Source organism: Manduca sexta, chromosome 24 (genome assembly GCF_014839805.1).
Source record: "Manduca sexta isolate Smith_Timp_Sample1 chromosome 24, JHU_Msex_v1.0, whole genome shotgun sequence".
In the NCBI taxonomy this organism is placed as follows: domain Eukaryota; kingdom Metazoa; phylum Arthropoda; class Insecta; order Lepidoptera; family Sphingidae; genus Manduca; species Manduca sexta.
In genome coordinates, this window is record NC_051138.1 from 12964303 (window position 1) to 13091296 (window position 126994).

Sequence of the window (126994 nt, forward strand, 5' to 3'; positions counted from 1 at the left end):
TTGCGTTGCGCTCAACACCCTAAGTCATAAGATGTTAAGACTTAATGCTCGGTAAGAATACTGTTTATAATCTTCTTCAAACCCGAACACAGCGGCGTTTGCATATGTTGCTTGGCAGCAGATAATACGGCACTGGTATTCAACTTATAAACCTATTTGTTCACTACGTTTGGAATTTTTTTCAATAGACATTGTTAGGTCGATACCTGGCTTTGTCTTTCACCGATGTGAATGAAAAATACTAGTTTTTATTTCTAGTTTTTATGATTCTTGTAGGAAGTGCGTTGTGGCATAGTCTAACATTTTAGAGAAATCATCATTATTAATTATTAACTTAGCTAAAGTTTATTCGGTTAAGTTCGGATAAGGGGTAAGATCGAATAACCCTAAAAAAATACAAAATAAGTATTAAGATACCGATAATAACCAATTTGATGTAGTAATTGTCGTGATGACTTTCTATCTTTCTTAAGACATCGGAAAATCATCCAAATTTCGCCAATATCTGTACGAATACTTGAACGATGTTGATCGGATCGATCGGTGATATAAACCGATCAAGATCTAGTTTTTTCGGAACGTTCCAACCGAGTTTGTGTTTTGGCTATCGATCTTGAAATAGCTATTAGTATTGTTCATTAATTTCAGCAGTAAAAGCACTTTAATTTCGTTTAACTTGAGATATTGTTAGAAGTCATATGACAAACACCAAACAATTACAATCAAATAGAACCATTACTTAGACTTAACTATTATAATATGTTTCAGATGATGTCTATCGAGAGAATGTACAAGACGCCATGAAGTTTCTAGAAACAAAGTCATTTAAATTCACAGTACTCCGCGCTTTCAATCTCGATGTAGGATTTGTGTTACAGTTTTTCACATTTATTGTAACATATTTAATAGCTCTTGTGCAATTCTCCCACGCATATTTTTGAATTTATAATGTACATAATAAAATAAATTTTAAAGCTTTCATCGAATAAAATTTTGTTTCATGACTGATTTTTTCTTAAATTATGGCTTAAAAAAATTAAACTCTTTCTTGAATTGCATAAAAGTTATCTGATATTGCCTCAACTATATTTCGTATATGGAATAACATTATTTTTCGTACGAAGTCTAGTTAGAATAATGCAAACAAATAAAATAGTCTAATTTAATAACTAAATTCATTAGCTATATGTTGTAAAATATTGCGTCGAACAATAAAAAAAATTAAATAACATGTATTATATTTATAAAATATATTAAGAGTATAATCAACTGATCATAAAATACGTACAGATTTATATTATATTGAATTAAAAAGAAGATGAGCTCTCATTTGTTGAAAAGGCTATATTCAAATGTGTGTAAAATAAAAATGCTAGTAAGGCCAAAATTATCATAAATATATTAATAATTAAATTATTAATATATTTTTTTATAATTCTATACAAATTTTTATTTTTTTATTTTTTTTATTATGTCGCATTAAAAAATACATTCAACCCTAAATTTATACCCTTCTATCACCAACCCCTATTTTTTGTAAAAAAAAATGTTAAGGGTGGACAACCCTTAACACTTAGGGGTATGAAAAATAGATGTTAGCCGATTCTCAAACCTACTGAATATGCATGCAAAATTTGGTTAAAATCGGTAAAGCCGTTTCGGAGGAGTACGGAGACAAACATTGTGACACGAGAATTTTATATATTAGATAAAACAAAGTCCCCCGCTGCATCTGTCTGCCTGAACGTGTTAAACTCAAAAACTACCCAACGTATTAAGATGAAATTTGGTATGGAACAGTTTGAGACCCTGGGAAGAACATAGGCTCCCAGGAAACTACTACTTTTATAACGGAAAACTTTAGCCTGAAAAACTTTATAACGCGGGCGGAGCCGCGGGCAAAAGCTAGTATCAATATAAAAAAGTTCAAATGTTGAGATCACCAAAATCGTAGTTATTTAATTTTTATCTACACCAACGATACCTAATACTGCGTACCTTTAGAGCGGCTTTATGTTGTCTAAAATAGATTGTAATCGATTAAATTAATAGTGTACACTGCACAGTCAGCTATAAAGTAGCTGAACAAAAATTCAAATAATCACCTAAAGTTAACCAAAATTGAAATATATTTTTTTGTGTCAAAGAAAGTCAGTCCCTTTTATAAAGTACATTTTTGTAAAATTTTGTTCAGAGCACAAAAGTGTAGAGGTGATTTGAAGTTTTAATTTTGTTGAACTACTTACGTGGGTGACTGAACATTTACATTTGTGTGTATGCCATTTTTTAGTAAAATTAATGTTATTATTTAATTTATTTAAACGCGTCCTTCAAATGGTCACTACAACTCATCGTAGACAACTTCTAGTGCTCAAAATAAATTCATTATGTGATATAATTACTACAATTTTAAAATACACATTTTTTAAAAACCACTTCCTTTAAATAATTAATTGGGAGGCAATATTTCATGATGGCTCCACGGTTGAAGTCATTTCTACCTCGTAAGTTAGATCTAGAGGGTGTATTTCCAAATCATAGCTATGATATCGATAAGGAAAATATTTGTATTCTATAACATGTTCGGGCACTATTATAATTTCACCAAAAACAAGTTTTATTTAGCAGCAAACGCACTTTATTGCACAATGTTTCCGTTTTTATGTATATATGTAATTTCTCTTGAATCAGTACCTCTAGTCACTTCGATCAACTTATCGTTCGTTTACTTAGAATTCTTATCGAATATATTTGTTTTGTTGTTTTGGAACAGTTACTTTTCGAAATATTACGCTGGTTTACAGGATATAGACGCCGACATCGGCAATTACTTCGAAAGATTACCCATTTCATGTACATGTTTTGTGATTTTTATTATTGACAATTTCTTAGTGGTAATACTGAACGCATATTATGTATATTTTTCTATTAATGAATTAATTATAAATTTAAAAAGATTTGCGATTAATTACGTATTGATTTCTCTGTCCGTTTCCAATTTACTTCGTATAATGATATTTGAACTACTTCTGAAGAGTGTAACCCATCTTAAAGAGAATTTGAATAAGACTTTCTCCATGTCGAGGATGGAACCCAACCGAATCTTACAGTCTTCTGAAAACTTGTCGATGCAGATGCAAGTCTACAAAAAGTTAATGGACAACATGCGGCACGTGAATACACCACTGAAGATTCTTGTAAGTATGAGTTATTTAACTTATATAAAAGCTATGATGTAAATAATTTAAAAGAATTTAACATAAAATCGTATTTATTTTTGTCGCCCCGCCTGCGCTTTACGACGAGGTAAGCGTTCTTACGCTCTGAGAACGTAGTCGCTCCGTTCTTGGACTTAAAGTAATGTACAGCGATCTGGAATATAGTAGTTTCCTGATAATGGAATAATTATAGGAAAAGGAAAATTATTTCCAGTGGTTGAAAATCGAAAGCAATTATCAGTTTTATATACTAAAGTATTTGATAGACACAATGGTTGTAATTCAATTAGATACTGTTATGATAGAAATAATTAAAAATTCTAAAGTCTTGTAGTTTTTATTAAGGTAGTATTTTCATGCTTATATTAATGTTAATATTTGCCACACAATAATAATACTTATTTTTTATTTACTAAAACATATTATTATTATTATTATACACAAACGTATAATTTTCATTGTACCACTACAAGATATAAAAAAAGAGGCCGAATAAATGTCGTCGGTCTCGATTTTGCCGAAATACTTGGATTTGAATCTGGGTCAAATTTTTCTTATACCTCTTGGTAAAAGCTGAGTATCCTGCGAGATTTGTTTTCGTGACCTTTGCTTTTCTTATCATACAGTATGAAGTATCTTATATGACTGGTTTTTAGAAATTTTCATGTTCTCCTATCTTATGGCAATATTTCAGCACAAATTATATATTTTCTTTCAATGTTGTTATAATAAATCTTAAAATTAATGTCATATTTTTATAGTATATAGGTCCTAAATACATTAAATTTAAGAGAGTTGTTTTTTAAACATTTTAGTATGGTAGAATGTCATCATTCATTGTCCCTTATTACATGGCTATACAGAAAAATTTAGATATTTGTACCAAAATATTTGTTTTTATTTTAATTATTTATAGAGGTTTTTTTCTTATTATTCCTTAATATTGCGCATATTAGTTGATAACGTACGTCATAAAAATGTATATACATATTGTGATAAAGTAAGCCTGTATTACAATAATGTTTAATGAAATTCATACCGTAACTCCGACATAACTAAGGCTGACTTGCACAACCAATCACTTAATGTGATTAACGCCAAATATGTTTTAATCACAGTGCTGTCTTCCTCAACTCTTAAAAACATGACAGTGACAACACGAAGTTTTAAATGTGTTTATCGTTAAATATGTTTAGCGAGTCGTTGTACCAGCCAGCCGAAGTGTAATTATTGCTGTAATAATTTCATTCTTTTTGCAGGTATTTATTAATATTCTGGCCTGTTTCACGCGAACGATTATTTCAGCCTACGTTGTATTGTCATATCCTTTTAATTGGGTAAAACGATTTAAAAATACTCATAGCATATGCTTAAGTTTTTTTTATAATAAATAAATGAAACGTCATATGCATTGCTATGATTTTTAAATATATTCTTTATAATCAAATATATCATTCATAATGTGTAAAATATTTTACTGAATTCGGTGTTAGCCAAATTAAACGAATACATTTACATTTTACAAACATAAGCGGCGATAGCCTAGTTGGGTGTGGAACGGACTGCCAAGACGAATGTCCGCAGGTTCAAATCCCAAGGGCACACACCTCTGACTTTTCTAAAAAATCATGTGTGTATTCTTTGTGAATTTATCGTTCGCTTTAACGGTGAAGGAAAACATCGTGAGGAAACCTGCGCATCTGAGAAGTTCTCTATAGGAATTTCGAAGGTGTGTGAAGTCTACCAATCCGCACTAGGCCAGCGTGGTGGACTAAGACCTAAGCCCTCTCAGTAGTAGAGGAGGCCCGTGCTCAGCAGTGGGCAAGTATATAATACAGGGCTGATATTATTATTACAAACATAGTAACAAAGTATTAACAGTACTGAAACCGACCAAAGACGAACCTTCTACAAAGTATTAGAAAATAAAAAAAACGATCAGTAGAAGAAATTGGCTAAATCATTCATAAGTTATAACCAAGGGAAACAGAGATTCTTTTTTTTATACATAGGCATATAGTAGATCAGCTTTACGCTCTTCTTCCCCATATAAACTTAAACAGTTCCACGTGTGGTCATCCATACTACGTGAATTTATCTGCAGTAGCACGGTGCGTTTTCATCGATTTCACTTACCACGCATGTGCATACTTTAAAGTGAAAAACCTTCATGATCCCCGAGCGCTATAACTTCTCTTTTAAAAGAGGCTTTAAAAGAGTGCTCAATTCCCGGTAGGCAACGGCTTGGCTGTGTCTCTGGCGTTGCAATGCCCAGGCGGCGGATGCTGCTACCCTCAGGCGGACCACTTTACTCGTTTAGCTACAAGGGCAATAAAAAAAAGCCCCACTCCTCCGTCGGCCTAATTTTCGTAAACAAGGGTACAGAGTTTTTGTATTGGGACATAAGTTAGTACAATAATATAAGAGGCGATGCAAATGACGTTTTTAATCACTAAATAACATGCATGCAAAGTAAATACTATAAAAAGTTATGTAGCATTGTATTGAAAACATAAAGTTTTTATGTTTCGCTTTTCATTAGTAAATTTAGATTGCAATGTTTTTAATCTCCTGCTGTTTGTTTTTTAAAGTTTTGTTGTGTTCTTTCGTGGTCTAAATCCGGACCACGAAAGAACACAACAAAATGTGTGTGGCAACCGTCAATAATCCTCAATAGCATTTATAATATTAGTGAGAAGTAAGATAATAAACTGTTGATATATATTTCCAGTTGATAGTTTATCACGGCGGTGTTCTACTTTTACATATAATTGCAATGGCAGTCCTTGCAGCGATCATCACCCTAATAACAAGACGAGTGAGAAAAATGAAATTGTTGATGGTGAAGGAACTTCTCACTATCCAAGGTACGGTATGATCATCATCATATTTTTAAACATATGAATGACGAAACGATTGAGCCGCGTGCTTGATGGTGACGACTGCCCATTAGCGATGGCAACACCACAGTATTTTGAATTTTAAAGTACTGCGTGGTTTGCATTGCGCTCGCCATTTGTGACATAAGATTAAATGACTCCATGTCTAGCAATATGCATAAATGTCAACTAACGCTATCAGTGCAATAGGGACTTACATTGTAGGATTTTATGTATAGCTCTTGCAATAAAAAAAATCAGTACGCATTTGACTAGCGGCCGAAATAAATAAACGGTATTGATCGTTATCTCTTTATGGATCGCTGATATGGACGAAAATAAAGCTTGATCAGAACACTGACGTCACGAATATTGTTTTCGAATGGTTTCTTTTGGTCATCGGTATGAAATATCTATCGGGATTTTTCATTAATTTTAGCAGTAAAAGCACTTTAATTTTTTCAACTTGAGTTATTGTTAGAATTCATATAACAAACAACAAACAATTACAATCAAAATAAAACCATTATTTAGACTTAACTATTATGATTTGTTTCAGATGATGTCTATCGAGAGAAAGTACAAGACGCCATGAAGTTTCTAGAAACAAGATCCTTTAAATTCACAGTACTCCGCGCTTTCAATCTCGATGTAGGATTTGTGTTACAGTTTTTCACATTTATTATAACATATTTAATAGCCCTCGTTCAATTCTCCCACGCATTTTATTAATTGTTTGTGTGAAATAAACATTAAAGAATAAGAAGTGCTACATTTCTTTTATTGAGTACATCTCTGATAGTGGATTGGTCGGTTATTTTTTTCCCATTACGAGACTTATGTGTGACCTTTCGAGATGACGAACAGTGTTTTTATATTTTAAGTTGTAGGGGACGCATGTAAATAGTTTGCAGCATTGTTGTTTATAGTTAATCGATTCGCTTAACATCCAAGCAATTTGCTAGTGCCTTTATAAAGTTGTGTACAAAAATAAAAATAAATCATTATATTTACGCGAAAGTCAATCATTGAAATAAAACTTTTATTATTACTTATTTTCCGAATTATATAGCGGTTTTTATGTTATTATTTTCTTCCGATGTTTTCTAAGCAGCTTTCGTGGTCACGGGGAGGACTGATGTATTGATCGTCCGAAAAGTCAAAGTTATATCTGCTACATTTTACAATCATACACTTTTATACGTTTTTAGCTGTTGATGGTTCAAGACACTGTAAGCTCATTCTTCGTAGATCGGAATATTATTAAGTTTGGTAGCTAATGTGACTGTTAAAAGTAAGTGATCCGTTGTTTGAAAGACCACGAAAATGAAAGCAGCTAAAGAAGTCTTTATGTGTTCTTTAAAGTCAGATATCAAAAAAATATAACTTCAAACGCCGAATTATAATTTTAAACAGTTTACAAAATTCAGTTTTGTAAAATATCTAATTTATCGTCACGACCCCGATGAGAATTCGCAACTGACCATTTTTACTTTAAATTAACCGTTATTGCATAAAATTATCAATAACAAAAAAGTTTACTTTCAAACAGACTGGTTAGCAGACACAAAAGTAGATAAATGTAATTTCCATTTTTATGCTATTTAAAACGTAATAGAACATGATGCATTCGGGTCACCTGACCACGAGTACTGTCCCATGTAATTTCCTGCCCGCAGAAAATAGCGTTCAAATATTTGACAGGCAAGACAATCGCGATTGTACTAGCCTGTAGACATGCGACCGATCTCGTTTTTTGCCGACAAAATGGGAGCAATACTCATCAGATAACGTCACAAAAAGCTGATGACGGGGCCGGCAACAAAGGCGCCACCGTCGCGCCTCGATTACGCCCTATGACAAAGCATTTTGTTCCGAACAACACACCATATTGATCCAAGCAACTCGTCTATTTTGTTTAGACTTTATTAGATATTTTTTGTCGGGCAGATAGTTTGATAGCTGTAAACGACCAACGTAAGCTCGCTTGGAGAATAGAAGAAATATCTTCATTATGGGGTCAAGTTATGCTGGATTTTGGTAGGCGTAAGTATACCCGTGGCGCGATGTATGGCGAAGTGCGCTCGCGCCGATCTCAATTGTTGGTTTTTATAAGTACCATTGGGATTGAACAATGTACATGCGATGTTCTGTTGATCTTAAACTTTTTCGATGAAAGTGATAAGTGATTGAATTTTAACTCATTGACTTTGCTGACGACTACTACGATACGGTTTAATACAATTTTATAACACCAAGCAAGACCTAGATCTTACAATCATTAAGTTCAAATGCTATTTATGAACGAGCAAATCTCTGTAACTGCTACCGTTCTAGAACACTAACTAATAGGTCTACTATCACTCACTACAACAGAATAATCTGCCAACTAAAAGCAAGCTGCGTGCAGAAGAAGCATGCGAGATATATTTTTGGAGAAACCACGCCTGTACCTAGTTAATCAGATAATTAAATAGACTTACCTTCGTCCACTGAATCAATCGGTACTATTTATCATTTGATGTGTTGTGAAAGCTATGTGAATTAATTATAATTTAAAAATTCGAACCATAATTTAGCTATACAGAGCGGTCAATAGTGGCAAATGATTTCTATTTACATGCCTTCCGGGTGTCAGTTTGGTGCTATTTTGGTAGCGGATACCGGCTCTGCTGATATTTTGTGAAAATGTTGAAATAATCTGAGATCTTTTTATACAAAAAACTTGTATTTTTGGACTTAAGGCTGGCAATGATTTATTTCTGGCAAACAATATTGTACAAACTTACATATTAGTCTATAGCGCTGATAGACATTAATAAAAAACTTGTAATTCGGCGGTATATTATGATTTACGACTAAGATGTTATGATAACTTCCATGCGTTTCTATTGGATGTTTTGCTTGATGCTGCTACTACATACTGTACCAAAATGGCCTACGTAAATGTGTCATGATTCGGGATCGGTCTGTGTATGATTACAAACAAACCGGCATAAATGAGTCGACTGGCGAGAGGCATCTCACGTCAATCGACATTAACTAACCCGACTCCCTTTGTCATTAAATGTAATTGGATGCGTTTATCATGCCAGTGTATAAAACTAATACTAATATAAATAATAGAATAAGCTTCATACTTTCATAGTGGATTGATTGTCGCGCCGGACAATACTTGTCACCATTCCACATGACGATATTTCATGCATCCACCAGCGGCTTGGGTTTTGGGCCTCGCCATTGGAAGGAGATTAATTTTTTTATTATTTTTAAATGCATTGATATTTTTAATATATAAATAAAAATATAAAAAAAATAACTTTCAAGATGAAGACAGAATAATAAATTATTTTAATGTCAAACATTCGCGTAAACATAAGAAATCATTACAGAATAATAATACTGGCAGTCACTTTAAGATAAGTGATGTCCTCGTCTTGTCATTCTCCGCATAAAAACTTATTATAGCAGATCTTTTTACTAGTTTATTGTCCTTTATTATGAACTAGCCTTTCCTAAAAGCTTCCCCCACGTGAGAGGGTCCCGGAATAAAAGTCCCGCTTATATTTTCCCGGGATAAAAAGTTATACACATGATCATACACAAACTAAAATCATGAAATCCATTTAGTAGTTTTTGCGTTTATCGCGTTCAGATAGACAGACAGACCCGGCGGGAAACATTGTTTTATAAGCTAGGAAGCGAAATTGTCCCACATATACTACTATTAATATAACTTAGTTGTGAGTTATAACATTTATTTGCTACCAAGGTCGTTCGATTAATTGGCACCGGTGGATACATTTGTATAATTTAAAAGGAAAGTACGCGACGGGCTTACATAATTTGTGTTTATTATTATGTTCCAAGGTTTTAGACGTTTCTAGAATAAATAAAGGCAGTTAATGAATTCCTTAAGTGAAACTAACTAAACTTCTCTCGACTTTGCCTGTTCATTATACCGTTTTTCGGGTAATTTTTTTTTCTAAATAAAATGTTTTTAAAAAGCTTCGAATATTTTTCCTTTATCGCTAATTCAATCAATGACAAACAAAATAGGCATTATCTGAACTCCGTCAATAAATAGGAGAATAAAATATTATGATTATTCAGTTTTAATAAGACTATATTTGTTGTGAAATCTAATTATAATATTAGCTAAATAAGTTATACTCTTGCACACGGATCTTCTCAACTACAGAAATTTAATTTGAATATGTGTCTATATTTAAATAAACGGTAAATTTAATTGTTTTTCACATTAAAAATCATTAAAAACCCTTATAAATAAACACCAGTGCCGCACTCTAGAATGAAATGTTAGAATTGCTTTTATCTTGCCCCGGGTGCATGTTGCGCCCGCGCTACCACGAATGCTTCCACGGCAGCCACAATTAAGTCGCAATACATCCAACTGAAGTTGTTTTATGCAAATGAGTCGCGCACTCGCGTGTTCACCGCCTACTCGAACCGATCTATATATAAAACGGTAATAAAAATATTGTCCGTGAATTGTGATTAGGGACTGACGCTGTTTCACTCGAGGGGGCATGGATGTATTGACAATGTTATTCGCAACTGCATTTATTCAATTTAAAATTATAGATCTAAGAGTGTATATATATATGTAGTTGCATAATAGATTTCATGTTTCGTGGGAAGAATATGCGCGATTTTTTGTCGCAGAGCTTTTTGAGGTTTATAAAGTGTGTGATATTTTTTTTGCTCACTGTATACAGCTCGCTGTTTGATGTATATGATGATATGTAAAAAATCCAGTTTGTATATTTTAGGCACTATTTATTAAGTACCTAATAAGTCTATAACCATTGTACATAGCATAGAGATAGATTATTTTAATAATTAGACAGTCTTTATCAATGCAATATTGGAATAACGAATATACTTACCTGATTCAACAACTCAACATTATTTATTTTATTAATTAGTAATTGAGGTCAACTATGTATATTTTTGTGTGAAAGCAATAACTTTACAAGGTTAACTGAATATTATAGAAAGTTGATTGTGGAGAGTGTACGTGCAGCTACAGATGGTGCAGATACATTATATCCATTTTTAGTAATGGTAGTTACTAAAAATGGATATAATGTTTTTTATCTTGATAGATAACTTACGTTACATTAACTTATTTGTGTGAGATATAATTCGGAATCGATCTATCTATTTTTATGAAATCAAATAACGAAAGGGTTTTTATGGTGGGTTCGTAATTTTAAAAATTAGGGTCTACATCTGCTGTTATTTATGAAGGGTAGGGTCTTTTGTCATCCCGCTCCGAACGACTTCCTCCACGACAGCATGAGATTTAGTAATACGTCGCGAAAATTTAACCTGCACTTATTGTATACAAGTTGGATAGATAAAAAGTTCACTTTGGCTACAACTTACACTGTTTTACTTATACACATGTACAATAGACAAGTACATACAACCCGATAATACACACTCATGCCTTTTAACCCCGAAGGAATAGGCGGAGGCATAACTCCCACTTTCTGCCGTGTGTATCCCACCCCATGATTCAATATACAGTCTTGTCGGTTCGAGTCTTAGTTCAATATACAGAATATATCGTTTTCTATGTTTCTTGTATTTTAGATAGTTTTTTAAATATACTTTGTTTTGTTTCAAGGTAACATATTTTTATTTAGATAGTGGTGCATTACTTTTGTTCGCCTGCTCCAAAAATATAAAAGATAATATCTCCTAGCAAAATAATATAGCTCATGCGCGATACAAGACATACTGTAGGTATCTAGTTTAAAAGTGATATTCAGTTGTCTATTATATTAACCATATTTTATATACAAGATTTTTTCACCTGACAGAGAAAAATAGAGGACAATTGCTATTCTATATTACTATTTTATTTTCACATGGTTAATATATATTTTAAAGTAATTCGTCAACAAGCTTATATGTTGTCGAAAATACACATCACAAAATAAAATACAAATAAGTTTAAATGAAAATTTTATTACCGAATACTTAATTAAAATATAAATAGTTTTTATAATTTAATAATTTCCTTACGCTATTATTATACAGATCATTTGGACGGATGATAGAGCAAATCACAATATACATACATAATGTAAGTATACAGCTACTTATATACAATCATTACATAACTTATGTAATGATTATTATATACAAAACCATAATGATTCCTTCTATGAGGCTATACCATGCAATATCGACTACAAGTACAGTACTCGACAGACAATATTTCAGTTAATACGGATAAGTTAGCGACAAAACGTCACGTAACTGCGAAAAACAAAGCTCTACGCAGCCGAAGTTAAAATATCTCTTTCTAAACTCTATGAATTATTAACTGCCGTGTGTTGTATCAAACAAGAATCAACAATGTTACAATGGAAATAGCCATCACGGATATAGAAAATAGATAAGCAAATAACCGCCGCTTTCAATATACCACGAATCGTTTTCGATCCATCGTGAAAATAGACTAATCAGAATAATTTTGACATGCTTACAAATCACTTATTTTGATCGATTTATTTTCGAGAATGGATCGATGGTTACGATCGGGATCGTTTATGAAAATCGGCCGGTGATGATCACTCTGTAGAAGTCACCTTTTTTTAAATGCTAATTGAAAATCTAGATAAAGACAAATATTGACCCCAGGATCGCCTTATCTCCCTTGTACTTTATCTTTCTCTAATTTGCAGCTTAACTCTAATGCACAGTCTATTTTTTCCATGATGGGCTAGCAGACGATCGGCAGCTCTGGACACTCTGGCCGATGGAAAAAAAATGTCCAAAATCTACATCATATTCAGCCAAGTTTGAACTTCTAGTCAAAAAAACAACACGGGTGATAAATGAAAATGATTTCTACCAACAAAAACATAAAGTTCAATGTATGTATTGGTATTCCGATTGTATCCCTCTTCCACCTAACTATACCGCTCCAATGTGGTGACGGGGCAACACAATTTTTCAAGTTTGTTGCAAAAAGCATTTGGCTTAGCAATAAATACCGGCCCACGACAACCCCTTTTAGAGAGTGAAATATCAACTATAGTATCTAAATACGAAACAAATACACCAAATTTTAAAATCAACCCAAATGTTATAAAAAATTAACCTTATACCTAGTCTTGCCATAAATATTGTAATAAAGAAAAAAGAAAATTGTTAACTGCAAATAACATTTATTACTTTTACAGTGTGTCAGTTTAATACATAAATATAAAACAATTAAAAATATAAAAAGCTTATTCGAAGTGGTCTCCATTGGCTGCAATACAGTCCTTTAAACGATGAGGCCAGTTATCAATAGAAGCACGCACTCTTTCCATGGGAAAATTCTTCACTGCCAATCGTATAGATTGTTTTAGGGACTCCAAATTATCATGGCGTTTAGAGCAAGCTGTACTCTCTAAAACTGACCACAAATCATAATCCAGCGGATTAAGATCGGGACTAGACGACGGCCAGTCTTCAGCTCTGATGAAGTCCGAAACGTTCGATTCCAACCAAGACTGCGTGGACCGAGCTTTATGACCCGGCGCCGAGTCTTGCTGGAAGGACCATACTTGGTTATTGAACATGGTGATGTTAAGGGGCTTAACTACCTTCTCAAGAATGGTATCTTGATACACTTGTGCCGATGTTTTGATACCTTTTTCACAAAAATATGGCTCAGTCACTCCTTCATAGCTAACACCCCACCAAACCATCACTGAAGTCGGATAATGTCCACGTTGCACTCTGTCGACTAATTGGGAAGCTTCCTTAGAGCTTTGAGCATAAATACGGTCATTTTGTTTGTTAAAATGTTGCTCAATTGTAAAAATTTTCTCATCCGTAAACAAAATTTTTCTGTGACCTCCCTTTGCGTACCGCTTCAGTAGTTGTTTCGATTTTACCACCCTATTCTTCTTTAAATTATCAGTTAAGAAATGGCCAGTGCGTCTCTTATAGGCTGCAAGTCCTAAGTCATCTTTTAAAATACGCGACATGGTTCTAGGTGCTATCTTCATTTCCCGAGATAAAATCTTTTGCTTTCGGACAGGATTTCTTCGAATTCTTTCCCTTACTGCTTTGACCACCTTTTTCGTACGAACACTACGTGGACGGCCAGATCTTTTTCTGTCACAAACAGAGGAGGTCTCATTGTACCTATTAATAGCCCGGTACACAAACATTTTACTAATACCAAGTGTATGGAGAGTTTTAAAAATTGCATTTGGCTCCATACCTACTTTGTGTAATGCTATCACAGCGATTCGGTTCTCTTTATCACCCCACACCATTTTAATATCGCAAAATATTTTACAATGTATTGGCGCCAAAATGAGAAAACACAATGAACAATCGTATAAAAATGACAGATTCGAAATTCAAATGTAATATTTTTTTATAATTAAGTGTAACAGTATTTATGGCCAGACTAAGTATATATTTATAATTTAAAATATCTACAGATAAAATCCCAGTAATATCTCCAATATCATTCAATACATCGTGAAACCTCTAACTTTCAATACCTAAATCTACTTAAAATATAAAAACGTACAAAAATATATAAAAATAAATTATTATTTAAATCTAATATCACATTTTAAATAATTTATTAAATATTTACATAATGTTTGCGACTTCCTATAAAAAAAAAACAATCTAGGGCAAGATTTGCTGGACGGCTGATTATTTTTTAAAGCACAATATACTAACATTTTAATTCCATTTATGTTTTGGCTACACACCAATTTAATAAATTAAACAAAAAAAAAAAAAACGATAGCTTTAAATATACGTACTCCCAACGAATAAATACTGAACCAATTAAAGAAATCTGACTGTAATCTGAATAAATAAAAACCAATACTATTGTTCTAGATTATTGTAGTCCCAAACCAAATATCTGCTAATGAGAAAACATTTGATCCAATTTTCTTACTAAACCCTATCTGCCCTTATTGCCTATTGCGACGCAAATATTGGTATTTCAGTCGAAACCTTTACGCTGTTAACTGCTTATATCTCATTCTTTACCTTCGTTGTAAGAGCCTAACTGCTTTTCTTTAGTATTACTAGAGAGTAATTCTAAATTACTATTTACAACGTCTGTCTAAGTATCTTCTTATACTCAAGTAGCGTCTCTGGCGCTGTTTCTTTGATGTTTAGCTGAAACAAAAACAGTTTGTAAGAAATCATCTTCGTGAGGTTTTTTGATAATATCTATCGGTGCATTTAGTTTATCATTATTGCTCGTTTTATTTAGATAAGAGTTAACTGTTATTATTATATTTATTAAGTAATTTATTTTGTGATGTCTGTGTTTTAGACCATGTCTATAAATTGCAACCATTTAAAAAGATCTGTATTGACATAACTGTGTTTATTGAGAGATTAATTATTTAGATATACAATCAGTCGTATACATTGACTATATTTACAAAGAATTAGAGAAACTAAATCTAAGTACATGATTGTTAAAAGTAGATACAGCATTCAAAAAGTTAATAGTTAAATGGCGTCCGTTTGATATTTACATAATACAGTGTATATTATAATACTGTGTTCATTCCATTTCATACTTTTATTTTTAAATGTCATAGAATCATATAGATATGAATTCTTACCAGTATGTAAAAAGAGATGGTTCTTCAAGTTGGTGTGTTTAGAGAAACCACGGGAACATATGTGGCATTTGTAAGGCCATGAGCCGCTATGGACGTACATGTGGGATTTCAGGTCCCCTGGAGTGGGGAACGACTTCGAACACAAGTTGCATTTGTGAGGTTTCTCCTGCGAAAGAAAGTGAATTGTGAGATTTGTGTTGATTTTTCTATATCGAACTTATTGTAACAGAGAAAATGTATGACATACTATAAAAAAACTTTTTCCGTCCCATAATAGGACGAGGCTATCGTCTCCACCGTTCGATAAAATAGATCCGAAAAGTCCGATGTGTTCTATCAAAAAAAAAAACTCAAATATTTTTATTGCTCTGGAAATCGAACCATCGGCGATTTACATCCCTAGTCCAGAAAAATGAACCAGGTAGCGATATAATTAGTAGAAATATACATAAGCGATATGACTCGTCCCATAAATAACATTGAATAAAATGTATGCACTAAAAATACTGAATAGAAACATCATTCAGACTTTCTAATAAAACGTCTGCATTATAAATTCATTTAGATAATAACTGAGCTAAACAAAACGACGACTAAACGCTATTACACGTGCAATGATACATCAGAAGTAGTACAATACAATCATTATTGTCACTGCGGCTTGTCGACACTGCGGACGGTAAATATAATTATATTTTTGCTGGTAGTAGGATATATTTTATATACTCTTGTGTCTACATATTGCATCATATAGTATGAATCATTGGAATCAATATCATTTGCACGCATTCCATATTTGGTACTGCTAAATTACTGTTGCGCTTGTATAGTCAGTCGCACTTATACTCCTCAACGAATGAGTCCTATGTAAAAAAACTTGTTACAATTTATTATATCCTGAAGCACCTATTGTTTTCTTCTTCAACCACCAACAAAAGGCAAATACTCATATAGCGACCACCGTACACAAGGTGTTAGAGCCTACCATTGTGGCCCTCGTTAGTGTGTCGCGTTCTGGGAACCTGTGTATATACACATTATCAAGAATTAACATCTCATGTCTCGGGATAGCGAGCGCAGTGGAATACCAAACAATGTTTTGTAATTCAGGGTGTTCTATGATGTTTCTATTGCGTTTGGACGGTCGTATCACTTACCATCTGGCGAACGGCCAGCTCGTCTTGTTATTGAAAGCAACAAAAAAAGACATATCCTATCGATAAGTCTACCGCATTCTCATACATAACATTAATGTTAACTATTGTAGAAAAGCATCTTGTGTGCGGACATCCGTTTCCAAAAGGCATGTATAATTGTGTCGACCGCCGAGGTGCAATCATCTCTAGTCACTCGACATTCTATTGATCCCACTCTACTTACCATCAGGGGTAGAAAGGTCACTTTGCCTGTATGAAAGAGTTCATAATGATTTCTTATGTTTACGCGAATGTTAGACATTGAAATAAAACTAAAAACTATTTAACGGATTTTATCGCGGTTTTTTATATTATTATTTTCTCCGGACGTTTCGTCTCTGTCTTGAGGTCTGGCAGCCGGTCTTTTGCCAGACCTCAAGACACTGTGAGCTCATTCTGCGTGGATCGGACCGTCAACAGCTAAAATTTAAAAAAGTTGTATATTTGAAAAATGTAGGTAGATATTGTAACTTTGACTTTACGGATGAACAACACCTCAGTCCCCCCCGTGACCATGAAGGCTGCAGTCTTCGAAACGTGAGAAAATAATAATATAAAAACCCGCGATAAAATCCGAGAAATAGTTTTTAGTTTTATTTCAAAAGAGTTCATGATATAATGTTATAGAATTCGTATATTTAGGGACGGTTTTTAGAACTTAAGTTAGAAATGTCAAGCCCATTGCATTTTTTATTAATGCTTAGGATCTGCATTTAGTCATAAGTTGATAAAAGAGAGATTGTTGAAGATAATTACACAATTATCGGTTAAAACAATTTTCAGTTTCATTACACTACCTATCTTAGTATTATAGCGTGTAGTGAAAAGATCATAAAGAGTTCATTATCTTTGTAATACAAATGAATACAATGAAACAAACGACAGAACCTGACCATATAAAACCATTAGGCGTATCATTTCTGCTAATTTTGCACTTATAAAATTTGAATAGGCGCTTATACCTCTGTTATACTCGTACATAAAATATGAACAACAGTATACACCTTGCAATCTTTGATTGCATATCATACTAGCCAGTATTATCCATATTTGCATTATAAAAAAAACAAAACACAATAAAATAAAGGATGATGAGCATAAAAAAATCAATCTGGTAAGACAATAAAACGGCTAATAATAACGAACGTGTCGAATAATCAAAGTCATGACTGGGCACATCGGTTTTATAGAGCGCAAATGAATTTATAATGGAAGCCGGCTGCCGGCACATAACCTGTTCCGTGTAATGTGGAATATGAAAAGAAATGAGTAGTCAAATGTCAAATGGAGGCAATGGTGATGAATGGATTGTGGAATAAAACGGTGTTTTTATTGTTTTACGCTGTCAGGTTTTGGACCTATTATCGGTTTATGACTTATAGTTTTCGAGAAGTTATATTTTGATGAAATAATTATGAAATAAAAAGCAATATCAGTTAAGACGTTATAGCGTACGCAACACCACATAGACCAGAGATCTATAAACAAAAGAGCATGCTCGGGAAACTACAAAATATCATTCTATAGATTGTATCAAATAACCTATAGTTAAATAAATTCTAACTTAAAGTTTTATAAATGTGACAACAAAGTAATTAAAATTTCACTTATTGCAAATTTAAATCAATGAGACAGTTTTTTTATTTATAAAAATATTCCGGAGATAGTATTAGTAAATTATCATTTAGTATCTCAGATTAAATCAGGAGTAAAACATATAAAAACCCATAAAACCGCTTATGAACCGTAACATTCTGAATGGGGACACAAAATTAAATATAGCATGACATTCCCTGCGGTGCCCCGTGGCAAACGACTCAAATTACTTACGTCGTTTGTGGTAAATACTACGACCTCCGTGGAAGTTTATATAAACTTTATTGTCTAAACATCATTAATGATCGGGCCTGACGGTCCAAGGGAATTCGGTTTACGCTACAAGCGACAAGAAAAATTGCTATTTGGCCCCGTAAAACGAATTCGCTTGGAGCGTCAAGCTCATGGTCTTTGGGTAAAATAGTCCTGTACATTCCATCATATTCCATCTTACCGCTACTAGCTATCTGCCTTAGTAGCGTAGTTTTATTACGGTACGAGTACTAAGGTCGAATACGAGTGCTAAGGTCTCAGGTTCTATCCCCGGGTCGGGCAGTTACTATTTAGTTTTTCTACTCAGTATCAGCCCGAAGTCTGGAATTGATACTCCATAAGGCGATAGGCTCACCATCTATCTGCTGAACTCGTTGGGGATAAAACTGGTGAGTATGTCTATCTACTAAGTCCACCATATTTATATCGACGGGTAATGAATTTAAGCGACAATTTTTTCGAAAATTTTTAACTAGGTTTAAAAAAACATGTAAAAACGTGCTGATTTGAAATATGTATGAAACTTAGTGCCGCAAAAAAATATCACTTAAGTAAGATATCAACCTGTAATATTTATTAACAGCTATAAGCCTTATTAACATGTTTCTCAACAATTATTTTGCTCCACACTTATTAAGCGGCGATAGCATAGTTGGATGTGGAACGGACTACCGAGACTATTGTCACACCCCTCTGACTTTTCTAAAATCATGTGTGTATTCTTTGTGAATTTATTGTTCGCTTTAACGGTGAAAGAAAACATCGGGAGGAAACCTGCACATCTGAGAAGTTCTTTATAGGAATTTCGAAGGTATGTGAAGTCTACCAATCCGCACTAGGCCAGCGTGGTGGACTAAGGCCTAATTCCTCTCAATAGTAGAGGAGGCTCGTGCTCAGCAGTGGGCAAGTTTATAATACAGGGCTGATATTATTATTATTATTATAAGTCTTATTTATCCGATCACTCTGCTTGGTTGTCTGAAAAACGGTGCCATGTTTGTTACGGAGAATGGCCAAATGGTCGTCTCCGCCGCGTCAAGGGCTATTGAGATTCAGCTAGGATACAAATCGAACGATGCATCACACTTACAATTCCTATGCTTGATTAGGTCTTGGATTTTGGTTAGACTCTAACCAAAGTAAAAACTTTCGCGGATATTTCCGCGTCTGTTTGTAATTTATTACATATTAACTAATCAATGTTCTTCAAATTCAATTAACAAATCGTACAACTAATGTGCACACTTCATATCCAATTTCCTGTAAAACGTTAGGTTTAAAAAACTCAATTAAGTCACATTCCTAATTACAATCTATGAGACCCTCCCATCTAATTTTCGCTCGGCAGCCTTCTCACACCCACTGGAGAAAAAACTATAATTAAAACACGGCCAAATTAAAAATATATCCATATAGACTACGCAACGTGAATTATAGTCATTTTTATTTATTTGGTTTTCATCCGGTAACTCAATCAAGGGAGATAAAAAAGACTACTGGTATACCGATCCTCCCGCTACCGAATATTGCAGCGCATAAATCAATAAACAAAGAGCCATTAGCTGTCTGACAATTTCCTTTGGATAAATCACGCACGAAGAGGGCAAAAAACTGGTCGTCTCATCTGCTCTTGGGTAATGAAGGCGCGAGAAATATTTGCATCGAGGCGATTTTGCAACGATGCGATACAAAAACGACTTAATTTAAATATAATCTAAATGCTAAATTTAAACAGCATTTTTATGAAAAGTTTTGTTCTCTATGTATCAGATTATTAGTCCACTGCTGAACATGGGCCTCGCCTAAAAATTTCCAGACGGATCTATTAAAAGCGGCCTGCATCCATTCACATTGACAATTACTATTAAATCTTTACTTTCCGAAAATAGGAAATTATGGACTTCAAATTCATTGCATCATTATGTACCTTCATGTTGATATATTTTATTTTTAAAATAATATTGCAACAAAAAAATCATCGTGATATCGTCCAATTCTCGCCCACATAATCGCACGGCCGATCAACAAAACGTAGCTCGGTTGTATCTCTTACAGTGACGTATGGTCGGCCGATACGCCCGCGCCGCGTTATGGAAATCGAATGCAAATGTGATGTGGCTCGGTTAATTTAACTAAATAAATTGATACCGTAACCCGGCGCAGGCGCACGCTAAGGACTATGTTTCGGTATTGCTCGTTAGTATAGTCTGTGGATATGCGTGGGACGATAATGATAACCAAGAGAGAAATTAAAATATTTATTGCATTATTTAAAAGGGAAATTGAATTAAAGCGATGGTGTGAATATTCTGAGTTTATCTGTACGTTGTAGATAGTGTTTTGCGAAGGAGAATTCTTTGTACGATTTACTATTATTAGACTTGATAGCATCTATCTTACACAGTACAAAGTTTATAAAGTAAATGACTCAATTTCGTAAGGGATTTCTCATTGCCAGTATGACGATAATTACACCTTCGTTTAATTCTGTCCCATGATTTTGACACTTCTATTTGCCAACGTTAGCTCCGTCATATGATATGATACAACAAATCTATCGCCAAGTGAAACAAAATTTGAATTCCTGGCATAGTATACTTTTCAAATATGCATAGATTTTTTGCTACTAAGCGTTCAAACCCAAAACTTCACTGACTAATTAACTACTTTCAAGTGTTTTCCAAGTTGTTTGAAACCTACATTTGGTCCTATTCTACAACCATAACAAACTTATCAAAACATTGATGCGTTAAAAGTAATTAATAACACAGCACCAATTATCTTGAAATTCATAATCAATTTTCTATTTGACGGTTTGCGTCCGCCTATAGCGATCTAATTGATCCCCATATATCTTACTCCACATGATTAACTCTACGCTAGTTCACTTGTTTACGATCGAGGATTTTTGATATAACGAGTCGCTTATTAATTTAATATAGGCGTCATGAGAAACGCGCCCGAGACGTGCGATTTATATGTCGGTTGAGTATGATTTGTATGTACAAGTTGAAATTGTTAGAGATAAAGTATTAGAGACTACGAAGTTTTTTTTTGTATAACATCATCATCATCAGCCGCGGGACTTCCATTGTTGAACATGGGCCTTCCGCAAAGATTTTGAGATCGAGCTATTGGAAGCGGCCCGCATCTAGCGACTTTCTGCTAATTTCATGAGGGCATCTGTCCACCTCGTGGGTGGACGTCCGATGCTGCGCTTGCCAATTTGTAAAACATACTTAGTAAAAATTAAAATGTTGGTGTTATTTTCGTAACTTTATTTTAAGATACATTAATTTAAACGTCAATTCAAAAAATGTCTAAAAATCGATGGCGATAGCATTGCGCAAGATACGATCCTCGCGTGAGTGTGAGACAACCTTAACCGCCGCTATTTCATTAAGTCACTTCTCGAGAATAATTTAATCAGTACCGTCGGCAAAAGAACGATAAAGCATGATTGATATTGTAGTGCATCGGGTATCGGCCATGTATCGGTGCATCATGAAATCCTGTGTAAATGGGTTCGTATATTTTTCTATAGCTTCAAAGATTTGAATTGGCAGATATATAATAAGATTTTTTGCTCGCCTTTTATGACGTATTAATTAATTAATTTGCAATAAGTTAAGTTCTTTCGACACTCAAATTCACGCAATATTTAGCATGTTTTTAATCACACTCTCTGTAATTAAGATATTATAATTTTAAAATATCACTCCAACCGCAGGCGGCTGATAAGCGATCAATAATATCTGAAATAATTTCGAACCTTAACACTACGAAATACAGGTGTTATTTGAAACACAAAGCCGAGACATAAATCATTTTTGGGTGCATCGAATGACATGTTTGTACTTGGATTTTTTAATATTCTACCCGATGTGTCACATGTTATCTGGCGCTGAACACGGTCCCTTCTCGTTCCGACAGTGTGTATTAGCTTTACTTTTTAAACGTTATCGATGTGGAAATCCGGTGACGTATCGACCAAGACTATTTCATTATGATTGTGTGGTAATTATAGACATATATATATATATATATATATATATATATATATATATATATATATATATATATATATATTTATCATTATGTATATTAGGTCCTGGGTTGGAATACCGGGTCGAGGCAAAAATAAATAGATTGTTTTTTTCCATCTTAAAAATGACTCGATAAGGAAGCTGGCGGTGTATCAGTAAGCAAAGCCGTTGATCCAGCATCTAATGACTCTCGAATCATATTGGATTGCCGTCTCACCGGACTATGAGAATGAAAAACAAACAGTGCAACTGTGTATTGCGCACACACTTGTGTACTATAATATCTCCTGCGTACATGACTGATCTCCGTTGATATTAGCCGGCGTGGCTGGAATTCGACTTCTTGGTTTTCATTGGGACATTATGTATATTGTATAGTATCATAAGTTCATGTCTAATCCTCGAAAGGATAGTAAAGGTGTTGCCATTGCACCCAATAAGCTTCCGTCCCATTACATGATCGATCACTCTAAACCATAGTTGCACAAGCTTATGTACAAAACGGAAAACTACACATTTTGATTGGCCCGAAATTCAAACCTGGGACCTCAGCTATTTGTAAACAGTGCATCTAAATCACGGAATCAATATTTATTATTAGCCCTGTATTGTACGCTGTCCCACTGTTGGGCACGGGTCTCCTCTACTACTGAGAGGGAAGGTATGCAGGTTTCCTCACGATGTTTTCCTTCACCGTTAAAGCAAGCGATAATTCACAATGAATACACACATATTTTTTTTAAAAAGGCAGAGGTGTGTGCCCTTGCTAATTGAACCTGCGGACATTCGTCTCGGCAGTCCAATCCACAACCAACTAGGCTATCGCTGCTAGCCATATTTATTAAAACAGGTGTAATGCAATTAATCAGAGACAAATTTACACATTGTAGTTTTTAAAGTGAAATCCGCACCATTACAATCCGGTTTTCAAAAATCTGCAGCTGTTCGCTGTACAAGATTTACCGCAAAAAAAAATTATCCAAGTAGCTTGAGCAATGAATTTAGATTTATTGCTTGCTAGCGTTTGCTAATGGCTCCGTGTGAAAGTTCTTAATAAAAATCTTTCCGTTCATTAATTCTTCGGGATGTATGGTAGCCTTAATGTTCAGTCCATGACGTGGGCTATGGGTAAAGCAAGTTTTATGTATATATATATATATATATATCATCCATCACTAGAGGCATGAGCACATCACTTGAGAGTCTGACATCGAAATGCAATCAATGGCCGTCATCGCGATTTTCACCTTTTTAATAATTTATATTAATTACAATGTAAAAGCATTAGTGAACCAAATAAACATACCAATAATAAGGGTCTTTATCTTCTACAATAAGTACATACACAACATATATTAATATATGTATGTATATATTATATATTACAATATAATATCATTATAAAATGTTCATTAAAAAATTTAAATCAAATTTTCGGTTTTATTTTTAGGTCCATAGAGTGGTAAATTATTTATAAAAATATTTTAATAAGATATACTATAATTGCAACTTGAACTTTGTACCTGCGTGGTTCTCCAACTAGGAGAAATATTGAAAAATACATAAACTATCGAAGAGAATATTTTATAAACATCAATAAATATATTTAAAAAGGCGTTAGTAAAAACTTATAAGGATTGTTGAACGTTGTAACTAGTTAACCTATAGATTTTAATAAATAATTTACAAATACCACTTAACCGAGCCATCGCGTGATGCCATTTCTGTCCGTACACTTGATTTACAAATAATAAGCAATGGCATATTACTAACAATCATAATTCATTTTAATCAACCACCGCGCGTGCATCGCCATCTTGAAAATGTTTTTTATACATTAAAGAAATGCGTGCAGATAATATTTTCCGCCTCAGTTCATCGTAATGACTATAAAAAACCCTTACACAGATGTGTCAATTATGGTGATTGTCAAGACTTCCTTGTAATGACAGATGCTATTGTTATGGCTTCTGACACGGAATTTTTGCGTTATGAAGTCCAGGGCCTAATATACACATGCCGCAATCGTATGCGAGTGCATAAATGTACATCCATACCGTAATTCGTTTTTGTTGAGCAACACTATAATGAAATTAAATGATTTTTTGAAATGAAATGGTTTATTTGAATCTGTAAAATGTTATACATTATTTAGATTCCGGCAATAATGTTTAATATAACACTGTTATATAAAACTATCTGTAATTTTGGTGGTCACTTGTTTCTATACGTTGAATGTTACCATTGCCACACCGCCAATAATAGAAATGAACAAAATATAACGAACAATTACTTTCGACAAAAAGCGAGTAACACAGTATATGTTCTTTAACTTTTGCAGGCTCTCTAACAAATTATCGATTCTTATGTTGTCGGTTTTCAAAGTCTACGTTACGTAACATATACTAACAATAAAAAACTTTTTGCTCAGGGCCCTTATTCTGTATGATAGTGTAAACGCGTAACGCGGCCGTGTCATGTTATCTTCGAGAAATGTGTGTGGAATGGTATTCTGTAAGCCAAATTTCTATAGTACTAAACATGATGGGTTGTGTTACGTGCTTGTTACACACTGTCAAAATAACGTGCGGGATAGAGAATAAGGCCCCTGATGTTGCTGAGTAACACTAAAAAACGTTGCTCCACAAACAGTAACTGCGTTGTGGCTGCACCATTATACATAAAAAAGGTAACCCTTCCGTGGTGCCAACACGCTGTCTTTTCTGTTTTAATACGATTTTTACATCGTCGTTAATAATGCGACTAAATGTGCTCAACACAAGCTGTCTGTTTTATTTTCATAGAATTACTCATATATTAGTTTAACTTACTGACTATAATCAAGTTTTGAAATAAATAATATTTCATTTTACTCCAATCCAGCGTATCATTATTAAAAGTTATGTCTTGCACGATTAGCAAACATTTTAGAAAACAAAAACGAAATGAATTAAAACGCTCTGAATGCACAATGTTCTACATATTTAAAGTGGTCCGAAATGAAAGGGCCTCGATTGTACCCACTGATTTGTTTACAGTTCATTGCGATACACATGTCAATTTATTATGCTATTCCGTTGTGCATGATTTGTTTTGTAGTTCAAAGAAATCAAGCTGTGTATTTTGTTTTCTTTGAATATATTGAAGCTTAGTATTAGCGGTGATAGCTTAGTTGGAAGTGGAACGGAATGCCGCGACGATTGTCCGCAGATTCAAAACCCAACGGAACCTCTGACTTTTCTAAAATTATGTATGTATTCTTTGTGAATTATCGCTTGCTTTAACAGTGAAGGAAAACATCGTGAGGAAACTTGGATACCGGAGAAGTTCTCTATAAGAACTTGGAGGATATGTGAAATCTGCCAATATGACTAGACCAGCGTGGTGGATTAAGACCTAATCCTTCTCAATAATAGACAAGGCCTATGCCCAGCAGTTGGATTATATGTAATGCGAACTGGTATTATTATTAGTATAAGTAACCCCAAAAGGTCAGTATTTCAACACGACATGTACTATATTTGGCAATTTAAATAATTCAATACTCACTATTTTCGAAACGATATGTAAAATACCAATTCGGTTTTGCTATATCGTATGAAATTTCGTCTGTATTTTGAATACAAGCACATAGTCTATATATTCTCTCATACAGTGTAGATCAAAACTCCGATGGGAATAACTAGTTTATAACCATGACGTGTACCAAAACCTAAGTTGTCTCAATATTAATTGTTATCAAAGATATTTTTTTTATCCAAAAGTATTATATTCAATCATGACTTCTTTATTCACTATAACAATAAACTTTAACATTTTTGGATAATTATTTATTGTCCTATCATTTAAACCATAAAATATAAAATTGAGACTATAATTTTATGACTAAGAACGCAGTATAGTAATAAATGTGATTTATGATTAATTTAAAGTTATTTTAGCATCCACACAATGCGATGATATAAAAATGTATGTTCTGCTTTTTAATATGTAAATCAACGCGTTATTATGTTATTGATATATCAAGACTTTAAAAAAATGCTAATAATATCTTTCAATGCACATAATATATATTCTGTAATATACTCGTCTCAACAACATTATTGATAGTGCTAACACGTTTTTTTGTTCAATAGATATCAGCCCGGAGTCAAAAATTCTTGCACTAAATATCGGTAGGCTCGCTTCCTATGAAATCATGGGACTGAACACACAAGGCGAAACATGGTTGCTCTGATAGCACCTTCGTCTGCATTGTATAATTGTAAAATGTGGGTAGATATTGTAACTTTGACGTTTTTTGACTTTTCTTTCCGTCCAGAGAAACATCGAGAGAAAATTGTAATATAAAAACCTTGATAAAATTCGCAAAAGTTAAAATAGTTTTATTTCAATGTAATAACACCTTAAGGGATAAAGACGTGAGCTCGGAAGTCGAACCCAAAACGTCAGAGCGATGTGGTAACGCTCTCGCAATACTAGACAGATACTTGAAAATAAAAGTGTTCTCAAATTTGTCAAAGTGATTGTTTAACACTGAAAAATTTCCAGACACCATAGAGTATCAGCACTCATAAACACACTCATCTAGAACGTGTCGTGCTTCCCTATTGTTTGATGTATTATTGTTGATGTATTTAGAGTGCTGACCAATTAAAATATGTCCTTGACAACATAATACCTTCGTTAAATGTAATTCTAAGAGCTATTTTAAGCTAAAATAAAATAAGAAGATAGTCGGTCGGTTAACAACACCCTTATATTTTAGAAAAGTATCTTGTTTGTTAAAGATTTAGGGTTATTTTTATTTAGTCAACACAAATACGATTGGAGAAACAGAAACGGCTTTATTACCCAATTGTCTCGTACTTTTATTAACGTAAAAAGCGGCGTCGGAAATAAAACATTTCAAAGCAAACATCGAACGTTCGAAATTCAAAATCATAAAATCGTTAATTCCAGACAGATCTGTAACAACACATTTCAAGTTACTTTTTTATAACAGGTTCGATACATTTTTATTATACATTTAGACATTATTTTTCATTATCTCTCAGTAAATTATCGAGTAGTCACAAACTAGCTAAGGCGGTTTCGTTTTGATTGCTCCGTATTTCTAATTGATAGAACTATGGGAGTGACAGAGAAAGATGTATTTGGGTATAGCAGAAGTGATATCTATATAAATATTATTTCTAATAATTATCGTCGAAGTATCAATATCTTGTTTTAATTATGAACCTCGTTTGTTGAAATTATTTTTATGTTACTTTTTATATTTATGATAAATAACTCATATCAAATGGTTTTAAAAAGCTGTAATATTTTTTTATTCCAGTTTTTTAATTTGTACAAGAAACCCTTATATGTCTGTACCTAATGCATAAAAAAGTATTCCTTAAATAAAAAAAATCGTTTGCTTTTCATTCCACGGAAATGGATTTGTACAAAAATTAACTAAATAATTATAATTATAGATGAAATAAAATCAAACGTCATAATTACGCATATATTACTATGCCCATTAGTAAAAAAAGAAATAACGTGTAAATTTTAATAAATTCAGTAGTCCTACAAATTCTTGTTAATGAATATGTGAGAAGATTTATAAAATTATACTCCTAATTCACTTCAAATGCTTGAACTCGAATATATATTTTTATTGCAAAATAGCAATCACATAATAAGCGATAGTAAAATTGTCAGCACAGTTAATAACCTGCTATAATGTATTCCGACGAAAATTTATACCAGCAGTGATCAAAAAGATTCGGAAGTTAATAAAGACGCTGCCAACGTTTCTCTACCAATAATACTAATTAAACGACTTCCTGCACAGCTCTCGTAATATAGGCTAATCATTGGCGCATTTTTTTCAATATAAGTGTTATTTAGCATCTCATTAGCTACTTTACGAACGATTTGGGTTTGCTAAATGTGGTTTTATTGCATATATTTTTGCCGTTTTCCTTATTTTTCATACACACATTAATTTTTAAATATTTTGTATGTTCAAAAATATCTTGATACTCTTGCATTTTGCTATATATTTAACCTTTTTAGTAACATCAATTAGATGACGTTGTGGAGTACTTTGTGAATTAAATAAATACTTTTAATCAATTTTAGAATGGAATAAATAGGAGATAAATAAATGAAGTTGTTTCTAAATAAATTCATTAGTGAAGGAAATGAATAGAGAAACGATGTGAACTAACAATACTTATCAGCGAGATTGCGTGGAAGGCATTATCTAAATATTTGTAATGCCAAGAATACTAGATTTGTATTATACCTTTATCTGATATAAGATTTTTTTAAATCACATATTTTATTAAAATTATGGATTTTTTTCGAATCATTGCGCATGTTTCAGTCTTTCCTTTATAATATTATAATCAAATCAATTTATTTTGCAAAAGACCTAGTATATACTATGATTTTTATTTTATTTTTTATTTTTATACTTTGATGATTATTTTATTTTTATACAATGATTTATGATGTTTCATATATTACATATGCAACATGTTTCACCATTTTAACGGTATGCAAAGATTTATATACGTACTTCCAATTAGAGAAAGTAGTTACACATTTTTTTTATTTTGTTTTTCAGTTGTTATTAGTTATATGTAAGTGGTCTATCATAAAGCATATCATCAAAAAAAAAATTGAAAGCGCTAATCTTAGGAACTGCCTGACAGATTTTGAGTTCTTTTCTCTAATATCAAGTTAAAGTACTCCTGAGTGCTTTAGGCTATTTATGACCCTGGAGAATCATTCACGTGGGCGGAGCAGCGGGCAAAAGTTAGTCCGTAATAAAATCACAAGGGGATCAAAAAATAATTACGACAATGACATATAGATTATTTTTAAAACGAGCACAGCATGACGCAACTGGACCTTATAGTAAATGGAATGGGATCCAATAGAATATCCAGTGATGAGAGACGATTAACCTTCGGCAGTCGACACAATTATGCCGGCCTGTTGAAACCGGACACAGGCTGATCCCGGGACACACTTACGTGGGCCACTATGACCACCTTGTGGTCGCTATCCGGACGGATAAAAGATATATCCTACAACAAAAAAGATTAAACATGCTCTACCTAACGATTAAGAATAGGCAACGTGATATTGCTCATATCACAATATAGTCATAAAAAAAACTTGTTGATTATTTTGTTCATTGAAATTCCGATATATTTTCACAACCAAATGGAAAGAGCCGAAACGTGCCACAATTTCACGGCTGTAAAATTTCAAAACTCAATTTACTAATCCACACGACTTCCATATTGATACATCTAATCCGGTGCGAAATCTGTAACGTTTTTTGGTATCAATAAAGTATATCGTTCGATAAATGAATTAATTTTGACAAGGTTTCTTACTTTGCAGCATCTCGATCGCATCGGCTTGACTCTTTATTGTTTAGTCACAGTATAATTAAATGAGAATTACATATTAGTACCTCTATTTATTACTTTAAAGGTGAAGATAAACGTCGTGAAGAAATCAGAAGTTGTCTACACGAAGTTTGAGGGTGTGTGAAGTCTACCCATCCACACTAGGCGAGAGTGGTGGTTGTACTTGAGGCCCGTGCCCAGCAGTGGGACAGTATACAGGGCTGATATTATTATATCACTATATTTAGTCTATTCGTTGATAACCTCCTCCTCTTGAAGTCGGTTAAAAACACCTGAATCACAATTCGCCAAACTTCATTAGTCGTAAACAAAAACACGTGTTTCCAGGGACATTAGAAAGGTGTCCCCTGGCAAACATAAAAAAGTAACGGATTCAAGACCCCAAGCAGGTGCTCTACCACCGGTCGGTTGCAGCTTTAATGGGATTATAAAGGCAATATTGCATCGTAAAGCGCTTTATACCTTTATAGTACAATGGTAGGGTCAGGTGTATATGATTTTGATTTGTGTCAATTTGGAATAGACAGCTGGGACAGCAGTGGCTAAGGGTAAAACTTTTCGAAGAAGAACCCGAAACAGCGTATAGATACTAGTATCCATAAACTGTTTGCAAATCGTTCTAATGATAATTAGATTTTACATAAGATAAGCAGCGATAGCCTAGTTGGTTGTGGAACGGACTGCCGAGACTTATGTCCGCAGGTTCAAATCCCAAGGGCACACACCTCTGATTTTTCTAAACAATGGTGTGGATATTCTTTGTGAATTATCGCTTGCTTTAACAGTGAAGGAAAACATCGTGAGGAAACCTGCATACCTGAGAAGTTCTCTATAGGAATTTCGAGGGTGTGTGAAGTCTACCAATCCGCACTAGACCAGCGTGGTGGACTAAGGCCTAAATCCTCTCAGTAGTAGAGGAGGCCCATGCTCAGCAGTGGGCAAGTATATAATACAGGGCTGATATTATTAAGCAAGGCAAGCCGGCAGGAATATATAGGTTATAATAACTCTTCACCACTGTGGGACAGTGTTGGTCAAATTGGCAGCAGCCGCATGAAAGACCTTTGCTAGTTTCTAAAATGATATTATTCTAGGATGTGGTCTAACAAAAGGTAGAAGGTATGGTTCAAAGAGCTGGTAGGTGTCGACCGCACCAAATCTTCGTATGTGAGATATCTGACATTCTCAGTAAAGGCCAGGTCAAAAGTACCCTGAACCGGCGGGAATGTGACAATTGATGAAGGTGGAGGAAGCGAGAGAAGTATGCCAGAATTTTACAAAATGGCAATCCATTGTCTCAACCCATCCCTGTAAGATAGAGATATGCATGTATATGTGGTCTAACAGCGAAACATCGCAATTACTGGAGATTATAGTTGGAACATTCGAGCGCAGCTTGCAGTCATCAGAGATATAAATAGGTAATGCCTTGATAGCTATCTAGGACTAGCGAATGACTCCTCGGTCTCTAAGATTTGGGCTATAAAACAAATATAAGAATAAGCTTATAAAATCATTATACCTTGTTACAATAATTTCGCGCATTTTGCCTTTTGGTTTATAGTAACCGATGGTACTTCAATTAAATTGGGAGAGATAATCGACGTAGCTTCCCATTCGTTGCGCGTCAGTTCGAACTCCTGTATTCGAGATAAACGTAAATCGTATTCTGATATAAGGCAACCACCAATCTTCTTAGCTCCTTGTCACTCAAAATGTTCTGTCCAAGTTAACGAAGTATAGCGAATAGAAATTGTGTATTTGAGATTATACAATATTTTGTATTTTTTATTTGTTGAACAACAATATAAAATTATGTGTACCCTCTGTGCATTGGCTATTTGATATAGCTGAGTGTTTAAGGAAATAAAAATTATGTTGCAATATGGATTTTTTTTTTATTTATTTCTTTTATTTAAGAATACACAGTCGCAAACACAAATTCGTTTCTTTTACGATTCCCACAAATTAACAATTTTGGAATAGGTCATTATATTATTAAGAGAGCGATTTCAGGGAAACGTCAACATTTCGACCAAACCGATTATAAAATGACAATTTCAATTAAACCTACCAATTTCTCATAGCTTAACCCACTCACATTGTACCACCAATTGTGAGCGCAGTATTGTCCAAACAAACAGACGGACTGCCAACAAATAACGAACCTCTAACGAACGGAAAAGTGTCAAACCGACACATGCAAAAGTTGTATCGTCTCACAAACGTGTTCTTGTTGCGGAACAGGCGCGAGTTGCGTCGGATTAAAAATAAAAGTGATTGCATGAAGTTCTTCAAAGTCTCCGTTTCATTTTAGTCAAATGTTATTCTAATATTCTGCGATGGCTCGTAATTGGCTTATTTCATTCATTTTTTTATATATAGTATAATAATAATAATAATAATAATAATATCAGCCCTGTATTATATACTGTCCCACTGCTGAGCACGGGCCTCCTCTACTACTGAGAGGGATTAGGCCTTAGTCCACCACGCTGGCCTAGTGCGGATTGGTAGACTTCACAGACCCTCGAAATTCCTATAGAGAATGTATAGTATAGATGCATTAAATAAAATTAATAAATATTGTCTTATCAAATATAGAGGCTATTTAAATAAAAGTTATTGCGAAATAAATTGGTTATTAAAATGATTATCAGCAGATCAATTTCGACAAATTTTTATATGTAAACACGACTTCCGAGGTGGCTTAGTACGGTACGACTGAAGTCTAAGGTCTCGCGGCGGAATCCCGGATTCAGTAAAATGGTAATGGGTTTTTCTACTAAGTATCAGCCCGGAGTCTGCTATTTGTGCCTCATATGGCGATAGGCTCGCCCCTACATGGGAAGGAATAAGCAGTGCGAAAAGTGAATGCACCAATTGCGCCTCTGCCTACACCTTCGGAAGCAAGGCCGTGAGAAGATCAATATTATTTAAGCACTTCTTTACATAACGTGTACCACGACAATAAATTATTCTTTATTTCTATATATAAGACATTAATCAATGCTCAACGAAGCGAATCACACAACATTACCGACTGCTAAGTAACTAAAGTTATTTTCATTCCTATCTATAGACTATTGTGTTTCTACCTTTACCTTTTGCAAACACATTATTGTTTATTCTGAAACATTTCATATATTCTTTTGTTCACATTAAATCCATTCCTATCGAATCTGACAGAAATAGTTTGAATGGGAATGCTATGAAAATTACGCAGCAATGCCTATTGTAAATCACTCGTTCACATCAAGCTATTGTGAGCGCTGCATTATTATTTCGCTTTTCTATCCTTAACTAGCCGTCCAGTAGTGTCCGCTTTAATTCAGCGCTGTGACAGCTGAAAGATCCTTTAACTCGCGTGGTCAATCAGGAAAGGCTCCTGTCCAATAATTTTCAAATGGAATTTATCGGATAAATTAAATATTTTAACAAATCCATTGGTATTCTTGACATGAGAATATTTTTTCATTGACATTTAAAACTTGATTTTAAATGTTTTAAATCAAATGAATTAATTTTAATCATTCCTTTAAACAATTTATCTTTTATATATAGCCGATGGGTATAAATTAAGTTTTAGTGCGATTACAAATAAACGTTAATGTCCTTCTGAATTTTATGCATATTTTCACATCGGCTTCTTACAGAATGGGCATTTTCATGCTATTTAAAGAGTTAAATGGGAACTTTCGTACACAGCCGTATAGAAAAATAGCATTCATTGGTTACACATGATGAAAAAATAAAAATCATAAAAAAAAAACAAATTTAAATTCAGAATCCAATATAATCGAATCCATTGCTTCGAGCAATAAGACCGCCAATTGTACCTCCTTTCAGCCTTCATTGTTTAAATAAAGCTCAGTGTTTTGTATATAGTGTACAATAAAGCTATGAAATAAATAAATAAATAATTGATAAAAAAGAAATATTAATCGGGTCAAGACATTTTAGATTTAAAAACAGAACCATTAACTAATCGTTGGTCACATAGAGTCCAAAATAATTTCCCACGGTTGTTCAAGGAACCGCGTCGCAAGACGTCGCGGCCAGTAGACCGTGGCTTCACACGGAGTGTGTGAACCCGGGTTATACGAGATGAGCCGTGCCCGACTCACGTGTGTTACCGTACCTTCGGTGAGACAAGGGCGCAATCGCAATACCGCAACTGAACAACAAGATTGTGTCGCCCCAATATATAAAAAAAAACGCACTAATATGACAAAGGCAGTATGGCCTTCTGGCGAAACGAGACTGTACTAGATGCGTGACTTTGTTCTTCCTCATAAAATTAAGTTTTAAGGTCCATCGGCATACTTAACTCATTTTAAGAATTTTAAACATTTGTTCTTTCTTACCGAAGGTACGATGTGATATGATATCTTTACAATATTTATGATATGGTATAAATAATTAAGAAAGAAATTATTGTAAAAAATAGTCGCTTTTTAATTATTCCTATTTGACCTGAGATTGATGTTATGGGTGCTTTTCTTTTTATTATTATCAATGTCATTTGAAAAGTAGGTATTGCGATTTCAGTATTTAAACATTTCCTTTTCTAAATATACTAATGATCTAAAAGCATTTTTATAATACAATTACTTTTGGAATCTACTAGGTTAGCAAAAACAATTGTAATCTTACTTCATTCTTATTGTACACTCATAATAGAAATTATTCTAAACCTAGATTTGCTAGCCATCCCTCCTTTTCCTTGGCTTTATAACCCGACCCATTTAAATAGTATGGACATTAATAAATTCATTAGTCAATCTGTTTCAATTTATTCCGATCGACAGTTCAAGGCGGTTTCTTTCTTCGTCACAGTTCCTTAGGCACCCAGGTTCCCACAGCGACCTGACCCGTAATTTATTGGCCCTCGGACACCGCCTTAGCAGAACTACCTGCAGGTGCACCCTAAGAAACTAGGGCTGTCGCAAAAGTGTTTTGGAGGTAATAAATAAAAAATAAAATACTTTATTTATTACGTAGGCGAACAAAGTTGCACTTATGATACGTCAATACAAAGCCTAAGAATAATTATTATTATTTCTAAACAACTATTAAAATTACTTATATAACTATGGACATTTTAAGTAAATTAGGGATAAAATTTATAATAAAAACAAGGTACAAACCGAAGTAACCAGCTCGGGCTGGCAAGTAGGGGAAAATAGAAGAATAACGCGTCGCGATCCTCACCGGCGAGGACATGAACCCTAACCTAGCTAACCTACCAGCCTTTCATTAGCTACCTAAGTGATGACTACCCGAAGAAGAAAGGCAGAAAGAAACTCCGGGCTTTCATTTTTGTCATCAATTGTTGAGTACATCTTTTGAATTTTTTTTCCAAGTATTTCTTGTACATAGTCACAATAGTTATATAAGCTAATGCACGCACATCACCGTTAACATGGGATAAGATGAAATCCAATCGATTAAACCTGGAGTGGCATAAAATAAAATTAAAGATAGGAAATAAAATTAAAGATAGAAATAGAGGTTAAAGATAGGTTATTAAAACTATAAGTGTTGGTGATATTAGTGAGATGACAAGATGTCAGTAGATATTTTAATAGTTATTTAAATAATTGTGAGTACATGAGGTTCATTTGAAGTTAAAATCTTCAGGTTGCGTAGGTACGTATGCACGTAAAACTAATTTGTTTTTTGTATCTACTAATTCTATGAAATTCGACTTTTTATTTTTATTTGTATTTCTCGTTTTCATATAATTACAAACACTGCAGCATTGAAAAAACATAAACTTAAATGTAATAAAAAAAAATAAAAAAATCGTTGTGGCAGCCCTGTGCGCATTCACCGTGAATTGTGTGATTTTCTTAAGTTGCGGACACATGAGGTCATAGTTAAAATAAGTAAAAACTTAAGGAGGGGCGTTATGGGAAACGAACACGGTAACATCACATTACGAGCACCGAACTTTACCACTACATACGTAATACATTGAACATAATTGACCACGCTTTGCGCTAATTGTTTGTTATATTAGATTTTATAACCGATTTCAAAAAAGGAGGCGTTCTATTCGTCGTGTTTTTATGCTCAGCGATTCCTTCTCGGACGACGCGTCTATTTTGTATTTATAACTTTTTAAACACTGAAAATAAAAAGAATTTTTATATAAGCATTGTTAACTAAAAAGAAGTCCGTCAACCCTATATTAAATTATTGCTATATTTACGTAGTACATATAACACACACACTCACGCCTTTTATCCCCGGAGAGGTAGGCAAAGTCGCAACAGGTACACGCAATTTTTGCCTTGAATATTCCCCCCATAATGTAATAGGGGACAAGGCTATCGCCATATCGAACACAAATTCCAGACTACGGACTGATACTGAGTAGAATAACCAATATAATTTTGCCCGACCTAGGGATCTAACCTTAGTCCTGTCATACTGTGTTACAACTACTCCATCAAGCAAGTAAAATATAATGTAGACCTTTAAATCTAGACAACAAAACGATGAATTTCTTTATATTGACTACTTTAACGCAAATCTTTATAGAAAAAGGGAACTATTATGAAATGTCACGGTAGAATGCATTGAAAAGGATATTCCTTGTACTGCGTCATATGAGTTATAGTTAGAAAAACTCTAATGGATCCCATTGTTCTCGCCAAGGATACCTTGTTTTTTTTTTCCAGTTTCGCAAATTAATTACAAGCCTTGTTTCCGTAGTTATGTAAAGATTACAATGGGATGAGTGAGTGCATAAATGAGGTATACGAACATACTAGTATTAACGTGGTTTTAGAAATATTGTTCTTTTTAGCAAAAAAATTTAAATCGTATAAAAAGTATGTCTTCATTTTGTTTATATTATATATATTTTTAATTTAACTATACACGCCCAAATTTTCACCATGTAATGCAATTTATAAAATATAATTAATACCCAATAATGACTACACGTATATAATCCTTTTTTATATTAAATTTATTGCAATCCACAATTGTTAAAATGTAAGTTTGAAAAATTAAATAAAGTACATAATCGTGGACCGTGTAGGGCGCAGCAACATATAGGAGAGGGAGAACGTCGTTCCATATATAAAATGACTCACGCGCATATACAATATAGAGCGATTTCCTTAATATTTCAGTGGAAAACATACGCCCGATACCCGTTCCCACGACCACGCTCCAAGAATCATGACTTTTCCGTCCGACTGCGCATGCGCTCACGCATCCATACTTGTGTGAACTATATCGCATTATGTGTTAACTATACTAAATATTGTACGAATCTGTAATATCTGGACTTATTAATGCGAGATGGATGAAAATAATTTGAATTTACTATCCTGGGGCCTTATTCTCTATCCCGCACGTTATTTTAACAGTGCGTGACAAGCACGTAACACAACGCATCATGTTTAGGACTATAGAGATTTGGCTTACAGAATACCATCCCACGCAAATTTCTCGAAGATAACATGACACGCCCGCGTTATGAGTTTACACTATCATACAGAATAAGGGCCCTGGGGCGTTTCTACACCACATATCATTTTGACAGTACGTAACAAGCTCTTAACGCGCCGTGTCATACAGAATAAGGACCCTGAGTTCAGAGGCTTACTTGTGTTGCTTAACTTAAATATAATATGTAGGTACATCCTTTGATAACTTTAATTTATTAAACGTTTCAGGTTATACTAATTATTCATAGCATTAATAAACGTGATCATTTATCGTCTTTTGGATTGACATAATGACATCAGATAAAACAGTTACTAACCTATTAATTAATGCGTTCTCTTCAGACACTTGTACACTAGAACTATTTAATTAAAAGTGATCACTACATAAGGCTACCTATAAATAAAGAGGACAGACTTACTAAATACATTTTTTTTGGGACCCCACAGCAATTGATGATAAACGACGTGGGATTCAGATAGTGTCGACTAACGAGAGATTATTAACCATCGCCAGTGGAGAGGACTAGGTATGTCTCCCAGCTTACCTTTATATGTGTCATTCGATGGTAATATAGGTTAGAACTGGCAGTGAACCGCTTCCCGCAATGCTGGCACTGGTGAGGCTTCTCCCCTGAATGGATTCTTCTGTGCGTGTTGAGACTGCTTGAGGTGCTAAACCCTTTGTTGCACACCATACAGACATGAGGTTTCTCGCCTGTTAACAAAATTTTAAAAGGTTAGATAATGGCCCAGCTGGTGGATCTATGCTTTAGATTAACGTTGTATATATTTTGGTACATGCGAGGTTATTGTGATGACAAAATATCGGTATTGAACCCACAAAGTTATAATTTATAGTGCAAATAAGCTGCAATTGGACTATAGAACGACTTTTAATAATCACAAAAAAACATGTAAGAGGCCAATATGAAAATCTCAATATCAATGCAACTAGGGTAGTTGACGCCTTTTTTTAAATACATTTATCAAAAATGTATTTCATTCAAAATCTATCGAAAAAGAATTTTCAAAATCCACGCAATAATAAATAAGTTATAAGGTTTGAAATTTGGTGGAAAGGAAAGCTGTCAAATTACAGTAATAGTGAAATGTGACGTCACCCAGAGCCACTGGCCATAAAACTGCGTGAATGAGAAAAGGACAGCGCGATAACCCCACCTAGTCCCCACTTTTGCTCACGAGAATAATGGAAATATGAATAACTGCTTTATTTTTTATCCAATTTTTATGTTGATTTCATAGTAGAATTTCTTTTTCATATTACTTTCTGCTATATATAAAGTAATAAACTAAATAAAAAATAGGAAACGATCCTATTACTTTGCAACTTATTTCAGGAGTAATATAAAGAGAATAGAATAGGGTTACATATTGTTCTAAGTTTAAAACCTTATAAGAAACCTGTTAAATCTATAATAAGGAACTTTTTCTTAAAATTATTAGAATTCTTTATTGAATTACCATGTTAATAAAACCCGTTTCACAATATTCAAGTAAGGGTTATTCACCAGTTAGTGTATTAAAAAATTGGAACCAATAATTATCATACAACAAACATATCAAATTGTTTTCGGTCGTCGTATATTTGTCGATACTCTTCAACTACTAAAGTGCTCAGAAAACTTCACTCAGGTATTTATGTTGAGGATATCCTTACCTGTGTGCGTTCTCATATGCCGCTTCAACAACGAAGGTCTGTCAAAAGCCTTCCCACAGACTTCACAAGGTAATAGCGCTCGTTCTGACTTTGCAGGTCTTCTTTGGATTTTTGGCGTCATGTCTAATAGTTCGTTTGATGATCCTGCTGATGAAGATGTGAGGGAATCGCCTGAGACTGATTTATGTTCGTCTTCTGCGCCCGACGGTGGGGAAATTGGTAGAAGGACACGAGATAGTAAAGACGTGGAAAGGTCTAAAGGCGAGTCTGCGAACAAAAAAATTTAGACTTCCGTGAGAAATTGATCCTCATTGGTAATTTTGAATGTACGATTAATTACTACAATTACTTTGGTAAAATAATTTTCCTTATATGTGTTCAAAATTGTTTACATGAACATACAAAATATGAAATACTAGCTTTTGCTCGAGGCTCCGCCGCGTTATAAAGGTTTTCAGGCTAAAGTTTTCCGTTATAAAAGTCACGCTATATATTTTCCCGGGAACCTATGTTCTTTCTAGGGTCTCAAACTGTCTCCATACCAAATTTCATCTTAATACGTTGGGTAATTTTTGAGTTTAACTCGTCCAATATATATATATATATATATATATATATTGCACTCCAGGAATAAAGGGCTATCCAACACAAAAATATTTTTTCAGTTTGAACCGGTAATTCCTGAAATTAGCGCGTTCAAACAAACAAACAAATTAACAAACTCTTCAGCTTTATATAATAGTATAAATAAGTACTACTATCAAATTTAAATATAATATACTCATACCCTCCAACAACAGTACAATAAAAATGAAAAAAATACAAATGGATGATTTGAAAGCGAATAGTAAACTAAACCAAAATTGAGAAAGATGTAATACTTAAAACAACTTTGTTAAAATGACCTGAAAAGTAACGGAGACACGTCAAGCAACTGGCAAGCAATAAAATCAGACGGTCATTAGCAACTATTTTATACACATTATTTAATCAAACACGATTTTGTCTAAGAATGTCATTTCTAGAAACGGCTCCCTTACGCAAATTACATAAAATACTACGACTAATCCAGTTGAAAATTAACATTGTATAAAATTAAATTCTTATTGATTATACAAAGCATAAAACATACCTCCGAGCATTATCCGGTGATTAATAAGTCGAAAATTATATACGAGATCAAATACGGTGCCAATCAAGCGAAATTTTTTAATGAACAAACTTTATTGACAACCGTAAATTTTGCTATGGATATTTAGACAATTTATGTTTATTACGACTCGTCTTGGATGTTTGAGTACCGTCTTAATTGGTCCCGATTTCGACTTTTACTATACATGGCTACGCTTTTCTTGTATTTCCGATTGATTGCACGTAATATTACCCAACGTTGATGTGTTCACACACACTCGTACCTTTAATATGGTAGAGGCGTCAATGGTGTACCCAGACTCCGTTGATACTGAGTAGAAAAAAATAATATTACTTTGCACAGCCAGGGACCAAACCTGAGACCTCAGCACTGCAGTCGGCCCGTAATACAACTACGCTATAAAAGCAGTTGGTGTTTTTGTAGTAGAACAATCTTCTAGGTCCAGAATTTTCTCCTAGAGTATGTCTACTACGTTAATATACCCCACTATAAAACATATAAAAATAACCTATTATTTTATGGAGTTGACCCTTTTGATAAATCTAGCTATTATAAATGAATAGTGATAAAATATTTCTAACTAAATAATATGGTCACTTCTAATATAGACGTTGATCAATAATTTCAGATCAATACATTATTTATAAAGATTTTGCTGTCCTATATTATGGATCTAAACCATCATAAACATTCAAAACATTATTCTGAATTCAGAATACCCGAAACCCAAAACACACTCACCCTGACACTCACATTTAATACTTCTCTTTCGTACCCCAGTTCGCTGAAGAACATCACTCATAAGTATGAAGTCATAATCACAATCAGCCACATGAAGTTCACTGCTGAACATTCTGTTACATAGTTTCTACTAACTTAAATATAGCCAACCACTCGACCTTGACAATAAAACCTGCAACCAACCCATCATATCCAACCCTTCAGAAAGAAAAGATCCCCATCGATAGATGTTAGCAATAAATCTTTCCTCTTGTAACGTCTCGAGATGGTACGAATTAATTAGCCGCCGCAAGTTTCTATTCTAGATCTTACGATACAACATTTCGTTATCGGGATTAACGGATAGGTATATTTCAAGATGGAAGGATACGAAACACTCGATATGGTGCGGCCGACGGACAGATGGCGATGTGATATCATCGGCCGCTAGTTGGCTGTCTTCGGTTAGTTTTGCCTACTTTATTTTACTTGCCCGCTTTATTAAATATGAATTCCAGTTTTAATATAGTAATTTTATGAAGGATTGAGGGAATGAATTTTACTTATTTTTTTATTTACGATTATGCTGGAATTGTTGTTAAAATTAAAGTATGATCGTTAATTTATGATAGTATTTCAGTTGGATTACCATTTTTATTAATAGCTTACTTCGGCTAGGAACTGTACGCATCTAGGTACAATTCGCGGCTCAGCTAACACACATTTCTATGAGTTCATTGATTCGAATAAATACTTTAATCACCGAGAATTACAATATGTGACAGAAAAGGCAATACGCTCCCCTCTCCGCAACAATAAGCCCAGTGTAATGTTGATGTACTAGTTGCGTCTCTGCTTAACTTTTCGGGGTTGGTGCATATGTATGTAAATTGTAAATAACATCATTAGTACAGTAATACATATATACATCATTTTATTTCTTCTTCCCTGTCAGCTCCAGCTGGCTTTTTTGTTTACTATATTTTTCAGTTATTTTATTTTCAATATAAATTGTCTTTGTTTATATATGCTAATATAATTAAGTAATAATTAAATATTCTCATGTACCTTGACTTATCATACGTGCAACTATGTTCGCCTGCGTGATGAATAAAGAATTTTATTTATTTATTTAAAACGTCATTATAGTCTTTGGATTTTTCGAAATGGTTACAAGTAGGTACTTTACAAACAAGTGTTTATAAAAACGCACGCAAATTTTCTCACGGCTTTTTTATCGACGAAACCTGATATGTAAATATATTCGTGCAAGATAATATGTGATGAGAATTTGCTAGTTCAAGACACTACGGTTCTAAGACTTAGTTTTTTATATTATAAGATTTTTAAAAGCATTTTTGCTTTATATTAGTTTGAAGTCTGGAATTTGTGCCTGGTATGGCAATATTCTCGCCCCCATTACTCACTCACATTGTCTCTGCCTACCCTTTCAGGATAAAGGCGTGATGTATGAATGTCTGTTTAAGATTTATAATAGAATCATTTTTCAATTGATGTTGTTGTCTTTGATTTGTAGATATCTATTTTGTCCCTTACGTCACATGTAATTTGACAACGAATCCCACCTTTGTAAAAGTCGTATTTATTTCTATCTCACAATAATCAGCGAACATAACGCTTCTAACATCAATTCCAAAATAATATTATAATAATTAGTTATATTCATCTACAGATTTAGTTGTTATTGATTCGTGTGCATTAGAAAAAAATACTTACTAAAAAGTCATTTAACTTTCATTTATCAAACCTCAACTAACAAATCTAAAAACTGCACGTAAAGCAGCTGTGATTTTTACAATCATAAGTAAACCTTTTTCCGCCGCGCATTCCCTACAAAAGACAGCTGAGTACGAATTATCGAATGACGATCGGACCGTCTCTGGAACAAACGGACGCCGCCTTATCAAACTATATGTATAACAGACCGGTTAAGCCGCTTCCATAGCGTTTAAAACATTGTTTATATTGTTATTGTTAACGTAAATTTATTCATTAGCAATTCGTTAATTTGAATTAGTTTAATGCTTAGGATGTAAAAGAGATACAGGCTGATTTATTTTTGCATTTTCATTACTTTATTAATAACAGTTTTATACATAAATATAAATTATGTGAATGATCAATAATTTATCTGTAAATAAAAGTATATGTATATTTTAAAAGATTTATACACATATATACCAAATACGTATATCAAACTTGTACAATTAATCTAAATCAGATAACGTATAACGTAACAATATATTGTTAGATATATTAAATTGATCAATAAATAACGATCCGCCATTTCACCGCACGTTGCCAGCGTCCTAAGCGAGATAAAAAACCAATCAAGCTACTACCGAACACGACGCGTGTAGAATGTCCTTTGATGTGCCGACACTCTGATAGCGTGGCAGATGGTATGGCGAAATATTGCCAACAAGATTGTATTAAATTATATTGAATTAACGGGATTTTAATAATGCTACTGTGTTGGATTATGGGAAATTATGGTAAAATTTTGGTTTTAAGTTTTCAGTTATCAGTTATTTTAATTTATTAGCAGTACACACCCTGTACATTAGCGAAGAGAATTTGTTAGGTTGGGCGATAGATTGTTTTTCCTATACGTATTAAATTCTGTTATCTGCATTGGGTAGAAAAAAAATCTGATCTCTTCAAATTATAAATGATGCGAATAAGGTCCACTATATAATATACTTATATTATAAATAGGAAAAGTTTGTTTGTAGGGGCTAATCTCTGGAACTATTGAACCGAATTTATTTTGTTTGAGTAATAGGTAGTTACATTATTCTTGAGTGCTATTATTTATTCAGCTTTTTATTCTGGGAAAATATATATCGGGGCTTTTATCCCGAAAAACTCTTTCACGCGGCTGAAGACGCGAGCAAAAGCTAGTTCTATATAAATTAGTATATTACAACTGGCGAGCGTCATGTCCTGTCCGGTGTTTCACAAAACCATTAAAATTTATATTACAACGTGAGTCATAGAAAAAGCGAAGTTGACAATTTCGCGGAATATAGTACTGACTCACGCAAGACATATTGTTATTAACAGGACAGTGATTAATGTATCTGTGAGAATGTAACGTACTTTTTGTCCACATTCGATCTGCTTGTATTTTTATTTCCTATTAACTAGTAATCGATAATATATCACCTTATAATTTGTAAGAATATGTGGCGGTCTTATATCCAATTGTGATATATATTATATAGTTCATTTTTATAATTTGTATTCTTTTTGAAGTTTTTGTGTTCAATAATATTATTTATCGATCTATTAGTTCCATAATGTTAAAGGAATTATGCATGCGTTACCAACGGTAAAGGCTTATTGCGCTTGCGACGATTGTTGACATTTTAAAAGCGGCGATAGTCTACTTGGTTGTAGAACTGACCTCCGGGACGAATATCCGTGGGTTGGAAAAACAAGAGCACACACTTCTGAATTTCTAAAATTATGTATGTATTCTTTGTAAATTATCGTTTGCTCTAACAGTAAAGGAAAACATCGTGAAGAAACCTGCATATCTGAGAAGTTCTCTATAGGAATTTTAAGGGTGTGTGGAACAAATCCGCACTAAGCCAGATCGGTGGATTAACGGCTAATCCCTCACAGTAGCAGAGGAGGCCCGTGCCCAGCAGTGGGATAGTATATATATATAATACAGGCCCGATATCTCTTTATTTTTAAAGTTACTTTTTTACATTTTTAGACGTATCGTAGAAAAAACAATGAATATAAAAATATAAAAAATGAATCACCCTCCGATGGCGAAGCGTAAGACCTAAGCCAGCGGCGGTTAGGGTTTCAAAGTGAGGAATCTCCTCACAATTATTATATAATATATAAGTTCAATATATTCAATTCTAGTTTCTTTAAGGCGTCACGCAGACGCTTTCAGCTCGTTGCCGACAACCACTACTGTATTATCAATCTGTGCTTCTGCATACCTTCTTATTGCAAAGAAACAACGAACATGTTCGCAAAGCAACCATTAATATAGTCCCATACATTAAGATTCGTGTGAAAACGTCCATTTAGCCGCTTTGATGTCGCCGCCTATGATGTGCCGATGTTATTAATACAAATATATTAAATCAATAAATCGGGGGCGCTAAATGCTTAATAAATTTATGTTGTTGATTTTTAATTAAGTCGCTTTTGGTTAAACGGAAATAGATGCGCGTGGAACTTTAAACTTCTGATGAATAACGGACTCTGTAGCGTGGCTTTGAAGAGTGGCTGAAAAGATTCAAGTATTTTTTATTGCAATAAGACGATAAGACGAAGATGCTGCTCGCCTGGTGGTAAGCGATACGACCGCCCATAAACAGTAGCAACACCATACAGAATTTTGAGTTTAAAAGTGCAAATAGAACAAGTTAGTGAAAGGGAAATAAATTATTTTATTTATTTATTCGCGCGTGATTATATTTTAAGAATAGGTTAAAGTCAAAAAGATCCTTTCGTAAAAAACTTAACCTAAATCATTCCGCAATATGCGTATAAAAGTGTCTTAAATTCCATATTTGAGTAGGAATGAGTGCAGGAGAGTGTTAATGATCTAGAATTATTATAAGTAGATATAATTAGGCTCCCCTATCACATATGAGTGAACACAAATCACAAAAAATGGGTGGCCTGGTTGCACTTCTGCCTACCGCTTTTGGGATCAAGGCGTGATGTGTGATTTTGATGCGTTTCACAAGCACGTATAGATCTAACTAAGAATTATGTATAGATTTCCCTTGTATCTACAACTTGAGACAGTAAATTAACTCTATTCTTTTAATTCACAGAAAACAAATTAAAACAATCATTTTACGATCGAATGCATAGGTTAAGTTAATAGACTAGAAAAGCATAAAGTCTGACGGGTTAATTACTATAGTATAAGCGACACTTGTGACGTCGTGGTTGTTTTTATACCATGCCATTTGTGAACTAACCGTATAGAGATTTAAACCCTTAAGGGATGACCGTCTAAAAATAGAAATCTTAATTTATTAAATCATTACGGTAGAAACTAGGAACGCAAAAAAATTGACTACACTTCAGTCAATCAATTACCAGAATTTTAGTTAAGTACGTTTATCACACCTCTATCTCTTATGCGAAAGCCATTTTCTCAATTATGGCATCCGGGTTGCATCTGAATTAATTTAAACATTTTTAAATTATATTGGTATACCTTACTATATTTATATACATACATAGTTAAGAGACTTGGATTGCGACTTTGCACGATTCTTGCGTACATCTCCCGCTTCCTCCACCTTTAGCAATCTTTTCATGCATTCCCACCGGTTCAGGGCACTTTTGACCTTGCCTTTACTAAGAAAGTCTGAAAGTGGAAGGTTCGCTGCGGTTAACCACTATCGGCCCTTCCATCCAGATTCGCCTTAAATATCCTCTTTGTCAGTCTTCTATCATCCATCTTCTCCAAATGCCCATATCGCCTTAACATACTATACTTAGTCTTTTTCTATACTTCCTTATCTCACATCAAGGTGGGGTCGATACATTTTAAGCAAGTAACACAAAACAAAATGGTTCAGTTTTTATGACAGTCCCAGCTGATCATTCTACTCCCATTCAATCTTAGCTAAATGATGTAATAACTTGAATGAAATGTTTTCGTTTATGATTTGAACCTGGGACCTCCCAGGACATGCCATACTCTAGCAGCATTAAAACGGCAATACTAAGTGACTTATTAAAATAATTATTTTTTAATTACTTGAATAAAAATAGGTATTTAATGTTGGAACCTGAACTGAACTAATATTCATAAAATATCGATATGATGACTCTCGGCAATTATTATTAAGTACCCGCTTAATAATATAATCATGTGACAATAAAATTTTATGTCATTGAAATGATAGTGTAGTAATAATCTTACCATTATATTGTTTCTAAAGGTTAATCTATAGAAATAATATCTATCTATAGAAAATGTATAAAAATAATGAGATTCATTAATTTTTTTAACAGTAAGGAAAAACAATGAACTCTATAGGAACGCTATGCGTAAATTACGCAATAGTTTATATTCATTTAGTTATTTATTACCTTGGTATAGCGGCGATAGCCTAGTTGGGAGTGGAAAAGTTTGCCGAGACGAATATCCTCAGGTTCAAAACCTAAGGCCACGCACCTATGACTTTCCTAAAGTTATGTGTGTACTACTACTACTACTATCACAGCCCTGTATTATATACTTGCCCACTGCTGAGCACGGGCCTCCTCTACTACTGAGAGGGATTAGGCCTTAGTCCACCACGCTGGCCTAGTGCGGATTGGTAGACTTCACACACCTTCGAAATTCCTATAGAGAACTTCTCAGATGTGCAGGTTTCCTCACGATGTTTTCCTTCACCGTTAAAGCGAACGATAAATTCACAAAGAATACACACATGATTTTAGAAAAGTCGGAGGTGTGTGCCCTTGGGATTTGAACCTGCGGACATTCGTCTCGGCAGTCCGTTCCACACCCAACTAGGCTATCGCCGCTTTTAAGTTAGTTATGTGTGTATTCTTTGTGAATTATATTAATGGTGAAGGTAAACATCGTGAGGAAACCTGCATATCCTAGAAGTACCCTGTAGGAATTTTGAGAGTATGTGAAGTCTGGCAAATCGTACTAAGCTAGCGTGGTGGACTAAGGCCTAATCCCTCTCAGTAGTAGAGGAGGCCCATGCCTGACAGTGGGACAGTATATATTATAATACAGACTGGGGCCTTATTCTCTATCCCGCACGTTATTTTGACAGTGTGTAACAAGCACGTAACACAACACATCATGTCTAGGACTATAGAAATTTGGCTTACAGAATACCATTCCACACACATTTCTCGAAGATAACATGACACGGCCGCGTTACGCGCTTACACTATCATACAGAATAAGGGCCCTGATGTTATTATATTGTATATTGATATTATTTATTTTGGAGAATTTCTCAGGTACTTCTAAACGAGGTCTACCAACCCGCACTGCGCCATTGTGGTAGACTGGAGCCTAAACCCTCTCAATAGTAGAGGAAGCCCGTACTCTGCAGTGAAACAGCATATAATACAGGACTGATATTACCATTACTTTTTTTTTTTTTTTTTTTTTTTTTACCGGCATAGTTTTGTCGACTGCCGAGGGGAAATCATCCGTCGTCCGTCGATATTCTATTGAACCCCACTTCATTTATCATCAGGGGCCTTATTCTCTATCCCGCACGTTATTTTAACAGTGCGTAACAAGCACGTAACACAACGCATCATGTTTAGGACTATAGAAATTTGGCTTACAGGATACCATTCCACGCACATTTCTCGGACATAACATGACACGGCCGCGTTACGCGTTTACACTATCATACAGAATAAGTGCCCAGGTGTAGTTCATTTATCATCAGGTGTAGTAGGGTCACTTAGTCGTGCCAATATGAAAAAAAAATTAAAATAATAATTCATCACCGTTACATAAGGTGGTCGTCTCCAAATGTCCAGTAATTACGCTGGCTACAATGTCCGTCAAACCGGAACACAGTAATTAACAGTAATAGACACTATTGCTTGGTGATAAATATTATATGAAAATGCTGTTTAGAGTATTTCAATATAGCATGGATTATTATAATGTTCCTTAGAGGCCATTAAGTCGTAGGTGCAAGCCAGCGTTTACTGCAATTATAAAATTCCGTTTCTTTACTCATCAATCTGCTTTGATTATTATTTATAACAGTAGTGCATACTACGGCTCCTCAGCGTGAATCTTTCCTAGAGTAGGTATAAGTCTTACTTTATTTCTCCAGAATGAAAAGTGATGACATATTTACATAATAATTAAGTTATAGGTATATAATATTATTCCAGAAATTGAAATATCCATGCGCCAAATTGCATCGAAATTATTTCAAAGAATACTTTTACAATGACGGACTGCCGGGACGAGTGTCCAAAGGTTCAAAAGACAAGGGCGCACACCTCTGACTTTTCTAAAAAAAAAATATTGCGTGTATACTTTGTGAATTATCGCTTGGTTTAACGGTAAAGGAAAATTATGAGGATACCTCCATACTTGAAAAAATCTCTATAGGATTATTTGGGTGTGTGAAGTCTACCAATCCGCACTAGGCCAACGTAGTGGATTAAGGCCTAATCCCTTTCTGTAGTAGAATTACTAACACAGGGTTAATATTATTATTTAAATTATTTTCACTTACAAAAATCACATCACGTATGTTAGGGTATGTCTACTATATTTACTAAGAAAGAATATTGTTCTTTTGACATTGAATACCTGAACATTTTAATTGAAATTAACTGACATTCCTCTAATATAGATATCACGTTAACTTACTATTGAAATAAAACTTTAATATCAATAATACTGCTCGCCAGTTTGCCCTTCCGAACGTTCGTCATATTTATAGATACGTATAACACGCAGATGGCAACCGTACGAATCACTTATAATAATAATATAATAATATCAGTCCTGTATTATATACTTGCCCACTACTGAGCACGGGCCTCCTCTACTACTGAGAGGGATTAGGCCTTAGTCCACCACGCTGGCCTAGTGCGGATTGGTAGACTTCACACACCTTCCAAATTCCTATAGAGAACTTCTCAGGTATGCAGGTTTCGTCACGATGTTTTCCTTCACCGTTAAAGCAAGCGATAATTCACAAAGAATACACACATATTTTTTTAGAAAAATCAGAGATGTGACCCTTGGGATTTGAACATGTGGACATTCGTCTCGACAGACCGTTCCACAACCAACTAGGCTATCGCCGCTATACGAGTCACTTACACCTTTCTAATTAAACTTTGTACGATGTTGATACAAAGACCCATTCTTATGCCGCTCCAGCCCTATTCACATTTTATACATATTACAGTGTCAATTAGGTTTTTTTACGACCTGACTTCTTTTTCGGGGTATAGCATATAAAAATTATTAAACTATGCTATACATATATTTGTCTAGAGCAGAGGTTCCCCAACTTTTTTTTCTCATAGACCACTTTCAAAATTTTGCTGGTTCTGGAGGATACCCTGCAGCTAACTTTCTACCATATTTCCTATAATATGCAAATTTTTACATGTAATATTCGTTTAGCTTCTTAAAATATTATCTGCACACCTACATTTATAGGTGAAGTCAAGCCAATATTTTAGTTCTTTACTATCAAAATCAGATAAATTTTCGCGGACCTCAGCTTACGAATTATGTACCCCCGTATTTTGGTCACGCTAACGTAGACCCCCGTTGAGCCTTCTGTGAACCACATTGGGTATCAATGTTCTAGAGGAAGATGGGGTCAATAGACAGATTTATAGCACTATATTTCAGACAACCAGCTTTGGTAAGATTTTTTAACAAGAGTAAGATTTCTTGAGACTCGAACTCCTTTCCATTTTGTAGCCCTAATAGGGATTCCCTATTACTTCCCTTTCAGATCGGCAACGCATTCATGATTCAACTGGCATTGTCATCATGATCGAGGCACTAACCTGCGTATTGGTCGGCTTTAAAATTAATAAACAAATAGTTAACTTTCAAATATATTCTCTTCTATCACGTTATGGGTCGACAAACAGTGAGTGCACTTGTTACATCTCTGTTTACCTCTTCAAGGATAAAATACACGTGCGTGTGTTCAAGCATACCTTCTAATATAGAGTCCATCGTCTGTCTGTAGAGGTTGTTCCTCATTCTGACGAAGAACATCTCCTCAGGTCGCTCCGGGAGGTAGTAGACCACGAGCTCGGTGTGTGCGGAGACGGGTTTCACAGCTTCGTATACAGGTTCACCCTTCACCTTCGTGCAGACTAGGTTTACCTAGCGGGGAAGATTGATGATAATATGTTTTTCTACTTACGCTAATCACTACATATTATTGTAAATTGTTTAGTCATTAGATTTTTTGAATACATTTTGTTGGAAAACAACGTTTGACGTTGTAAAAACAAGTTAACAAAGTTTTTAGAAGTGCCCTGTTTGACGCTAACCCTATATGAGATCCAATTCGAAAAGTGGAATTAGTAATTAAAATTAAACTATTTTCGGATTTTATCGCGGTTTTAATGTTTTAGTTTTCTCCTAACGTTTCGAAGACTTTGCAGCCTTCGAAGTCACTGGGAAGGCTACAAAGGCTTAAGAAATCATTATGCAAACCAGTACGGACTGGAATTAGTAAGTCAGCACAGCACACAGAGTCCCTTGGGATCTGAATTCAGAACCTGCGTTATAATAAAATACCAAGGAGATATAACTAAAGTCGATGCTAAAAAATCTCGAAATTTAAGCCACATTAGCACTTACTTGTGGTCCGTAATTTTCCGACACGCGCAGAAATCGAACCCAGTTACAGTGCCGCACTTGGACGCCTCCTGTAGTACAGACTTCATCGAAGAGACCAAAGCGATGCCTGACCTGTGACAAAGATACATCGATCATTAGGATTTGTCAATAGACATATATGACGATGCAAATAAATATTTCAAACATGCCGGCATAATTGTGTCGACAGGCGAAGGATAATCATATCTTCGCAGTTGACACTCTATTTGGATGGAGGGAGATCACTTAGAACGTTCCCGTATAAATACAAAAATGTTAATACTTGGTTGAAAAAATAATAAATAGTAGCTATATTGAATGAATTCTTGATCGAGCCAAGACCTTTGAAAATCTATATAGCATTTATTTCCTAGTTTAGTGCAACCTACATAAGTTACCGGGGCAATATATCTGATAGTTCGACACTATAACACGGGTTGTAGATGCCACTCATTCTTCGGACCGGGATGAAATAAAACCTAGAACTTACATTAAAGCTACGCATACATACAGAGCGAGATTCACTCGCTAATCGTAAACCGAAACGAATCCTCCTCGTAAGAAGATGCGAAACGATTTCTTGCTGTTTCAATTAAACATAACAGTCATTCACTATCAAAATGCATTAGATGTAAAATAGAATGCAGTGTATGTAACCGCATTATCATAAATGCAACGTAAATTGCGCTCGTTTCTCTAATCGGACGTCAAAGATTAACAGGTAGATAGGACATTTTATATCTACTCTATACAAAATTCGGCTCTGCATACCCCTTCGGAGATAAAAAAGGCGCATGTATGTGTGCATAATTCCAAAACTCTATGCGTGGGAGATAAATAACTCAGGGTTGTCGAAACTGAATGATGCATGAATTGGTCAAAGATAGATTACGATACCATCTTAATTAATGACTAAATAAAACATATGAGAAAGTAAGTCCGTCGCTAATGATCAAACATAATTAAGATGTTTGATGAAGTACGAAAGTTGGAAGTCGTGACTAAATTAATTAATTAGAAAAATTAACGTCCACAACTCAATTTGATTGCGTTACGAATGAGTGGTTTGAGAGAGATAAGTTAAGGCATAGAGCTTATTGCTGGTAGAAGTGTTAATCAATACATCTAAAAGCGAGGACCTGTAATTAGCTACATGTTGCTTAAATGTATTTTCTAATTCATTTGTTAGCGCTGTTGGTCTTCCAATAAAAATAAAATAAACAATAAAATACAAAATCAATAGTTAAAATTACGAGGAATTAATTAATCTACTGCTTTTGAAATAGGTTAAATAATAAACGACACTGACGATAAGGGGACGATAATAAACACCTCGCTTATGCAAAAACAGTTTCAACACCTATTTTAATAGTTTTAGCCACGCTGAAGATAAGTACGACGTACACAAGGTTTTAAAACCCGCCATAGTGGCCCATGTAAATGTGTCGCGTTCCGGAATCAGCCTGTGTATATCCGGTTCCAACAGGCCGGTATAATTGTGTCGACTGTCGAGAGGTAACCATCTCTGGTCAGTCGACATTCTATTGAACCCCACACCACGTATCATCAGGTGAAGACGAGTCACTTTATCGGGCCCGTAAAAGCAAGTAGACATAATATTTACGTATACAGTCCATCCTAACTGATGTCATAAACTAATAACAGTTTCATTATTCCTTCTTGTGCTACTTTATGACTCTTGTAACGCAGGTGACAAATTTTTGGTGTTGAAAGTTTGCTTATTAATTATACCTATGTTATAATTAGAACTTAGAAGTGGCACCTTTTTTCATTTTTCTCGTTTGCAAAATCTGTTCTGACACCTAACTTAGTCTATGACCGTGAGCTTTCAACTAACCGCCGCTGAATCGAGCTTATGCGTAATGACGTGAAAATTACAAAAAGTGCGGTCGAGCGGCATGCGGGCTGCAAGATGCAATCTGCCATGCCTCAATTAATGAATGAGATAGTGATTATTTAAGTATTTTATGTTGAGATTAATTTGAAAAGTAAAGTTCAAATAGTGAGGGCGGGTTCTAAAGTTACTTAAGTAGGTTTTTATATCATATATTTGAGCTTGTAACTTGATGTTACATGATGTCAAGCCTCATAATCGGCTCCAATATCAATCGTGGATAGATTTTCAAAATTGCTAAAATACATTACAAAAACTCCCTTGACCCGTCAAATATGGTATATGAAACCAGTGCCTTATTCAATCATTAAGGTTACATAGTTTCATAGTATAACGATACGAATTTAGCGCATGGAAACAGTATTAAGTATTTTCATGTAAAGCAGACTGGCATAAGAATTGTGATCGCTGAAGGACCGATATTTTTTGTACACATTTTTCCGTCCGAGAATAAAAAATATTCATAACATAAATCTTCTCACAGTCCAAACCGTTTCAAAAAACGAAATTTACAATTATAAATATTGATTTCCCATCATTGTTTATCATTATTTTAATTTATATTATGAATATTCAAAAGTTATATCACTATAATCTCACGCATCGGCATCAAAATAATCATGTTAAATCATAAATAAATATGTAAATTTATACTAATATTGTACGGTGTTCGCTTAATTAATTCCGAATATGAAACGGAATATTAATTGGAATTAGATTCAGCTATTTTCTAAATTAATTGTTTTATTTCGAAGATGATTCTAATAGACTTGTTGAGAATACTTTATCTGTTTATTTCTCTATCATATATATTTTGAATAGGTGCGTAATAATTAATATCTATATCGAGATCGACTGAACTAAATTAATATATAGCACTTTTTATTGCCTTAGGCAGCACTGGAGAAAGGTGAAATATTCCGAAAAGGTACTCGATAGTCGACAAAACATATAGGTATTAGGTAATATGCATAAATTCTATCTACAAATCGTTCTAATAATAATTGGATTCTACAGAAATTCTACTTAAAGGAGGGCCGGTAGGAATCGAGTTACATGGGCCCTTCGCCACTGGTAGGCAAACGAGCAAGCAACCCGCCTGATGGCAAGCGGCGCCCGTCATCCATGGACTTTAAGCAATGCTGGGGACACAGCCAAGACCCTGCCTACAGGTAAGGTGGCACTCTTAGTAAGCATCATCATCATCATCATCATCATCATCATCATCATCATCACCATCAGGTCATAGCCCTCGAAGAACACCATTGCAGGAAGCCCATTCCATAGTTTTAAATAATTGATGAAATTCATTTTGATTATAATATAAATTTTATATATTTACAAGTCGTCTTAATATTATTATAAGACAGTATTAAATAAATAAATTTCTGTTCAAATTAAAAACCAAAATCAAATACAGCAAGAATAATATATAACGTCGCATTAAAACATATAGATACATCCATTTCATCGCATTGAATAAGGGCAAACAGACGAAAGTTAGAAAGCATCCGTTCATTCTATAGGATTTTTTATTCGGGTGTGGGTCCATAAATCAGAGGTCCCGTTAGCCGATCCCCGAATACGCGACAACCTGGGGTTTCTTTGTGATGTCCAGTTTTTGCCTAAATGACGCACGCCTAAACCCTGGGAACTTGAGTTAGGATCCAGACGATTTATAAACAACGGTACATTTCAAATGTCGTTGGGTGTTCTGTTTTAATGGGTTATTTAGAATCTATATTGTTTTGATGTTGTATACTCAAAATACATACGTCCTCGTCTGAGTACAATGTTGATATAGCATAAAAAATATAAAAAGAATTAAAAATATTTTTATTTAATTTTGACAAGAAATGTCTTTTAAAAAATATACCACAATTAACCACGTAGATAATTTATACGTGTAAAATGAATTTTAATAAGTAGAAAATTAAAATTAAAATCTAACAACTTCACGGCCTGTCGATAATCGATCATAATGTTATTACCATAAATCTTTTTAACGATTATAAAAAATAATCGTTACGCAACCCGCAACGCCCTAGCCATAATTTTATTAGGGCAACTTAAAATTCCGTCCGCAGCGCACCGAAGGAACATCGATTACATTACGTTTGCCGCAATCGATACTGAATCGATTTTTAATCAATCTCCTAAATGGTCTCTATCAAATTTTAATTGACGTCAATCGTCTGCAACGTCTGGAATGTTCCTTTATCGAAACAAAACGATGATGGTGACGTAATGAGAAATTCGATTGCTTTTTATATGCGTTAGATCCTCTTGCGTCAGTAATAAGGTTATTGTTGAAATATGCGTATTGTTATATTTTAGAAATTCTACTGGTGAGTTAATTGCACTTATTTTTATAACGCAGAATATTATGATTTGATTGATCATGTTTTTACGTGAATTGTACGTTTTTTGCGACCTTGACATATATAGTATTTTCGTGTATACCTATTAAAAAATCTACCTATACGGAGAACTTAAAGTTCATAGCGTACCTCCTTAATTTTTTTATCTTTTTTTGTTTTCATTCCAATAACACAGGCAAGAGTAATGGAATTAGTTATTTTTGCACTACTTTTTGGCTTCCTCAACTTGAATAAAGTCAAGCAAATACAATGTTGGGATTCGAACCCAGAACCTTCCAATACACAGTCTGAAATATACATATTAACATGTGAAGAAACAACTTTAAATCTCCATTTAATCACATTAGGCACACGGACTGGAAGATTCGGTACAATAAATGTTCATATAGAGAACAGAATAATAAAAACATATTTATACTATGTTTTACAAATACAGGGTCATTTTCACATTGAGTTACTAAATGAAACCACATACTTATCTACTTCGAAATAATACTTAACGATACGATATATAAGTAAGTGCAAGCTTCGAACAAAATAAATATTATTAATAAAAAGTTATTTTATTTCACGCGCCCTAATGCCAGTACTATTACTCAAAGAGAATTCTTCACAGGAGCAACATCATACTGTCATTCAGATATACACTCACGCACACACCATATTACCAATAAACTACAAAATGATCAAAAAATTTGAAACTAAAATCAGGGTTTTTGGTTAAAATAATCGTTATTAATTGATGACTTTCGGCGCATTGTCATTCAAGGTGGAGACGAGTATGTCGTTTAATTTAGTACTAGAACGTAATGCCAAAATGACTCTGTATTTCAAATTGAAGTTCGAAGTTCGAATTTCTACCATTGGATGACCACTACTATATAAAAATACACAATTCAATTAGCAAACAAGAGATACAGATGCGTCGGTATGGCGGGTGCCCACAATGACGTGCGCCGCTAGCGGTCACGATCGCGATCAACAGAAGCGCTGCGGCCCGAGGCGTCAAATAGCTTACCGTGCACGCACGGACAAGTAAAGGGCCCTGTATATAGGTTGCTTTTTAGTTGGATTGCTTTGTAATTTTGGTATTAACGTAATACATTTTTGGTTTGGACTCAAAAATTTCAACAGCTTTTTTGGTAATGATTAAGATCTACATTAGCAATTTTATGACGTATATGAAATGCATATAATTATGCTGATATATAGTATATTTGAGACCTTATGTATGATTTAAGACCTTCCGTATTTTTTTCTCTCGTAATATCTAAGAAATACACTCCCAAATAAAGTATCAGTTGAACTAAATATCCCAATATATATACACATTTTCTCACTCTTAAAACCTCAACAAACGTAGTGCAATGTACACGTCGTGTTAGCATTAAACACTTGATGTGAAATACTGTCAGGCCGTCTGCCACCGCGGCTCCGCTCCACTGAATCCTTATCTCTATAACTAGTTTCATTCACTACTGATTCAAATTAAACGTTCTATTTTAGACTCCGTACCGGCTCTTATCTTACTCTTTATGTTGGAATGCATTTTCATAAGAGGTAATTATCACTCGATTTTATTGCATTGAATTTTGTTTTGTATTTTATTTTTGCTATCGGATTATTTGAATTAATTTTATGTTCGTTAGGTTGTGTGTAAGTTATGAATCCCTGGTACATTTCGCAAGTTTTAAAGGCAAGTGTATTGTAATGATAAGTGTGGACAGTTATTATAACATTTGAGCACGTGAAGCCATTGGTCCTGCATGTGGTCCCTCTTCGGTCATGTCGGATTGCCGTCTCACCGAACTATGAGAGTGAAGGAGCAGCGAGCACCTGTATACTGCGCACACACTTGTGCACTAATCTTCTGCGTACTCGGCTGACCTCTGTTGAGATTGGCCGCAATCATTACATCATTTAGGATGTGAAACTTTCAATACGCCATTACTAATAACTAACGCCTTCATACTTATTTTTAAATTATCGTGAAGTGAGGCGTCTAATTTCGAGATGGCGTTTTTAAACAGAAGCCAAAATGAACGTCCGGGCCTCGGGCGAACGTTTCTGGCATCCATATGTCGTGTAGCCGAGCGGCTTATTTATCAAGGCGCGTTTCCAATGTTTCCTTAGGCAACGCGCAGACGTTAATTTTTTAGTAAGAAATATTTTACTAGTATGAATGTTATTATAAGTGGTGAAATTATTGTCAGTTACATAAAATGGGTTCCAGTCCCGAAATACCGACTCATTTTCTAGAGCTGCGTGTTTTGGATTAGGGGCGCAGGATCACACGGGATTTGATATATGGCCGACGAAATATTGGACATCTTATGTTATAGTTAAACATTATTAAGACATACATAGCATCAAGCTTTATTACCTTTACAGGGGTGGGCGGATGTGTAACACATCCAGACTCCGGGCTGATATTGGACAGAAAAACCCAATATCACTTTGCCAGACCCAGGATTCGAACCCGAAACCTCAACGCGCAGTCGTACTAAGTTTTCAACTACGCCACCGACGGAGTCCGACGAATTAGAATCTTAATCGCTTTTATCAATATTCAGTTGAAAATATTTTCGAATAAGTTAACAGCATTTGCGCATTTTTGTATTTTTATATATAGTCATCTGCATTTTAGTATCTGCCACCTTGAATCTCCGCATCTAAGATTAACTAGAAAAAATACCTATGGTATTAAATCCACATGCACACTAAAACTGTAAAAAAACTTCCGAAAGTTTTAGATCTCCTTATACGCAATTTACCGAATAAAATAATAAGCGACTAATGGACTTGCGGCTGAGTGAGGCAGCTCCGTTGCCTCGAGCTGTCATTTACCAACCGCCAAATTGCGCACCCGTGCTTTCGTGTGCACGCGGCTTTATACCACGAGATGTTTGAAGAATTTATATTACGTAATTCATAAAGGCGTGTTCAGGTATCTTTATATAATTTATGGAAGTCGCTCGCGTGATCGATACTTGCATAAACAAAATCGAAAACATCCAGAAATATTAAACACTTATTTTTGTTCGTATCATACACAAATCCAAATTGTATGTACCACTAAACTTTTTCCAGGATAAAAACTTTTTTATTTATTGCCATTGGAATGTTAGCCGGCTAACATGACAACTACATGACAGTTACATGACATTACGCGTGTCACGGAAAAATAACCTCATTACGTGATAAATAATAAGGTTATATTCCCGTGACACGCGTAATGTCATGTAGCTGTCATGTTAGCCGGCTAACATTCCAATGGCAAATGGGTTCATTTTATCACTTTAAATGCATAACGTTTACTGATTATGTCTCTTAGACCGGCAGCTGGTACCGTACATGCAAGAAAAATTATTTAACAAAGATTTTTCCTTAGTAAAATCGTAACTAGTTCCTCTGCCGACCCAACTAGTATGTTCTACAACCACGTTTGCCAATAACGCACGTGCCTTAAGACAAGTGTTCCAAACAATTTGCGAAAATGGTCCAAGTTCGTGAAGGCCGCGGGTAAACAGTACCTAATAACAGCGTTATTGCAACCGAGCACTCTGGTGGTGCGCCGGTGTGTGTCATGAGCGATAGCGAGGATGTTTGTGATCATAATAATATCAGCCCTGTATTTTATATTGCCCACTGCTGAGCACGGGCCTCCTCTACTACTGAGAGGGATTAGGCCTTAGTTCACCACGCTGGCCTAGTGCGGATTGGTAGACTTCACACACCTTCGAAATTCCTATAAAGAACTTCTCAGATGTGCAGGTTCCCTCACGATGTTTTCCTTCACCGTTTGTGATCATATATTATTTTAATGTAACTTTTTTAGAATCGTTGTGACTCGATGAAACGAAAATGCGTCACGATATTTGAAAAAGGAACAGCTTTCAACCAGCCCGCGTGCAACATTTTGCATTATTTTATTCTTTTGTCAGTATGTGTTTAATACACGTGCGACTGCGTATTACCAAGATCTAATACAAAAGAAGCATGTTCTATTATTTTTAAATTTTTAGTCAATTAGATATTTGAATCTCACTAAAAAAATAATTTTGCAAGTGTGTTTTAGTATTATGCAAAAAATATCGTAATACTTCTTACTCTATATCCATCTCAATCTCTCCTAGGCTATTTTTCAGAAGTTTTACTTCTTCCATGTCTGAATTGCACACATAGACACTTTTAAGATATTCATTAAGCAAAACAAATAGTTACAGGAAAATTATAATATTTATGAGTATATTGACCGAAATAGGCGTTTTGTAACAAAAGTTGCAGAATACGTCTAATTCAGAGCTAATTTCGGGGACTTTCGTTATTACTTATAATTTCAAAGTGATAGCGTATATTAAAATACGCGTATAGTATACACTGTTTTCATTGAAGGTAACTTATCTTATTCTATTTATTTTATATTAATCTTATATTAATTACGCAGTACATAAAAATAAACAGTTTACACAAATAAATAACTAACAATCTTTTAAAAACTAAAAATCTTTTAAAAATGCTTCACATATATACTCCACTAACAATCTTTTAAAAATGCGTCACATATTGAGACTTTTGATAGTCAAGTCTTCGTTGACTTAAATTGTCCGAGACCGCAGGGCGAGCGCCGCGGTCCCAAACGTCCAAGTCATGAACGAAAATTGCATCTCATTTCAATACACGGCACCCAGTTGCCTTGATTGTGTACAATTTGGCATCTACCACAATTCCGCAATGCTTTCACGTTTTCGAAATATTAATATTAATACATTTTATGAAAAATATTCGTGAGTTGTAAAGGAAAAAGAATAAGCCATGATCCTTAAGAGTTCTTTCAACGGAGCTGTTGAATTTGAAAAGTTCTGCGTAGCGTTGTTACTGAAACGAGCAAAAACGTTACTCTTATCTAATTTAACAGATCTGATATTACATAGTGAAAGTACTCATGATTTTCTTTTATAGATCATATCGACGGTTAAAAGGCACTAAAATTCATAGTATATTTAAAATCAACACTTTTTTCGATGTTTTTTTCTTTTAACCTAGTTAATAATTCTCGAAAAAAGTCGCTTATAGCAATTAGTCTTTCAACCGTCAATATGATGAATATCATATTATCAGGTACACTTCACCTTCGTTTTCAATTACTTTCTATACAAAACGTTAATGATAGTTAACGATAAAGATCGAAAAAGTTAATAAAATCTGTGCGAACTTAAACTCAGACTAAATCCAAATATATTTCAGTAAATCAAGACTACTTGCACGACAAACGTCAATTGCTACAATAAAAAAAATGTTTTATATTCCAATTGAATATTTCACAACTCAACTAACATAATTACTGACGTGAGGAATTAGATTGTAGTGTGCATTTCGACACGTTGATGCGACTAACACGCTTTTACACGGCAATTGCACGCAATTCCAAGCGTGACGAACAGTAGGACACGCCACGTGCCATATTGTGGGGTGTGCAATAGAGCGTGACATTGTCTAAACATTTTAAATTAAATTACAATAAAATCGTGGAGGCGTTCGGTTGGGCAACCTTTTATTCCACTTTCGAATAGTTTTGTTTGTTTTGATTGTCACGCTTTTCGATTATTTTGAGAGGTAGATTATATTTTTATTGTTAGATGGACTTTGTTATTGTCTGAACGATCACGTCTACAGTTAAAGTAGATTTTTGAACGCACGGATCCAGCATGTACGACTCGATTAAGATTTTTTTAAATCTCAAAGCAAGGAAATTAATAAGAGGATAAAGTAATAGTTATCACTAGGTACGGAACTTTTATATAAATGTACCTGAATATATTGACCTTAGAGAAAAAGAAAGGAAAATGAGCGAGAAAAGATGATAACGTCGAAATGTTGACATTTTGTATAGTTCTCTAAATTAATATACAACTACGGAGAGCAAGGCTCACTGTCAAGGAAAGTTATTGCGGTGCGCAGTCACTTACAAAACTGTACAATAGCTCAATTTCAGAATATTTATGGGTGTTTCATTGCGCAATTACCGTACTAAATCATAACGAAATTAAGTCCATAATTTATACATAGTACTAGATACAATAAATTATTATTGTAACATACATAAATAAAAAAAACTTCCTATTTGCAAACATTAACGTGAATAATAAAACACTAAAATTTGCTACTGAAAAATAAATATACAGTAAAAAGAACCATAAATCAACATTACATCGCTAACAAGGTGTTAACACGTTCACTTGGTCAATTGCGTGCAATACCGACCGTGACCATACGTCACGCTCTGGTATACCACGTGCTGTGTGGGGAGACCGTTAGAGCGTGACATACCTGTGGATGCACCCTTATTATCCTATTTGTTGACAAGTAATTAATTAGCACGTTTACGAGCAATGACACGCTTGGTGATCACCACATTTTTTATTGTATAGATTTTTATTGATCTGAATATAATCTGCTTATATTAATATTTTGTTATGTTAGAATATAGAAGGCAGGGGTGCGAGGGGCCTGCCATTAATTGTGGTAATAAGATGAAGAAACTAGTTGTTGAAGGGGCAAAATAAATAACATATTTAGGGAAGTTCGTCATTACAAAAAAAAAACATTGATTCAATCATCCCATGCATGCTTCAAGCTGATAGGAAAAATGTTAAAATTGTATAATTTATTATTATAGTGTTAATCACACTGATAGTGTTAATGACACTAACTCGGATGACTTCAAAAGTCATTGGCAACATACTGAACAACATTTGTTAGTACACAACTAGTAATCCTAATTCCTAAGTAATTCAATAGGCAAAACTTTTTTTTGAAATAATAATCTCTATTTCGATTACTATATTCATAAGTAATGAACGACTTCACTCAATTTAATACTGTATACACCTTTTGACACAGACAGTCAACAATATTTTTTTTTATTACAAAAACCTCCACAAAAAGCTTTTGATTTTTAATCTACTGTATTTTTCTCCTTTTACTCCGTAATTTTAGTATTTTTGTTGCTAGATACTAAAAACAATATTAAACAGTATTTTATAATAGCTCTTTAATTCCGAATATCAAAAAAGCCGCCTTCGATAATAATTCTGTGGGTTCTATAGATCATTCAACATGAGATGAATTCTTATTCCTAAAACCAAACCTATACTTATACATTTACGTACTACGCATCGGTAAAACGTTTCGCGTCTTCAAAACAATCTCGAACAAGGGTTGATCGTGATTCGTGAGTGACATTTTTTCTCGCATCCATTAACATCAATTACGGCTCACATAGGCCGCGGTTTTTTCCTCTAGCCCAGTCGTGATACCAATTTTCGAAAAAAAAAAATTGCAAGGCACACAAATTGTTTTCAGATAACAATATTAGATTGCGTCGGATCGGTTTCAATTACAGTGTATTTTAAAAGACCGTTAAAACTAGATTTAAGAAATTATTTGTCGTACTACAACAACTCTGGTTCGTTCCGCTCGTGACGGAACCACGTTTTGTTTGGGTGAACAATCACAAAAACTTCAATACATTTCGAAGAATCAATGATGTATAGTTGTCAGATAAAATGCTGAACGGTTTATATTATTACAGTCCTTTCAAAATATTAGCTACTGAAATAGGGTTTTTGATTCAATCAACTATTGCTACGTCGAAAGTGAATGATATAATGATTTATTTTATTGTTACATGCGCCTATACAATGGATTTAAAAGAACTGCTTGTAGTAGCATTATGTCATTTGATGAAGCCGTACATTCAGAGACTTTGGCCACGGTTCATTTATGTTTTCTTTAGGCTGCTTTTTTCTCAGCTGGACAGATGTCAATCTCAACAAAACATTATAAGCTACTTTTGCTTTTAATTTTTCAATTCGACAGCTGTTGAATTTATAATCACAATTGTTAAGATGCTGTCTTCATTACTGTTAGATAAGATTCAATTTAAAATGTAAAGACGGAATATGCGGAATCAATACCATACTTTCTTATTCATACAAAACATATCGTTATAACATAACCTTTGAAAACTTTCACACACGGTAAGAAAAAACAATAACTTTATTGATAAACAACCGAAAATACTACAGTAATGAATCCTACTGAATAGCATTCAAATACTGGCTTATAACAGAACCATATGTCGTTTCATTTCATCTTTATTGTTCCAACAGCTCCTCACCTCGTTTAGACATTCAGCTGATCAGTGACAATTCTATTCAACTGCGGAATGAATTATAAAAATACTACATTTGTTTCGATGAACACTTACGAATGTTTCTCTTAAAAAACCGGATTTGAATTTTCAATGCGTTCCCCTTGCACATATTTCACCAAAAAAGAAGCCAACATCTCAAAAAGGGCCTTAACAATCAACCCGTCAAAATTTTAATCAAGGCCCTCGCAAATTCTATGGCTTTTTTAGTTTTAAATTCTTCCAAGACGTAGTAATTGGACCAAATAACAGGGCGTGGTTTGGTAGAAACCGTTTGCCCGGGTGCATTTCGGTAGGTGAGTGATTAAGATTCCTACCTTGTGGTATATTGATTGAATTGGTTTTTAAATATAAACTTTTATGGAACTATTGTTCTGCGTTTAATTAATCTTATCAATCGAACGTATTAGCTTGTTTTTGTTGCATTTCTGTCGTATAAATGAGTTTTTAATCGAACTATGGATTTAATGCAGTTTCTCGGTGGTTCATATTTGCTTATTTCTCTGTGCGCTATCAATATTATTCTTCAATTATCATTAAATAAAACAATGCTTAAAATGTTTCAGTATGCAAATTTGGTTTTACTGATAGGAGGATATATTTTATACGCACCAGAATAGGGACCATTTTACACAAGATGTTATAACCTGCTATAGTGGATCACGTAAGTGTGTCGCGTTCCAGAATCAGCCTGTGTTAGCCCTGTGGTATGGTGGTACTTGAAGAACTCCGTCATGGTATCCCCTGCCTGTCGTACGAGGTGACTAAAAGGGGGCTATCGGGGAACACAAGGCTTCATTTAGACAAATGGTGCCGAAAGAAGGGGACTTCTGAGCCCCAAAAGAGATGAGCCGAATAACGGCATTATGCTGAGACGGTTCCGGCGAATTCGGAAGCACTCTCGACCCCCGGAACCGATTCATGTGCGCAGAAGCAGGTCACCGTAGGTTTTAGACGGTATAAATGGAGAAGGCCGGTGAGTCCGACTTAACCATTCTTCCGCTTCCCAGGTTCAAGAATGGCATCCATAACATGGTTATTTACTGCGGGAGATAAAATAAATAAATAAAGGATCAGCCTGTGTATATCCGGTTCCAAAAGGCCTGCATAATTATATCGATTACAGAGAGAACCTTCTTGCCCCATTGGCCATCAGTTCTGCGAGCTATGAGCCTTGCCCACTGCCACTTTAGCTTGCTAATCCGATGGGCTATGTCGATGACTTTAGTTCTTCTATGGAATTCCTCATTTCAGATTCGATCGCGTAGAGAAATATCAAGCATAGTCCTCTCCATAGTTGGCTGAGCGACTGTGAGTTTCCTTATACGGCCCATAGTTAGAGTCCACGTCTCAGTGCCATAAATCACCACTGGTAACACACATTAATTGAAGACTTTAGTCTTCAGATACTGAGGTGTATCGGACGAGAAGAACTTGTGCAATTTCGCGAATACTTTGCTATGTAATTATAAATAAAGGTGAACTATTTATTTAAGGCGATACCTAAAATTTAATATGACGAAATTTTAAAGGCAGAAATATCCATGATTATTAATTATTTTTACGTTTTTCTTTCAACTGCGAGAACTAATCACTAACTAGACGTGAATTTAAATTCTTTACTTGCCAATACTTGTTTAGTTACCCAGATTAAAGGTGAAACAAAATGTATGAAAATGGACCTTGAGGTATCGCCTTAAACAATATTTATTATTGTAGTTCACGTATCTCTTCAAACATGAAGAAGTCCCACGCTACAGTGAACACTATATCTGAATGTAAAACTCAGCCACAGCGCAATCTATCAGCAATGAATCAATTTCGTTTCCCACGTCTACATCCAAAACATCACACCTGTATCTCACATTACCAAATAATTCTACATCTTCAATTATTCAATCACATTGTATATTGATCGTACCATTACAAAACTCATTCGTCGTAAATTAGCCTTCATCACAACCCAATTGTAATTTAACTAGGTTAGGTTTCGAATCGTAATTCACTTATCAATCTAGGTTTCCTTTAGATAGTTTTAATTTAGATTCTAATCGACAAGAAAATTTTCAATACATTACAATAATTGTTAAGTATTTTTTACTTACAAGTCTATGTCTTATTTCACAGTCCTAGCAAATTAGAATTACATTTTGTTAGATAGTTAATTTGGTTACTTTATTTAGAAGTAATCTAATACATTACAACGTGGGAGAAAAAACTTGTTTTTTTTTCTTTTAGCGATGAATAAAAAAAATGGTTAAGGCTTATGTAAAGACGTGGTTGACTGTATTGGAGATTTGTAATTATTCCTTTATTGGGAGTTGTGTTGGATAGCGAATATGTCACAGCCATCGGAGTACAGTCGAAGATGGTAATTGAGAAGAACCGAGTGTGATATTAGAAAAAAAATAGATTCAAAACAAGATAATTCATTGGAATGGATATTGTAAGCTTTTCTCTTTTTTAACATTGCCGGGTATTTAAATAACCCCTATTACCCTAAGGCGATACCTCAAGGTCCATTTTCATACATTTTGTTTCACCTTTAATCTGGGTAACTAAACAAGTATTGGCAAGTAAAGAATTTAAATTTCGTCATATTAAATTTTAAAGGCCGAAATATCCATGATTATTAATTATTTTTACGTTTTTCTTTCAACTGCGAGAACTAATCACTAACTAGACGTGAATTTAAATTCTTTACTTGCCAATACTTGTTTAGTTACCCAGATTAAATGTGAAACAAAATGTATGAAAATGGACCTTGAGGTATCGCCTTAACACAATTCTAATTTCTTCATCGAGAAAAGTATAATACGCTTAATTGCTTTGTTAACAAAAACGAAATCTTATGTCCTTATCATAAGGTCTAATTACATAAAAACTTGGTATGCATGACTACGTTTATTTATACGAGTTCATTATTTCAAAATCATTACAACTGAAACATAAAGCATCTATAAAATACTAGTACGTGTTAAGGCACTGCCCCCAGCAAAACGCCCCGCTAACCATATTTTTAGAATCTAGATATCTATGCAACAGTTATGATAAAAAAAAAAACAATAAACATCATATTTCTGCAACATGTTATCTTTATTTTTGTGGTTGCAAACTTTTTATAATGTGGATATTGTTTTGTTAATCTCATAATTAAAATCCCACGAAGATAACATTTCTGAATAACATATCACTTTAATTTAAAACCAGAATTAATAGAAAATAGTAGTTTCACATTTTCAAAAAGAATTCAATTATTTATTTAAGAAATTGTTCGTTATTCTTTGCCTAATCCTGCCCGTAGCGTGACATGAATTGCTCAAAGTCGTTTGCTCGAGATATTCATTACATTAAAAACATATAGACTCCACACTAATGCCTGTTATGCAATGTTCAATAGCGATTTTCCACACCACAACACCAAAATCGGAATCAAATATTTACAAATTCCATCATTTGATGCGTGAAATAAATCTTTCCTTCCCGATTGGTCAACTCATAACTCGTTATGCCATAGCATCAAATGATTATTAAACATCGATTACAACCTTTGTATAGTAAAAAGTCTAAGTCTAATGCATTAGATTCGGTCCTCAATACGCATTATAGTAATTTATTAGTACGTCGGAACACGTTCCATATAAATCAATTTTAAAACATTGTTGGTGTTAACAGAAGCCGTTTTATTTTATATGCTTGGAGATGAAAAAGCCATAAGAAAAAAGTAGTTGAAAGATTCCGACCCGTCATTCAATGTAAATTAAATGCGAAACGTTTTAAAAGTATATACATATAGACTTAAATTTAATTACTTAAAAAAATATAATTAATAGGTTATACTTAGTCATAAAATTACATTCAATTTTTAGTTAGTTAGTTAGTTGTCGTCCAGTTATCGATAATGGACCGTTGAATATGATATATTTGTAATTCATGTTATATATAATTTTACTTTCCTGTACTTCTCCAAATGAACTTCAATTATGATAACTCTTAAACGGGGTAATGTTTTTCTTTATATATTAAAATATAAATATGAAGCTATGAGAGCCAAAGCAACATCGAAACAATAATAAAAATATTAATACATACACTTATCTAAAACAATGTTAAAACTATTTTGATGAAATCGACAAACAAACAAGCCCTTAAAGGAAGGACGCGTTACGAGCACAGACATATAGGGAAGGGTAAAGATTTGTTCTTATCTTCCTCTTATGCACCTACCTTGATTAACTCTGCACCACCTTAAGGTTGACTGGTAGAGAATGCCCATGGCATTAAGTCCGCCTGTATACTTTTGTATATAAAGTGCTAAATAATAATAATAATAAACCAGTGGCAAAGGGTGAAAATATTCAAAAGGTAAGCAAAAAAAATTGCCTTAACGAACATATCGCGGCGAATTTAACAGAAAACAAAAACTAAGACAAACGTAAATAAACCTAAAAGGGAAGCCGGTAGGAATCGGATTGTATGGACGCTTCGCCACTGGGGTAAACAGAATTGTATTGGCAAATTTCTGATAGAAGTGTTTTATTTGCGCGTATCGTTGTTATTGTTGTTACCTATCAAGTTTTAAGTGACTTCCAACGTGGTCGTTGGAAGTCGTAAATATTGGTATATCATAAGAATCGTGAATGAAGAGAGGATGGTGTTTATGACGGCTCTATCTAAAATGGCATCTAAGATTATTTGGTATTATGGGATTTATAGATGGAGATTATCATTTATAATATATAAATGAAAGAATCTCTATTTGTCTCTCTGTTCCGCTTTGATGGCTGAACTACACACCGATTTCGATAAATCTTGATGAATATAGTTTGAGACCCTGGGAAGGACATAGGCTAGTTGTTATCCCGCGAAAATGTACAGACATTTATCCCGGAAAAAGTTTCATGCGGGCGTAGCCGCGAAGACATGCTAGTTTATTATAAAATATATACATATTTTTGCAGTATTTAGTTAAAAACTAAGCATCCTGTGAAAATACAAAAATACCATAAATATTGCAGAATATAATAGAGAAAGATCAGTCGCTAGTTAAAGCTTCTTAGTTCCAATGTCCTTTTAACGGGTTCTTATAGACAGAGAGGATCACTTACTATAAGGCGACTAACTTAACCGTTAGCCGACTTCAATTTTTTTTAATCATTTACAAAAAACGCCCATTCATCAATACTTCAATCGATTCTAATCATGTTTCTGAATAAATCAATACAGCCCGCATAACAAAAGGTTCATAAAATCGCGTAACGAGTTTATAACTATTGCCAAATTTGTATTCGAAACCTATATACTGAAAACGAATTGATAAAGGCCCCAAACCTCATCAGAACGAATGGACCAAAACCGGCCACACCAACGATAACAACCCAAAAACTCACACACTTTAATTACGTGTTACTTTAAAACACTATCTGATCACAATCAATTTTAATTTATCTCAACCAATAAAGAGAGCGCATAAAATTTACTATCAAATTAAAGCATGCACTACTTTAGGCGTGTGTCTTGTAGATAAATGAATATTGCTTGGTAGTTACGGATTAGCATTCCAGATTTTACCGTTAACTGATACAGATTCTTTGTCGGTCTTATTAATAAGCAAATCTATGGAACTTGTCGGATCACTTGGTAGCGTCGGCGCGTACTGTGTGAAGCGATGCGACGGCGATAAATTATTATCGAACTTAATCACTGATCGTTTTTAAATGCAGCTTTGAATATTGTAAACTGTCTCGGTGTCTGTACTGTCTCTGAGGTCCTGGATTATAATGCCGGGTCGGGCATACTTGGGTTTTTCTGCTCAGTATCAGCCCGAAGTCTGGAGTTTGTTCCCGATATAGTGATAGGCTCGCCCCTAATCACATCATGGGACGGAACACACTTGGCGAAAAATGGGTGCCCTGGTGCGCCTCTGCGTACCCCTTCGGGGATGAATGCGTGATGTGTGTTTGTTTATTTAGAATAATGTAGGACTGAGCGTGAGAGATTGTGTAACAGTGAGGTACGATATTTTGCTAATATGAAAAATACGCCCTATTGGTTAATATCTAATCATAATGATTTGAATTAGTCTTCTAGAATTCTTTGGTTTTCGCAATAAAGTCGATTAATGATTAAGATTGGTGTATCTAGAAAACCCGTGGTATCCAATATCCATACTAATATATAAAGCTGAAGAGTTTGCTTGCTTGATCGCGTAAATATTAGGAACTACTAAACCGATTTTGATTTTTATTTCACTAATACAAATTACTATTACTTTTGACTATAAACTACTTTTTATGCCGAAAAAATATTTAACGCTGGCGGGGCTGCAGGCAAAAGCTAGTGATAGTACATAATATATATACTCGTATATATATAGCTAGTAAAATATAACATTTATCTCTCGTATGCTACATTCTAAAATGATACCATAATTTTGCCTATTCCTATTGCTAAATAGATATTTACACGTAGTATCTCCTTTTAGTTTGTACAGTAAAGCAAGTAGAACTTAATGAACATTGTGAGATTTTACCTATTGTTACTAGCGCTCTCAATCCAAATATGATTTGTACGATCGGAGACAGGCAAATCTTGTATGAAACACCTGCTTAGTTACCCGACCAGCGTATGCCACTAGGCAAAGATATTAAAATATTAAAGCATTTGTAGAACTAAGTATCCATCAGCTGTATATGACCTAAACCTAAGATTCAAACCTATCTGATTTGCATGACTTGGAATCAACAGTGATAAGTAATTATTGAACTTATCTACGCTGTTATGATACCAGGGAGCGATAAAAATAAATTGAATAACGTGGGTAAAAGGAGTGGATACATAAAGAGGGATGTTTATAGTTTTTTCGATTTAGGTCCAGGATACGGTTATGAAATTTATCTTTTGAATAAATAAAAAAAAACATTATTAATCATCTTGGTAAATTATTTGTTCTATCAACCTACGGGCATAAGTGCATTACTAGGCATTGCTTTATAACTTAAATTTATAGAATTTAGATGGTATTGCTATTGGTTAAATTAGGCACGGGCTTTCGCTAGAGAAGCCGTTGTTAAAATTGACGAATTAACAAAAGCCTAACAATATAAAATTAAATAATTTCCATCAATTTTAATAGCGTCATTAAAGCGAAACCAAAGTGGCCGGTGAGAATCAAACGTTTGGAAATAAAGTAAAATACAGTCGAATTAAAATAAACAAGGTGTCCAAAATGAAGCCATAAATTGTATAAAGCGGCACTTTTAGCCTCAGATCTAACAAATTAACAGACGATTAAGCTACCGATTTGAGTCAAAATGCTATCCGAGTGACTCGAAAGCACATTAATGTGAAGCCGACAAATAACGTCGATAGCAGCGGTACAGTCGTGGACAAAATGTTTTAAACATTAAGTTTTTTTATATTTGTAATTTAATGACGTCAGATATCTGAATTAAAAACTTTTATGTACATAAAATATTTATGTGTATTATAAATTGCACTAGTAAAGGTATAAAAACTGATTTTAATGAAATTGTTGCAAACTGCAGGGAATCGTCACTAGCTTAAAGAACATCGTAGGAAGCATTATGAGACTCAGCATCAGGATTTATCGTTTATGGATAACAGACGTAATACAATACCCTGTGGTGTATAATTGGATTTTTTAGTATAACTTACTAATAAAAAATAAAAGTATAAACGTTATTTAGATTTAATTACCAACCTAAAGACATTTTAATACCAAAAATTTTACTGAGGTATTACTTCTCATGGGAATCAGATAGAATTCGGTGCGTAATCTCGTCTTGTTATTTAATCCAAAGGAAAACGTTAGGAAATCCGCAAATCATTGATATAATAACTTCCTATGTCATTCATGGCATACTAAAGTCGGCATAACCTTAAAACACGTACGTATATTCAAAATGATTTTCCTGGACTCAAATAGCGGGATATAGCGAGGATTTCACTATTCCCACATTATGAGACTAAAATTTTTGGTATTTAATCTCTTATATTATATTTTATATAACCTTGAGCACCTTAGACGATTTTAATGAGCGGATGCTCAACAAATTATGTTTACATATATAATCTGTCTAGCGTCTTAACTAAAAAAAATCCTTTAAATAATTAGGTAGTAGCATATTGGTATAGATGGAATAAATAACTGGTGGTAGGTCTCTCATATATATGAGAGTTCGCCTGGGTATTTATTTCCGCAATGTCTACTTCTGCCGCCAAGCAGCAGTGTGTAGTCACTGTTGTGTTCCGGTTCGAAGGACATTGTAGCCAGTGTAACTACTGGACATAATAAGACTTAACATCTCATGTCTCAGGATGGCGAGCGCAGTGGAATACCAAACAATACTTTGTAATTCAAGTTGTTGGATTGTGTTTCTACTCTTTATGGGCGATCGTATCGCTTACCATCAGGCGAACAGCAAGCTTGTCGCGTCATTCAAAGCAATAAAACAAAACAAGTAATTCCACAAACACACAACAGTAACAATCTAATAAAGTTTTTAACTAATATTTTAGGTAACAAGGTATCTATATCTTGTGTTCCCAGAAAGAAAGTCAAATTACGATAGATATCCATCAAGCAGAATGAATCTTGACGAAGTCAATTATTTAAAAGAAGGAGATAAATTGTCGGTTTGTTAATTTAACGGAATGCGATGCCATAAAAACGATTCGGCGCGTGCCAATTACAAAATGAAGACAAAAGTTTTAGTAGCTTAGAATTTGAGTATTGTCTTTTTGTAATTCATAAAAAAATACTTTAAACTTGTCCGGGGAATAGCATACTTTTATATTATGTAATACTCTCTCCAATTTTGTTTCAATTACTTATAAGTATAAAGTACATAGTCAAATTTGTTATTATCTTTTTAAATGATAATTATCGATTGTTAATTATCAGTTAAAAATCAATAAAACGTAATCACAAGTCCACTTAGATTTTGTATTAATTGAATAGCCCATTCATTATAATTACCAAAAAAGGTGATGGAAATTACGGCTATGACTCAAACAGGATAGTGGCTCATGCAGGCGATGATTTCAAAAAGGTATATTTACTTATTTGATGTTTTTTTGTGTTGGGTTTGAGTTTTCGACGTTTTTATGTTTATTACATAAATAACAATTGACGTCATACATATATCTCTCATCACGTGAGAAAATATAACAATCAAAAATTTACATATGCAAGAATAACATCATGTAACCACAGGTAAAGTGATATTAAAACAACAAGTAATTCGCTTCATAGTCCTTTAATTACACATTGAAGGTGACACAATAAACTTGTTGGAATGACGTTACGCAGGTAGCTAACAAAATATTAAATTTGGCAACCAGTTAAAATTTACTTGAACAAAAAATATAATTAGTTTATAATATCTAGTCCTTTGAGAAATTTATTTTTACTTAGTGCCCGTCGACGTGGGGTTTTAAAAAAAGGTATTATTTTTGTCTAAGTAGCGGTCATCATGTTTTTCAGAAGCTAGCATTCGGTATTTATAAAAAAAAAACAGGTTTTATTGCCTTCGGCTCGTTATAACCTTAATTTAATATCAGAAATGTTTTTTTTTATTTGTTCAGAATAATAAGGCAACACGTGTTTCTAAAATTCACGGTTCCACAGAAACCCACGGTTGGATCCTTTCCCACCCGTATCTATGCGTATGAGATCCTATTACGTGACTACAAACGTAAAATCTAGTATTCATTACCCTTGGATAAGTATTACATTTTAGTATAAACTACAAAATTACTAGAAATACTTAATAATAGATAAACATTTATGTGCACGAGTGTACACGTTAAATAATACCGCCCTTGAGTGATTGCGCGGCTTCTTATAATGCAAGTAGTCGGGAAGATAGTGTCACAAAGTATACCATCAGGCTGATAAGTTACGAAACGTTTCGACTCACATTTATAAGAACATAGATAATGTGAATTGCCGGTCGTTGAGTTCGATTTCATGGGAGAAACTAATCACTCGATACACTATGGACAAAGCTAAGAAGATTCTAAGTGGTTTGCAAGTCTTTGATGGTATCGAAATAAAACTATTTAGCGGATTTATCGCGGTTTTTTTTTTGTTTTGAAGATTCCAGCCTAGATGGTCGCAGGGCGGGCAAGGGTGTTGGACTGAAGAATCAAAGTTGAATATTATATGAGGGCTCTTGACAGAGATCTGTTCCGATTTTGGTGCACGGATGTTGCAAAAGTAGTGAAAATTAAGTATGTATATTATTTTTACACTTAGGTATTTCCCAGGATTATACTACATCGATGCTTTTCAATCATAAAGAAAATGTATTCGACAAAACATAGCTGATTCTTCTTTGCGAGCCCCAATACGTTACGCGACGCTACATTGTCTTTAGTCTTAATTCAAGATGCAACCTCCAGCCAAATAAGCGTGAGAAAATCAAAACGCGTTAAATTTTAGTGATATCAATTTTATTGAACTTGAAGCGAGGCAGATCATTCGCACGACCATATATATTTTAACGAATCTCCTCTAATTTGGCGGCTTTTAACAGTTTTAATGTCAATTTACAACCAATGCGACAGAATTAATTAACCAGCTATAAAAAACATGCATGTACGGTTAATTCTGTTTATCGACGTCAAATTGGATGTTTATTATGAAACTGCGAAAGTTTATTAAGTTGTAGACGATTTTTTAGCACCTCTTACTCAGTCGACTTTCATTTTAGTGTAGCAATAGAGAAATTAAGGATTTAGACTGTGACGTTAAAACGTTAAAAAACTAAAAGTTCCAAGAATAGATGGGTGTATATTAATTTATGTTCAATATAAAGTGTCGAGTTATATAAGCGACTAAATTATTGGAGTAATAATGAAATATTCTCATGTACCATGAGTTATTATAAGCGCAACTGTGTTCGCGTACGTGATGAATAAAGTATTTTATTATGTTAGATGGCAAGTGCAAGTTCGGATTGACATCTGGATAGGTACCGGTTCGTTTATATCTTCTTCCAAGCGACAGTACACAAGCAACGTATGATCTGATATTTAAAATTAACCAGTATTATTAATTCTATCTACTACCACAAGTCAAATGCTTTAAAGATGTTTTACATCGACCGGCGCGCTCTCGTATGAACTTCCTCCCGTGATGTTTCTTCGGCGCCATGGTTATTCTTCAAAAAAGATTAGACAATTTTTTTTTGCGATATCCAGCGTCTTGGCCATGCTCCTGTTCTTCCCAACTTCCATTGGCGACGATGACCAGATATCATGAGGTGCATCGTTAGCTCTTTTGCTTTCGGAAGCAATAAAGACACATGCATTGAACTGGGATGAGGGCAGATAACATAATTAGTTAAAAGTCCTGGCGTTTACAAAAACCATTTAAAAGGTTCGGCGCTACAACATGCAAAAGTGACGATGGGTGAAGTTTCCGAAAGGTAACCTGACACACCAGACAGGTACTAATTTGCACAATTGCGGTGTGCAAATCTTTCTAATAATAATTAGATTTGACATCAATTATGAAAGGAAAGCCGGCAGGAATTGGCTTATACTTATGGACCCTTAACCACGCTCATGCAGAATTAAACATTTGGTTCACACAAACATAATGTTTGCAATGTTTTATGGCTAATATAGGATAGCAAACGATCATATTATGTGTTCCCTAATAATGATATTTTCTGGTCATAAAAACTCACAATAAAAAGTATCAATCTATGCGCTGGACTTAATAGAAACACTGTGGATTCTACAAGGTTAATTTTGGATGCGGGAATGAACGTAACGTCGTCTTCATTTCATGTTTCACTTTTAATGAACCTTTTAACTGTAATAGTCAACAACTAAAATATTTTAATAAGCAAATACAAAATACCAGACCGAGTAAAAATGCCGTCTATATTTCCAACCTAATCAATACTCGTACCAGAGTAATATAACACACCAACTGAATGTTCCACTTGCAATAAAATAGCGGTTAAAAAGTAGTAATTTTCATTCGGCGTCGGTTCGTGACGCGACCGGCCGTAAACATTGGACGGTAATCGAACTGCACTCGCTAACTACCGGTTAAAAATAATTCACGGCGTGCCGCATTAGTTTTGATAGAAATAAATTGTAGGCGGTGTTGTGTTTACGAATAAAAACAATGTTAAGTGTATGGAAGTAATTGACTATCTTTATGATATTTTGATTAATTTGTAATACCACGTTTGAATCAAAATAAGAGAATTATTATGATATCGTTTGTTCACATAAATAAATTTGTAATACTGCTTGTCAACAATATATGTTTATACATTGGTTGAGACGCTTGGTGTCTCCTCAACATCAGCTAAGGGCAAGGGTGCGGTTTGCGTAAAATTATTCATCCGACCTTTGTAGCTTAGTTAGGAGATGCCGCCTCTTTGGATGTAATACTGGCCGTTATGCTCCGTTTTGTTCGAAACGGGCATACGACTGTCATTAATTAATATATATGAAAATTTCTTCACGTCACAAATATTTTAGGTTTTTCTTACTATCCACATCCATCCTAATTCCCTTTTAATTTTCTTCCCTTCCTCACCGATCCTCGCACCTCATCCTGCCACATCGCCCGTGGACGGCAACCGGAGCATCGCCTGGTATCCCAGACCTCCTCTGCGGTGTGCGCCTCGTGACTTTGGCATTCAAATGGCTGACGGTGGCCTTGCATTTCCTTGGCCCTCAATCATTCTTTTTTTTCTCTTTGGTTGGGCTATTTACACGCCCAACCATACATTGCTCTGCAATGTATTCCTGACACGTCCGACTTACCAGCAATGTAATGGCACTAGTAATGTCCCACTCACTGGCTTTCCGACCCTGATGTCATCTAAATGCCCTCTGTGTCGGGGCCCTAACGTTTTTATCCCGTCATACAGACTAAAACCTACGGTGCCTGCTGCGCACGTGAGACGGTTTCGGCGGTCGAGACTGCTTCCGAATTCGCCGGATCCGTCTTTCAACAATGCCTCTACGCGTCTCATATCTTCCTTGAGCACCATTTGTCAAACTAAAGCCGCGCATTCTTCGCTACGCAGCCACGAATCCCGATAGCTCCCTTTCGTCGCCTTCAACAAGAGGCAAGAGGTACCATGCTGCAATTATCCAAATCTAAATTATTTAAATGCCCCAGGACGTAGACTATAATACAACGGATTTTGCACAATGATTTGGTAGCAGAAATTGATAACGTAGTGGTAGCTATCAGACGACTACGAGAAAAGTGAGAAGCTAAGTAAGATCTCATTCGACACTCATATCCTATGTTCAAATATAATCATTTTATAAACGTATGTCGGTAAAAAAACGTTAATTTAACTTTGGTGAAAAATACCTAAAAATAAATGCAACAGAACGAAATGTCATCACAAAATAACGGTAACGATTGTCACATAGACCTCAGGCATATTTTGTAATTGTAAATGCTGACAAAATCGTGATTTCATCGGCAATCACGTCTGAGACGAAATTAAATAATAAAAAATGATCCACAAATACTGCTTTAACCTCAAATTACTGGCAGCCGAGAAAAAATCACAGAGTATAAAACGTTTTTAGCTTTGTATGCACGTAGGAACATTAATTTTTCAAATAATACTTTTAGAACGAACGCTGATTTACTCTCAAAGTGTAAATTCACAGTTGCATACCTCAATTGAGTTTCTCAAAAGCTATCGCATTTTGCGGTGCTATTTCTTCTTTAATTTAAAAGAGTCTGATCTCGTAAATTTTGTAATAAATTGTGTAATCACCGGATCACATCAAAGCGATTTTAAAGACAGATTACGTAATTTATTGATTTCCTCTGTGTTTTATTTAAATAAATTTGTTTTTCGATTCATCAGGTTTAAGCTTTGAATGTTATTGTTGAAATCAAAATTTGCTGGTGTGATTATGAATGAAAGCCTTGAAGCAAATATAGAGGAATAAATATACTTTTATAATATTTTAGAATCTATAATTTTGGTACGATGTATCAGATGATAGGTTGCCTTGGCCAGTCTGTTCTTCACTAAAGATCTATAGTCTGACAGCTGCCAGAACACCGACTGGCCCTCCAAACCGGGCATAAAGATTGGTGTCACCTGCGCTGTGCCATATTCTGCGGTTTATTTACATAATAATACGAGTGTCGGATGTCATTAAGTACAGTGCTGTGGTGAAATTCGAGAGTACGCTGCGGTAGAATATGAACTCAAGAAGGTCGGTAGGCAAGGATGCGCGAGGTTCAAGATTGTCTTGTGTTTTATGAGCGATGGAATTATGTTACATACTATAATACTTTTTTCCTTTTTGATAAACAGAGATGTTATCACACCCACATTGGTCTGGTCTGGACAAAACAAAAACAAATCCTCATGGGGTAGGCAGAGGTACAACCACTTTTCGCCTTGTACGTTCCGTCCAATGATGTGATAGAAGACGAGCCAATCCCTATATCAAGCACAAATTCCAGACTTCGGGCTGATTCTAAGTTACAAAACTAAATCCCATTTTCCGATTTTTCCCATCATCCCAGCCATCTATATTAACCCCCCCTATCAAATGAAATCAATGAAAGTATACATCCACAGCATATTTCAACAAATAGTGTCGTCGAAGTATAATAATTGACCAAATTATTTTTGCTATAGAAGGAAAAATAATTTGTATCATGTAATGTAATAATTTTCCAACTTTATTATATTCAGAAAGAGATAACATTCCTGTTAAAAACAAAACACCATCTTTATTATATTTTGTTCCATTCAATAACTTTTACAAAATTATTTGTATATTTTGTTACACTAACAAAGCCAGAAAGTTAATGTTTCACGTTAATCTTAAAGGCCTTATGAACGAACAAATGTCTAGTTACAGATATTAAGTATACTCATTAGATGCGATAAACGACGTGATACTCAGATTGCTTTATAATAAATCATAGTGTAGTGCATCTATAATGTTATACCTAACCATTTGTTACACGACATCACTAGAATTAACATGATGTCCGTTCTAACTTTGTAACTACAGAACAATAAAGGACACGAAGAACGCAACACAAAGAAAACACATACACACCCACACACTCACATATACACCAACTCTTTTTATTCTCGAGAGGTTAAACAGAAGCGCAACTAGCACTCTCACTTTTAGTCCCGTATTCCGTCCCAAGATGTCAGATCATAAAAATCCAATATGACTTCACCCATCCTAGAGATCGAACCCAGGCCCTAAGGCCAGGCAGTAACAACCATTGACATATATTCCATAGACACGAACGTCCATATAAACTATTTGATCAAATTCTGGAGTTAGAACTTAAGTTAGCTGCAGCGCAAAAACATGAATCGTCGTCTAACCAAACTTTCAACAAGCGGTGCTAAAGCGCTTTAAATAGTATATAAGTAAAATGACAACCAATACCGGATTGCAGTACACTTCAATTGAACACAGTGAGTGTTCAGAGCGCCAGATCTAGTACATAATATATATCGACGGTAATAACCAATAAGAAATAGTAGCCAACAAAGTTACTGCTACTAAAAACCAATCAAGCAATCAACATCAAACCAAACATTGGAACGCAATCAAATGCTATATCATAACGAGATCCAAATAAATCCATTCGCCTATTTAGTATGACATTAAGTGAGGATGTGTAGGTATAGTGCTGGTTAATGCGTCTGCCGTCCGGTCTGGTCACTTCCGCTCAAATTACGCGGAGAACTGGTATTGGACCTCGTGCTTTAATGTGTTGGTAGTTATTGGAATTCCGATGGTTTAATTTGGTTTCTATTGCATATAACAGAACAGGAGTGAATACCTGACGATGGAGCCTATATTAGAATTTTATAAGTATCATGATTTTTATGTTTACGCGAATGTTAGACATTGAAATAAAACTATTTTATCGCTATTTTTTATATTATCATTTTTTCAAGACATTTCGAAGACTTTAAAGCCTTTCTGGTCACAAGGGGAACTTAACGTCGGGAGACAATGATAACATAAAAAAAAGCGACAAAATCCATAAAAATAGTTTTATTTCAATATCTTATCAGTAAATAAATGTGCTGCTTTTAACAAAATGAAATACGAATACTTTTTTTTAAATGCACTTTATTTATATCTCAGACTTATTTTGACAAGAGCTCCAGACTTTCGAGCCCTATCCTCTATCTTGGAAACTGCTTTTCGTGGTAAAGAGTTTATGTTACGAAATAGATAATGTTTAACATTTTATAAGTTCGAATAAAATATTTCATTTAGACAATTGTTTAGTTTTTTTATAATACCAATAAACCAACAATGCGTCCGTGATTACCCCCTAAACTCACAAGACCAAAAGCATCGGAGTTGCGTCAATAGTATTCAAAAACTATATTTCAATATTACGAATGGGATATGGTAGAAGGAGATCTGCGCCAACTTTAAGCCATTAACTGGAAAGAGCTGTTGCAAGATAAGGACAGCTGGACAACTCTCGTTTTGGAGACAGACCGCTGAGCCAGCGGAGTTAGTTATCGCGTATTTAGACTTTTTAAATATGATTGCATGTGAATGAACAACCTTAAAGAATGGCTGGAAGAGGAGGGCTATTTGGGTCTTCGGCAATCTCAACATGTTAAACGCAAACAAGTCGTCACTTTATATTGGTTTTCTGTAATGAGTTTTATAATTATCTGCATCGAGCCCATTCGTGTTGTACAAGTGTCTACAGAGTCAATCTCTTTTCTTTGAATTGGTATTAACGTTAATTATATTACATTTCAATACGGTAACAATTGATGTTACTTCTTTCCAATAATATTTAGCAAAACGGATCTACATAAAATCTTTGTTTGAGTATTTTTTATTAATATTCTTTTTAAATTGCTCTATGTTTCTCGCGGCTTCGTTCGTTTGAAAAGCCATTCCCGATACAATAGTCTCTAAAAACAGGATAAAAGTAGCCTTTGTGTTAGTCTAGAATATGGTCTACTCGTGTACCAAATTTCATGCAAATCCGTTCAATTTTTTCTGCGTTTACATCTAACAATTTTTTTCACATACTTACTATTTTATTATATAAATAAAAATATTAATTATGACTATATAAATATGACTAATAATATTAAATAAAAGAACAGGAACTCCCAAACGAAGTAAATTTCAAACACATCTCTTAAACAATAATGAGTCAAAGATTATGGATATTAAATTAGCATAAATGAATTAATTCCATCGCTTTATTAAATCCCGCTATAAATTACACGAAACTATGATAATGAGAAATAAAGAATCCCACATATATCACACATAATAGCCCCATATCCGTCAATAAAAGCGTTTTGTACGGAAACTGCGTTTTGATTTTATTAACATGGTGAAAAGGAAAAGTGGTGCGGTAAGTATTGTATCAATATTTATGAATAGTATGTTCGAAGAAGAGATGCTTTGTGATTTCGTTTGGCTGATGAGGAATAAATCTTTTTAGGATACCGTATCTTAAAAAGAGATCCTTATAGGATCACTGTGTTGTTTCTCAGTCTGTCAAAACCCCTTTTAAATCGACTTCAAAAAAGATGGAGGTACTCTATTAACCTATATTTTTTTATGTTTGTTTCCTCAAAACTTATCACTGGGTGAACCGATTGTGATAATTCTTTTTTTGCACTGGTGCTTCCCTTATAGTCCGATATAATATTCATTGTTATTCGACCCTTGACTGCGGAGATACATCAGAAAACTCTTAAAATAATGTCTTCAACTATAATGTCGTCAATGTGTACTGATTTTTACCAATACAAAAAGGCAAAAATATAATAACCTTATAACCAAAAATTATACCGACTCCAAAATTATTAACCAGTACGTAGATAATGTAAAATTAGTATTTGGTTTTTAATGGTTTTGGAATGCGGTATAATTTTCTCTGGAACGCGTACAGGTTTATTATGTTTAAATTTATAACAAATACCTTGGCAGACGGTTTCTTGCAGCTTTTAAATATCCAACTTGCAAATTAACACGATTAAAAGATATGACCGTTGATCTCACATATTTTGCGATTTCACTAAGAAATCAAAATGTATAGAGTACTTGCCGTTGACCTACAAACATGAAATTTAGCAAGAGGCAATATCCTACAGCGCTTGGATAAAATAAAATTCTAAATGATACTTTAATAACAAAAAAGAAATTACTATTACAAACTTATTATTTGCGGTTGGAGCAATAACCATGTCTACGGAACGTATGGTAAAGATAAGTTTGTTAACTTTGGAATAAAATATTATGATATTTCAAAGTTATTTCAAATAATAATATATTATATAATTTACCTACAATTTTGTAAGGAACCCTCGCTGCGCGAATTCGTCGCGCACTTGTCCAGTTTTATTTATGAATTGTATAACACGAGCAAGTTGGTACCCTGATGTTATGATATACACATATGGCTGCTGCCGCCCTTAAATATACAGGGATTAAGGTTGAATATTAGGGCCTTTGGAAAATATTCCATATTGCCATACGTCATGTACATCCTCTTGTGCTAAGGTTTGAAGGACACTTCAGTTACTTCGTGTTTCAACTATGGATACTACTGGATTTAGTAAAACCATTTAATCAAGTGACTTACCAATCGTATTAGTTGAGTAACAAGTGACTCAAAACTATCTTATTTTTCACTAGATATCTAATCTATCGTGCTAAAACATTTAATTCAGAAATGTTTGAAAACGTTCTTCTCAATATAACATAAACATAAATATAATGATTTCTTATGTTTACGCGAATGTTAGACATTGAAATTAAACTAATTTTCCGGATTCTATCGCGGTTTTTTGTTTTTATTTTTATTTTTTATTTTTTTATTTTATTTTATAAACATAAATATGAATATGGATGAAAACAACTATTAAAAATAACAGAAGGCTTACTTTATTTTATAACTGATAATTTAAATATATGAATAATTAAGTATTTTATTACGCCATATAGTTTCCGCTTAGATCTAACTAAAGAGGCGCCAAGTCGTTATGGACACCGATATCGGGTGGCATATTAAATCCACAGAGTTTCACGCAAGATACAATATAACAAAATATTATGTCATAACAGCAAAGGTTTGTAAAGTCTATGCCTTTGGCGATAGACTCCTCCTATCACATCGCGAGAAGGAACACACTTGGCAAGAGGTAGATAAATAAGGTAAATGCGCGTACTGTGCTTGTTTTGTTGGTAAAATCAATACTGTTCATAGTTATTTTTGAATAGGAGTCTGGCTATGCTATACAAGCAGGTCTTTTTTTGTTCCGGTTTGAAAAATACAAAAAGCGGTGATAGCCTAGTTGGGTGTGGGACGGAATGCTAAGACGAATGTCCACAGGTTCAAATCCCAAGGGCACACACCTCTGACTTTTCTAAAATCATGTGTGTATTCTTTGTGAATTTATCGTTCGCTTTAACGGTGAAGGAAAACATCGTGAGGAAACCTGCACATCTGAGAAGTTCTCTATAGAAATTTCTAAAGTGTGTGAAGTCTACCAATCCGCACTAGGCCAGCGTGGTGGACTAAGGCCTAATCCCTCTCAGTAGTAGAGAGGGATTAGGCCTCGTGCCGTGCTCAGCAGTGGGCAAGTATATAATACAGGGCTGATGTTATTATTATCTTTATTTTAAAGGTATTTTTTTTACATTTTTACATATACATTTATTATTATTATTATTGAAAGATACAATATTACGAGTCTTAGGCCCTATTTTACAAGTTAATGTAGATAGTACTAATTTTAATACTTTTTATTTGGGAGCATAGATGAGAGTGTGACTTTTGTATTTGGTCGGCATACATTTATGTGATGAATTTACTCAGAAATTGTGAAACAGGCACTACGGTCTCAAGCCGTTGATAGTTGTAAATAAAACTTTGGTTGTTACTTCTGTTTATGTGTAAACCATTTATCTTCACCATTTATTCGTGGGCTCTTTTACCGGTGAAACTAACGCGTGTTTCTGTCGATCACGTCAGCAGCGCATTACGTTTAAGAAGTCGTTAAAACAAATTCCACAGAAAGTGGGCCAATAAAAACTCAATCTTGATTAATAAACCTTTACACAGACGTTCATACCCGCTAGGTGGCTAATGCATTTGACCCCGCATCTACGCGTGTTAGCGTTTGAACTATGCTCCTAATGCTCACACACAAATCACCATCGTAAAGTTTCCCATCACACGTCAAGCGGCAGTCACGACAAATCGTATAAGAATTACCGCTCATCTATCAATACGGCCACGTGTTACTTAATACGCAATCTATTACGCATTCTGTGTGTGTTGTTTTGTATGTTTACAGTGTTGAGACAGCAATGTACAACGCATTGATAGATAAAACAATAATCATGATTGATCGAGGTACCAGTGGCTTGATGTATTGGAGCTGGGCAGCTATCAAAATTATTGAAACCCTCGTTTCACAATTAACAGACTATATTTGAATAAATTTGCGTCAGTTTACAAAGAGATGGATATAAATCTAATTATCAGATTGATTATATTGTGTATACGTTTTATGTGTTGGCGCGCAATTCCATCAATAAATCAATGTTGGTGTGTTTATTTATTATGTTAAACAAATAAGCGTGGATGAAATATAATTATGGGTTTATTTTCGTGGGTCTGATGTCGAAATATTAATAAAAGTTTATATTTGTTATTGGCCGGTTATTTTATGGACACTAATAATACTACGTTAAATTTACAAAATAAATTATATCGAATATATCGTATAATTATATGTATACTGCATAGTGTATGCTATATACTTAGTCTGGCCATAAATACTGTTACACTTAATTATAAAAAAATATTACATTTGAATTTCGAATCTGTCATTTTTATACGATTGTTCATTGTGTTTTCTCATTTTGGCGCCAATACATTGTAAAATATTTTGCGATATTAAAATGGTGTGGGGTGATAAAGAGAACCGAATCGCTGTGATAGCATTACACAAAGTAGGTATGGAGCCAAATGCAATTTTTAAAACTCTCCATACACTTGGTATTAGTAAAATGTTTGTGTACCGGGCTATTAATAGGTACAATGAGACCTCCTCTGTTTGTGACAGAAAAGATCTGGCCGTCCACGTAGTGTTCGTACGAAAAAGGTGGTCAAAGCAGTAAGGGAAAGAATTCGAAGAAATCCTGTCCGAAAGCAAAAGATTTTATCTCGGGAAATGAAGATAGCACCTAGAACCATGTCGCGTATTTTAAAAGATGACTTAGGACTTGCAGCCTATAAGAGACGCACTGGCCATTTCTTAACTGATAATTTAAAGAAGAATAGGGTGGTAAAATCGAAACAACTACTGAAGCGGTACGCAAAGGGAGGTCACAGAAAAATTTTGTTTACGGATGAGAAAATTTTTACAATTGAGCAACATTTTAACAAACAAAATGACCGTATTTATGCTCAAAGCTCTAAGGAAGCTTCCCAATTAGTCGACAGAGTGCAACGTGGACATTATCCGACTTCAGTGATGGTTTGGTGGGGTGTTAGCTATGAAGGAGTGACTGAGCCATATTTTTGTGAAAAGGTATCAAAACATCGGCACAAGTGTATCAAGATACCATTCTTGAGAAGGTAGTTAAGCCCCTTAACATCACCATGTTCAATAACCAAGTATGGTCCTTCCAGCAAGACTCGGCGCCGGGTCATAAAGCTCGGTCCACGCAGTCTTGGTTGGAATCGAACGTTTCGGACTTCATCAGAGCTGAAGACTGGCCGTCGTCTAGTCCCGATCTTAATCCGCTGGATTATGATTTGTGGTCAGTTTTAGAGAGTACAGCTTGCTCTAAACGCCATGATAATTTGAGTCCCTAAAACAATCTATACGATTGGCAGTGAAGAATTTTCCCATGGAAAGAGTGCGTGCTTCTATTGATAACTGGCCTCATCGTTTAAAGGACTGTATTGCAGCCAATGGAGACCACTTCGAATAAGCTTTTTATATTTTTAATTGTTTTATATTTATGTATTAAACTGACACACTGTAAAAGTAATAAATGTTATTTGCAGTTAACAATTTTCTTTTTTCTTTATTACAATATTTATGGCAAGACTAGGTACTTACTGTATCACCGACTGCTGGCTATCTTCTACTAGTGCGATGGTCTAGACCTTACTCCGCGATTCTGGCCTAACGCTAATTGGCCGATGTCACTCATCTACGAAATACTAATGATTTTTTGTACGTTTTCTCATATTTTCCTTTAACATTAAAGCCGTAATAGGCTACTCATCTGAATCTATTTAGTTCGAAATTGAACCAGTTGCAAACGGAACGGACTTCCTCTGCCACTTCGCATTAACATATTGAACGCATTGGATTTCCGACTAGTTTATAGAGGCCTGAGATTATAACATAATTAGCTGAGTCATTTTAATAAAAACGCGCTGAGAACGTGGATTTATTACCTATAAAACATTGAATTTTGGATATTTCTTATCTGGGTATCTAAATAGTAATGAAATAACATTCGACTAAACGAGTGGTTAATCTCTGCCTAGCCCTAAAATAGACTTGATGCTATACAAGTACTGAACTGAAGAATAAAAAGGCATGATGATGTATAAGTACTGACAAGCTGGCGCATTAATTAGATCGGCTTGTTAGTTTCATACGGAAACCAATAAGATGTAGGTATATTCAAACTTTACAAAGGGTCTCAAAACGTAGACAAGATAAAAGTTTTCTACAATTGCCAAAATACCTTTTTCATTAAAAACCCCATACTAACTAGTTTACAGCCGTTTCCAGTAAGCAATCCCAATCTCAATCGTCAATCTAATTCCAAGAATGAACCAATCGAAATAACTCATTTGTTAGCGTATTAAAACCTTCGATCTGATTGGTCCAATTTTGAGATCGAAAAGCTAGATTGGGATCGTTTATTGAACATGATAAGACTCATAGAACTGAAACGGTGTACATTCCTAACGACACGCGAGACGATACGCTGCGACAGGAAACTTGAAACGTCACGGTCAATCGGTAGCTTTCTCGTTCTCACCAGACGACACCGTCACAGAGTGTGAGTCTACTGAGAAAATATCAATGGGAGTGTATTCCGAGATGGCTTTAGCATGATACATCTACTAGCGAGGGATCGAACCGGTGGTAAGTCTCTCATATATGAGAGGCCTTCTTGGTAGGTACTATCGCATTGTCTATTTATACCGCAACAGTGTGTAGTCACTATTGTGTTCCGATTTGAAGGACATTGTAGCTAGTGGAACTACTGGACATACTGATACTTAACAACTTATATCTTAAGATGGCGAGCGCAGTGTCCAAAGCGCAGTGGAATTCCAAACAATACTTTGTAATTCTAGATGTTGGATGGTGTTTATACTGTTTATGGTCGGTCGTATCGCTTACCATTAGGCGAACGGCAAGCTTGTCTCGTCATTCAAAGAAATAAACAAAAAAAAGAACAATAATAATAATCAACTCTCGTCATTCGATACTGTCTGTATCCTACGTTTACTGTTAGGAATATTTCCTCCCTATCTTTCTATTTGATTAATTTCGTTGCGGGATAAAGACAAATTAGTGTTCCCTGAGACTCGCCGAGCTCACTTCTCGGTGAAATAAATTGCGTATTGCGTGTCAATGCTGATCTTGACTCACAGGAGTTGCAGTGGTGGGTGGGAGGTCAAAAATGTCTTCATCACGTGCAGTAGGGTCACTTAAGCGAACCCATTTAAAAAGTAAAAAAATAATTATAAATCAGAATAGTTGTTACCCGTTAAATATCCCTTTGAGTACTATAATTATGATATCGTTAGTTATGAAAACCAATACCTAATACGAGAAGTATTAAACACTATTAGATTTACTGTAAATGAATTATAGAAGTCTAAAGACAATAGTGTTAAAACACTGATAGAACTTCATAATATCGATTTGGATTCATAATAATTTTGGGCGACAAATTGCCTTTTTTTACAAAACTACCCTCGTCGTTCATCGCTCAAATACATTGTCCGCCTAACAAGTCTCATTCATCCACAAAATTGATGTTATCTCGCATTAATTTTTTTGGCACACCATATTTTTTAGCAGCAAATTTTTTTTCAAAAATGACTTTTTCAAATTTGCACCTTTGTCGTTTTTACGGCTAATTTCTCGATAGAAGTATTTCCGGTGGGTCGGTGTTTTTTTAACCCATATGTTACGCTATAACCATGGTTCTTGAGAGCGTTTTTATTAAGGTCAATTCGGTCCTTTGGTTATGTTTTCCTTGAATTAATTGAGGTTCGAATCGGATGTTTGTTTTTTGTAAGGACGTATTGGTTAACATAAGGTGACTCGTCATTAGGTATTGCATTTGAAGTTTGAACCATAATCGAATTCATTTTTATGTCAATCAATAAGTTGAATTGTTAAGTAGATTATTATTAATTAATAATTGACAAAAAATATGTCACCTCTGTTTATGTGGTGCAGGGTGCAATGACTCAGATACGAAACGAAAGGCAAACAAAAACGCAAAAACATATTTAGCACAAAAACTAAATCAGCAATGTTTGAGTCCTGGGTGCTATAAAACTCGTAGTCCCGGATACTCAGAATACAAGACCTCGATTCGAATATAGTGATAATACATTTCAACTTCGGTTTATTTAATTCATCGCCTAGCTAAAATATCCAATCCGTTAAAACAATAAATAGTAAAACAATCTCGAACAAGCTTAATCATCCACTAGAAAGCAACTTTGACGACCACAAATCACAATTTCAACAGTGCAAACAGCAAATTGGTTCGCAACAAATAATTATATTTTATTGCTTACATTTCTCCAGATAACAGTGGGTACATTATTCAAGCCTTGACTAGAGTTACTGCTCAGTACTCGTGGGTTATGGATTGCATTTGAATTTATATTCGAACTATTTTCGCCGTTTATTTTTTTCGTGTTCTAAATTTAAAAACATCTCCAATTGCAAAGGATTGATGCTATTACGATATAATATTTGAAATCAATTTAATCGGATATTTTATGACAAAATAATTAGGTCGTAACATTTCTAGGCATTTAAGATATTTTAGAAAACTAATTGTCAATTTTCTATCGATATATATCCTGACCAGGGTAATAAAAATCCTCTCAAAAACAAAAATGGTGCCCGCAAAGTAAGGTTCTCTACTGATCGAGCCAAAATTATTTTTTAAACATCTAGAAACGAAATCAAATACAAAAAGTCTAATCGCTGAAATCGATCTGACTACAATATTCTAAGAAGTAAGTATATCAAAGTCAATAAACTAAGAAACATTATAAGTGACTTGTTAATTTCCGAATGTACGTCGGGATTTAATTTACAATATCCACAGCAACAAAATGGTCAAGCGCTATATTGACCATAAATAAACCATAGTAGAACACAGTTTGAGCGCTCCGAACGTTATAATGTTACCGGTTACCCAATTTCCGATCCCACGCGTTTTGACTTAATTTGGTAACCTTCAATTTTAATACGTATACTATTAAATTATACGTATACTATTATACGTATAAAAATAAAAGAACTAGAATAAACAAACTTACTGAGATAATTTTATATTTTTTTATTGCGATTTAATTCTTTATCTATATCTTTACTTATAATAAATCTGTAGAGAGGTAAATTCTGTTCATGAAATATATTTCCAAAATAAAAATAACTATCAGGGGGTGATTAGGGATCGATACTGATGCCAAAAATGCAATCTATCTATCTATACTTATAATAAATCTGTAGAGAGGTAAATTCTGTACATGAAATATATTTCCAAAATAATAAAAACTATCAGGGGGGTGATTAGGGATCGATACTGATGCCAAAAATGCAATTAGTAAAATTTTTGTGTCTGTCTGTCTGTCTGTCTGTCTGTCTGTCTGTCTGTCTGTATAACCGTTATAGAAACAAAAACTACTCGACGGATTTTAACGAAACTTGGTACAATTATTTGTCATACTCCTGTGCTGGTTATAGTATACTTTTCATCACGCTACAATTAATAGGAGCAGAGCAGTGAAGGGAAATGTTGGGAAAACGGGAGAAGTTACTCCATTTTTGAAGCTTCCGTCGCGTGTGCAACCTCAATGTTTAAAGCTACACAGAAATCATGTATGACGGAAATGTTCTCCTTAAAATTATGTAAAAAAATATCCCACGACAGCATATGTCTATCTTTTATGGTTGACTAACAATAACACGTGTAACTCCCGATAGCTTAGCAGTTTTAAGCTTTCTCATTATATTTGTCTACTCTTACGTTTATAACACTCTCAGTCATCCCTAATTAAAAAAGTTAACATTATTAAATATTCCATAAAAAAATAATCATAGAAATCGGTATAGAAATACCAATGTAATACATGAAATACGCTAATAATAAGCCATCACGCGTGAATACTGAATCATGCTATAAGGATTATTTTTGTATATATATAAGGTCGCGAACGCACAGGCAGGCGGCTTGCTTGGCACCTAGAGGCTAGCGAATCACGTAGCGAGTAGCTTTGTAAAACGAACATTCTCGAACGTTCGCGAACGGCTCCATTTTTGAAGTCCGAAATCCACGCGGGCGAAGCTGCGGGCGGAAGCTAGTTTTAAAATATAAATATAACAAGATAATTATAATTTTATTTCGTTGCTTATAAATTTTAAATAATAAATCAAATGTTTTCAAATTTTATTTTTTAACCAGTTACATTCAAAATCGATGAAGACATCAACCTTCACAGATAAAACTAACACCAAGCCATACAATATTTAAAAAAAATAATGAAAGAGTAGATGACGCACTAATAAACATAATAGTCCCGAGCAATCCGTGACTACTGAACGTTATTTATTTTTTAATTTTACAAGCTATTACCCCGAATGATCTGACTGTAATAGCCAATAATATTAGTTTAACCAATAAAAACAGAATAATTGATGGTAATGAAATGCAAATCGTGTTCTAATGGTCCAAACGTATCACGAGAAGAAAGGCGTAATCGTCAAAATGTATATGGCCCCAGTCAATTTTGTGGCATAAAAGGCCAATATCATTCATTTTGTTGTTTACAACACACTAATATGATTAATGTTTTAATTTTTATTTACAACGGTGATAATTTTTCGGGTTTTATGCCCCATTAATTGTTCGTAAAATGTATTTATTAAATTTAAACGTCAAATAATAAACGGTATATTGAAAACATGAGTTTTTGACAGTTTGTATTAGTTTTACCATCGGTTTAACTACTATTAAGTAAATGCCACTCGTCCGAGTAAAATACGACTAAATATACAAGACGCATGGTTAAATATGCTACCAAATACTTAGATGGTAACTATGCATTACTATATATGAGTATGATAATCATCAGTTCATCATGCTGTATGATACGTTAAGGTGACCAAAACTTTCCGAAACAGCTCTTTAATGTTACACCCATTCCACAAATAGCGTTAAGAATATATTCCCTCCAACAACATAAAACCCAAGTAAAATTTCAAAGATACTACATATTTTATTACAGCATAAAAATATTTTAGCACCTACAGTCCTCTTAATGTAATTCCTCAAATTTTAAATTAGCGTGAGATTATGCAAATATTAAGTAAAAAATATGTTTTTTACTTCTTAAAGCAGGAAAATCCATGGCCATTAGTGTTTCCTGCCACTATCTATTTGAACAGGTGGCCAGTGAACGCGGCCTAATGTTAGGAAGTAGGCACATGTTATCGATATAGGCTGATTTAAAACCTGTGAAATTTATGAATGACGCGATAAACATCGAACTTCCGTTATGTTTTTGGCGGATATTATTCGGCGGATATCGCCGCTGCGTCGGATATAATTGGCAACTTATTCTAATGACATCAAAATTGATCATAGCAAGAAGTTTGGCAAAAACACTAGTTCTCGTACGGTGCCTAGTTAAATCTTTAGTAGTGCAATGATCTCTTGCTTGTTCGCTTGAATGTGTTTATCATTGGAGCTATGGCTTTAATTTGAAAATCTTTTACTTATACGATTTGGCAGGGAACACAGTTTTGTATGTGTAGAATTGGGAAATCAATAGGTTTTTTTTTATTGAGTTTGGAGACTAACTGTTATTCGTTTATAATTGGAACACAATAAAAGCACCAAATGAGGCAATTGTGTTTCTTGCTTAATTAAGATTATTGCTGAATACATATAGGTAATTCTTATGTAAATGTCGTCCATATAAAAACATTTTTTTATATAAAATACAGGGTGTCCCAGAAAGTAGTGACAAGCGGAGGTGAAGAGATAGAGCACCCTAGGGCTATCCGAATCACCCCCATGTAATGTTCCGCGAATTTTCATAGTTTTCGAGTTATGAATATTTTTCTGAATTTTTGAGAATTTTCGATTTGAATGATTAAATGTTTTCGTTCTAAAAAAGTAGAACACTTATTCGAGATTTTTTTTTTGCATCTAAATTTTCTTTAATTGTACTTTTTTGCTAAAAATAATCAGGTTCGTAACTTTAATAAAAAATATTAAAATGACGGTGTAAAGTAAAAAACTTACGTTCTATGAATAAACATTAATAATAAATAATAAAACAACTTAAATTTTCTTCTTTAAATTAAAAAATTAAACAGGTGACTTCGTGGTTCTAAGGTAGGTCAAAAACTTCTCCAGACTCTCAATTTACACATTCATTAAAAAAACATAGTCCTTCATGAGGGCTATTTTGGCTAAAATCAGCCTTAAAAGACAGCAAGGTGGAAAATTCTTAAAATTGGCATTAAATTAAAATATTTTTTTTTGACTTCTCATCACTCCTAAGGTTAATTAGTTTGTAAACTAACCGAAAATGACTGCAAGAAAGCTATAAGTAAAAAATTTGGCTTATTCTTGTGTTTAATTTCAATAAATTTTGCATGATTCTTTCTCGTGGTTTAAAGTTTGTAAACGTGGGTGTAACTCTTTCACCTGCGATTACAATGGGCCGAGAGGACAAGATACCGAATTATTGCTTATTTGAAGTGAGAGAGATAGCAATAATTCGGTCTCATGTCCTCTACAACTTAAACACAACAAAGTGCCAAATGTTTAAGTTATAGCTTTCTTGCAGTCATTTTCGGTTAGTTTACAAACTAATTAACCTTAGGAGTGAAGAAAAATCAAAATAAAATAATTGTAATCTAATGCGAAATTTTAAGAATTTTCCACCTTGCTGTCTTTTAAGGCTGATTTTAGCCAAAATAGCCCCCATGAAGGACTATGTTTTTTTAATGAATATGTAAATTGAGAGTCTGGAAAAGTGTTTTGACCTACCTTAGAACCACGAAGTCACCTGTATAATTTTTTTATTTAAAGAAGTAAATTTAAGTTGTAATTCATAGAACGTAAGTTTTTCACTTTACACCAACATTTTAATAATTTTCATTAAAGTTCCGAAGCTGATTGTTTTTAGTAAAAAAGTACAAATAATGAAAATTTTGTTGCAATAAAAAAATCTCGAACAAGTCTTCTACTTTTTTAGAAAGAAAACATTTAATCGTTCAAATCGAAAATTCTTAAAAATTCAGAAAAATATTCATAACTCGAAAACTATGAAAAATCGCGGAACATACATGGGGGTGATTCGGATAGCCCTAGGGGTGCTCTATCTCTTCACCTCCGCTTGACACTAGCTACTTTCTGGGACACCCTGTATATTACGTAACAATATAATCTACTGGTAAGAATTGTTAATATTTTAAATTCAAATAAACACGTTAAAACTATTCACGTACGTAATTGTACATTATCTATACAATTTCTATTCTATTTTCAAACCTTTTTATTCGCATCTGTATACGTTTTAATTGACCATTTCTGTGTCTTTACGAACAATGGGTGATTATGTTCTATTGTAGAAAGCTGGTGGCACCACAGGCCGCCATTGTGGTTGTTTACGATCCGCGGGTTATCGAAGTATTGTGACTGTCTAAATTTCAATTAAACATCAACATAATGCGACTAACAAGGGATCATCTGTTTTCAATTAATTAATATTGAATAAAAAATCGCCGAATCGATTTTCTTTTTGATTGTACATCACAAACACATTGTTGTCTTTTGAACCGTTTAAAGAGAAAGTAGTGATTGGCAAATTGCCTGGAGGGATTTGCAGTGTCGGTTGAAAGCTCTTGACAATTATATATTTCTGAGTCGGAGTCCAGAGCCACACTTTAGGAATAATTAAAGTATATTAAATTGGCCTAATGCCAATGGGAATTAGGAACAACTTTTTCTACCAGATAGTTTGATTATTATTGGGTTTACTTTTTATCCAGAAAAACAAATTTACGCTCACACAGCCTTTAGAAAAAGCTATCGACATAGCTTTGAATAGCAAACCGTAACTACGATACGGATGAAAAATTATAACGATTTACATGTAATGCAAATTGACTTCCATGCGAAATTAATTTATCATATTTATAAACTATTAAAATTTATTTAAACGACGAGCTTGCCGGCTGCCTTACAACTCCGCTGGATTATGAATGCGTCCACGTAAACTGAATACGAACATGAATAAACAAGAAAATGTATTGGCTCGTAAACATTAAATGATAATGTGCTGAGACCGGGTTTAGGAACGTTAAGGCTATTCGCACACCGCCAGGATTTAGATTTTAAACGCTAAGTTCCGTTAAAAACTACGCGGTTATTTATTTTGAAAAAAGTATACGATGAATATATGAATGGGACCCAGTTATGTCAAAATGTACTAATCAACAAATTATTCAAAAACAAGTTATTAGTATTTGACACGCCATTAATCCAAATGTGATAATATATTGATCAGCAAAACACTATAAGATAATCTATATCTGACATTAAAAAACTTATGTGGGAACCAATCCACTTTTATCTATACTTCTATATACTATTATATAAAGCTGAAGAGTTTGTTTGTTTGTTTGTTTGTTTGTTTGTTTGTTTGAACGCGCTAATCTCAGGAACTACCGTTCCAAACCGAAAAATTCTTTTTACGTTGGATAGCCCTTTGTTCGTGGAGTGCTATAGGCTATATATCATCACGCTATACCCAATAGGAGCGGGGCAGTAATGGCTAATCTCAGGAACTACCGGTCCAAACTGAAAAATTCTTTTTGCGTTGGATAGCCCTTTGTTTGTGGAGTGCTATAGGCTATATATCATCACGCTATACCCAATAGGAGCGGGGCAGTAATGGCTAATCTCAGGAACTACCGGTCCAAACTGAAAAAATCTTTTTGCGTTGGATAGCCCTTTGTTCGTGGAGTGCTATAGGCTATATATCATCACGCTATACCCAATAGGAGCGGAGCAGTAATGGCTAATCTCAGGAACTACCGGTCCAAACTGAAAAATTCTTTTTGCATTGGATAGCCCTTTGTTCGTAGAGTGCTATAGGCTATATATCATCACGCTATATTCAATAGGAGCGGAGCAGTAATGGCTAATCTCAGGAACTACCGATTCGAACTGATAAAATATTTTTGTGTTGAATAGTCCTTTGTTTGTGGAGTGCTCAAAGTTATATATCATCACGCTATGACCAATAGGAGCGGAGCAGTAATGGCTAATCTTAGGAACTACCGGTTTCAACTGAAAAATTCGTTTTGTGTTGGATAGCCCTTTATTTGTGGACCGCTATAAGCTATATATCATCACGCTATGACCAATAGGAGCGGAGCAGTAATGGCTAATCTCAGGAACTACCGGTTTGAACTGAAAAATTCTTTTTGTTTTGGATAGCCCTTTGTTCCTGGAGTGCTATAGGTTATATATCGTCACGCTATGACCAATAGGAGCGGAGCAGTAATGAAACATGTTGCAAAAACGGGGAAAATTATGAGTTTTGAGAGCTTCCGTTGCCTGCGCTGCGTAAACGGTTAAAGTTATGCAACAATGATGTATGACGGGATTGTTTCACTTAAAAAGTTCTAAATAATATAACAAAGTCCCCCGCTGCATCTGTCTGTTACGTGTTAAACTCAAAAACTACCCAACGTATTAAGATGAAATTTGGTATGGAGACAGTTTGAGACCCTGGGAAGAACATAGGCTCCCGGGAAACTACTATTTTTATAACGGAAAACTTTAGCTTGAAAAACTTTATAACGCGGGCGGAGCCGCGAGCAAAAGCTAGTTAATATATAAAAATCCAGCTGTAACGAACAACAATTCATAAATGTTCAAAATTAGTTCATAAATTTGGCATAACTCGGTTTATTTTCGAAAATGTAAAAAAAACGATATCTTTAAATATATTTTAAGTCCTATAGTTTCAAAACTCCTGTTTACAGGATGGACGAAAGTTATAGTTAAATACCCAAGTGATATATTATTGCAGTTCAGAATAAAGTCGAGCTTATTCCGTCTGTGTGGTTATATCCGTCTTTTTGCAATTACGGGCGTTCTCATCGAAGGATAGCTTCGATAACCGTACTGGTAAGAAAAGCAAAAAATCACCTATTTAGTTTTTACCACCCCTCAAGTGCCATATACCTCAAGAACCGGGAGTATACAAGATAGATTGCAACTGTGGCCTCTCTTATATAGGCCAAACAAAACGTAATATAGGGACCCGCGTAAAGTAACATATAGCTGACGTGAAATTCCAACTCCTCCCTATCTTTCTATTTGATTAATTTCGTTGCGGGATAATGACATATTAGTTTTCCCTGAGACTCGCCGAGCTTCACTGCTCGGTGTCATAAAATGCGTGCCACTGCTGATCCTGGCTTACAGGAGTTGTAGTGGTGGGTGTGAGGGCGGGAAAGTCTCTCAAGCTGACGTGAAACACCGACGCTCTACGAAGTATGCGGTTGCTGAACACTCTGAAGAAGGCTCCAATCATTATCTGCGACTAAACATGCCAAAATCCTTACCAAAGAACACCAATTCCTACCTAGAATGATTCGCGAGACTGTTGAAATTGAAAAACATTATAATTTAATTCTAATTAATAGGGAAGATGGTTGGAAGCTTGCACAAGCCTGGGATCCAGTTCTACATTTAATTAAGTCGGAACCCAAAAGACCGTCTGCCAGACTTCAAAACACTGTGAGCTCATTGTGCGTAGATTGGCTCACTAACAACAAAAAATTTAAAAAGTTGTATAATTGTAAAATTTAGGTAGATTTTGTAACATTAACTTTGCGGATGATCAACACGCCAGTCCCCCCGTGACCACGAAGGCTGCAAAGTCTTCGAAACATCGGGGGAAAACTAAAATATTAAATACGCGATAAAATTCGAAAAATAGTTTAATGTTAATGACTTTATATTAAGTTTTCTTTTTTTTTGTAAGTTAAATGGCATGTATTTAAACTGTATCACACAACATAGATCCGTTAAGCCCATATCGCTGTAATCATTGAAGGTTTTCCATGTCGTGATTAGGTATTCTGATCCATAGCATATCCTATAGGGAATGGGCCGCGTTATGCAATAAGGAGACGGTATAACTTATACTTGCGATGACAAGTATTCTTATTTATTAAATCAGAGGTTCAGTTCTTAACCTTAATGAAGAAATATACATAATAATACGTATAAGTCAGTCAATTACAATAAAGAAAATAATCAGTAGTATAATAGCTTGATTAAACCAGTTTATTTAATTATTAAAACGTAAATTTGACGTTCTCATAACATATAACGACAATTCCCAAACATAAATTCGAAATTTGAATCTTGAATCTGTAAAAAAACGGCTCCTTTCCGACTTTCAAATATATCTACCCTGAGTTTTGATCCGGTAGTAAGTAAAAACTCGTTTTGGAAAGGAAATGACTTTGCGACGTGATTAAGATGTTTTTTTTATTGGTCCGTTTTTTACGATTATTTGAAAACTATCTACATTTTGCATATAGATTTTTTCAGTTTTGGCTACCAAGTCTGGTCAGAGTCTTTTCTCGAAATAAAAATAGTCCTATTAAAAAGATCATGTTGAGATGTGAGAGATTGTTGTCCAGGATGACATTGTTATCTATACGTGACGGAAGTTACGTAAAACTACGCTAACACTAAAATGTTGCCTCCACAACATTAGAATAGCCCATGATTAATTATTATACTGGTTATTTGACCATAATAAAATTACTCAATGTTGATTTTTTCCCAAATTCTTTTATTATTGTAACAGGCTAATAAACCATCTCATAGTAACCGTTACTATTGACTGCTTTTTAAAATTTTAACGATTTGTAAATTGATATAGTTCAACTATATATGCAAAGAGCAATATTAAAAAACACTACATTATTGTCCAATATTGTTCTCTCGCGCATGACAGCTTCCTCATGAATACTAAAAGGTGGACCCGCACCGCTCCTGGCTACTTCTCGCATAACGCTCTCCGCTGATAGCCCGTCCCATAAACATCCGATGATGTGTTATTGTATTATGGTAATGTTGACTTGTTTATGTCTTGTTGTATACAGTATGCCAGTGACTTATATACAGGGTGTCCCAGAAAGTAGTGTCAAGCGGAGGTCTAGAGACAGAGCAGACCTTGGGGTATCCGAATCAACCCCATGTATGTTCCAGCCAAAATAGCCCCTATGAAGGCCTATGTTTTTTTAATGAATATGTAAGTTGAGAGTCTGGAGAAGTTTTTGATCTACCTTAGAACCACGAAGTCATCTGTTTAGGCTTTTAAATTTAAAGAAGAAAATTTAAATCATAATTAATAGAACATAAGTTTTTCACTTTACTCTAACATTTTCATAATTTTCATTAAAGTTACGAAGCTGATTGTTTTAAGCAAAAAAGTACAACTAATGTAAATTTTGTTGCAATTAAAAAATCTCGAATAAGTCTTCTACTTTTTTAAAAAGAAAACATTTAATCGTTCAAATCGAAAATTCAAAAAAAATCAGAAAAATATTCATAACTCGAAAACTATGAAAAATCGCGGAACATATATGGAGGTGATTCGGATACCCCAAGGTCTGCTCTGTCTCTGGACCTCCGCTTGACACTACTTTCTGGGACACCCTGTATATCCTGTAAGAGATATTCCCCCTATAACTAATTAATAACTATTAAGCCAATATTCATATAATTTCGGTTAGAGACATGAAATAATTAACCTACTTTAAGAAGCCCTTTTTAATAAAATAACAAACTGAATATGAGTCATGTCCTTCGATTATTTAAAATTAAGTATCAACCTAGTAGGTGCTCGGTTCAAAATGACACGTGCATAGAAGTCAGATGTACGCTTTGTAATACCGACATACTGAATTTTAAACTGGTAAATAAAGAGTTCGACGAAAAAATCCCCAAAATTAATTTCAGTACGCGATCAAAAAAGCTCTCCGAATTTCCATATAGTTTCAGATATTTGGACTAGTAATGTGTGTGTTTCTTGGTCTCGAGCAAATTTTTTCGCCAAAACTCACATCACATATTTTATCCTACCAAACTAAACCTAATCAATTTTCCCCATTTTCGAGTGAATCTCCCAATCTGGTATCACTAATCACGTGTTAAGGTCATCACTAATATAAACATCGTTCAAAAATCTCATTACAAATTCATATACGTATTATAATTAAAACAGCTTTGAGCTTTAGTAATTACTGGTAAGCTTTAATTGATAGATCACGGACAAAAAATGATTTATTTCGATGTTACTCCATGTACCGTACCGTATCTTAAGATAAATTATGTTTGATGTGTATTTATTATTTTACGGTTGCTCTAGGCTTAGTGGCTGATAAACTGTGGGGTTGGAGTTCAATTCCCAGCTCAAGCAACACAATTGGTATGTTATATTTTCAAAATTGGATTCTTGAGGGGTGCTGACAAAAAGACATTAACTGTACAGTCGATTCCTATCTCTTTCTATAGGTCTATAGTATATTTATTTTTGTTTTTGTCGCCTTATTTCACTGACACTTTTCTACTCCTTTTTAGACTATTTGATAGAAATGTTCAGACTTCTGTCTGTTTAGTTTATCAAGCTTCAACCCTTAACAACATTAAGCCGTGTGATGAAAAATAACAAGGGATTTACAAGCTCTTCCTTTTTAAAATCAGTTAAAAATGACAGACTCAATGACGAGTCAATACACCATTGGCCGTCATAATAAAAACAACAAACATTACCACGTCAGATGAGAGTGTCGAGTGCATTGTTTGAACACAAAAGCGAAAGTTCATTCATTCGTTATGAGATAATTAGTTGTTTCACCTGCGCAACTCGTTGCATCACTCGGTTTTTCTCCCATTGTCCGGGCAGTGAACCGGGTGAAAAAACGCTTTTGCAGAGTTCGGAAGTTTGATGCTATAAAATTTTCTATACCATATTTGAAGTAAAATCTTGTTTAAAATTTAAAAGATTATGACAATATCTACTGTTTAATGTAATAAAATAAAATGGTAATTAATTTAAAAAATGCCGTTATATAATTATGACAATTATTGTCTACTTATAGCGAATATTATGCCGCGCAAAAAAAACCTTGAAAGTCGTTAGAATATGACAATATCCCCTATATAATTTAATGAAATAAAAATACAATTAATTTAAAAAAATGCCATAATATACTTATTTGATGTTGCATTAAAATTTGGAATTCTAATTTCAAATTCCGCAATATAATTATGAGTTTTGTCTACTAAGCACTTTAAGAAATCTTAACAAATATTTTTCGTCAAAAAATATTATGTTTTATTAAGGGTATAAATATAAACCGCATCTGTATATTACCACGTTATTTCAATGTTACATACTTTGACTATTTCCTGATTAATATTATATTCTCGTTTAATTCTACTCGTTTTAGAGGCCCTTTCCCGTCTACGGGGCCGAATCCGTCTTGCGATTATGAAAGTTCTAATTAAAGGACAGCTTTGAGAATCGTAAAGGTAAAAAGGATTTTTTTGACTATTTTAACTACACGGCTATCAAAACTGTCCTTAGATTAGAACGCCCGTGATTGCTAAAAGATGAATTTATCTCCGTAGACGAAACAGGGCCTGACCTTAATTATATTCTTCGCATTATTCGCAGACAAGTCAAGATGTGTAATATTTAAGTATTCCGTACTATTGTATATAATTTTATTATACTACCAAAATCTTATAAACTCTTGAATCATGTTCAAACTGTTTCAAACTGAGGCCTCTTGAGCATGATGAATGTGTTTTATTAAAAGTCAATTTGTAATAAAATCGTTTCGGTCCAATAAAACTAGATATTATAAACGTTATAAATGGCGGTTGTCAAAACAATCGTAATTAGACGTTTGTGTGGAACAATGGCGAACAGCGGCGCGTGCGTCGGGAAACACAAAAAGCTACCAACTAGTACAGTACAAGTTACAAGTAACAGCGGGCTTTTAAAATATTAGTAATTACCCGCGAGCCTGTGATAAATACCAGCTAGAGTCAAGACGCCTTTCTACGATCGGTAACGCTAATAGATGATAAAATGTATGGGAGTGATACCCTATCGATAAGTCTGTAGCTAGGATGTGTCGTTCTCATACATCACTAAGATTTTAGAAAGGGATTTTGGCTATAGCGTCTATATACTTCAAGGCACGGACCTCCTTAACCGCTGAGAGGTCAAGGGTTTAGTCCACCACGCTGACATAGTGTGGATTTGCAGACCTCACAGACATCAGTGGTGAGTGGTGAAATTTTCTGAAAGGGACGACACAATATAATATATGTATAAATATAAATATGCCTGAATGCGATCTGAAAAAAGTTCTAATCATAATATTTTACATAAAATACGAAAGGGAAGCCGGCAGGAATTTTTGTGTGGACCCTTTGCCACTGACATACATTCGGGATTTTTATAAAGAATTCTTAGGACTTCATGATATTCTATTTCAAATAACCTATACTTGCCTAAATCTATTACAATCAGTTGTAATATAAATAAGCTGCAATTCAACGAGCGTGTAGGTGTCCTAGGACAGGACAACATGCTTTGTAATTAAATTTTCTGGACGGTATTGCTATTGTTTATAAGCAATCGTTTACCATCAGACATGCGGTGCGCTTCTCTTTTTCAGTGTTTTAAAAATACTAGCTGACCCCACAGACATTGGCCTTTCATTTAGTTTCTATTATAAACAATCCAACGCGCGAACTGTCTAACGTGAGAAATTCAAATAATCGTACAATTTTCTGAAATTATCCAATTTTCTGTGCAATATTCTTAAGTTTTCTTTCCTTAGGACCCTCCTACATAGTATTAGAAAACTTTTAAAAAAAAATAATGGAGTCGTTCTCAAGTTATGGCGTGATCGAAGGAAATAGATTCATTTTTAATTTTTATATATATAAGTTACGATTCTTATTCATATCTGATTTATGTTAGGAGCGTAGGTCCCAAATAGACAAGAGCTGTCTTGAAATTAATATGACCTCATATAAGTACTGATCTTACTGCGATATGAGGATTTTTTGTAAATTACCAAAAAAGCAGTAGGTATAAGTATATCTAACCATATCAGTATCTCATAGTTTGAGCCACAATTGAATATTTTTAGCTCAATGAACGACTAATGAAGTTAAATTAGTCATTAGTAATATTATGCGTAAAAAGCAAATAGAATACATGCGCATACAATTCTTATATGAATCTTATAATAATCCCACGGAAATATAATTAATCACCATAATAGAAGTTATATTCTATACTAGACTTTGCCCGCATGTAAAAGATTTTCCGGGATAAATATTTGTAAGAAAAAAAGTTGTCTATGGCATTCAAGAGTTAGGCTAGTGCAAAAAATATACTCAGTCATTCTTGAGATTAACGCGTTCAAACACTTCAGCTTTATAATAATAATATAGATCACTAAAAAAATATTACAATATAAGCCTACTTAAATCGAAAACAATTGGCGGTGGTATTATATAAAATACATAAAAACACTAGAAATTTTTTTTTTTTTTTTAGTTATGATTGAATTTTGAAACGAGAACCCCATCCGATATTAGTTCATTAAAAACACAAAAAATCATCTTGTAAAGTATATTACAGAATTAACATGTCGTAATGTTTCTGTTTAGCACAAACAATAGTCTACTTTAACCATAAAAACGTTAACCAAAAATTGCAAAACTTTCTAAAATCGATTAATAGACTCCAAGCAGACAAACGGAAACTGATGCCGACGAGGAAACCATAAAATACATATCAATAAGCAATGACGGGAAAAAAGCAAACGTTTTAAACAACAGCCATAAGTACAACTATCGAAAGACATGCCTTTCATACTGTGGATGGTTTTTTTTTACCTTCTACCCGAGTACTTGCACCCTGGTCGTGTTGTTGATCGGTGTGTGCCGCTTGTGACCACGGATTTATTATTATTTTTTTTATTATAAAAAAAGACAAACCTTATTAAGGTTTGTTTTTGAAATAAAACATATAGAAATCAAGTGGTATTTTAAAAAAACTACGATTTTAAAGGAGACAGATTGACAAAAATATTAGAAATAAAGATTTTATCGCCTATTCACTATTTCCATAAATTTTAAATCATTAAAAACACATTCCATATTTTAAAAACCTAACACCTGATTCTAGCCGATGAGCGATACTAAAAATAAATCATATTCCTAGTTTTTACTCTAAATTCAATTTGCTACAACTCAAAAAGAAGCAAACCAACCAGCGCCAAGCGGATAAACACCGGCGCACGCGCATTGCGATCTCGCTTTTTTACACAACACACCGCACCCGATTGCGCTCAGTACAAACCAGTTCATTGTGGTGAAAGTTTATATTTGTGCATACGATATATACCATAACTAAATTTAAATGCTCTAACGTCCGGCAATGCCTTAGGTGCCGTAATTATCGATCGAGTACAAAAAAAGATGATTAGTTTATAAAATGTTCTAGCGAACTGTTTCCTTCCGATTGCTACTCGTGTCTTGTTTGAGATAATTGCGACTGGTGAATCCAGTTTTGACAAATTTGAGCACGCAAATGCGCATTAGGAGCGAAGCCTTAGATTTTTATAATTAGGGATATGATATTTGAAAATTGTATACATAATTTAAACACTCGGATAGAAGACCCACGTTTTGAAAGGATTTTTTTTTAAGTTTTTTGCACGGTCAACAAACTCTTCAGCTTTATATATTAGAATACATTAGACAGGTATTAGGAAGCCGCTTCAATGGGCCAGTATGGTTAGATAAAGAAAAGACGCATATTGAAATAAGGGTGGTAGAAATAGCAATCTCGACACAATATCGTGCCTAAAACTAGTTAAGGAAGCTATAAGAACACGTTGAGTACAGAATAGACTACACAAAATCATAAAAAGCTTTTTTTATTTTATTTACTTTTTGATTCAACTGTTGCTAATTTTTATTTATTAAGTTATAACTTATTAACATTAGCTTAACTTAAGCGTATACGCTTGGTAGGTAATACTAAATCATTCACATAATCAAATCAAATTTAAAGATAAAAATGATGTAAAAATAAACTACTTCATAGCATTGAATTACACACATCTTGAAATATTAGAAGTTACATCTTACACACCTAATACAATACACCGGCTACAATATTCTCTCAACTATAATTCACAAAAAGGCGAAGTGATTATTAGACCATAGACTCCCGCTTACGATCTACTTTGTACAAAATACCTATACTTATAAAATACAGGTAAGATAATAGACCCAAGCACACCCCAATAAGATCTAAATCAAACAATATTGAAATCAATCTGAACACGTAACAACCTGTCCTGCAGCGGAAAGCAATCATGCGGTCAGTTATGATACACTTTTTGTTCGATTGTTTGAAAAACATCATCTAGTTGATAACCGACGCTGTACGTGAAAGACTATGCGGCACAGCCTGCGGTTTCCAACGATTCCACTGTTTCTATATTTGTATTTGAATTACGAATGCCCTGGGCTATGCGGAATGGCATTGTTAATATCTAATACTTTAATTCGCAAACGGCAACCCGAATATGTATAGCTCTGTGGCTTAATTGTATTACGGATGACTGCCGTGCTGAGGTCTCGGGTTCGATCCCGGGTCGGTCAGTGATGTTGGGTTTTTCTAAAATTTGTGCCATAATGGCAATTGGCCTGTACCCTATCGCATTATGAGTTGTGTAAATCACATAGTGAAAAATAGATGCACCAATTCGCCTCTGCCTACCTATTCTGGGATAAGCGACGAGAGCGTGTTTGTACAAACTGAATATTTCGTTTTTGAGAGCAAAAGACATCAACCCGCACTATATTTCCAGTTTATAATTATAAATCTCTGTGAATTATAACAATAAAACTTCTTGCATTCAAATATTATTGTGTATTTACAAAAAAAGTAGGATTGCTTCTCAAAGTCAAAGATGAATATTTGTGTAGTTTTGCGTCAAGTTCTTCAGTCTTAATATCGTGCATAATATCATAATTCTGACAATGTTAACCGCGATCATTAAATTATAATTCAAAGACAAATAATGAAAATTCTCACGCTGGCACATCATCCATAATTTTAATCAACGTGACTATAAACTATTCATAGGAACTTAATCATCATACAAAAGTTAGTTTTAGGATCTTTCAACTTACAGATATGCGTTGTAAATTGAAAATATTAAGTCCAGTATATAATACCTACATAATACAAGAAAACTGTTTGCTATTTGACAAAGTGAAGACTACACAGATGGGCTCACTTATAAATACCTACTGTAAAGTAGCTAATTATAATTGTAAGAATGTATATACTAATTATCGAGGGTAATAAAATGATTTATAATTTTGTGTAAATAAATTTTACAATATTTAGAGCGTATGGCAATTTTTATAATGTGTGCAGCAATCTGTGAAATATTAGTATGGATTCAACTATTAATTTATGTTACTGGAAAATTCCCATAGCGAAGAGGTCATAAGATTCATAAAATGAAGGTTAATTACATTTTCCCATATTTCAATACAATTTTAATTAAATTTTAATAACAAAAAAGTATATTGCTGAATGATTATAATAAAATTATGGTAATGTCTATGTTAAAAGCGGTAGGTAGGTACAGACTGTGAATGCCAAACGGACTGTCGACTCGAAGGTCTCAGAGTCAATTCATACTTAAGACTTAATAACTATACATAACATAATATTGCATGTTAGTACACGTCGCTTACATAACGAACGAATAATGAGGTTATTTTATGCCCACGTTAACTCTGCAATAGGAATTCGACTGTACTAACTCACTGTAATCTATAGTGATGGACAAAAGCCTTCTCTTGATAGTAGATCGTACAACCTAACATAGTCACTATTATAATTATTATTAGGTTATAAAAAAGATGGCTTGATCATGTAAAGGTCTATCGATGTCCTGTGACGTCGATATCTCGAACAATATCGATTTACTGTGCATGATTGCAAAGCCTCTTTCCTACCAAGCGTGCAAATTGTAATATAAGATCCTGGATAAAAAATACTTGTACAAATTATTACATAGCAATAACACGGAATGAGATCGTAGAGGCACGCTATAGGTTTTTATTTAATTTTATTTTTGCTAAATAAATACTAATATAATATTTGGCATATACTAAATGAATATTGATTATATTTTGTCAATGTAATATATATTGTGTTCTATAAGTAAATTCAAACTTGTAACTTTGTTTTATTATTTACTATATTTTTTTTATTTAGACGTCCCATATTGCTTATAATTTTATATTACATATTTCTGTTCACGTCTTCGCTCGTGTTTTAAAGTCCATTGCGAAAAAAACTTTTTAGAGCGCAGGAATAATATCGACGCTTGGAACGTAATCATATCTAAGACAAATATACCGAAAATGAACCATATAAATATTTTGAATCGCCATATTTTTTTGCGTCATTGATCTAGGTTTTGTAAGTCTACGACGTTTTTAATAACATTAGACTATATCTTTATAAAATAAAGAGTTAAATTGTTATGAATTTTTGTATTAAAATCAAAAAATTAAAGCACTCTACTAAAAATGTATTGGTTGTCGCTTAGATATGATTGCCTTACAAGCGTCAATATAATTTTATAACAATAATATTATTATAACCTGGATAGAAGTTCCACAAATCAATACGTCCGAACCAATAAACATAAAGTAAACAAACTCTTCAGTTTTATATAATATAAATTATTCCAATGCGGTAATCAAAATCAGTAAACGTGTCTCGTTCTGTCTGCAACTTAATTATATAATTAACAACTATTAAAATAAAAACCTCATCTATAACGTCCGGGAATATCCATGCAAAAATAAGTAGCTTACATGCTTAGTAGCAACTAACAGGCAACATGTAACTATTAAGGTAAGTAAATTTATAAATAAATATTGACTATGCTTGAGCTAAAACGTAAATAATAACTCTTATACGTCATAATGTGCAAAATATGATGTATTATATCTATTTGCACTATCTGGACTCCTCTCTGGTGACCATTAGGTGCAGTTGGGTCACTTTACTTTGTTCGTATAAAAATAAACTTAATAATAAAACATTATGTACTTTATAAGATGCGTGGTAGATAATAATTTATGCAAATAAATTGAGGTAATGTCATAATGTTTGTTGTTCCTGCTTAAGTGATGTAATGAACGGTTTGTTCTTCAGTGTCGTGGTTAAAGAGGGACAGAACTACAGTAAAATAAACGAAGAATAAGGATTATTCGCTATGTGGCTTTATCTTCGTGCTGTCGGTATTTACGAAAATATGTAATGAAAAAATATATTAAATCTATAGTCAAAACCATTACCCAAGAAAAACAATTGGATAAGCGCCTCATTTGTCAAAATCAGCACACTAGGGACGGATAAAGGGACATACAATGCATACATACATTAGGGTTTCGTAATCATCACCGATCTTACTTCGTCGTTGTCGAATAAAAATTACAGAGTATTTATATTGTATAATACAACTGAAAACTTCGGATATTCAAGAGCATTTCCACTCCCATTTATTCTCAACTCTTTAATTACCTTTCTTTATCGTCTACATTGGTAATTCTTGGTAGCCATAATAATATCAATGAATTCTTTGGTTCTTAATACTTTACTAATAAAAAAAACAACACATATTAAGTAAATTGAACTGTAATGTTTTACATCAATACCTAAACATAACTAAAAAATGAGTTAGCTCTTAAAATTTAAAAAGACAAATTGACTACATAAAATATTTCCTATAAAAATCAAATAACTAAAATTTCAGTGTCGCGAATACATATACAAATATGCGAAAAGATTTTATCAAACCATGCTGTAAACTATCTAGTCATGCTAATAGCTTTGATTTAGAATAATTCGCACATTAATTCTCAAATCTCAAATATATTATTTTAAAACATTTCATTAAAAGCGATTTTATGTTTAAGCGAAGACTCAATCAATTATACAACATAAAAGAATCATAAACTACGATAAACGTTAAATCACAATCATAAATAAAATATTTCAATCTATTTCCTTTTATTTATTTGAATATAGCGTCTAATAAGAACTAACTAAGATACTAACTAACAAGAAATATTATTACAAGGTTAAACAAATAGAATTATTGTTTAAATGAAAACAACACTGTATCGAGTCAGGAATGAAACAATAATTAACAAATTGCGGTAATGATTACATTGGTATAAAATTCACATGCCTCTAAGAATTTACACTATTTACTAAACAGCTGATTTATCCCTTCTCTTCTCACACTAATCAGTAACTCGTTTATAACTTCAATTGATGGAAATTCTTATTAATGTATCGACTATATGAAATACCTACACATAACTATCTGTATCTAAATTAGCTATATGACAATGTAAATATAATATCATTGGCTATAACTCCTGTAATATTATATTTAATTTATAAATAAGTAAAACTTAGGACTATCTTGAAACCTATTAAACAAAATTATAATAAAACCTCCTAATATTAATATAAAAGAAAAGATGAACTGATAAAATGGTACTTACATCGCTGTCCGGCACGTAGGTGTACACGTGAAGCTTGTCAATCCTGATGGTACCCTGGAAAGGGTACAGCAAGGACCCTCGCTGCAGCTCAGTGGAGGTCCACACGCTCACCGACGCCTCGCGACCCCTGGCACCGCCCGGCCTCAGCGCCAGGCTCAACTCTTGAGGAATCAGTACTAGAGTTTCCATATTGACCACTCAATTTCAGTTCATAAAACATCCAACGCCTCGTCCATCACGCTTAATGAGGATGAATAACAAAAAATAAATCAAGTCGTCCGACCGATTATCGATGTCGCCAACTAAAAATGTCTCGTGATCGATGGCCCGTTGGAAATGTCAGCTCGTATCACTGCGTATGCCACGTTATCTCTAATCATCGATGCACCAAAAAAAGTTTACGCTCGGTACAATATCGCTCAGGGTAGGTACGGCACGCTTACGTAGTAAGATGCGCACGCGTTCTTCTCTGAACGTGCACTGAAGGAAGCGCTAACATTGACCTTAGTCGCGGCCGCGATCGCGTTTACAGTTCATTTTTTGTTCGATAAAAAGGAGAGGAGTACGGCCCTACAAGAGGCATCTTGTTTAAGTTAAATATATTTTCGACTTTATATCTTGGTAATAAGGCATTGTTGAGGTGTTAATGTATAGTTGTAAGGTGCTGAGTAAGGTGCTCCCCTCCAAAGGCGGCACCTGCCGCGTCGTGCGCCGCCCGTCAGAGCCGCGCGGGCCGCTGCGTAGTGAGCAGGTATGCCACCTGCTCGAATTTTTATATCTATTATCAATTTTTTATGAACCTTTTTATTTTACTAATATGCCTTTTGTTTTATTGGGGATAAAAGATGTTGAATAATACAGGGTGGTTTATCATGGATGTATTTTTATGTACTATAATGGTTTAATTTTTCAGAACTATTTACATTATCAAAAAAGTGTACTTAGCAGCAATTTCCGTCATTCTATAAGATTCTGTTTTATGCTTAGAAAATATACATAAGTTAATGTTTCAACATTAAAGTCACATTTTTAAATTAATTAAAATAGAAAATGTGTAAACAATGAGAGGCGGCCCGTATGATTGTAAATAATTAAAATTAATTAAAGAATGTCAAATGTCGCTATAAATTAAGTTTTTTTTTTTACAAAGACAGGGCAATAATTTACTATTGTTTTTAACTTTATAAGTGGTAACAATGCTTGCTATCTCACACGCATTACGTGGCACGCGAAAAAAAATTGTTTTATATTGTGAGAACATTGCCACGTGAAATTTATAAGAACTTTACCGCCTGGGGGCTTTAACCCTACTAGGTAACGTATTAAGATGCATTCTATGCTTCTTATTGAACTCTTAATTACAAATATAACATTTTTTCTAGATAACTTTCACGATACATATGTTTTGAACAGCAGTGTAGTAGGGACAGAACATATTTTTGATGTAATGCATGATTTTTTGTCATTTCATTAAGTATACATGAAAGTAATACGTACCTCAGAAATTCTTTCAGAGTTGAATACAGCTACATTTAATTTATCCATATTTTATATAATGATTCATGCTTATACGAATGTTAAACACATATAACTCTAATTTTCGGATTCTATCGCGCACCTACACCTCAGTCCGTCACATGTCCATGAAGGATGCAGTCTTCGAAATGTCAAAAGAAAATTATAATATGGAAAACCGCGATAAAATCTGAAAATCAGTATTCATACTTTATTATTATTTTTGCCGCTGTACTAATATATAAATTTGCATGCTGTGGTCTCCTATAATTGAAGAGGCACGTCACATTGTTAATTGTACCAATATTACGACATTGTATTTATTATACGCCGTGTATCTTTGTTGGAGGTCCTTAAAAAAATAAATTAATTAAGCTAGTATACATAATGTCAAATTATACAATGAATTATTTACAAACATATCACACGAAATTATCAATCCCAAGCTCCTCAATACTCCAATTATCTTCCGCTGTTTCATTTAAATAATTAATAAATATTTTTTCTAAAAACTTTCTATAACTATCTTAACTATCTAGACCTTTAATGTCTTCGGTCCATTAAAACCATTATGAATTAGATTTAAAAATAAATAAATAACATTTGTTCATTATGAATGCCAATTTTATTTATTTTTTCATCCTTAAAAATACTTTACTTGTAAAATTTGGTATTATGATTAAATTTCTCTCGCCATTCAATTGTTTATAAAAGTTATGTGAGTAATATTTCAAGTCGTTTAGGTTTCGTTTTATCATAGTTAAATTCAAACCAAATTATATTATGCAAACTCTAGAGTAATTGATCCCCTCTCGTCATGAAAACACATTCTTTGTTACCACAAAATCCTTTGTCTAATTTATATTGAAAACACAATTTCGTTATTCACATACCATCAATTAAAATTACACTGTAAACAACGTACCGTCTCATCAAGTAAGCTCGCAGCCTTACTGAAATGTTTGGTCTACAATGCATTATGGACTCTATATACCCGACTCAAAGCTCCCATTTGAAAGCTCTACAGCGTAGGTAAAAAATGTCGACGACCTGCAAACACCTGCCGCTAACCGCAATCCCACTTAGCCTTTATTCGGTGTGTTATACATTTTGTAACGTATTATAGTTGCATATGCGGTTGTTACGTCATTTGTCTCTTTATGAACGTCCATTAATCTACGTTTTTAGATGAAATATTTAAGTTTTTTGATGATATTTTTTATAAACAATGTTTATTGCATAAACACTGATGTCGATGCGGATTTTTAAATGATGAATATTTTAATATATGTTTTCTTTCATAATACATGTAAATTTCGGAACTTTACTAAAATCCAGGTTTGTGAGTTTATTAAAAAGTCACCTAGACTAGTAGATAGTACTTTTAAAAAAATCTTTTGACCCACGAATCACTAATCCCTCTTAGATCAACGTGTTGGTTATAATAAAAACTTCACACTTTTGCTCACAACAATATTTCAAATAGGAATAACTGCTTAATTTTTCAACCAATTTTGATGCTGATTTCACAGAAGAATTTATTTTTCATATTATTTTCTGTTACATATAAAATAATAAACTATATCAAATAAGGAAACTACCCTATTTCGACACCCTATTATCGTTATGTTGTATTGTATTGTGACGTATCGTTGGTGTAACGTAGTAAATTAATAAATAAATACCTTTAAAATAATTTGATATGTGTAGGCTGAATAAGACGCAGAATTTTACACGTGATGTATGAATTTTCTGCTTTTGTGTAAAAAAGAAATGCAGTATTATACACCATAATACTATAAACATTAAGATCGTGCTTTTTAACGAAACATTTTTACCATAATTTTTTGCGGAGTTAATTATTATTTTGTTGTAGCAAATGAAACACTTCATCCATCTCTACATTCCATACACACCAAATTTTCCCAAAAGAAATGATATTACATAAACCGTTCATTCAAAACCACAATACGTACAAATATTTGGCCAAACAATTTCAGCTGAAATAAAAAAAAAACACCCAAATCACTTCATTGAACAAGAGGCGGGGCTCCGTAGGCGTGGCCTCGTCCGGCCGGCCTACGTGCGCCGGCGCGTGCCTTACCGTAACAGTCTCTATTGTTTGCGCCAACATATCGCCATTGGTCAATCGGCTTTATAAAAGGATTTTATTCTTTTATGAATACATCAATTTCGTGCTGGGTTAAACATTTAAATTTTGGTGCGCGTTGATGTCGTTTGTTGGTGAATGAATGTAGAGATGGTTTTTGTTTAACGTCTGTAATACAGTATATCATATAAGTATTGTACTATGTTAGTTATCTGTATTATGTAAAGACCTAATATATATTTGTATTGTTTACGTGTTATTAACCCGTAGACGTAGTTTCTTTTTATTATTTAAAATATCACTGAAATAAAATAATTTGGATTTACAGTAAATATATCCATATGGAATATTATCAATTCTATTGATATAGAGGACAAGATTTCTACAAATAAATTCCCGCACAACTAGATTATAATGGTATTTTTTATTTTATTTTTAACTTTACACTTTTAAAACAACAAGAAAAAGTAATACACTTTCTTATCAACAAGAATATGAATAAGTATAGATCCCGGTTGGATCATTCATAAAACCGACACGTCTTGTTCTTTGTTTTGTTGCCGTGCCGTATCTACAGACAGCCGTCTTGAAAACACACGGGTCGATATATATTTTACTCTCAAAATTTTACAATTAATAGTGAATATGTAAATAAATAGTAGATTAAATCGCAAGTTTTTGTTCATTATTTTAATATTAATTTTAACTGATTGTATATTGAGTATTGCCGAAAACATTTGTAAAAATAAGTAAGTAGTTAAAACCAGAGATTTGTTGTCATATTGGCTACCAATTACTATCCTGAGCAACTCGGGTCGGTTCTTCTTAGTAATACAGTATTTAAAAAAAATACAGATTAAATAAGCTGCCATTTGTAGTGAAAAGAATTCTTTTCAGTATGACTGTTCCTGAACAATCATGAGACTGCACTTTGACATACATATATACATATTGAGGCTTGGAAGGCAATCATATCTAAGCGACATTCGGTAAATTTTTGTGTAGACTGCTTTAAAGTTGTGATTTTAATATGAATATTCATAAAAATTCAACTTTTTATTTCATAAAGATATAGTCTAATGTTATTAAAATTGTCCTATACGTACAGAATCTAGATTAAATGATGCAGAAAAAAATGGCGATTCAAAATATTTATATAATTAATTCTCTGTATGTTTGTCGCTTAGATATAGATTAGTCGCCTTTCAAGCGTCGATATACAAATAGCAACTTCTATTATTGAATAAAATACTTTGTTCACCTAGTACATAGACAGGTACTGCTAAAGGCAGTCTCCCCAATCAATTTACTGAGTTGGTACTAACATAAACCACTATATGTACCCAAAAGAAAGAAAGTAAAACACCGCATAAAAATATATTTCCAAAAGGATATGCCTACTGTACATTTTTCCAGATAAAAAACAGCTTATATAAGTATTCAAACTAGATTTATCCCCAATTAAAATTTTTGCTTTTACTTATAAATATTCAAACAACTAACTATTCAAACATTTTCATAAAATTCGACAATGTTATTTGTAGAATACATTCTTAATGAAGCATTAAAATAAACGATCAAAGCCGCGATATCTTCCCGTATGTCCCACCGTGTTCCCGACGATCCCACTCTGGATGGACAGTAAGAAGACTTATCCTATCACGTGTCCATGGGGCTTAATAATCATTAAATTCAACTCAATTTGTGTCTGGATGGATGTTGCGTTGGTATAACACCGGCACAATGCGGTGCTTTTGTTTTTCTGATTAAAAAGTTTTGAAACTTTCTTGACACTTTTATGTTTTTCATATATATATTTTTCTATATAGTATTATTTTGCAAATTTTGTGGTTACCTAATTCATTGTGTTAATAATTTGGGACGAACACATAATTCAAAATATATTTTTGGTATTTATTATGAAACATATACACGAAAATATAAATATATATAAGAATATAAGAGTACAATATAAAATAAAATATTATAACCCAATAAAGCGAAAAATAAATGATTAGCAACGTTCAAATTGGAATAAAATTTTTAATGTTGATTCATTTCCCATTGTCGAGAAAACGTCGATGGTGGCTAAGGTCATTGGAAATTAACGATCTATACTGTCAACAGCCAAAGCCATTATCAACTCTGATATACTACGATTAGGGCTCAGTTAAGCAAGATTTAAGTAGTATTAATCGATCCAGCTTACACACTTTATATTTAATATTTCTCTAACTATTCAAAAAAACATGTATTTCGCTCAACCTATAATTTTAATTATTTTATGATATGGAATTAAATAAAATATTTATGAACATCACAATTGATTGACATTATTTTTTGAATGTTAGGAATGCTATTAATTTTAATTGATCTATTTAAAAGTAATAATAATTCTTCGAATGTCATAAAACCTATATTGTAAGTTACTTGCCTACGCCATCGCATATCAATGTGCTGAAAGATTGTTACAGAAACGAGTTTTCGCATTCGATTTCACAACATTATCACTTTTAATATTCTACATGAATAAATAAACGCTTCATGCCCTCATCTCAAAATGTTTTATTGATCAATTCCGAATACACTTGATTTGGAAGCGATTATGAGTAAAGCCGAGCCGCTCGGAGCGTAATCTGTAACAGTGACATCTGGTGACGTCGCCGCAACTCATTTTATTTTGAGCTGTCAATTAGATGTCACAAGTGACGTGTACATCGGTCATATGACATGTGGTTTAACCAAACTGTGCCGGGGAAATACGATAATGTATCTAATTAACTCACCGAAGATTAATTGGACCGCAGAATTGTATGAGTATTGGAAGACATAGTTTTTCATGCAAATAATTTTTCCAGCTTGTTTCTGCCATATTTTGTACATAAAGAAAGTATGGTTTACTACAAATACAATAACTGGTGAATTACATACGAACTATTAAATCCTCTTTTTTTAAACCTCACAGATTTCTTATGTTTGCGCGCCTATTCAAAATTGCTATAAAACCGCTTTTTTATTGCTTTGAAAGGGCAGGCGAGCTAATTGTTCGCCTGATGTTCGCCCACAAACTAAACACCTTCCAACACCTTAAATTACAAAGTATTGTTTGGTATTCTACTGCGCTTGCCATCCTGAGACATGAGATGTTAAGTCTCATTATGTCCAGTAATTACACTGACTACAATGCCGTTAAATAGTTACTAGGAAACACAAGACTACTACGAAAATAACCGCTGCTGACGTTATCTAATTTTAGTAGCAGCAACATAGATCGACATGGATTGGCAGCTTGCTTCCGAGTAGGATGAGTAACGTATGTGATGAAATTAATTCACCGCATGCCCTCTCCTCATTTATACTCCTTACATTAAAAATACTTTACGAAAAAATTTCAAACCTTGAAAAAAAACTTTAAGTACTTTAAAGTTTTATTTTAATATCTAAACATAACCTATTTATGATTAATAAAAAAAACATCCAATAGATCATAACATTTAAGACACTTTGATATTTTTCTCATTTGAACTACGTGAATAATAATTAGGTGCAATTAATAACACACAAAATAATAAACGTAAAATGTGTGAAGATAAGTGATTTTTAATCACCAAACTACTTCAATACGATAAGCCTCGTAAAGCTTGCCGCGTTCTTAATAGAAAGCAAAGATTAGGGGAAAAATTTAGAGCGATATATTAATACGTTAATCATAAAATTCAAAGTAATGTAATAAAACGTAGTTGCCAAGCCTTAGGATACGCAAAAAGGTGAAAAAATTGCCTTTGGATAACGCCAACAAATCATTAGTGGTAACGGTCCCGGCGCTAAAATGCGAATCGATTTGACGCAAGCGCACAAACATTAATCAACCTCACCAATAAATAAAGCCGAAAACTCGACTATCAAAATCTCTCCTTTGACGTCAAAAGAGACGTTAAGTCGCCCAATTTAATTAAAGTTCATGTTCTCAACCTTGATACCAGTAAGTAATAAAAGTAGGAAATTCATCTAAGTCCTTATTATTGTAGTCTGCAAATATGTGTATAATTTTTTTGTTGATTTTCACCATCGAAATAGTTTCTAGTGCTAAATGAATGAATGCCTCCTTTTTTAATTCAGAACTAGAAACCAAGGCCACGGCGAAATTCTTCTAGGAGGCAAGGAAATATTATAGTGTACGTTTGTGTGCGCAATACACACGTGCACTCTCGGTTCCTTCACTCTCATGGTCCTGTGAGACGACAATCCAACATGACCGTAGAGATATCAGGAGCAAAACCAACGGCTTTAAGTGCTTTCCGAGAAAAAAAAGGTATCACACCGCCAAGTTCCTGACTCCGAGCTGCGGCTGAGTAATTTTAAGATGGAAACAGCCATCCACATTTATTTTTGGCCCGACCCGGGATACGAACAAAGGACGTCGGCGTTTTAGTCGTACTCCTACCACGCATTACAACTACGTCGCCGAGGTAGTCAATTTTCGACTACAACAGTAACTGTAGAAAACCTAGAAAAATGTATACCTACTATTTTCCGGACGACTAATTATTATTCTTGTTATTTCTTAACGCCATCGCTGACTCTGTTTTTATGATTTCGCAGGTATCCAAAATCTAACTATCAAGGTCATCCTCTGAATTCATAACAATTTAAGTTCTGAACTCTTACATTAGTAGCCCCTCATACTACAATAGTCATTTCCACAATGATTCATTCAAACAGTGTCTAAAAAATTCAAGCATTATTGTAAAAAACAATAGATCATAATTTTCAGTTCAGTATTAGTCCAGCCTATAATAGTCTTCGGTAAGTACAATATATTCGGTAAATGTAATAGGCTTGCCATCTACAACATGGGATCTAAGAACACTGCAGAAATGTTTTACACGTCTGCCTGCCTCGGACACAGATGTCATATGTGTATGAAGAACTCAACTATCAGTCTTCCTTTCAATCTCAAGACTTTTGATTCTTAGCACTTCACAAAAATCATCATCACCCTGGTCTCAATTCGAATATCCAACAGCTTCTGATATTACGCGTGAGCGCAGCTCTCAGTCTTCCGGGCTTGCGGCTACGCATTCCGACACGCAAGCCCGGCCACGGCTGTTATACCCATTCCCGAAATTAAACCGTCTAATGGAGTAATCATTGAGTCTTTCGGGAATTTGAGTTACTCGATTAGAGTGACTATTGAGTTTAAAACTGGAATTACTGTAGTTGAATTTGAGTAATGTAAATATGAAGTGCGTTATAAAAATTTGCGTGGGTAAAGAAAAATCGTGTTTTTTTAATCATCAATTTTCAAATAAATAAATTTTGATATATATTGCTAAGCATTGCAAAACCGACAAAGATGTGACACACAACACGGCGCACATAGTATGACCAGCATACCCGTGTGCTCTGCGTATCCAAGTGTGATGAGAACTAGGTAAACATAGTAAAAATACAAGAATGAGAAGCTTTTAGATTTGAAGAAGAATGGATTGTAGCACCGATAGAATTAAATATTTGACGCTGTTCAACTAAATCTTGGCATAGTACTCAGCGTAATTGCTTACGACTTACTTATTTATCCCAAAAAAATATACAGTAAGAATTTTTTTCGAGTACAGACTTTCACGCGAACAATACTGCAAGATAAAGCCAATATTTAATGTGCGTTCACAAACCTGTAATTCAAAACATTACTTTATAAAATCTACGTACTACTTTTTCTATCACGCTGCCGATTATAACTTATCGTTGGAATGGCAGTGGGTGGAATAATCATTCTAATATATCGTAACATTGTAACACCTACGTGCGTATATAAACCATAGCCAGAAGGTACGCAGTTCGTTACTACACAAAAGTTTAAAGATATATGAAATAGCAGAACTTGGTGAGTCTGTACATTTAAAGAAAAGTTTTAAAAAGCAAAGGAGGTGAATAAAGTGGAGTAACATAAATCAGCAATTTTGGAATTATTGTCTGTCTGTTTGTTTGTCAGTCGATTTTCATGTAGTTTCACAGGTTGACAGGGCATCATTGCGAGCAGAATATAGATTTTATTCCATTAAAGTCAGATATCGGAACAAAAATTTACCCATACGTACGAAGTCGCGGGCAAAGCTAGTGTCCAATATTACAGAAACCATAGCGGCCGGTGGGTTGTTCCCGTGAATGACGGCTGATTTAACATTTAAATTCGTTCCCGAGGCGATGCGGGAGCGCAGTCTAATTGTTGTCGGCCGGCGCAAATTATAAATTCATTAATGGGAGCCCGACACCGGAGGGCATGGATATTTTTCATGGGTCCAGTTGTACTTATTGTGCTGGAGGCAGACGTTGTAGTTGTACTTGTGTTGAAACAGCGTCATATTTAACTCTAGAATTCGTACCATATTGTGTGCAAGGAGCCTTTTGATACTACAATTTTTATTGGTCTTAATAAATATTCTATACATGTTTCTTGAGGGTATCTGAGACAGCAATTTATGAAAGACACGTCAAGTGGAGATCTAAGCTCCCCTTTATCTAGTAGTCGATGATCAATAAGTTAAAGAAATGATTTTTATTAGTTTGTTTTCTCGCAATGACCCCTCTTTTGAGGCCTTTCTCCGCCAAATATGTGTGTATGCGGAAAACATTGTTTATTATAAGCTTTTTTCATCACAGTTGAGATACCCTTCGTTAAATATAATAGATCAAATAATAAATACAATACTTTGTAATAAGTGGTGAAGTATTATTACGGTACGACTGCAGTGCTCAGGCCACAGGTTCGACCCCCGGGTCGGGAAGGTGATATTGGTATCAGCCCGGAGTCTGGAATTTGAGTCTTATATGGCGATAGGCTCCCCCATCGCACGATAAAACGGAATAAGCACGGCGAAGAGTACATTAATTATGCATCTGTCTGGGGAAGACAGAGGATACAAGGCATAAGTGTGTGCACATTAAATAAAATTACTGAAAGAATTTTAAATTTTAAATCGAAATTAATAAATTTCATTATTTAAAGACATCATTGGAGGGGTCAGCTGCTGATGTTATCCAATCAGTGGATTTTTGTGCTGAAAATTACTCACTGGCGTGGGATCTTTTATGTGGTAGGTTTGACACCAAACGTTTGTTGCTTCAAAACCATGTTTCGGCTATTTTTGACCTCAATCCACTAATAAAAGAGTCATCAAACAATTTGAAATCTATGATAGACCAAATTAATAAACTACTAAAGGTTCACCATTACTGAAATAATTTTTAGAATCGGAATCACATTCAGAGACTACCCAATATATACAAACTTTACTTATCTATAATATAGATATTGCGAGCAACATCGATCAGCGGCGACTTTCAAATAAAAGGGTATCATAGCCTCGCAATTAAGCCAAAACATACTATCTAAACTCCAGCTACTCGTAAAACATAAACTAGTTGAATTTTATTGGATCGAATGTACTCATAAAAATCGATTTCTTAGAATATCTAATGAAGCCTTATTCGCGAGTACTGCTCATGGACTTTTATGACGTTTGAAGTAATATATTATTGTGAAGTACCGATTTCATAATCAGAATCGATTTAATGACGGTAAATGAATGTTTGGTTTGATTTAATACTAGGAGGATTACTGGTGGTAACCTACTGGCAGGTTTCCCATATATGAGGGTTCACCTGGGTAGGTACCAGCGCAACGTCTATTTCTTTCACCAAGCAGCAGTGTGTAGACACTGTTGTGTTCCGGTTTGAAAGACATTGTAGCCAATGTAACTATTGGACATAATAAGACTTAACATCTCATTTCTCAGAATGCCGAGCGCAGTGGAATACCAAACAGTACTTTGTAATTTAAGGTGGATGGTGTTTCCACTGTTTATGGGTAGTCGTATCGCTTACCATCAGGCGAACGGCAAGCTCGTCTCGACATTCAAAGCAATAAAAAATAATAATAATATTTTTAAGCGTGTAAAAAAAAGCTTGGACTTGGATTTTACGATTGACTATCTATTTAATTTCAACCCTTTCTAGGGAATCGAATTCTGTAAAAATAGTGTTAGGGAAATTATTACTAAAACTGAAAATCGAATTCAGGTAATGATAGCCCATAAAATCTGCCATAGATAAAATAATTTATAAATTAACTAAAAAAATTTCACTTAAGAAAACAAAGTACGCGTATAGTTCAGTAACCCGTCAGTAGCGAGACATTGCCTAACAAGTTATTAATTGTAAAGCAGACGCCGGCGGCTATTGCTAGTTAAAATAATTGTTGGCTGCACTCTCCACTATATTTCAAACCATAGTGTACGGGCTTATTAATTTCAACATCATTCAAGTGTGCTCTGTTCAATGAAATGTTATTAATGTAGAGTTTATAAAGATTATATTTTTGTATAAACCAACAAACGAGCAATAAGGTTTCTTTATATTTAAATATCTGTACTATTGATAAAGTTCGTAGACATAAAACTTAATGTGGACACGTAGAGTTTTAGTGCATAAACCGATGAACGAGCCGGAATGTCATATTATGGTAATTACCAGAACAATTAGTTTGCAAAGGATGACCGTTACATCCTAATTTTTTAAATTGGGATGATGTGCTGGTTGTTAAAAGTAAGGATTAGAAAGAAGGACATGGGATGAATTCAATTTTATCACATACCTCACTCATATTATTCGGAAGCAGTTTTGATCTACTGGAAGTTATTTTTAATCGTGAATAGGTAATGTATAAATATTGAAATAAAACTTTAAAGTACTTAATTTTTTTCTAGGTTTGATTTTTTCCGTAAAGTATTTTTATGAGTAGAAATGAGAGGGCTTGCAGTGAATTCTATTTCATCACATACGCCACTCACCCTACTCGGAAGCAAGCTGCCAATCCATGTCGATCTATGTTGCTGCTACTAAAATTAGATAATTTCAGCGTCGGTTATTTTTGTAGTAGTCTAGTGTTTCTTAGTAACTATTTGACGGCATTGTAGCCAGTGTAAGTACTGGACATAATAAGACTTTACAGCTCATGTCTTAGGATACCGAGCGCTGTAGAATACCAAATAATACTTTGTATTTCAAGGTGTTGGAAGGTGTTTTTTCCTATTTATGGGCAGTCTTACCGCTTACGATCAGGCGAAAGACAAGCTCGTCTCGTTGTTCAGAGAAATCAAATAAAAAAAAATCTACACACTTTAGGTACTAAGTATAATAGAATAAGAATTATATGTATAAGTAAGAAGAATTCATTGCTTCTCTCTACACCCTAAAACGAAATAGCATATCCAAGCGTAGAATTAACATTTCTGTGAAATGAGGTTTTTTTGATTCACCAAAGGTATGATGGCAAAATGTTTTGGCTAGAGGCTAAATCCTAAAGGTGTTTTTTACAGTAATAGAAATGAGAATGTTAATGGAAGTATTTAAAGATCATTGAGTTTACTGTCAAGGTCTAACTATCTGATGACTTCGTTAGTCATTAGGCAAATATTTTGGTCTAGAAATGAGCCATTACGCATGTTTTGTCCCTTCTTAAGCTTGTCCTTGTCCTTATATCACACCCAATCAACCATACTCCAGGTCTAGAAAACCGTATGTCACAAGCAAAAAATATTTAACAAAACCATAGTTTTTGATAGACAAAGTCTGCGAATTGTATTTAATCAAATGTCTTTTAGCGCGATTAGTCGTTTGGCCACTTATGAATGTATTCTCCATAAAGCTTAATTACTGCGCAATTTAATTTAACTTTGGTATAGCATAATAAATTCGTACTTCCTATGTGTCAAAGTCTTAACACAGACAGACAAAAATTTCGAAAATGTCTTTTTTTCTTTTGTGTGATTAGTTACCGAAATCGTGACCACAGATAAATATTCAACATTTTTGAGTCAGCGTGTAGACGTTAAAAAATCTAAATCGCTGTAGGTGAAAAAACATTTAGAAAGAACTACTGTTCAAATTGACGGCCATTTGATATGCAAAACAAGCATTTAAATTGAATTGGCATAACGAAAGAGAAATATAATGGCTCGTTCTGAATGTATATCGATAAAATAATGATGTGTTTGGCGAATGATTTGATTGTTGTTTAATTTGTTTATGAGGGAGTAGGGAATATGCGAGGTTTTAGGAATTAATGCGAATGATTTTTTTTATGCGAGCACGTAAATATATCCTACCACCAACAAACGCTTATGCAGCGAATGTTTACGACAAACAAAAAATACCTAAGGAATACGTGTATGTAACTTTTTATTTTCTGATGTAAAAATAGTAAAATAAATATTTATTGAATATATACTTATAATAAATCTGTAGAGAGGTCAATTCTGTACATGAAATATATTTCCAAAATAACTATCAGGGGGTGATTAGGGATCGACACTGATGCCAAAAATGCAATTAGTAAAATTTTTGTCTGTCTGTCTGTCTGTCTGTATAACCGTTATAGAAACAAAAACTACTCGACGGATTTTAACGAAACTTGGTACAATTATTTGTCATACTCCTGTGCTGGTTATAGTATACTTTTCATCACGCTACAATTAATAGGAACAGAGCAGTGAAGGGAAATGTTGGGAAAACGGGACAAGTTACTCCGTTTTTTAAGCTTCCGTCGCGTGTGCAACCTTAATGGTTAAAGCTACACAGAAATCATGTATGACGGAAATGTTCTCCTTAAAATTATGTAAAAAATATCCCACGACAGCATATGTCTATCTTTTATGGTTGACTCACAATAACACGTGTAACTCCCGATAGCTTAGCAGTTCGAAGCTCTCTCATTACATTTGTCTACTCTTACGTTTATAACACTCTCAGTCATCCCTAATTAAAAAAGTTAACATTATTAAATATTCCATAAAAAAGAATCATAGAAATCGGTATAGAAACACCAAAGTTATACATGAAATACGCTAATAATAAGCCATCATGCGTGAACACTGAATCATGCTATAAGGATTATTTTTGTATATATATAAGGTCGCGAACGCACAGGCAGGCGGCTTGCTTGGCACCTAGAGGCTAGCGAATCACCTAGCGAGTAGCTTCGTAAAACGAACATTCTCGAACGTTCGCAACCGGCTCCATTTTAGAAGTCCGAAATCCACGCGGGCGAAGCTGCGAGCGGAAGCTAGTATAAAAATAAAATAGTATCGTCAACAGCAAGAGCATTATCATGCGAAAAATCCGAGAGCACTATGCCGAGTTTAGGGAGAGGGCCGGTCGCCCGAGACGCTAGGGCTCTGGGAGGGATATCAGGATTAGGTACTACTGAAATGATTTTGGGTACAAAGATACAGTTGAGTCCTAAATGAATTACGACAGGAAAAAGGCGTCAAAAATATTTCGTCCAGAGCGCTCGCATAACTAAAGCCGGCCCTTATATTCCCTAAAGGAATAATAATAATAGTTCATGTATAACTAGCATACGTTAAAGTCAATTTCATCCAAAACAACTAGGATCGCTGCGCCTGGAACAACTCCATTATTCTCTTGAACTGCAACCATAACATTACTCTATATTGGAAGGAAGGACGGAAGGCAACATTCATATAGCAATATTCTTTCGCATGGTTATATACCTAAGTTTATTTACCTAATTATTATTCTATACTACGGGGCCTTAACTTTCCTTTGCGTTTAATACATTTGTAACCTCATTCAACTGATGAATACGTCAATACATTAGCCGCGCAATTATCTGGTAATAAAGTGGGCAATTATTAGAATTTATAGAGAAGAGTTGTATTGCTTTTATTAATTCTTGTTTCTGGCCATTTTTAGTTATATTTACTCATACCAATTTGTTTGCTTTATTTTCTACTGAAGAATCATTGAAGAACATAGTTAGATATTTGACTTCCGATGTAAGTATATTAAAATAATATTCATTAACGTAGGACGTGTTACATTTCTTATATTGTTAGCGAATATTTAAAACTCGTATAACTTATGAATAAGATCTAAAGGAATAAAACACACTGCCATAAGTCAAAGGAAACAAATAAAAGATCCATAACAGCTGATTATCAACTACCAATACCTTAAAAACTTGACCAATAATACGAATGTACTGAGCCCAGCTCATTATCGGCATTTTATAATAGCGATATTCTTAAATACATTTACTACATCGAGTGCTAATTGCAAGCAAAACGAACGAATAAAGCCGGCTATTGACTGTCGAGCGAGTAGCAATTATTTTTATGTAAGAAATTATTTCTAAACATTTTTAATCAGTGATTAAGTGTAAACGTTTTAAAGTCTGTACATGTCTGGAGTACCTTGTCATATACAGATACATATTTTATTAGTAAAGCTTATGAGTGTTGTAAGAAAAAATATAGGATGAAAGTGGCATAGCAATAATTAGTTCAAACATTCATTAAGTACGATATATTTCCTTTTACTTGAGGATTCATAAAGCAGTATTTTTATCCCCTTTATGTACTATACGAATAAATACAACACGTATTATTGCAACGTAAATAATTATCAATAAAAAAAAAACACTTCTAACAACTACACTCATATCTTTATGCGAGTTACGGATTTAATCTTCTATCATTAAAAAGTTATAATGCAAACGGATAATTTTTTTTTTTTTTTTCTAATAGTTATTATTTGTCATTATGTCTGCTTCAACTAAATGAGTATAAACACCTACTAATAGCTGCAACACTATAATAGCGAAATCTCTTTACTAAGACGCGTTTGTAATCGTATGTTTAATGCATAAAATATACGCGTAACATACTAACTACACACCCAATACAACAAACAATCACACATCACGGTTTTTTTTCTAAGGATTACGCCTTTAGGATCCACTTTTAGCCTAATGTGTATCATGATGGGACAGGGGGCGAACCTATCGCCCTATCGAGTAGAAATTTCGCACTACGGGCTTATACTGAGCAGAAAACCTAAATATTATATTGTCCACTCCAGGGTTCCAGCACGGGACCTTCATAAAACAGCCAAGTTAAACGCAATAACCACAAGCAACAAATTCGCCGTTGAACAGCCATCCTTACTCATACAGGAGCTTGCAGCTACCCGCAGAGATAACGCTGACAGGAGCAAAGAGATCCGCCTCCGATATCCGTCGGCTAACAATTAACAATGAGACATTATACTCAAAGACTAATGCTGCCGATAATTACGAGCGCTCCACCGATTTGCACCGCCATCTTAAATTATAGAGGCATGTTTGGTATGTTTAATTGACCAGTGATCTTGTTTAAATTGTTTATGCAAGGTGATGATTTTGAATTGCGGATACGCTTGTCATCTCTTATCTTATGCCCTTTAGTGTTCTGGTAAAATTGCTTTTTTATTCTGATGCGATGTACTTACACCTGATCGTACATATAATTTACATTTAAACGAAATAAAAATCTACGCCAAAATTGTGTTATCCGGCCTGAAGATTGTCTTTCTTATAACATTTTAGTTACCTGCAAGCTAATTATATCTAATTCATTTAGTTTTAATTATTAAAAAGCAATTGATTAAACGTGTATCCGTTATTTACGTTTGATTAATTTCTTTACATGTTACTCCTATGTAATGGACATTGGATTTACAGAGCCTTGGTTCGCTCTTAGCAAAAATTTTACGGCAATGTCCTAAAATATAGATAATAATTAGTTATTTATACAGATAATAAAACAGCAGAACATGTCTGTACATTGAAAGAAAAATAATAAAAAAGAATATTTTTAAAATTATTTTCTGTCGGTCTGTCTCTTTTTCTGTGTCTCCGAAATTTCCGAACGGATTTTGAAATAGTTTTCACAGGTGTACATAGTATTACTTGTACCGAATAGTGGCTTTTTGCATTAAAAACGGATACCTATCCATCTATCTATTTATACATATTAAAAGACAAAGTTCCGTTTTTTGTATGTCTCAGTATGTATATCGATTTTTTATAAAATTTGGTATGGAAATAGTTTAACCCGGAGGGCATCCATAATTTCCATTAGTATTGTTCTGAATATTTACAACTTAGTGGAGAATTACGATATATGTCAAAAATATATAATATATTTCCTTGATCAAAATTAAAAATTGAACAAT

At 34.0% G+C, this 126994-nt stretch overlaps 1 protein-coding gene across 1 annotated transcript; it reads right to left on the bottom strand.

Annotated features, from left to right (window-relative positions):
* Positions 1-15244: 15244 nt before the first annotated feature.
* On the bottom strand, positions 15245-109479 carry LOC115444120 (zinc finger protein 177-like). The gene is made up of 7 exons (XM_030169774.2): positions 109291-109479; positions 51678-51788; positions 51023-51194; positions 39436-39702; positions 38303-38472; positions 15742-15907; positions 15245-15283 (listed from the first exon to the last, which is right to left on the bottom strand). Exons 1-7 carry the CDS (start codon positions 109477-109479, stop codon positions 15246-15248), a joined length of 1113 nt encoding a protein of 370 aa, XP_030025634.1. The 3' UTR covers position 15245.
* Between the last annotated feature and the right edge of the window lie 17515 nt (positions 109480-126994).

Excerpts from the sequence above, each read along its gene's own strand:
- LOC115444120 (XM_030169774.2), bottom strand. The coding sequence starts at position 109,479 with ATGGAAACTCTAGTACTGATTCCTCAAGAGTTGAGCCTGGCGCTGAGG. Across the intron at positions 39,703-51,022 it reads GATGGACTCTATATTAGAAG|ACTCGCCTTTAGACCTTTCC; the intron begins GTATGCTTGAAC and ends TTTTGTTCGCAG. Across the intron at positions 15,284-15,741 it reads CCATCTCTTTTTACATACTG|CTAAACATCAAAGAAACAGC; the intron begins GTAAGAATTCAT and ends TTTTTGTTTCAG.